Source organism: Hyperoodon ampullatus (assembly GCF_949752795.1).
Source record: "Hyperoodon ampullatus genome assembly, chromosome: 17".
NCBI lineage: Eukaryota > Metazoa > Chordata > Mammalia > Artiodactyla > Ziphiidae > Hyperoodon > Hyperoodon ampullatus.
In genome coordinates, this window is record NC_136930.1 from 4,536,438 (window position 1) to 4,680,616 (window position 144,179).

The window sequence follows — 144,179 nt, forward strand, 5'->3', positions numbered from 1 at the left end:
CTGGACTCTCCAGAATTACACCTGGCTGACCAGCCGGCTAGCTTATTATATGAGCAGGCTCAGGCAATCGCTAGGTGACTTCATTGGGCAATTCCTAGGGCTTTTCCAAAGTCTGTTGATTGGAACAAAATTCAGCCTTGCGCACAAAAATCTGATGAATCTGTTTATGAATATTACAATCGACTTCAGATTGCTTTTAAAGAAAATCCTGGTCTTCCTTCAGATGTTGATTCCCCCTGGGTAGCTTGAACTCTATGTTAATGGAAAATTAGTAAAAATTCTAGTAAAAAGAATGGGAAATTACGTCCACTCCAGACTTAGTTAATTTGGCAAACCAGCTCTCTTGCTCTCTAGATGAATCACCAAAAGGAAGACCGCCAAAATTCTTAATCTTCAACTCCAGCAAATGAAGTCTTCTAAACAAAACCAAACGCTCCTAGTTTCTGCAATTGTTGCAAAGATCCAGGACACTGGAAAAGAGATTGTTAGAAATTTTAGAGCTTTAGACACCTTCAGCCTTCTAACCAGCCTTTCCAATGTCCTCCCATTCACAACGGTAAGGCTCTAAGGAACTACAGGGGCTTTTTCCAATTCTCCCTTTTAATTGGCTTGAAGAAACATTTCCCCAGATCAGGGATGAATCTCGTCCAGTCCTAACTGGCACCGGAGCCACACTCTCTGTGCTCAACCCCACTATATAAAGTAGCCCCTGCCTCGGAGGACTAAAACAGTTCAAACTGTGGGTATCTCTAACAAACCTCAAGAGGTTCCTGTCTCTGAACCTGTTCCCTTTCGTTTAGGTCCTTTGAGAGATACACGCCACTTTCTCCTTAGTTACTGTGCCCCTTGCCATCTGTTAGGCCAAGACTTCTTAGAGAAGAATCATGCTGGGATTTCTTTCTCCCAAAAGGAGAAATAATCCTAGAATTTGACAGTAATCATCAAAGCAGCCAACCAAGTGAATTAAATCACCCTTTGATTTAATTTGTTCCATCTTTTATGGTACTAGAACTGATTCTGGAAACACTGATCATTTGGCCCTGTTGAATCAGCTACCACCCTCCTTATGGGCAAAAGCTGCAACTGATATTGGCAAAATTCACAGTGCACCTTCCATCAAGATTCAAACAGAGGCATCAAAATCTCTTCCCAGAATTAATCAATACTTGATAAGTAAAGAAGCCTTTCAAGGCATACAACCCATAACAGAAGATTGAAAGTCTCTCAAGGCCCCATTATCCCAGTACTAGCCCCTGTAACACTCCCATATTGCCAGTGAGGAGACCGAAGGGCTGAGGGTGGAGGTTTGTCCAGGACCTCTGAGCAGTAAACACCTTCTTATCCCTCAACACCCTGTGGTTCTAACCCTCAGACTTTACTACCATCCATTCCCACCAGAAGAAAATTCTTTACTGTAATTGACTTATGCAGTGCCTTCGTTAGTATTCCAGTCGACAAAGTTACCCAATACCTTTTTTTTTTTTTTTTTTTTTTTTGCGGTACACGGGCCTCTCGCTGCTGTGGCCTCTCCCGTTGCACGCGCAGTCTCAGCGGTCATGGCTCACGGGCCCAGCCGCTCCGTGGCATGTGGGATCTTCCTGGACCGGGGCATGAACCCATGTCCCCTGCATCGGCAGGCGGACTCTCAACCACTGCGCCACCAGGGAAGCCCCCCAATACCTTTTTGCCTTCACTTGGGAAGAAAAACAATTCACCTGGACAGTAATGCCTCAGAGTTTTACTGAGAATCTTCTTATTTCTCACAAATCCTGAAGGTTGATCTGGATAATATAAAGCTCCTTAGAGGTTCTACTTTGTTGCAATATATGGATGATTTACTTCTTTGCTCTCTTTCTCAAGCCTTCTCACAGGAAGACAGCATCTACTTGCTAACACTTTTAGCCTTAAAGGGACATTCTGTCACCAAAGAAAAATTGCAGTTTGCCCAAATCCAGAGAGACTTTTTGATGATAGCCATTCTGACAGGTATAAGGTGATACCTCACTGTGGTTCTGATTTGCATTTCTCTGATTCGTGATGTTGAACAGCTTTTCATGTGCCTGTTGGCCATCTGTGTATCTTCTTTGGCAAGGTGTCTATTCAGGTCTTCTGCCCATTTTTTCATCAGGTTATTTGTTTTTTTTGATATTGAGTTGTGTGAGCTGTTTATATATTATGGATATTAACCCCTTATTGATCATATCATTTGCAAATATTTTCTCCCATTCAGTAGGTTGTCTTTTCATTTTGTCAATGGTTTCCTTTGCTGTGCAATGTTTTTAGGTTAATTAGGTCCCATTTGTTTATTTTTCTTTTGTTTCTTTTGCCTCAGGAGACCATCTGGGGAGAATATGTTATAGTGAGATGAGAAAGGAGTTAAAGATGGGACACTGAGAACAGCAACATGCAACAGACAGCATTTTATGGACTGAATATTTGTGTCTCTCCCTGCCCCCGATTTGTATGTTGAAATTCTAATCCCCAATGTGATGGTATTTGGAGGTGGGGCCTTTGGGAGGTGCTTAGGTCATGAGGGTGGAGCCCTCATGAATGGGATTAGTGCCCTTATAAGAACAGACACAAGAGGGCCCCTCTACCCCACCCTCTCTTTTTCTCTCCCTCTCCCTTGAGAGGGTACAGCAAGATGGTGGCTGTCTGCAAGCCAGGAACCTGGTCCCCACCAGACATCTGATCTGCCAATCCACTGGCACCTTCATCTTGGACTTCTCAGCTCCCAGAACTGGGATAAATAAGTTTATTTTTTAAGCCACCCAGTCAGTGGTATTTTTTATTATTGCAGCCTGAACTAAGAAAAAGGGTGCACAAGTGAACTGGCATGGAAGATGGAGGAGGGGCTATCAGAAAGATGAGACTTGAGTCAGGAAAAAGTGATGTGCTAGAGGGATATCAAGAAGAAATGCATCAGCAGTCGAGAATTCAGTACTTGTGCAGGATGCAGAAGAAACATCTACACCCAGCAGAGGAGAATCTTAGGGTAAAGAAGGAACATGGGAACAATCAGAACACAAACTACACTCTCAAAAAAGTGTTTTAGGGCTTCCCTGGTGGCGCAGTGGTTGAGAGTCCGCCTGCCGATGCAGGGGACACGGGTTCGTGCCGCGGTCCGGGAGGATCCCACATGCCGCGGAGCGGCTGGGCCCGTGAGCCATGCCGCTGAGCCTGCGCGTCCGGAGCCTGTGCTCCGCAATGGGAGAGGCCACAACAGTGAGAGGCCCGCGTACCCGAAAAAAAAAAAAAAAGTGTTTTAGACTCTGTTAAGCTTCCTGATTACGTTTCTACATGTCCCATGAATCTACTCTGTGTGTGTGTGTGTGTGTGTGTGTGTGTGTGTGTGTGTGTGTGTGTTTGGGGAAGGATCACTCTGCATTTCCACATCCCTCAGATTTCTGTACCCCTTGACTAGAGTCCTCTCAATGTATCATGAATAATGTTTGTTGTTGTTGTTGTTTTGGCCATGCCATGCAGCTTGTGGGATCTTAGTTTCCCAACCAGAGATTGAACCCATCTTAATGTATCCTGGATGGTTGGGAAGTGTGATTCTGAGCCATGAGGTATATACAGAATATTGCCCAATTTCTTCTCTTTCAAGTCTCACCCCTGCTGTCGGCAGCAACAGACTTAGCTCACCTTTCTCCTTTGGGGAGTGATTGGCAACTTCCTGCATCTGCCTAGGGTTGATTTTATTTTGAATTTGCCTAATTTGGGACAAAATGTTCTTTCCTGATTGTCTCACAACTAGTGTCACATGAAGATTGACACTGTGCTCATTATTTGGGTTGTGCTGGCCCCCAATCACCGATGAGCCATTTCCCAATGCACCTGAGTCCATGCGTGATGGTGGAAACTTGGAAGATGAGATTTGTCAGTGCTGGTCTAGAACGTGGCTGTAGGTTCCCTCCAAGGCACAGGTGTGCTGTACGTGGTATATGGAAAAAAATCAAGCTAAGCAAATGATAAACTCCATGTAACTATAAAATTCTAGGCTTACCACACAGATTGTTCTCTAGGTGAACAATCTTGTCCAAATCCCTTTACAGTGCGATTCTACATCCTCTGGTTTGACAGCTCAGACACTCAGGTGCGTGCCTTTTATCTGTAATCATGATTAGACAATGTTGGTGATGTTTGTAATTGTCAGGTATTGCTCAACAGTGCTGCAGAACAAGTCATCCCAAAGCTCAGGGTTCATACAAGTAGGCATTTATTCATGTATTCACACTGTTTGATTATAGGTCTGCAAGTGATCGGGAGGCTTTGCTTCAGGCTATGAGTCAGCCCAAGGCCATGCCTCTTAAGACGTCTGATTAGATCACTTCCACTGATTACATCACCGCTTCTGTCCAAATCAAGACACATGGCCAAGCCCAAGACCGGTGGAGCATGGAAGTGTGCTCTGCCCCAAGGGGAAAGGGGAGGGGAGTGAAGAGTGAAGTCATCCTCCTGAATTCAATTCCGACTGAAGAGGAATCTAATCCTTCATGGTGCTGGCGCTCAGACCGGAGAGCGTTTTTAACAAATGAAATTCAGGAAAGTCGTCATTTTTTTTTTTTTTTGGCTGTGTTGGGTCTTCATTGCTGCGCGTGGGCTTTTCTCTAGTTGCGGTGAGTGGGGGCTACTCTTCGTTGCACTGCGTTGGCTTTTCATTGCAGTGGCTTCTCTCGTTGCGGAGCAGGGCTCTAGGCGCGCGGGCTTCAGTAGTTGCAGCATGCAGGCTCAGTAGTTGTGGCTTACGGGCTCTAGAGCACAGGCTCAGTAGTTGTGGCGCATGGGCTTCGTTGCTCCGCGGCATGTGGGATGTCCCCGGACTGGGGCTCGAACCCATGTCCCCTGCATTGGCAGGAGGATGCTCAACCACTGCGCCACCAGGGAAGCCCCAGAAAAGTCATCTTTTAATGACTTTTAAAAGACGTTAAAAACCTTGTTCCAACTCTAATGAAATCCCCTGAGAAATCTCAAATCATTACCTTAAAAAAAATAAATGCAGTATTCCTTGCTTTTCACATATTCTTAATAAAATGAGTAAACTTAGAAGGGGGAAGAACAATTACAAACAATCTAATTCATCAAAATTCTACTCTCACATAACTGCAGTGATACAGGTATTGTGAATCTGTAACAATATAAAAAATTATTTTTTCAATTTGCATACTTTATGATATATGGTATTGTTATCTAACCTTCTAGACTGGTCAGGAGGCACCACTGACCCTGCCAGGATGGAAAGGATCCAATGTAATCACTTGCCATGAAGGGCCTGGTTAGTCTCCTTGAGGGACACTGTTGTAACAGAGGGCTCAGCATCCGTCTCCGTAGCAGCTGCTAGATCAGCCTCAGCGGAAGGGAGCCTGTGGTGAAAGGCAGCCGTCCTGGGATATGTCTGGCTTCCTTCTCTGCTACCATGGCTGTTCCAGTCTATGGCCATTGTACAAAGACTGGGGTAGCTGAGGACAGAGGCTGGTTGATGTCTCCTAGCCAAGCCATCCTGTCTATTCAGTTTAACGTCTCTGCTAAAGGGATGCTCTGTGGTGGACATTAACATGTGATAAAAGACCCTCACATGCTATGGCCACTCCCATATGTTTATCTCCATGCCCCTTCCCCAGACCTTCTTGTCTCTGGTATCCCAGATTTGCTCCTTCTAGGTCCTGATCGCTCACCAAGCCATTTCCACTGCACGAGTCTGTGTGTATCCTGGCTATGAACCCCTCTCTCTTACAAAGGAGATGGCTGGGTACACCGCCTGGAGCCCTGCGCAATTGGGCTGGTTTCCATCCCACTCGATCTCCTAACACCCTTCCCTTCCCCCACCCCGGGGGTTGAGGTGACGCCTCACTGAACATCCCCGTGTGAACAAAGCTTGGGGTTTTCCTCTGTCATCTGGCCACAGGGGACTTCCTGTATGTGTGAGCTGACAGAATGGAACTCGTGCAGCAGTGGAAGGTGACAGGGAGCCTGAGTGGCCTGTCTGTGCCCCTTACTTGTGCCTTCTGGGCCTGTCAAGCTCGCTCCTGGATATACCACTTCCATCCTGTGATAGACTGAAGCTGGCTTTGCCTGATCCTATGTCCTGCTGAGTGGGACGGTCCTCATTTAATGTGGGGAGTTCTTGCTGCATAGTTACTTGATGCTCTACAGCCAGATGCTTCATCTCTACCAGGGCCCAGCTCGACCCAGGAGCTAATTTCCTACTACAGATGGTGCAGTCTTGCTCCAGAAACCAGGAAGCGTGCCTGCATCTCTCCTATTGGATTTCCAGTATCATGGGATCTTCTGGGTCGTATGGCCCAGGTAGCGGGGCTGCTTATCCCACAGCTTATACAGCTCTGCTGCAGAGCCCTTTCTTATTCTAGGTCACTGAAAACCCCTAGCCTGCCCCAGCACTTAGTATGGGTTGGTTGCTAAAACCCTGGACGGCAGTGAGGGAAGCTTTATAAGGAAGGGGAAAGAGCAAAGCCAGGCGTGGGCAGGTAAAGTCTTACCTTGAGCCCGGCTCCGTTGGGGTGGAGGGGCCACTCTGGAGCTTAAACTGTATCCTGAGTCCACTCCTTGTACCCTGAGTCAAACAAATACAGGCCTTGAAGGTGGGACATTGGCTCAGTCAGGCAGGAAGGAGTCTGGGGAGAAGGTCACAAGCATCAGCTGCTAGGAATCCCTTGCAGCAGCTGGGGTGGGTGTATCACGGGGAAAAAGGGATCTGGGTAGGGCCTCCCTGGCAGAGATCCTCATTACAATTTGAGAGATACAGGGAGGAGAAGTGAAAAAAAGCACCCTTAGTCACATTGCCCATGGAGGCAACACCAGAGAGATTTGGGGTGCATGTCCATAAGCTTTTCTCCAAATGATGTTAAGTGGTTTTAAATTTTATTTTATATAGTTATGATTATGCACAATTTGTTTTCCTATTTTTAAAAGCCCTGTATCAATTGTCAGAAGCACTTCTCAATCATCATAGGAGTTTTTTGAAACATAATTTTTAATGTAATGCAAACATACAGCACTTCTCAATGACAAGTTTAAGAGTGAGTAGCAAATCTCTGATTTCATGTGCTATTTTAAAAAATAAAGATCTGGATAGGGCTTGTATGAGCATCCAGGTTGACAACTGTCACTGGGCAGGTATGAGCAGATAGCAGGGGTGCTGGGTTGGTAGGCCCAGACCTGCAGGACATGGAGGGTTTGTGCAGAGAGGCTTACATTTCCTGGTAATGCATCCACATCAAGACAGCAAAAGGACTATATTCACAGGAAGTATGACACAAGCATCCAAAATCTGAATGTCTACGTGGGAAGGCAGGTAACAAGACCAGATGAATATCTGGTGAAAGGAAAGGGTGCATGCCCAAAGGGGGAATTACCAAAGCACATTGTCATGAAACATCTTCTGATTGCTTTAGCTGGAATCCAAAGGAGAGAGGAGAGAGAGAGAGAGAGAGAGAGAGAGAGAGAGAGAGAGAGAGAGAGTGTGTGTGTGTGTGATCTTAGTAAAAGAAACTCTTGGAAAATTAGGGATAAAAGAGAACTTTCTTCACTTGATAAAATTTATATACTAAAAGATTTTATACTTGTTGAACTATAAGTGTTTAAGTGTATAAACTTTATATTTAATGAAGAAGCTTTACACACATTCCTCTTAAAAGCAATATAAAGTTTTTTTTCTTTGCTGTAAGGAAGGCTTTTATATTTATGTATTTGGACTTGTTAGCCCTTCCTTTGAGGTTTAACTAGAAAGGCTTCCCCTACTCCAAGGCTCTATTTGAATTTTCTTATGTTTTTCTTCCAATACTTTCATGTATTTTGAATGAAAATTTCTCATGTTTTTCTTTATGAATTGAATTTATAAATTGAATATTCTCATGTTTTTCTTCTGGTCCATTTAAATCTTCTATTTATTTGAAGTTTGTTTTACTGTTGTGTAAGGTATCTAGTTTGTTTTCCTGTTGTCCCAATTCCATTAATTAAAAATTCCATCTTTCTACCACTTTGCTGCAGAGCCCTTTCTTACTCTGGGCCACTGAAAACTCCCAGCCTTCCACCCACTCTACAAATAGGTTGGTTGATTAATACTGAAATAAAACCCAGTTAGATTTATAAATGAATTTTATACACTTGCTCTAAAAATTTTATGCAGGAGTTAAGCTAAGGTCCATGATAATTTAAGTCAACCTTAGAAAGAATGCATTGATGACTTTTCCACCAGACACTGAGAAAACTAGAGGCTTATCAATTTTGTTGATCTCCTTTGCTGCTTCCTCTGGTTTTGAGCATTTTTTATGATTCCATTTTATCTCCTCTGTTAGCATTATATTGATTTTTTCTACTGTTTTCCTCTTTTCAGTTTTATTGATTTCTATTCTAATTTTTACTGTTTCTTTACTTGTGCTTTAGGCTTAAATTGCTCTTCTTGTTTCTGGTTTCTTACGGTGGAAGCTTAGGTTGCTGTCTTGAGAGCTTTCTTCTTTTCTAATTGATACTTTTAATGATATAAATTTCCCTCCATACATTTTGGTAAGTTGTATTTTCATTTTCACTTAGTTCAAAATATGTTTTATGTTTAAGTCTCTCTTGAGACAGGTTATTTAGAAATATGTTGTTTAATTTCCACATATTTGTGGGCTTTCCAGATATTTTTCTGTTACTGGTTTCAAGTTTAATTCCACTTCGGTCAGAGTACATATTTTGTATGATTTCCATTTTTGTAAATTTGTTGCGGTATCTTTTATGGCTTGGTATGTGGTCTCTCTTGGTCCAGATTATCTGTAGCCTTATTGATTTCCTACTTGCTTTATCTATGCATTACTGATTGAGGGATATTGAAGCCTCTAACTATAATAGTAGATTTAAAATTTCTCCTTTCAGTTCTATCAGTTTTTGCCTTATATATTTTGACTCTCTGTTGTTAGACACATACACATTTAAAATTGTTATATCTTCAGAGAGAATTGACCCCTTTATCATTAAGTAATGCTTCTCTCTATCCCTGATAAACTCCCTTGTTCTGAAGTCTGCTTTGTGTGAAGTTAATATAACTACTCCAGCTTTCTTTTGATTAGTATTATTATGGTATATCTTTCTTCATCCCTTTACTTTTAACCTGAGTCTTTATATTTAATATATAAATTATATATGTAATATATAGTTGAGTCCTGGTTTTTTAATCCACTATGACAATCTCTGTCTTTTAATTGATGTATTTAATCATTCACATTTAAAGTGATTATTTATGTAGATGAATTAAGGATTTCTACTGTGGCATTTGTTCTTTGTTTCTTTTTTTTCCCCTCTTTTTCTGCCTTCTCTGGTTTTTTTTTTTTTTTTTTTTTTTTTTTTCCACATCCCCTCCTTCATGCATCTCCCTCCCTCCCACCCTCCCCATCCCACCCCTCCAGGCGGTCACAAAGCACCGAACTGATCTCCCTGTGCTCTGCGGCTGCTTCCCACTATCTATCTACCTTACGTTTGGTAGTGTATATATGTCCATGCCTCTCTTTCCCTTTGTCACAGCTTACCCTTCCCCTTCCCCATATCCTCAAGTCCATTCTCAAGTAGGTCTGTGTCTTTATTCCCGTTTTACCCCTAGGTTCTTCATGACATTTTTTTTTTTTTTAAATTCCATATATATGTGTTAGCATACGGTATTTGTCTTTCTCTTTCTGACTTACTTCACTCTGTATGACAGACTCTAGGTCTATCCACCTCATTACAAATAGCTCAGTTTCGTTTCTTTTTATGGCTGAGTAATATTCCATTGTATATATGTGCCACATCTTCTTTATCCATTCATCCGATGATGGACACTTAGGTTGTTTCCAGCTCCGGGCTATTGTGAATAGAGCTGCAATGAACATTTTGGTACATGTCTCTTTTTGAATTATGGTTTTCTCAGGGTATATGCCTAGTAGTGGGATTGCTGGGTCATATGGTAGTTCTATTTTTAGTTTTTTAAGGAACCTCCATACTGTTCTCCATAGTGGCTGTACCAATTCACATTCCCACCAGCAGTGCAAGAGTGTTCCCTTTTCTCCACACCCTCTCCAGCATTTATTGTTTCTAGATTTCTTGATGATGGCCATTCTGACTGGTGTGAGATGATATCTCATTGTAGTTTTGATTTGCATTTCTCTAATGATTAATGATGTTGAGCATTCTTTCATGTGTTTGTTGGCAGTCTGTATATCTTCTTTGGAGAAATGCCTATTTAAGTCTTCTGCCCATTTTTGGATTGGGTTGTTTGTTTTTTTGCTATTGAGCTGCATGAGCTGTTTATAAATTTTGGAGATTAATCCTTTGTCAGTTGCTTCATTTGCAAATATTTTCTCCCATTCTGAGGGTTGTCTTTTGGTCTTGTTTATGGTTTCCTTTGCTGTGCAAAAGCTTTGAAGTTTCATTAGGTCCCATTTGTTTATCTTTGTTTTTATTTCCATTTCTCTAGGAGGTGGGTCCAAAAGGATCTTGCTGTGATTTATGTCATAGAGTGTTCTACCTATGTTTTCCTCTAAGAGTTTGATAGTTTCTGGCCTTACATTTAGGTCTTTAATCCATTTTGAGCTTATTTTTGTGTATGGTGTTAGGGAATGATCTAATCTCATACTTTTACATGTCCCTGTCCAGTTTTCCCAGCACCACTTATTGAAGAGGCTGTCCTTTCTCCACTGTACATTCCTGCCTCCTTTATCAAAGATAAGTTGGCCATATGTGCGTGGGTTTATCTCTGGGCTTTCTATCCTGATCCACTGATCTATCTTTCTGTTTTTATGCCAGTACCACACTGTCATAATTACTGTAGCTTTGTAGTATAGTCTGAAGTCAGGCAGCCTGATTCCTCCAGCTCCGTTTTTCGTTCTCAAGATTGCTTTGGCTATTCGGGGTCTTTTGTTTTTCCAAACAAATTTTGAAATTTTTTGTTCTACTTCTGTGAAAAATGCCAGTGGTAGTTTGATAGGGATTGCATTGAATCTGTAGATTGCTTTGGGTAGTAGAGTCATTTTCACAATATTGATTCTTCCAATCCAGGAGCATGGTATATCTCTCCATCTATTTATATCATCTTTAATTTCTTTCATCAGTGTCTTATAATTTTCTGCATACAGGTCTTTTGTCTCCCTAGGTAGGTTTATTCCTAGATATTTTATTCTTTTTGTTGCAATGGTAAATGGGAGTGTTTTCTTGATTTCATTTTCAGATTTTTCATCATTAGTGTACAGGAATGCCAGAGATTTCTGTGCATTAATTTTGTATCCTGCTACTTTACCAAATTCATTGATTAGCTCTAGTAGTTTTTCGGTAGCATCTTTAGGATTCTCTATGTATAGTATCATGTCATCTGCAAACAGTGACAGCTTTACTTCTTCTTTTCCAATTTGGATTCCTTTTATTTCCTTTTCTTCTCTGATTGCTGTGGCTAAAACTTCCAAAACTATGTTGAATAAGAGTGGTGAGAGTGGGCAGCCTTGTCTTGTTCCTGATCTTAGTGGAAATGGTTTCAGTTTTTCACCATTGAGGACAATGTTGGCTGTGGGTTTGTCATATATGGCCTTTATTATGTTGAGGAAAGTTCCCTCTATGCCTACTTTCTGCAGGGTTTTTATCATAAATGGGTGTTGAATTTTGTCGAAAGCTTTCTCTGCATCTATTGAGATGATCATATGGTTTTTCTCCTTCAACTTGTTAATATGGTGTATCACATTGATTGATTTGCGTATATTGAAGAATCCTTGCATTCCTGGAATAAACCCCACTTGATCATGGTGTATGATCCTTTTAATGTGCTGTTGGATTCTGTTTGCTAGTATTTTGTTGAGGATTTTTGCATCTATGTTCATCAGTGATATTGGCCTGTAGTTTTCTTTCTTTGTGACATCCTTGCCTGGTTTTGGTATCAAGGTGATGGTGGCCTCGTAGAATGAGTTTGGGAGTGTTCCTTCCTCTGATATTGTTTGGAAGAGTTTGAGAAGGATGGGTGTTAGCTCTTCTCTAAATGTTTGATAGAATTCGCCTGTGAAGCCATCTGGTCCTGGGCTTTTGTTTGATGGAAGATTTTTAATCGCAGTTTCAATTTCAGTGCTTGTGATTGGTCTATTCATATTTTCTATTTCTTCCTGAGTCAGTCTTGGTAGGTTGTGCATTTCTAAGAATTTGTCCATTTCTTCCAGGTTGTCCATTTTATTGGCATAGAGTTGCTTATAGTAATCTCTCATGATCTTTTGTATTTCTGCAGTGTCAGTTGTTACTTCTCCTTTTTCATTTCTAATTCTACTGATTTGAGTCTTCTCCCTTCTTTTCTTGATGAGTCTGGCTAATGGTTTGTCAATTTTGTTTATCTTCTCAAAGAACCAGCTTTTAGTTTTGTTGATCTTTGCTATCGTTTCCTTCATTTCTTTTTCATTTATTTCTGATCTGATCTTTATGATTTCTTTCCTTCTGCTAACTTTGGGGGTTTTTTGTTCTTCTTTCTCTAATTGCTTTAGGTGCAGGGTCAGGTTGTTTACTCGAAATGTTTCCTGTTTCTTAAGGTGGGATTGTATTGCTATAAACTTCCCCCTTAGAACTGCTTTTGCTGCGTCCCATAGGTTTTGGGTCGTCGTGTCTCCATTGTCATTTGTTTCTAAGTATTTCTTAATTTCCTCTTTGATTTCTTCAGTGATCACTTCATTATTGAGCAGTGTATTGTTTAGCCTCCATGTGTTTGTATTTTTTACAGATCTTTTCCTGTAATTGATGTCTAGTCTCATAGCATTGTGGTCGGAAAAGATACTTGATACAATTTCAATTTTCTTAAATTTACCAAGGCTTGATTTGTGACCCAAGATATGATCTATCCTGGAGAATGTTCCATGAGCACTTGAGAAAAATGTGTATTCTGTTGTTTTTGGGTGGAATGTCCTATAAATATCAATTAAGTCCATCTTGTTTAATGTATCATTTAAAGCTTGTGTTTCCTTATTTATTTTCATTTTGGATGATCTGTCCATTGGTGAAAGGGGGGTGTTAAAGTCCCCTACTATGATTGTGTTACTGTCGATTTCCCCTTTTATGGCTGTTAGTATTTGCCTTATGTATTGAGGTGTTCCTATGTTGGGTGCATAAATATTTACAATTGTTATATCTTCTTCTTGGATCGATCCCTTTATCGTTATGTAGTGTCCTTCTTTGTCTCTTCTAATAGTCTTTATTTTAAAGTCTATTTTGTCTGATATAAGAATTGCTACTCCAGCTTTCTTTTAATTTCCATTTGCATGGAATATCTTTTTCCATCCCCTTACTTTCAATCTGTATGTGTCTCTAGGTCTGAAGTGGGTCTCTTGTAGACAGCATATATATGGGTCTTGTTTTTGTATCCATTCAGCCACTCTGTGTCTTTTGGTGGGAGCATTTAGTCCATTTACATTTAAGGTAATTATTGATATGTATGTTCCTATTCCCATTTCCTTAATGGCTTTGGGTTCGTTATTGTAGGTATAGTCCTTCTGTTGTGTTTCTTGCCTAGAGAAGTTCCTTTAGCATTTGTTGTAAAGCTGGTTTGGTGGTGCTGAACTCTCTCAGCTTTTGCTTGTCTGTAAACGTTTTAATTTCTCCATCAAATCTGAATGAGATCCTTGCTGGGTAGAGTAATCTTGGTTGCAGGTTTCTCTCCTTCATCACTTTCATTATGTCCTGCCACTCCCTTCTGGCTTGTAGAGTTTCTGCTGAGAGATCAGCTGTTAACCTGATGGGGATTCCCTTGTGTGTTATTTGTTGTTTTTCCCTTGCTGCTTTTAATATGATTTCTTTGTGTTTAATTTTTGACAGTTTGATTAATATGTGTCTTGGTGTATTTCTTCTTGGATTTATTCTGTATGGGACTCTCTGTGCCTCCTGGACTTGATTAACTATTTCCTTTCTCATATTAGGGAAGTTTTCAACTATAATCTCTTCAAATATTTTCTCAGTCCCTTTCTTTTTCTCTTCTTCTTCTGGAACCCCTATAATTCGAATGTTGGTGCGTTTAATGTTGTCCCAGAGGTCTCTGAGACTGTCCTCTGTTCTTTTCATTCTTTTTTCTTTATTTTTCTCTGCATCAGTTATTTCCACTATTTTATCTTCCACCTCACTTATCCGTTCTTCTGCCTCAGTTATTCTGCTATTGATCCCATCTAGAGTATTTTTCATTTCATTTATTGTGTTTTTAATCGATGCTTGATTCATCTTTAGTTCTTCTAGGTCCTTGTTAACTGTTTCTTGCATATTGTCTATTCTATTTCCAAGATTTTGGATCTGGGAAATAGAATCTTGGATCAGCTTTACTATCATTATTCTGAATTCTTTTTCAGGTAGACTGCCTATTACCTCTTCATTTGTTAGGTCTGGTAGGTTTTTATCTTGCTCCTTCACCTGCTGTGTGTTTTTCTGCTTTCTCATTTTGCTTATGTTACTGTGTTTGGGGTCTCCTTTTTGCAGGCTGCAGATTCGTAGTTCCCGTTGTTTTTGGTGTCTGTCCCCCGTGGCTAAGGTTGTTTCAGTAGGTTGTGTAGGCTTCCTGGTGGGGGGGACTAATGCCTGTGTTCTGGTGGTTGAAGCTCGATCTTGTCTTTCTGGTGGACAGGTCCACGTCTGGTGGTGTGTTTTGGGGTGCCTGTGGCCTTATTATGTTTTTAGGTATCCTCTCTGCTAATGGGTGGGGTTGTGTTCCTGCCTTGCTAGTTGCTTGGCATAGGGTGACCAGCACTGTAGCTTGCTGGTCGTTGACTGAAGCTGGGTGCTGGTGTTGAGATGGAGATCCCTGGGAGATTTTCGCTGCTTGATATTATGTGGAGCTGGGAGGTCTCTTGTGGACCCGTGTCCTGAAGTTGGCTCTCCCACTTCAGAGGCGCAGCACTAACTCCTGGCTGCAGCACCAAGAGCCTTTCATCCACCCGGCTCAGAATAATAGTGAGAAAAAGTAGAAAGAAATAATTAGTAGAAGAAAGAAAGAGAGATTGAAAGAAAGGAAGAAGGGAAGTAAGTAAGGAAGGAAGGAAGAAAGAAAGAAAGGAGGGAGGGAGGAAGGATGGAAAGAAAGGAAAGAAAGGAGGGAGGGAGGGAGGAATGAAAGCAAAAGGAAGAGTGAATGGAAGAAGAGAGGGAGGGAGGGAGGAAGGAAAGAAAGAAAGAAAGACAGGAGGGAGGGAGGGAGGGAGGAAGGAAAGAAAAAGAAAGTGGAAAGAAGAAGGGTGGGAGGGAGGGAGGGATGGAGGAAAGAAAAAGAAAGAAGGAAAGGAGGAGCGGAGGGAGGGAGGGAGGAAGGGAAGGGAGGAAAAAAAGAAAGAGCAGGTAAAGTACAATAGAATAAAGTATGAAATATAGTAGCGTTATTAAAATTAAAAAGTAATTATTGAAAAAAAACACGGACCGAAAGAACCCTGGGACATATGGTGGAAGCAAAGCTATACAGAGAGAATCTTACACAGAAGATTACACATACACATTCACAAAAAGAGAGCAGGGGGAAAAATCAAAAATCTTGCTCTCCAAGTCCACCTCCTCGATTTGGGATAATTCGTTGTAAAAAGAGGAAAAGGGCGAAAAGTCTGAAATCTTGCTAAGTCCACCTCCTTAATTTGAGATAATTCGTTGTAAAAAGAGGAAAAAAAAAGGGGGGAAAGTCTTAAATCTTGTCCTCAAGGTCCACTTCCTCAATTTGGGATGATTCGCTGTCCATTCATGCACTCCACAGACGCAGGGCACATCAAATGGACCGTGGAGCTTTAATCCGCTGCCTCGGAGGCTGCACAGAGAGATTTCCCTGTCTCTGCTCTCACAGCTCCCGGGTCTCAGCCTTGGACCTGGCCCCGCCTCTGCGCGTAGGTCGCCGGAGGGCGTCCGTTCTTCGCTCAGACAGGACGGGTTTAAAGGAGCCGCTGATTCGGGGGCTCTGGCTCACTCAGGCAGAGGGGAGGGAGGGGAATGCCCTCTCCTCGCGCACCAGGCAACAAAAGGGAAAAAAGTCTCTTGCCTCTCCGGTAGCTCCAGACCCTTTCCCCGGACTCCCTCCGGGCCAGCACTAACCCCTTCAGGCTCTCTTCCTGCCGCCAGCCCCAGACCTCTCCCTGCGCTCCGACTGAAAGCCGATACCCGAGCCTCAGCTCCCAGCCCCGCCCGCCCTGGCGGCCGAGCAGACAAGTCTCTCGGGCTGGTGTGTGCCTGAGGGCACCGATCCTCTGTGCCAAAATCTCTCTGCTTTGCCCTCCACACCCCTGTTGCTGTGCTCTCCTCCGCTACTCCGAAGCTTTCCCCCTCCGCCACCTGCAGTCTCCGCCCTCGAAGGGGCTTGTAGTGTGTAGAAACCTTCCCTCCTTCACGGCTCCTTCCCACTGGTGCAGGTCCCGTCCATATCCTATTGTCTCTGTTTATTCTTTTTTTCTTTTGACCTACCCAGGTATGTGGGGAGTTTCTTGCCTTTTGGGGGGTCTGAGGTCTTCTGTCAGCGTTCAGTAGGTGTTCTGTTGGAGTTGTTCCACGTGTAGATGAATTTCTGATGTATCTGTGGGGAGGAAGGTGATCTCCGCGTCTTACTCTTCCGCCATCTTCCTCCGGCTAAACCTTCTCTGGTTTTAATTGAACATTTTATATGATTCTATTTTGTCTCCCCACTTATCATATTGATTATATGTCAAAAAAATTTTTAACGGTTGCTCTCAAGTTTACAATATGTAGTTTTAACTAATCTAAGTCCACTCTGAAGTAAGCCATATAGTGTTTTGTGGCCTGCAGGTACGTTATCACAGGGTATTACCAATTCTTTCCTATTATTCTTTGTGACACTGCTGTTATCCATTCCACTTATCTACATGCTATAACCATATAATACATTGATGCTATTATTCCTTTAAACACATAATTATCTTTTAGGTCAATTAAATAATAAAAATAAAGTTTTGTTGTACCTTCATTTATTCCTAACATTATTCCTTTCTTTATATAGATCCAAATTCAGACCTATATAGAATTTTTCTTCTCTCTGAAAAACTCCTTTTAACATTTCTTGCTTATAAGATAGGTTTACTGGTGATGAATTCCTTCAGTTTTTGTTTGTGTGAGAAAGTCTTTCTTTCTCCTTTACTTTTGAGGGATAATTTTGCTGGATATAGAGTTCTAGGTTGATAGTTTTTTTCCTTGAACACTTTACATATTTAAATTCCACATTCTTCTTTCTCACATAGTTTCTAATGAAAGCACCCTGAAATTCTTATCCTTGTTCCTTTAGCTGTAAGGTGCTTTTATTCTTTGGCTTCTTTAAAGATTTTTCTTTAAAAATTTTCTTTTTTTTTTTGTCTTCGATTTTTCTGTAGTTAGAATATATGTGTGTGTGTACGTGTGTGTTTGGTGTTTACCCTGCTGTTGTTCTCTGAGCTTTCTGAATCTGTGGTTTGGTGTTTGTCATTAATTTTGGAAAGTTCTCAGCCATTATTACTTGGAATATTTCTTCTGCTTTCTACTCTCTTTCTTTATGTTCTGGTATTCCAGTTACGCCTATGATACACATTTGAAATTGCCCCACAGTTCTTGGATGTTTTTTCCCCCATCTTTTCCTCTTTCCATTTCAATTTGGGAACTTTCCATTGACTCATCTTTAATTTCATTGATTCTTTCCTTGGCTGTGTCTAGTCTACTAATGAGCCCATTAAAGGCATTCATTTCTGTTATGGTGCTTTTGAGTTCTAACTTTTTTTTGATTCTTTCTTAGAGTTTCCATCTCTCTGATGGGTGTTTTACAACACCACCAACTGAGTTGGGAAGACTACCACACTCACAACACTTCTGACACCAGATGTGTGGGTTTTTTTCCCCACACGAAACAATTTTCCAGTTCTCAGTGGACACTGACCAGGTGTCTTATAAATTAACACAGTTCTGACACTATCTAACTGGAGATAGCATCTGATCCTACAGGTTATGGACTCAGTCCCATAAGAATGCCCCCACTGCAGATGCCAATTGTAAGCACAGGTTGTCACCTGTGTTTCTGACCAGCTGGCTTGACACTGCAGGTTCCCATGACTTCTTTTTCCAGTTTAATTAATTTGCTAGAATGGCTCACAGAAATCAGAGAAACATTTACTTACATTTATAAGTTTATTATAAAGGATACAGATGAATAGCCAGGAGAAGAGGTCCATAGGGTAGAGCTGGGAAGGGTCTCGAGTGCAGGAGCTTCTGTGCGCATGGAACTGGGGGTGCCCATCCTCCAGCCATGGGGATGCATTCACCAACATGGAAGCTTTCTGAAGGCTGTCCTTTGGGTTTTATGGAGGCTTCATTACATAGGCATGATTGATTACATCATTGGCCATTGGTGACTGATTCAACCTCTGGTCCCTCTTCCCTCCCCAAAGGTTTCCCAGGCAACCAGCTTGCACCCTTACGGGCTTTCCAAAAGTCCCCTCATTAATATAAACTCAGGTGTGGGTGAAAGGAACTTGTCAGATGAATAATAGGGCACCCATTTCATCTTTATCATTCTTATCACTTAGGAATCACGAGGGTTTTAGGAGCTCTGTGCCAGAAATGGGGAAGAGGAATATATATATCTTAATATAAATCACAGTATCACAATTATGTGCATGTTTGTGCATGTCGTCTACTTTTTCCATTAGAGTCCTTAATGTATTAATCATAGTTATTTTAAATTCCTTGCCCAATAATTTGAACATCTGTGTCATATCTGAGTCTGGTTTCGATAATACTTTGTCTCTTTAGACTGTTTTTTCTTGCTTTTTGGCATGCTTTGTAATTTTTGGTTGAAAGCCAAGCATGTTTTATTGGGTTATGGGAACTGGGGTAAATAGGCTTTTGGTGTGAGGGTTGATGTTAATCTATTTAGGGGCTGGGCTATATTTAATGTTTACTGTAGCTCTAAGTGCCAGAGGTTTCACATCCCTCTACGACCCTTGTTTCTGTCTCCCCTCTGGTCTTTGGGTTTCCCTAAGTATTTCTTTTTAGAGAGAGAGCTTGTATGTTGCAACGTTTTCAGCTATAGTCCACTGTTATTACACTGGAGCTCTGTTGGTGTGCAGTAAGGTGTGGGGAGAAGGGTAGCTGTCTGCAAACTTCTGACTGAACCTTACCTTCTAGGGGACCTGTTTCTCAGAGCTGTAATCTTCATAAATGTTTTCCAGGAGTGTAGCTTTTTCCCTGCCCATCTTCTTTCCCTGGCCGCAGTGTTCCCAATCCACTTCCTGGAAGCCCTGGCCCGAGTTGACTATTTTCTCCTCTTAGGTGAGACAATAGAGCTGGAAGCGGGTAGAATGACCTTCATCCTGCTGATAAGGCTTTGGCAAAGTTCTTTCCCCTGGAGAGTGCTTTGTGTGGGGAAGGCCCTGGGCTTCTTTCACAATGATCCCTCTTCCCCAGAGCCAGGAAGGGATCTTTCTCAGACCTTCACTGTGAGAACCTGCTAGGATTCCCAGAGGTAAAGCCCACATTAAGTGTGAGGGCCCTTAAGACTTTGATTCCCAAGAGTTTCTCACTGTCATATTAGTTCATCCTCAGCCTCTAGCAGTTTATCAGAATTGCCATTTAAGTGTTCCAACCACTTTATAGTTCCAGTGGTTTCTGCTCCAGGTAAGTTGCTCTTGGCTCCGTCTCTCTGAACCAACTTCTCCAGAGCTTGCAGTAGTGGTTTGCCCTCAGTTTTCTTCTTCTTTTTTATGTTAATTTCTTTTTATTGGGAGGTTTAAATCATTAAACTAATGACCTCATCCATATTTTGCAGCAAGATAATAAACCACATGCAGCTATAATCACATTTAACCCCAAAACTACACAGAATTTGGTATAAAAGATTCCATTATATGTTTTATTATTTTTTCTTAAAAATTTTAATTGAAGTATAGTTGATTTACAATGTTGTGTTAGTTTCAGGGGTACAGCAAAGTGATTCAGTTTTACATATATATGTAATATATATATAAATTAAATATATATATATATTCTTTTTCAGATTATTTTCCCTTATAGGTTATTATAAAATATTGAGTATAGTTCCCTGTGCTGTACAGTAGGTTTTGCCCTCAGTTTTCTGATGGGTCAAAGAAAAGTAATTTATTTTCAGTTTATCCAGATTTTGTTGTTTAAGATGGGAATGATGACTTCATGTCAGAAATGAAACCTGACGTTTAGAAGATGAAACCCAACGTTCGGAAGATGAAACCTGAAACCAGAAGTTGGCGTCTATCAGCTAGTTCTGCGTGCTTATGTTTAGCACTGTTTTTTAGAAGATAAAGGTCCTTACCCTCCATGTTTACAGCTTTGTGGCTTCAGCCAAAATTTCAAGATGTCAAGAAAATGTTCCATTTGATAGCTTGTAACATATATTAAATATTTGCATACCTAGTACATAGTACTTTGCAAAGTGACTGAAACGTAATTTTTTTGAAAGGAAGAAAGGAAGAGATAGACAGAGAAGTTAGAAAGGAGGAAGTCAGAAGGAAAGAGAGAACAAATAGGAACCATAAGGAGAAAGAGAATTAAGATCCAAAGTTTATCCAAAATTATATCAACATAAGTGGCCTACGTATACTGAATAGTAACATGAATAAAAATCAAAGTAGAACATTATATTTTCTTTTGTTTTGGTATACTCCCAAAGGCAGGCAAATTCTTTTAGATAACAAAGAATTAAAATAATATTTATTCTATAAAAATCCATAGTTCCAGGACTTCCCTGGTGGCACAGTTTTTAAGAATCCGCCTGCCAATGCAGGGGACACGAGTTTGAGCCCTGGTCCGGGAAGATCCCACATGCCGCAGAGCAACTAAGCCCGTGCACCACAACTACTGAGCCTGAGCTCTAGAGCACATGAGCCACAACTACTGAGCCCACATGCCACGACTACTGAAGCCCACGTGCCTAGAGCCTGAGCTCTGCAACAAGAGAAGCCACTGCAATGAGAAGCCTGAGCACCACAATGAAGAGTAGCCCCCGCTCGCCACAACTAGAGAAAGCCTACGTGCAGCAGCAAAGACCCAACACAGCCAAAAATAAAATAAAATAAATTTATATATTAAAAAAATCCATAGCTCTAAATAAATACTAAAATACCCTTAACAAACAGGTTAAAAAATGTCAACGGAAATGTGTTATAAAGATTTCAAGTGGTACCAGACTCATGGCTACAAACTAGAAGTTTAAGGTCAGAGTTTACATAGGGGACATAGTAGAAACTGATGTTTATTGAGTGTTGGTATGTACCAGACCCTACATTAGGCATCTTATCACTGTCAACTCATCTAATCCTTGTAGCAGTCAAAAGAGGAATTACAGTCCTTTGCAGAATTGGAAAAGGGTTTCAGAAAGTTCAAATCACGTGACCTAAGTTGCATAGCTAAACTGATTCGAAACCTCTTCTATGACTTGGGAGCGCCTGTGGCCAAGATTACTAATGCCCATTTTCCCACGTTTAGAAATCTCTGCCATTATTAGATGGAGTCATGGCTGCTGTAATAAAAGCTACAATCCCCAGTCTCACTTGCATCTAATAATGTTTGAAGAGAGTGTTGTGTGGCTGTTTCTAGAAATATCCTTAAAAGGCAAATTGGTGCCTATGTCATTTTCATACTTACCCTTCCTACATTTGCTGCCTGGAAGGTTCTATGATGGCTGCCATCTTGGCAGTGATGGTGGTGGCCACACTGCAGGGATGGCCGAGTGAGGAGCTGTCCGTAGCCCAGGTCCCTGGAACTTCATACAGCAGAACCAGCAGAGAAGGTATCATCCTCTCACCTCTGGACTTTCACACAACAGAGAGAACACACTCACAGTTCCTACCTCACTGTTATTTATGATCACTATTATAGCTGAACATCATTTTAAAATTAATATAGAACTCAGTACCTTGTCGAGCAGTGCTGCATATGGCAGAAATAAAAATATGTGGTGTAAATTCAAGTTCTCAGGTGGGGGATGGCAAGGGCTCAGAATCGTACAGACTAGAAATCTGGTGATCCGTGTTTGGCAGTGGAAACATTTAGTTCAAATTGACCTTACTCTACCTTGAAAGCTCTGTCACCTGCTGAGGGAGATTGTAGCATGAGGGGAAAAGGTAAGACAAATTCAGAATTTTGCTATGACTTGGATGTTTCTGCTGCTTTAAGTGGAGTCTCCCAGAGTTGAACCCAGGCTGGAGAGCACCCGTGTACAAACGGAGGTGTGAGAGAATAAAAGTCTGCCCCAGGAGGCCCTCTCTACCTACAGTCTAGAGCCTCGGATGGTTGAACAGCCAACACCCTCTGTGTCTGATAAGAAGCCCTCGGAAGTGTGGATTCCAGACAATGGCCTTAGCAGAGTAAGACTGTGCTCCTAAGCCTTTTTCCAGCACCTTCCATTAAAGGTTGTTTGCCTGGGCTTCCCTTGTGGCGCAGTGGTTGAGAGTCCGCCTGACGATGCAGGGGACACGGGTTCGTGCCCCGGTCCAGGAAGATCCCACATGTCGCGGAGCGGCTGGGCCCGTGAGCCATGACCACTGAGCCTGCTCATCCAGAGCCTGTGCTCCGCAACGGGAGAGGCCACAACAGTGAGAGGCCTGCGTACCGCAAAAAAAAAAAAAAAAAAAAAAGGTTGTTTGCCAGACATGGTATCCAGCACAGTAGCAATCATCAAATGATAGGTTTTTCCCCTAAAGCTATGCTTCAGATGGCCCCAAGAGAGTCTTTACTAGACGGTGAGGGATGGGGGGAGAGAGATAGGCAGGGCATAGGTGCCAGTAACAGGGCAGAGCCAGGACAGAGCAAAGTTCTGGACTTTGCAAGACATGCAGTGAGTGGGAAGGGCTTTGAGGTGGAGTGGGTCTGTGGGTTCCATCTGATAAGAGGATACATAGATATTTAGGGAAGCAGACTGTGACAGAACTGTAAGTTGACACCAATACCTGTTTTTATCCTTTTCTACAGTGATAAAACCCCTGATCTTTAGCTGGTTCATTCAGGGCAAAACGGGGACCACACTTAGCATCCATGGCAGGCTGGTTTAGTCATGTGACTAATTCTGGCTGATAGGATGTGGTGTTTGAAGCCCTGGCTCCTAGTGTGATGATACTTGGAGATGGAGCCTTGGGGAGGTAACTAGGATCAATTAGGTCATGAGGGTTGAGCCCTCGTGATAGGGTTAGTGCCCTTATAGGAAGAGGAAGAGCATGATCTCCCTCTCCATGGCCACACATGGAAGAAAGGCCATGTGAGAACACAGTGAGAAGAGGGCTGACCACAAGCCAGGAAGAGCCCTCACCAGAAACTGAACCAGCTGGCACCTTGATCTTGCCCTTCCCAGCCTTCAGAACTGTGAGAAAATAAACGTTTGTTGTTGAAGCCCCCCAGTCTGTGGTATTTTGTCATGGTAGCCTGAGCTAACTAATACAACATCACAATGTAAAAACCAAGCCCCCAAAACCATGGTCACACGTTTTCCCCAGCCAAACTCCTTCTAATACCAAGCATTCTTCCTCATTCTTGAGCAGCGTGCCAACTACAGGATGATGCCATCTGGAGGGCAGGGTGCCCACTTCTGGGGACAGCCCTTGTTTTCCAGCCTTTCCAGCCTTAAGGCCTCCTTAGGTGTTGGGCTCTTGATCGTGGCTTCATTAGGATTAAATTTCAGATGGAAGCTGCTCAGAAACACACACTGAGGACACTTGCCCCTCAGTGGTATTAAATCAGCTTGTTATTTGTTACCCTGTAGAATCCTCTAATTTACATGTGGTCTCTTCTCCTGTGAATGCTTCAAATAAATCTGAATTCACTTAGACAATTGTACGGGTACTGTAAAACCACAATTAAATTTCAGGCCTTTGTAGTTGTCCAGCCAAGATGCACTCCAATTAGAAATAATTGCTGTTAACGCTGTTATGATGTGGTGGTGCCCACTCTGCCCCAGACCTTTGTTCTACAAAATCCCCTGAGAGTCTCTTCTTTATTCTTCAACTAAATAGACAGGCCCCTAGAATATACGCTTTTGGAATTGTAACATAGGAGCAATATTGTGCCTCTCTCTTAATTAACCTTGTTAACCAAGGATTTGGAACATGAGTTGGTTGGTGTAAGTGGGCCTTTGATCCTCTGAATGCACGTCTCTGGTTGAGGAGGATGTCACCCTCGTGAAATAAAACGCCTTTTCTTTGGCATACGCCAAATACCTTTATGATTCTGGTTTAATGAAATAACGTGTGTAAAGCGCTTAGCTTCATGCCAGGTGCGATAAATATGAGCTATCGTTTTTAGGATCACAAAAGGAGTTCTTTTAAAAGGCTTTCTGAAGGGAAAGGAAATACAGGGGTGGAGCTGTCGGAGCCATGCAGGAAGCTCAAGAGAAATCAGTCCACAGTGAATCCCAGACGCCGCATTCCCTGAGATGGTTGCTCCTCTAAGAGAATCTTACCCCCAAGATACTCAAACTCTTATTTCTTTTGACTCTCACAGGGTCTTCCAGGATACTTCTCATCCCTTCCCGTGCTCCACCAAAGGATGGGAAGAGACAAAGGCTGCTCTTTCTCTTGCAAGGTAGGTGCTCCCACCAGCCTGGGAAGGAGCTCCAGGGATACGGTAATTAATGTGTTTCTCTTAATCTTGCTTTTATAGTTAATCTCCAAAGCGTGAAAAGAGTTGGCCAGTTGATTAAACTGTAAGCATACAATAGATCTGAAATGAAGGCAGCCCTGAGGAATGCAAATGAATAAAATTTTTCATTCTGTGATAAAAATACCTCACAAGGACCCCAACTTGAAATCCTAAGTGAAGCACTTGAAATTACCCACATGAATATGATTTCTGGCTTAATAGGGAACAGGTCATCTAACTCAGTAGAATATCATTTCTTCAGGGTAAGAAGCAGCCATTCTTGAATCTCTTCTAGGAAAGAAATGTGACTGTATTTAGAGTGTGGTCTAGAATCACTGCCTCTCGGGTCACCCAGGGAATGTGCAGGAAGGCTCCCTGACACAGTGGCCCTGGTGCACCCTCAGCAGGATACCCAGGGCTGTAGAAGCAAGCATTTGTGTGGCTACTGTGCAGAGGCGGACGTGGGAGCCTGGCCTTTCTACACCAGGTGGCACAGTTTCAGCAAGGCCAGGGCTGAGAGCAGGGCAATGGGGAATCCAGAGCTCTGTGTCCCCTGGAGAGAGGGCACCCAGTTCAGCACTCACCCATCAGCCCTCATCTCTGCTGCCCAGTGCGGGCTCAGCCACAGCCAGCCCCATTTGAGCCACCTCCCCAAAGACCAATGCGAAAGGCAGTTCACGAGAGAGAGGATTATCTCACTTTCATATCTGTTGCAAGCAAATGACAAAAATGGGCTGTTTTTTTTTTTTTAATTTAAAAAACTCAACAGAAAAGCCGTATGCAACATTATTTTCAAAGGCATTGGTTGAAAATAGTAGTCCGGACAGCAGACGAAGAACTTGTGGTTTCCAGATACATTCTGTCGGACAAAGACACTTCTTCATTGAAACAGACATTATGTAGCCTTGGGTATCAGGTGACATCAGCCAGAGTTGGTCTTTAGTCTTTCTTCTTATGGCCAGAGAAGCCATCCATTGAATTAAAGATACCCATATACTCAGCCAAAAGCATTCCAAGCTTGAGAGGCAAGAAACTAAAGAGAACACAAGAGTGAAGTTTCCTGGTTATAATTCATGAAAGTATCTTTACTGGCTCCGCTGAAAAGCAGGGCCACTGACTTGTTGCAGAAGTCATTCACACACGGCCACCTGAATGTCCCTGCCTCATGGTCACTCGGGGCTTGTCCACCACGTGGGAGGACACTGGCCCAGGGTCTCTGTATCTCTCCTTGCTTTATTTACACTATTCAGTCTCCAAGGCCTCACTACACTCTGTAACAATGGATTGGAAGCCGTGAAGTCCTGTGGAATCGTGAGCCTGGCTTGCATCCTAGTTCTGTCACTCGCAGTGTTACTGGCCTCTGTAGACTCAGTTCCTTCCACTGTCAAAAGAGGTCATCGCTCTTTCCTTCTGGGACCACTGGGAGGACTAGATGCAATAGCTCCGCCGACCTTTGGCATGACCCAACTAAGACTGTTCATCGTCTCCACCCTGCTCACCCCTCCTGACACTCTGACCCCGTCCATCCAGGTGTTCACACAGCAGGGTGAGGAGAGGCACAGTAAACAAACCGGAGACTTGTCCTAGGGGTGGGCTGAAGAAAAGGGCCCTGTGCTCATTGTCCCTCTGAGGGCAGCCCAAGATATCCAGGTGGTTCCTGCCCTCCCCGGCTTCAGGTCTCTGGTCAAATGTTACCCTTCTCCATGAGACGCCCGTGCGGACCATACTGACAATTAAATCCTGATGTGCACTCTTCCACCTCTTGCTCTGGGGTCATCTTCTCCTGCTTTGTATTTCCTTCATAGCACTTATGACCACCCAGAATATCTTTCTTTTACTTTACTTTCTTGTTTGTTTGTTCCCTCCACCAGCCCCCTGAGAAGAGAATCTCCAATGAGAGCAGGGACTCTTGTCTCTCTTGTTCTTTGCTGTAACCCAGATCCTGGGATGGCCAACAGAGCATGGCACACACTAGCCACTCTAGTGATGACTGAATGGATATTTGAAGGAGTGGGTGATGTGGTTCCCTGTCACTGAACTTCTTTAGGTTTCCAAAGCCTTCTCAGGACCTATGCAGATATCTCCCCAACTGGGCCCAGAACTAACAGCCTATGAAAGTAAACGTAACCTCCATTTTCTGACTCATGGGAAGCACTGCAAGTATGCAAATTTGAGATTGTGTCAGCAAATGGGATCAAGGGATCAAAATTCATTCATTTAACAGATATTTTTTAAGCGGCGCCCCTCTGTAGGATCTGGAGTAATTTGTTGATACGATTCACACATTACAGAAATAATAGAAGCAGATACTGTTACCTTTTTAAAAACACGATGAAGTATATAAACCTTGGCATATATAAGTACGGTTTTTCTTGCAGGATAGCATCTACTATCTTCCTGACTGCATATTCTGGTTCCAGAATCGGTAACAGAGAAGGACAGCTAGGGGGTCAAAAAAAAAAAAAAAGCCACATATTAATAAAAGCAATTCTTAAAAATAGGATAGAACAGTTGTAAGACACTATCATCTATTTGCTTCTTTCCCTGCCAGATTTGATCTTTTTCTATACTTACTTCCTTATTATCTACCTGGCAAATAATAGCATAACTAGGATTCAAAATGGAAAATGATTCTAATACACTGATGTTACAATATGCACATATGTGAAACCATATTAAATGAATGGTCTAAATGTTGTAAAGCGAGTCTTTGAGAAATCACTGCTAGGACTTCCCTGGGAGTCCAGTGGTTAAGACTCTGTGCTCCCAATGCAAGGGGCCCGGGTTTGATCCCTGGTCGGGGAACTAGATCCCACATACATGCCGCAACTAAGGCCTAGAGCAGCCAAATACATAAATAAATAAATATTTGACAAAAAAAAACAAAAAAAGAAAGAAAAGAAAACTACCTGCCTGTCATCTCATGAGTGCAGAGGGTATTTATGCCCCTTCAACAATTCCTGGTCCTTCTGTGGAGTCAGGGATGAAGGCAGGATGGAGTCAGGTGACAGAAAGGGGGTGTGACGGGAGTGCCGAGGAGATGGGGGAGGATGTCTGGGCCACAGGGTGGCTGCAACCTGGATACAGCCTTGATAACCCATTGCTATTAAACCCAGTATCGTAAACACAACCACATTTAAGGAAAGAAATTCTGAAACCATTTATAAATCAGGCTGCATGCTGGAGAAATCTTTTTAAACAACTTTAGAAAACAGAGAGAACAAAATAAAATGGATGGCCAATCATTTTTCAAAACATAGTTTCTTTGAAATCAGAGGACATGCTTACCCAGTAGTACAACCGTCAAACATTCCAGTTTTTATAAAAAATGGGCACACAATAGTGGTTTTGATCCCGTTTTGTTTCTTGGCAAATGTTTCCATAAATACCGATTCAGCAAATCCAAAGGCTGCAAATTTACTTGCACAATAATCTGAAAAAAGACAAACGATGCTAATGTATAGCGTAAAGTTTTTAAATGTCATTACATTAAGGTTTCCTCGTAACACAAGTATCAACAGAGAGTGGGACAGCAATTTCAGAGTTATTATTCTGTATGATCTTGGTCTGCTCCACCTGGAAGGGGCGAGGAGTGAGTGGGAAGGACCACGGTCACCTCAAGGTCACATTACAATGACCACGTGGATTCACGGAAAAGCAGGGCTGCAGGGAGCCTCCTGAGCGGCGGGTCACACAGCTGGCCTTTACTCCCGTGTTAGTGATGGTCAGACACTCTGCCAGCTGTAACATGGGGCACAAGATGTGCGTCCTGTCCCTGTCCCAAAGAACTGAAGCCCAATCGGGGCAGGAAGACACACAAAAGGAGAAATAAAATAGGTCAAGTGGGAGTCTAGGCAATGGAGATCAGTGTGGGCCATGATACTCAGACCAAATTTTCTTCCAATTCTAATTCTTCCACTTCCAGAAGAAAAACCAAGGGCTCTGTCCCGTCCACCTCAACTGCTCAAGTATCTTCAGGTGCAGGGGGAGGGGAAACTTGTGTTGGTGTCAGTTCTGAGCTCTCTGTCCGCAGTTACACTCACTTCAAGTAAACACCTGAATATTCAATTTGCTAAATGGAAACGTGGGGAGAAGAGTTTAGGTGGATTTATCCTTTCCTCTGCCTCACATGATGCACTCCTCCTGGCTCCGGTGGGAAGCAGCTCCTCCGGCTGGCAAGATCAGGCTACACATGCCCCGTGTGGGCTGGTCGGGGCCCGCTGCTGCCCAAGACGGTGGGAAAGCCGACAGAAGAAGGGGCGGGGGGTGGTGGTGGTCCTGAGCCGCTTCTGGGATCATCTGAGTCGTTTGGTAGAAATGCAGCTCTCTGAGCTCCTCGACCCCGAGATGAAGAGGTGTGGGTACAGCCCAGGGCCAGGGCATCTGCATTCTAAGTAGCATACCTGAGGTTCTGACACAGGGGAGCCACCACTCACACTGTGGGAACTCAGAAGGCTTACACTTGTTCCTAAGGGGAGCACGGGTGGGAGAGACATGCGTCTGAAGACAGAGATGTTGTGTCCAAGAAAAGGATTAAGACGAGCTGTAAATACACTCGTATGATTTCAAGGCCCGTGATTTCTCAGATGTACAAGAGAGAGGTAACAATAACACCTGATGAATTCTGAGGACACAGGAAGGGAACTCCGGGGTACAGGGAGACGTGTATAGACTGCTAATATTCTGGGTGATGGGCGGTTCCGGAAACCTATCCATGTAGCTGAGACGTACTTGCTGAGACTAGTGTTGTGAACCTTCAACCACACTACTCAGCTCCAAAGCACTAGGCAGGGCCCAGTCGGCCAGCTGGGCCATCCGCTACTGAGCGCTGCAGTTAGGGCTCTGGTGGGTGAGCTTCCAGGAGGGACAGGACTTCCGCTCCTCCTAGAACCAGCTCCTCAGTGGGCCGCCTTCACCGAAGATCTTGGCGTACGTCTTTGTCCCCTCCCCACTGCTAATGTCAAGTCAGTTGCCAGGGAAATGGAAGTCACAACAAGTTCCTGCAAGTCTCCAACCAATGGGAAAGCAAAGGGGTTAATTTTAGGTTTTCTGGGGTGAAGACGTCTTCTCTAAACTCACAGCTAGGGGAGATCAATTCATGGAAACTTAGGAGAGATAAGAGTCCTCCCTATCATCCTGATAACTGCTGGGTGAGTTTTGGGGGACGGTGACTATGCTGATCACTTGTGGAAGAAATTTATCAGTAGGGTCTCTTTCTCTTTTTTTAAACCCAAGGGATTGCCTAAGACCTAATGCTTCCGAAGTGCATAGTTCAACTTCGTGTAAGTATAAACTGCTGGGTGATTTTGCTGGACCATGAAGTTCTCAACCACTTACCTTACTGAATATCCCTCTTCATCTATTATCCTTTATTATTAGTGCATAAGGTCAGTGCCGATTACTCAGAGCTATTACTTGAGTTAAAGTTACAAAAAACTTTGCAATTGTGAAATATCACATTTCTCTTACCGGCCAGTCCGCTTACTCCAATTAATCCAGCTGAACTTGAAATGCAAACCAAATGTCCATGGTCATTAGCGATCATAGCAGGCAGAAAGGCTTTATAAGTCTAAGATCAAGGTAAAATGTTTAACATTTTATGCCACATTTTATATTTTTTTCAGATGTTTATATGATCAGTGATTGAAAAAAACTGTTTAAGCTCAAAAAAAATACCTGAAGGCACTGGGATATTCCAACGGAAACGTCTGGGAGATAACCATCTTAACTTGTTTAACCTGTATCAATGCTTTCCTGATGGCAATTCCAATATTATTAAAAATAACTTATTCAGACTTATAGTTTGCTCATATTTGACTTTTAAAAACACAATATTAAGATAATAATTGAAGCAGTATAGGAAACTCTTAGTTGTGGCAGCCACAATCCACAAACCGATAAGAGGACTCAAGGATATGACTATTTCAATGCATGGTGCCTTTTTTCCTCCCTGGGCTTATATTTGAATTTCAAAATTTTCTGAACATTGTTCACAGGACATGCAACTGCTGGCTTCAGTTTAAAAATATCACTTTATTTTTAAACTCATCTATACTTCTTTGAATAATGGTTTCTTATTTTTATTCCATGTCATAAAGGAGAATATCTGTTAGACAGAGGAGACACACACTGTGTCTCAGTATGTATTATATAGAATAACTTCACCTTTCCTGTGGGACCTGGGAAGAAAGGTAAAAGAGAAATAAATTTTGGGACATGTATTCTGCAACAAAGGAATAATGAATCAAATATGGATAGTTGCATATTTTTATGCAATAAATTTATATTCATATTTTCAACTAGGAATAATATGAATAAATACGAGAAAAGGGATCTCTAATAAAAGTCAAACCACCTTTGTTTGTCTGCATCTCAATGAGTTCAGAGAGAAACTAACAGAGAGAAAGACAGAGAGAGAGAAGCGGAAAGTCAAAGAGGCGCCAACAGCTCAGCGTGACCCACGGCATCCTGAGTTCCGATGGTCCATGATTAGGGGCATCACTGCTCCGTGGGACACGCCCCTTGGAAGCACGGTCACCACGAGCTCTCGGACCCTCAGCAGTCACGTGCCTACTCCAGGCAGGTGCTCAAAGGGCGTTTGCGAACTCGCCTGGGAAGAGTGTACAGTGTGAGGACTCAGGGGGATGACAGGGGCCAGGGAAACGCCAGCAGCCCAGGAGCAACTAGCAGGGGAGAGAGAAAGAGGAGACCAGGATGGAGACGCGGCCAGCGGTGGGGAAGGAACACAAAGCCCCGGGAGTGGACACTTAGGAGACGACGCCCTCATCTTCATGCTGACTGTACACTCTCACTTCTGTCTCGAGAAGGCGTGGGGCATTTGCAACAAGACAACGTCAATGACTTGCAGTCGTTCCTGAAGGAACTCGGTGGCCCCTTAGCTCGGAATCTTTCCATCTTTCTCCCCAAAACTACACGGAACGCTGAAACTACCACCAGCAGCATTACATTTTTGGTGAAACCAGGGGACACAAAACCTACAAACTCCAAATGGCACGTGAAGGCTGTCACAGGAGAGTTGGGCAGGAGCCCCTGAGGTTGGCGTGGGGAGAAAGGAGGGGGTCTCGGAAATGTCCGGCAAACTCTCACTCCCCGATGGAGAGAGCTGGTCTGGGGCGCGGTGCAGAATGCGCGCACGTGTGTGGCTGGGGAAGCTGACGTGACTGGTCTTTGCAAAGGCCAGGAAGACGCAGCTTGAAGGTGGGCACGTCGCCTTGGAAGTCAGGGCTGTGCCTCAGTGTTCAAGGCACCTAGTCACCAGGTGGGACTGGTGGGAACTCTCCTTTCCCTGGTTAGGTACTGAGTAAGGTGACCATGTGTCTTGGTTTGCCCCGAACAGACCTGATGGATGCTTGCTTGTTAATTATGCCTCCTTTCACTTCAAGAGAGTTCTAGCCAGGAACTCTCTTAGGCAAACGATAAGGTCACCTGGTCATGTCTAAGCATGGTCACTTTTCACTTCTATGGTCCCTTGTCTCACTGGGCTGTTTTAAGGCTTCTTCAGATACTGGGATAGTACCTGACACAGGTTGGCCTTCAGTTCATGATTATGACAGGCGGAGAGGACAGTTGTGTCTTTGTAGGATTCTCTGAGCAGAGGCACTGGGAGGTGTAGGTTAAGTTGGATCTGGAGAGGACAGCTCAAGCTAGAATTAAGAAGTCTGTGCTTTACTTAGAGACCAATACCTACTGTAAGAGAACAAGAGGAAGGCACTTTAAAGTGACAGAGTAGGGGCTTCTCTGGTGGCGCCGTGGTTGAGAGTCCGCCTGCCGATGCAGGGGACACGGGTTCGTGCCCCAGTCTGGGAAGATCCCACATGCTGCGGAGCGGCTGGGCCCGTGAGCCATGGCCGCTGAGCCTGCGCGTCCGGAGCCTGTGCTCCGCAACGGGAGATGCCACAACAGTGAGAGGCCCGCGTACCGCAAAAAGAAAAAAAAAAAAGGTAAAATGACAGAGTAACTTCATATTCATAATGAGAAGAAAAAATAATTACCCATAAATGTGCTTTGAAATTCACATCGAAAGACTTTTCCATAAGCTCATCCGGGCAGTCGAGGAACTTTCTGCCTGTTACGATTCCGGCATTGTTGATGAGGATTGAAACGTCGCCAACTTCTTTCTTAACCTGAATTGAATGAGGAGAATAGCACCACCAGTGCAGCACAGGCACACCTCGGAGATACTTGGGGTTCGGTTCCAGACCTCCGCAGTAAAGCAAATACCACAATAAAGTGGAGTCACACGAAGTTTTCGGTTTCCCAGTGCATATAAAAGTTATGTTTACGCTATACTGTAGTCTATTAAGTGTGCAATAGCATTATGTCTAAGAGACAAGTTGCCTTAATTAAAAATTTTTTTTGCTAAAAATACTAACCATCATCTGAGCTTTCAGTGAATTATTGTAGTAACAAAGATCACTGATCGCAGATTACCAGAACAGACATGATAATGATGAAAAAGTGTGAAATACTGTGAGAATTACCAAAACGTGACCCCGAGACATGAAGTGAGCAAATGTTGGAAAAATGGTGCCAGCACTGTTGCTCAAGGCAGGGCTACCACAAACCTTCAATCTGTTAAAAACCTTCAAATGGTAAAAAAAAAGCACAGTACCTTTGAAGTGCAATGAAATGAGGTATGCCTGTAATTCTTTACATCATCCAGGTTCACTTCCCCATAGTTCTATATGCTTCGTGTCCTTGTTAACTCAGGCTGAGTTAACGCGCTCTAAAAACAAAGTATGTTTATCTCCTTTGCAGAGTTTATGGCGCATCAGAAATCTTAAGTCTGATGCCTCTCTACTCATTTTCCTCCCGTCCTATGATGGTTCCGACACTGCAATGCTACTTTCCTTCCACAGGTAGAGCTACGCTTATACTCAGTGATTAGTAACTTGGTCCTATGCTAAAATGATGTATAAGCAGCACACCATTTTAATTAATGCGATGACACATCAGGCATGACAGCCATGCCATATAAATCGCGACCTGGCCCGCACAGCGATGGGGGCGGGGAGGGGAACGGAGGGTTTACGATATTCACATGCGTGTTTCAAACACACCGTTGAGCTCAGAACCCGTCCGTCCTGTTCTCACCAGCTGGCTGGTTCTCTGCTCCCCAACACTGACTTTCAGGTGTGAGATCTGTGAAAGGAGGATCAGAGGGGGCCCCGTCTGCTGCCGTCACGCTGGCCAGAGTAGGTGTCAATAACCTTCAGGAATAAAAGTTCTGGGAGCGCCGCTGGAGCCTTCCCCTTAGAGCAAACCTTCAGCATGTGACCCAGGCCCTTTGTCAGAAATGAGCAACAGGATTTTCTAGGCTTGACGACAGGGGGTGCGGCTGTCCCTCTGCCTTGGTGTTTTGAATTTCATTCCTGTAATCTGTGTCGCACAGCAGGGGCCCTGTTCCCCACCCCCCCAACCCCCGAATCAGAGAGCGCCACTGGTTGCAGCACCACTTACATCTCTAGCTCTGTGTGTTGTGTGCACACGTGTGGGTGTGCACGCATGGGGGTGAACCTGCCTATGAGGATGGTGCAGCCGGGCACAGGGAGGCTGTACTACTGAAGCCAGGCGGATGCTGCCACCTTCCTCATCTGCTGTTGCAGAAGGCCCGGGTCCCAGCAAGGAGGCTGACGTGCTGGGTATCCACTAGCCAATGAGATCCATAGCCTGGGGGAAATTTAGGATGCAATCGAGAAAGTTTCTGGCTCTGAAAGTTTGCCCCTTGTTTACTCCTTTTTATGGGAAAAAAATCTCTGGTACCTCTCGTCTATCAAGAACAAGAAGTGGAAATGGTTGCTTTATAGAATCAATATCTTAAGGTCTTTTGTGTTTAAATATGAACCAGTCACTGCTTAAGAGTGGCTGGAGACGTCAGTCATAGCCAGTGGAAGTCAATGTGCCAGGCGATTGGTGCTCCAAGTGCAAAGAGCTTACTCTGTGAGGGTGACCACAGCAAACACCCCTGCGCTTTGAAGGGTGGTCCCTGCACAAGCCCATGCCAGTTTGTTAGGTTTGGATTCCCAGACTCTGCTGGGCAGCCTGCGATTGGCGACGGTGGTGGTCACGGACGTATAAAATGTAAAGACAAAAGACAAACTTAAAACCAGAGGAACTCACTGGCCAGGGACCTGCGCTAGGGAGTGAGGTGAGAAGCCACAAGGGGATCCCGGTTCGAGCCGACAAGCTGTGCAGGAACCTTCCCACAGGCCGGTCTGCTTCCTTCCTTCTCGCTAAACTGGGGAATTCTGAGAGCTGCAGAGAGTGATGCATGGAGCACTCGGGCCAGTGAGCGGGCAGGGAAATCCTTCTCGGGGAAAAGAGGCAGCCACCAAACAGGTCCGTGCCTCCATGAGCCAAGAACGCCCTTACCGCTGGCCCATTGGAGCTCTGTTTTCCTGAAAGCGTTCTTTCTAAGTGCATCTGTGTCATTGCCAAAGCAGCAGCTGCAGTTGAGTCTTTAGGATGAATATTCTGATTTTCATATGACCACTTAAGAGAAATACACGTTAATGGAAAGCACTGATGGGGGCAGGGGGGAGAGCTGGACTTACAGTGAGGCTAGATATGGGTTCACACCCTGGCTTGGTCCTGTGCTAGCTCTGTGACCCCAAACAGGTTATTTAATAGCCCTGTTTCTCAGTTTCTTTACCCTCAAAGAAGGGTGCTACGGCCTATCTCTCGCATGTTAATGGGGGCCAGCACAGCCAGCACACGCGCTGGTTAGAGGGCGTTCTTCAGAGTTAAAAGACTCAAGTCCCAGTTGTAGCTCTGCTACTTATTACCTGTGTTTCTCAGGTAAGCGGCTCACCTGCCCTAAGTTTCCATTTTCTTATTTGTGATGCGGAGATAATAAGAGGCCTGACTTTACAGGATCGTGATATAACTCACACAGGGTGCTAAGCATGGTGTACCGCACACAATGAGAACTCAAAAATCCTAATTCCCACTCTCCAATATTTTTTAAAGTAAAGGGATGTGGGAGAGAGGCACATCAGCACTGAGGAAGGCGAACAGACAAAGAAACTGATGGATGTCAAAGAATTTACGTAGCGTTCTCACTACCCGTAGGAAACAGCAAGCACCCAAGGTTTACCTCATCGGCCACTCTATACACTTCCTCCTTCCGGCTGCAATCACAGGTATATGCATAAACCCTTGTGGCTCCAGCTTCCCGAGCCATCTTGCAGGTCTCCTCATTCCCCTCCTGGCTGACATCCCAGAGAACAAGCACCGATCCAAGGCGGGCAAATTTGAGGGCTAAGAGCCTTCCAAGTCCACTCCCAGAGCCTGTTATAAGTACGATTTCACCGGCAACATTCTTCTGTGGCCTTGGGATTAAGGCAAAAACCATAGCCTCCAGAAGGGCAAACAATGATTTTCCTAAGAAAACGAAGAATTTCTTGGCTGAGTTCAGATTGGGCGCCATGTTCTGGCTGACACCTATAAAGCAAGAGAGACTCATATAAGGACCTCGGTATCCATTCCCTCTGAGCTTGCTTACTCCATGGAGCTCATACTTTCCGCAATAGTGAAAGAAACCAAGAAACGTGATGTAAACATCTCGCCTGGCAGCAGACTCTGAACTTAGAAAGGGGAGGGAACCCACAGGGACCATCTCGGCCAACTTGCCTTCACAGCAGCAAGGTCATCGCTATCTGCGTGCCTGCTAAGCATTACACGTGACAGAAATGTTCACTAATCAGGAATTGTACACGTGCCCAGATTTAACCCAAAGGAGAAGTTCACTATTTCTCATGGTTAACCTTTCTTCTTAATAATCACAGGTCCTGACTATTCATGGTCAAAGTCTTGACCATGTGGTGTTTATGACGTAACTGCTCCCTTCTGGTTTTATTTTTACCTCCGTTTAGGTTTCTGTTCTCTTATTTGCACTGTCGTTCTTTAAAATCTGAGATTCAAGAGGAAAATGTAAGGAGGGGAATAACCAGACGTTCGAAACCTTTCCCCCGGAACTTGCTGTCACCACACGGTACCCCTTCCCCACACTCTGAGGCCCGCATGCCAGATCACTTACCACTCGGCCCTGTGATTGTAGGATATCGGTGGGAGATGGGTAGGCCCTGCCCCTGCCTAGCTGTGGAACCTGGGGCGGCCCACGGAGGCCCTCTGGGCCTCGGTCTCTGCACCTCTACTGGTCCTGTGGCCCCGGGTGGTTTTTCAGATGGGATGAAAATGTCTGCGGTGTGTGTGACCACAGTGCTGGCCAGCAGTAAGTGCTTTACGATGTTACCTTGTTTCTCAGACCCACGGGAAGGCACTCAGTAGGTTTGCTGAATGAATAAAAGGCCTCCCCTTGACAAACGCCTCATACAAGGCTCAGTGCTTCCATCCTATCAGTTACTCACACTTTAGTGAGAACGAGTGTATAAGATGCTTCACTAACAACCAGCTGAGAAAGAAGGGAAGGTCTTCTTTCCTCCGGGATGAGGAGAGAAGGGGCAAACTGCTGTGGGTGGAAGGCTTCCCTGAATGGAGTGGTCACTTGAGAGGCAGGGATGAGCACAGAAGATGGACATCATTAGTGAGGTGAAGCGGTTCTTCACTTACTTTGCAGCTTGGCTGAGGACAGACTCATTCTCACAGATTCATCTACAGGACGGCTTGAAGCACGGTCAGACCCTTAGGAAATTGGGACCTAGATTGTTGTTTCTTGGCTCAGTCTACAGATGGGACTGAGGACCAGAAGAGTATGTGTGTGGTTTAGCCAGGGTCCCTGTGCTAGTTCACGCAGGCCAGGTGAGTTCATCATCATGTTTACAGAGCACCGACTCCGGGCAGGTACGATGCTGGTCCCTGGGGCTGAAGGCCTGGGCAGCCTCCCATAATCTCTGCCCTGGTGAGACGCCTCTCTCCTCAGTGTCTCCAGCACCACAAGGGTGGCCGGAAGCCTCACCAGTGTGCTGGCTGACATGAAAGGTACCGGGTTCTAGACTTCGGTGTTCCGCTGTCTCAGTGCCGGCATGATGCAAGCCCTAAAACAAGCCCCTTGTTAATCCCTGTCCTGGCAGATTCTTCCTAGGTTCTCCAGAGCCTAGCATCCTGAGGTCTCCCTCATTTGGGGTTTAGGGTGTCTGCTGGGTACGTGCACAGGTAGTGAGGTCTAGGGATTAAGGTTTGGGTTGGAATTCGGGATCTGCCACTGACTTCTCAGCATCCTTGCTAAAAACGGTTGCATCTCTTCTGCCTCAGTTTCCTCATCTAAATAGCGAGATTCCACGGGTACATGCCAACATTTATGAAATAGGGAAGGTGTGCAAGTTCAATGACGTTAATACAGGTATTAAGGAGAGGAGGGTAGTATGGTCACTACTATCCCGCAGGAAACTTCTGAGCAGATTGGGGAAAAACGAAGAAGTCCCCAGTGCTGGGGGCAGCCCTCTCCAGGAGGCAGAGGAGGGCGTGCCGTGGGATCTCAGCCCCCGCCAGGTTACGCACCCCTCCACCCCCCGCCCCCCATAACGTGGAAGCCTTGCCAAGCAGTGCCAGGCACATGACAGCACCCCTCCACCCCCCGCCCCCCATAACGTGGAAGCCTTGCCAAAACAGTGCCAGGCACATGACAGCAAAGTAAATAATAGCTAGGGCTGTGATTGGTGTTCCTGCTAGCAATATGAACTTCGGATCCTCAGCTATACCAAAGAAAGAGGGCTATAGCATGCATACGATGTGCCCAGGTAAATGTCTGGTTCCGTTTTAGTATAAAGTTTAGGAAGTCAGGGAGCATGTGCATTAAATTTAATCAGGCTGAAGGCTTCTTTGGTGTCTCCATCCCATGGCTTACCCCCTTAGTCCAAAAGCTGAGCTAACTTAGCGCGGCCTCAACAGGCGACTTCCGCTTCCCCGGCCAGCGCGCGGCCGCAAGTCGGCCCTGGTACCGGGGGGCGGAATGGGGTGAACGCAGGGGGATGGCTGGGGAGGGACAGGCAGACGCACAGAGCAGCGGGGAGCAGGACACCTGGTCAGAACGCCCCGAAGGTGACGAGGGGACCAGGGATCAACCCCGCGCTGCTCCGGGATGGAGCGGGAGGCCACCAGCTCGCTCCTCGGGGGCTCGCGGCGCTTCCCTGCGCTCGTCCCCGCCGCCCAGGCTCCCGGGCTGCGCCGTCTCGAGCCTCCGCCCCGCCTTGACCTTAAAGCCGCCGGCGGGCCTCGGCTACTCACCCGGGACGCGCTGCCCTCGCTGCGACCTAGAAGCCGGCCTGCTCCGCCGCGGGCCCCGCGTCACTGGCTCTCAGCCTCGCGAGGTTCCGGATTTATCCCCGCGCCGCCGGAGACGAAGTCCAAGAGCGGGAAGGCCGCGCCCGCGCGGGGGTGGGGCGCCCGGGGGCCCCGCCCGCCGTGTGGGCGCGCGCTCTTTTTTTTCTCCAGGCAGCCGCATGCAGGGGCTGGAGATTCTGTCGCGGGGACCCGTCGCGCACCTGGATTCCGAGCAGGAGAATCACCAGGGGATGTTTAAAAATTGCGATGCCCAAGCTGCACCCGGGATTATTAACTCAGAATTGCCGGCTTGGCAGGGGGCCCTGGTACGAGCGATTAAAAAGCTCCCCAAGTTGGGGATTGGCATGTACACACTGTTCTATTTAAAACGGATACCCAACAAGGACCTACTGTAGAGCACAGGGAGCTCCGCTCAATGTTATGTGGCAGCCTGGATGGGAGGGGAGTTTGGGGGAGAGTGGATACATGTATACGTATGGCCGGGTCGCTTTGCTGTGCACCTGAAACTCTCACAACAGGTAACCGGCTCCACTCCCACATAAAATAAAAAGTTAAAACGGGAAAAAAAAAAAGCTCCCCAGGTGTTTTTAAAGCACAGCCGGAGGTTGGGACCCCCGTAGAAGAGAACCAGGGGGCGGCACATGCGGAGTGCCTGCAGGAGGGGGCCAGGTCCAGCCTCTGCAGCCTGCAGTGCGGGGCACAGATACCAGTTCGGGTCAGCGTGTGACTCCTCCGCTTGGGATCAAGGTCTACAGCTTCGCTGGCCCGGACTTTGGCGTGTGGGCCTGGGAGAGCCCGGGGGAGGCGGGTGGGGGCGGAGCTAGCTGGGGGCCGAGGAGAAGCGGAAGAAGTTTGTTCTAACTAGATCAAGTTGGGAAAAAGCAAGTCAGCAGTGCTTCTGATCCAACCGGTGTTTATTGAACGTCTTCTCTGTGTGCAGATATCCAGAAGACATAGCAATGCTACATCTGTCAGGGGAAAAAAAGAAAAAGAAAAAAATCAGTTAAGAACCTTAGCTAATCATTTAATATGAGTCACCACTGAAATGACTGAGGGTGGAGTTTGATGGGTGGCGTGAGGAGAAGAAACATCAAATTACAGGGTGCTGAAAGAAGAACTGGGAGTCGGGACAAGATTGCCTTTGGAGTTCAGCCAGGGTTGAGTAGCAAGCAGATCCAGGAGTGCTGAACACGCAGAGGAGAGCTGGTTAGCCGACGTATATCTGGGACAGACCTGGGTATGTGAGGAACTGCACATTTGTTCTTTATTCGGCTGTGAGAAGAGCCAGGTAGGCTGTATAAGCCTGGAGGATGGGGCAGGTGTGTTCATTGGTTTCAAGTCAGCGAACATCACCCGAGGACATGTGCCGTGGGGGGCCTCTGCATGGCTGGGGGAATCGCAAAGTCTTTGCGGGGGGGGTGAGACACAGTCAGGAAGTGCACACCTGCAGATGATATAGACATGCAGGGTGCTGCCCCGGGTGCATAGGAGAGGGACCCCTGCAGCCTGGATGAGGAGAGGCAGCTGGGAAGAGCCTTCCCCACTTGGGGACAGAATGGGCCAAGGTGCGGGGGGCACTCAGCAGGGAGTGAGAGTGGACTAAGGCACAGAGAAGTTGGGTGATGGACTCCAGGTCACACAGCCCACCTGCAAGAGCTCAGATCGGGGGACGTCGGAAAACGGCAGCCTTATGTCATCTTCATGGTTTCTCTGAGAAGAATCCTAGGCTGTCCCTCTTCTTTCTGGTCAGAAGTTCACAGTAGACCTCAAGAAAGAAGTCTCCAGCAGTATTAGAAAGCTCATTGAAACAAAACAGGAATGCAAAGCAGTGGGGCTCCACTGATGAGCCACTTCAGGGATCTAGAGGCCCCGCCTTTGGAGAAGGCCTCTGTCTGACTTGGTGTGGGAACGGTCAGTGGATGACCATAATCCTGAAAACTAAGAAAGTACTTTTAAAGGGTCCTTTGTGGCAAAGGCTAGGGACAGATAGTTTATGATGGCAGATGTACAGTAGAATGGGCTAGTGAACATATGAAAGAAAATGCTCTAACTTTATTCTTAGAGAAATGCATATTAAATCATTCCTTGCCTTCCAAATTGACAAATATTAAAAGAGAGAGAAAGAGAGAGAGAGAAAACGTCTTCATATTGAGGTTGTATAAGTTATACAAATCTGGAGAGCAAGTAGGTATCAGAAACTAGAAAGGTATGTAACCTCTCACCCAGTTCCACATATGGGATTTATCTTTACAGATATCATTTGTTGATTCCAGGAATGGAAACTGGCTACTGGGAGTCGGGGTTGGAAAGGAGAATTCTGGTTGTATTGATTCATGGAAATGTATTACTCTTTCTGGAAATACATATATTATTAAAAATAAACTGATCATTAATTTCTAAGAAACATGCAGATGTAGTACCCTACAGTCATTATTTTTATAAAATCATGTTTTCAAGGATATAGAAAAATACTCTTCACATAATATGAGTTTAAAAAGCATAGTATAAGACTAAATATATGATACGATCCAACATTTCTATGAAAACTGTATTTATATGCATTAGAAATGCTGGTAGTAAATTCACCAACATCTTGATATTTTTTATTATCGAATAGTGGCATTTGGGTTGATTTTTATTTTTTCTTTGTGTCTTTTTGTATTTTCCAAATTTTCGATTATGTGCATATTTTTATTTCATAATAAAAAGTGTTTCTCAGAACATACATACACAGACATTTCCATTCAAGATGGCAGACAAGCATGTGCATTTATTCCTATTTTCTGCCAAAATTCCATTGAAATGAAAGGGAAGATGTCACAATGTGAATACAAACAAAGTGGTGCTAGAAAAAAGGAAAGGATCTATCAGAGAGGACTGACGAGAGGTCGGTAAGCACATGGATCCCATTTCCAGAAACCAGAGCAAAAGATACTTTAACCTAAAACACACCCGTGGCAGGAACTACAGAAATGAGTCATTCTTCCCAACAAAACCCTGGGTAACTGCAGTTCAGTAAATAAACATGAAAGAGTGGAAATAGGACATAGGGCATCCGGATGGAATAAGAGTCTTGATATAAAAAACAAAACACCGAAAGTACTGAAATAAAATATAGAAGAATTATTTTGTAATTTGGGGCTAGGCAAGTGCCCACCCCAAAACCATCAATTATTGATCTGACTCCATAAAAAGTGTAAACTATCATACAGTAAAAAAAAAAAATCATAAGCAAAATAAAATGACAAAGCAACAGACTAAGGAGGCAATATTTTCACATAAAGAATCAACAATTGATAATTAGGCATAATTTAGAGCATTTCTCTAAACCACTCTGAGAAGGGCAGTAGGAAAAATGGGTAAAGAAATGCACAGGAATTAATAGGCAAATAAATGCAAATGACTGAAAACATCTGAAAAGATGCTAGATTTCACTAGTATTCAGGAAAATGCAAACTGAAAAAGAATATCCTCTTTTTAATCCATTGATATCGAGATATTAAGAAGTTAGATAAAAATCCAGGAATGATGAGGGTGTGGGCACACAGGTATTCTCATGCATTGAGTGTGAGAACAGATTCTGATGTATCCTCTATGGAAGGTGATTTGGCGGTAGCTCTCATGCCTTTGACTCTGCTCTTTCACATCTAGGGATCGATCACATAGGAAGATTGACACTTGTGCCTAAAGAATTCTCACTGAAGCTTGTTTGCAATAGCAAAAAAATAGAAACTCCGTTAATCATGGTGTAGTCATATAATAGAATCCTATGAAGCAACGAAAAGAATGACGTTAGAACTCTATATGCTGACAGGGAAAGATCTCCACGGTATGTTAAGTGAAAAAAAAAAAGTACAGACTTATTCCATGAAAGTTAAATTTAAGATTGCACTGTGTGTGTGTGCGTGCGCGCGTGTGTGAATACAGATGGAAACACTTAGAGCAATGGGTTTGAGGACACACACCAAACTGTTCAAGTGGTTACCCCTAGGAGGGGTCCAAATTCAGTGAGGGCCATTAAGGGAGGCTTCCCGCTTTAGGATATAGGTTTCTTTCTTTTTTAAAATTAATTTTTACTAGAGTATAGTTGATTTACAATGTTGTGTTAGTTTCTGCTGTACAGCAAAGTGACTCAGTTATACATACACATACATCCACTCCTTTTTAGATTCTTTCCCATATAGGTCATTACAGAGTGTTGAGTCGAGTTCCCTGTGCTATGCAGTAGGTCCTTATTAGTTCTCTATTTTACATATAGTCGTGTGTGTATGTCAGTCCCGATCTCCCAGTTTAGCCCTCCCCCCTTCCCCCTTGGGAACCATAAGTTTGTTTTCTACATCTGTATGTTTCTTATTATTAGACATTTTACAAATGTTGTGCATTATTTTGTAACCTCAAAAACCAAAATACCGTTTAAAATGGACATACTGTCTGTCTAGAAAAGACTCATTTTAAGAACAGATTGTCAACACAACATTGTAAATCAACTATACTTTAACTAAAAAAATAAAAGTTTTAATTCCAAATCTCCAGAAACAAAAAAAAAAAAAAAAGAAGAAGAAGAAGACCAGATTGCCTTTGGGGATTACTTTGTAAAATAGTGGAAGAAGTCTAGTCAACAGGTAACACATTCAAACTATATTAGTTTTACCAAAATGTATTATTGTGGGCTACTGTCTGGATTTGATTAGAAGGAAATTATAAAATTCTCAGAGGAAAACAAAATTAGCTTAAAAATAGATTTGTTTGTCCCATGACAAGAGGAAAGCAGTGTTAGCTGGGACCGAAGTAGGAAACAAGTAAATGAGACTCATGTGAGTGGGTAGGAAGAACAATACGTATAGACAAGTGACCCAAGAGTTGAAGGAGGCAAGGGACCGTTGTGCTGACACATGGCTGGGGAGAGTAACCATACACCACAGAAACGCACAAGTTCCCCTAAGACTCGGGGAAGACAGTGATCGGACAGGGCACATGACCGGCATTTCCTGTGTGCTGCATTTCTCAGAAGGGCTGGTCACACAGCCAAGCACTCTTCATTCCACCTTTCACAGAAAAAGACAGAAGGAGGAGTTGTTATGAGTTTGTTCTTGCGCCTCTATTTATCCCAAGATCACATTTTTTTTCTGAGTAGTCATAGCGTGAGTGTCATGGTGGTGAATTAATGCAGATTTGACCTGGTTTGCTATGCCAAGGTTGCTTGAGTCATGTTGGAAGACAATTCAGACACAGCCCGTGTCTCACGACACGGATAAGTTTTCTCCTCTTCATTCTGCCTGTCTGTTCTTGGATTTCTTTTCCCTTTTGATTCTGTCTTTGGTCAGGAAACACTGCTGGTGAAAGGCATTAGCTGCCTGTATTGGCTATTGATACACGATCAGATCGGGAGCAAGACAGGCAATCTGCCTCCTACCTCTGCCCCCAAAGCCTTATTGAAGTATAATTTACATGCTGTAGAATTCACCCATTTTAAGTGTACACTTTGGGTTTTAGTAATTTACATAGCAAATTTACACATGCAAGTTTCATTAATTTAGTATATTTACATAGTTGTGCGTTATCGGGCTGCCTTCCATCACCCCAATAAGTTGTTGGAAGCGTTCTAAACCAACCATCTGGCTGAAATTTATTGTAGGGGATAACACAGATGATATAAATTCTGGCCCCAGCTGCACTGTATCCCTCTAGGGCAGTTCTCTAGAGAGAACTCCCTCCCCAGCTCAACCCTCTGACAGCATATCCTTTCCGGGATTCTGCGTTCATGTGGATGTTTCCCAATCCATCCTCTTGACTTTTACAGGCCTCGTGTTTTTGTCTTTTCTCCCCACTCTATGACCACCTAGGAGACCCAGGTACACATGCCTGCCCCACTCCTGACAAACGTCAGCATAAGAGAGGCTTAACTCTCAGGATTTTCACTTTCTTATCCTTATCTATCCTTTTCAAAACAGTTCTACCAATTGTTTTAAAATATTAAAAAATTTTTTATCCAGAATGTTTAGATCCATATCGGAAGGCTTTCTCTGGACATCTAGTCCCTCATATAACCAGAAATAGAAGTCATCACACTCATCCTTAAAAACTTTTCTTTTTGGAGTTTTGAAATAATATTTAGAGTATTCCAGGAGTCTTCAAAATGGGTGTATGTGAAAACTTCAAGGAGGTACGAAGCGGAGTGGGCTGAGTTTAAGGGAATTAATTTCCAGGTCTTAAACCCCACATGTGCTCTTCCCTAAAGTGGTCTGCCCGAAACTAGACTGTGCTCTGCTGGTTCTCCTTTTCCACCTTCCCTCATAATCGAGCTGGTCCTGTTGTACAAAGTCTGGGGGTACTTCTCACTCTTTCTGAATTTTACTCGTGTTTTACCCTGGATGCAAACCCCTCCTGGATGACAATTAGATAATTCTAGAATGGATAGCTCCTGAGGAAGAGATGCATGAGGACAAAGAAAAGCTAGCACAGAGCTGAAGGGGGCAGGGCCTTTTCATCCAGGTGGCCAACTCATGACAATGATTCCTGCTTTCTCTATCTTAGTGCTAGAATTTAGAAGTGAGGTTTTTTTTTTTTTTTTAATTTTATATTGGAGTGTAGTTGATTAACAATGTTGTGTTAGTTTCAGGTGAACAGCAAAGTGATTCAGTTATACATATTCATGGATCTATTCTTTTTCAAATTCTTTTCCCATTTAGGTTATTACAGAATATTGAGCAGAGTTCCCTGTGTTATCCAGTAGGTCCTTGTTGGTTATCTATTTTAAATATAGCCGTGGGTACACGTCAATCCCAAACTCCCAATCTATCCCTCCACCACCCTCCCCGCCCCCCGCAATTTCCCCCTGGTAACCAGAAGTTAGTTCTCTAAGTCTGTAAATCTATTTCTGTTTTTTAAATAAGTTCATTTGTATCTTTTTTTTGGATTCTGCATATTAGCAATATCATATATTTTTCTTTCTCTGTCTGACTTACTTCACTTAGGATGATAATCCCCAGGTCCATCCATGTTGCTGCAAATGGCATTATTTCATTCTTTTTAATGGCTGAGTAATATTCCATTGTATATATGTACCACATATTCTGTATCCATTCCTCTGCTGATGGACATTTAGGTTGCTTCCATGTCTTGGCTATTGTAAACAGTGCTGCAATGAACACTGGGGTGCGTGTATCCTTTTGAACCATGTTTTTCTCCATATCTGCCCAGGAGTGGGATTGCTGGATCATACGGTAGCTCTATTTTTAGTTTTTTAAGGAACCTCCATACTGTTTTCCATAGAGGCTGTACCAATTTACATTCCCACCAACAGTGTAGGAGGGTTCCCTTTTCTCCACACCCTCTCCAGCACTTACTGTTTATAGATTCTTTTGATGATGGCCGTTCTGACTGGTGTGAGGTGATAACTCACTGTAGTTTTGATTTGCATTTCCTGATCTTGGAGAAGTGGCTTTATGTAGGGGACGTCCTGTGGGCCCAGCAGTGCATTTCCCTCTGGTCACCAGGCTTACGTGCTCTAGGGGTGCCCTTTATGTGGGCTGCGTGGGCCCTTCTGTTGTGGCAGGCTGACTACTGTGGGCAACTAGTTAGTTGCCGGGCCCTGACTAGTGCAGAGGCTGCTGGCCCACTGGTGCGTGGGGCTGGGTCACAAGGTGGCTGGCTTTGGAGCCCTGGGAGGGTCCTGGGGCTAGTGCTGGCCCATTGGTGGGTGAAGCCATTTCCCGGAGTGACTGGCTGTGGGACAGGGGGTCCTGGAGCTAGTGTTGGCCTGCTGGGTGGGCTGGGTCCTGACATGGCTGGCTGCATGGCCACTGTGGTCCCGGGCCAGATGCCCACCCACTGATGGGTAAGGCCAGGTCCTGGGGTCTCTGAGCTGGTGTCAACCTGCTGGCACGTGGGACCGGTCCTGGCACAGATAAACCAGAGGGAGGATTCCAACATTGTGCTTCCCAGCACCAGTGTCCTCGTGGTAGAACGAGCTCCCAGAATGGCTGCTGCCAGTGTCCATGTCCCCAGGGTAAGTCCCAGTTGCCTCCTGCCTCTCCAGGAGGTTCCTCCAAGATCAGCAGATGGATCTGACCCAGGCTCCTTTCAAATTACTGCTTCTGTTCTGGATCCCATAGCATGTGAGATTTTGTGTGCACCCTTTAAGACTGCAGTCTCTATTTCCCAAGCCCTTTGGCTCACCCAGAAGTAACCCTGCTGGCCTTAAAAGCCAAGTGTTCTGGGGGCTCATCTTCTTGGTGCAGGATCCCGGGGCTGGGGAGCTCGATGCAGGGCTCGGACCCCTCGCTGCTTGGAGAGAACCTCCGCAATTGTAATTATCCTCCTGCTTGTTTGTCTTGACTATACTGCATCTCTGCCCCTCCTACCCATCTCCTTGAGGTTCCTTCTTTATATCTTTGCTGTAGATCTTTTCTGTTAGTCTTCAGGTTGTTCTCATAATGGTTGCTCTGTAACTAGTTGTAACTTTGGTGTGCCCATGGGAGGGGCTGAGCCCAGGGTCTTACTACTCTGCAATCTTGGCCACTCCTCAGGATATACAATTTTAAAAGTTTTACAAGTTTGAAGACTATTGACATATACCAATTTTTCTTTAACGTTTTTATATTTATATATTTTATATATTTTATATTTATATATTTATATATATATTTTATATTTATATATTTTATATATTTATATATTTATAACGTATTTATATATTTTTTATTGCTTTTGCAATTACCATTCTAGAGTTTTATCATTTTAGTCACTTTAGTAATAGAGCTTGTAATTAATATTGATTAATTTGTAAAACTTTAAAAATCTGCTTCATCTAGCAAGAAACAATGGAAAAAAATAAACAGAGGAACTATTCAATTATCAAATACAGTAAAGCCATGGTTAGAAATTAGTTTTGAGTTAAAAGGCTTCTACTGATTTAGGTCAACCTCACTTTAATGATATAGACAGAGTACTCATTTTAGCATTATCTTAATGGCTCCAAACTGGACCAGGTATCCAGATAGCTTGGGACATATTCATACAAGGGAATACTATACAGTAATGACAAGGAATGAACTACTCTGGACACAATCTGTGGATGCATCTCACAAACAAAATGTTGAGCAAAAGAATGATACACACAAGTAGATACTGTGTGATACCACTTATATAAAGTTCAAAACCAGCAAGATTTATCTCCGGTGCTAAAAGTCAGAACAGTGGTTACCTAGATGGAGTAATGACTGAGAGACAGGTCAAAGGTGGGGGTGTGTCCTGGGGTGTCCTTTATTGTCTATGTCATGATCTGGTTGGAGGTCACAGAGATGAGTTCACTATAAAGAAAATCTATCAAGCTATATACACAGGGTGTACTTCGCAGAATGCATGTTCTATTTCAATAAAAAGCTTACTTTAAAAAAAGACATTGTGCTGCTTTTACCCAATTAAAACCATGGCAACTCTTTTACATTAGTCTTTGTTTTACCTATCTTTTTACTGTTGCTGATAATGATGATGATTTTCAGGTGAATATTTTGTCACTTAGAGTATCTTTTAGCCTTAGCCTGTGGAGAAAACACAGCTTAGTGATATTTTTATGCCAGGTCCCACCTTGTTAAGGATTTACATCCTTCTGCAGCCTTTTTGGCTGAGGAAATCACTGAGAAGCAGGTATACTTTTGAGTCTGATCATATTTAACAAGCTTTCACTTGAGCTTGGTTTCCTGTAGCACCTCTCATTTACAGCAGGACTGAGGTGGGGTCTGAAATTCCAAGTGCCCAGGAAGATTTTCTTGTCGAATTGCAAAAGCCGGTGCTTGGTGGGGACGCTGTGCGACCGCCCGCTGGCTTCCAGGGGTGCAGGTGGGTGCAGCGAACAGCACCCCGAGGCGGTGGTGCTGGGGAGCCCGGGCCGAGCACGTGGTGCCTCTTCCTGTGCCCACAGCTGGGACACATGCCCACCGCATGGCCAGGCTTCCACCACCCCTACCCACGTCCTTCCAGCCACTCCCACCGCCACCCAGGGGGCCAGCTCACATGCAGCCAGAGCCTCGGGGACCAAGACAGGCAATCTCTTTGCATTTAGGCTTATCTGATCCCTTGAAAGTTTAGCAGTAGACTCACACATTCTTCAAGAGATTCATTCACAGACAGCTTCCATATGATCAAATTCATAATCGTGGGTTTTGCATATCCGCTGCCACAGTCTAACCTCTACAGTTTGAAAAATGACTTAGTAAAACCTGGAGAAGCACCCCTCTAGGTTTATTAGGTGCGGAGCACCTCTCTCCCAGAGTGGGAGCAACACCGGCATCTGGGAGGACCAGCAGCTGGCATACCTGACTTCTCTCCCACCCTTACGGGGCCATCCTTCATCCTCTCTGGGACCCCAGCCACTGGCCGCTCCTGGTGAGTTGGGAGCCCAGCCTGGCCTCTGCTGAAATGTGGCTGTTCCTGAGGAGGGGGGTTCCAGGGTGCATGGGTGGGAGAGGGAGAGAGGGTAGTGGGACACAAGTGACCCTGGACCCTGGCTCAGCAGAAACAGAGGAAGAAACTGACTGGCTGGCTTGTGGATGGAGGCTGACAGCAGGCAGTCCCATCAAGTGACGACAGCACAGATCCCCATGTGTCTGTTGATCTGTTCCATCCGTCAGGGCCAGTTTGGGAATGTCAGCATATACGGTGGAAACTGCAGTGAAATTCGAATGCAGAAAAGTCCACAGGCAATGTCGTCCGGCTTTGACTTGGGTTTACAGGATGTTAGAGCTGGGAAGGATTTTAGAAATCAGTTAAATCCAGAAGTTTTCTACCTGTGGTTTTGCAGACTTGACTTAGGTGCTGTGGGACCCTCACCACCCAGTCAACTAGATCAGGTATGTTTTGAGTCTCTTTTATATCCGGGAACAGCAAGTGGTTCTGAGTTTGGGCCCTGAAGTCAGAGGGGGCAGGATGGAGGTGCAGCAGCCTGGATGAGACCCGAGTTTACCCCTCCTTGGCTCTGTGATGCTGGGTGACCTGCTGCTGGACCTACTGGAGCGTCAGTTTTCTTCTCTGTAAAGTGAGCATCACAACACATACTTATTCTGGTTGTTGTAAGAAGTAAATGATGATACTGAAAAATAGTCAAAGCTAACATTTACCGAATACTTGCAACTTGCCAGGTGTTTTTCTAAGTTCTTTCCATGAATCACTCAATGAGTTCTGTTATAGACAGGACACCTGCAGTGCAGAGAGGATGACTTGCCCAGAGCTACAGTTGCAATTGGAGGCACCAGGACTGGATTCCAATCAGGGCTACCATCTTGACGATAGTGTTCTCCTGCCTCTCGCCATGGGTAATAAACTGTAGTGTATTGAGCCTGGACTGTGTACCAGGCTCTGTGCTAAGAGCTTTCCATGGATGATTGCAACGCACCTCCTCCAGCAGTGTTTGGAGCTGTGGTGTGTTATTACTCTCATCTTACAGGCAAGAAAACTGCAGCTTAGTGAGCGACCTTGGTGAAGGTCAGCTAGTTGGTAAGTTGGGAGTTGACCTTCAACCAGCCATCACATGGCCTCTCTTGCAGGAGATCCAGCACAGTGTGTGACACAGAGGGTCAGGACCAGCTTCAAGGACCCTCGAGTGTGAGGATGCACAGGGTCCTGTGCTCAGAGGGCGTTGTATGGACTTAGCGTAATGCTCTGCCTTTGCTCTCTTCAACTTCCTCACCGCTTATCCTTGAGCTTTTGTGTTGTGAGTTGAGTTTGATAGGACAGCAGAGTGTGTGCATGGGCACATACAGTAAGCAGGTAGCTGTGTGCACGCAGGGCTGTGGTCCAGCTCTGCCCACATGCACTGTGGGTGGTGCACAGAGAGATGACTCTGAAGGCATGTGCTTTTGCTGTGGGGCAGTTTGGGGTGCACAGGGCTCAAGAAGGTGGCTAGGCCTGGACCTGGCCTGGTGGTGGCCGCAGGGGATAGAGGGCTCCACATGGGGGCAGGGCCAAGACCCAGGGTGGAAGGCTGGCTTGTCCTTTGTCCCCAGAGCCTGTCCCTGAGGCATCCACACAAATCTGAACTCCCCCACCTGAGCACCAGAATAGAACCTGCTGTTCTGTCTTGCCTCTTGCTTCAGGGAGGGCTTATTCACATTCCAAGATGTTTCTGAAATTCTTTCCTCCTAACTCCTAAGGTTCATCCTAAGATGATCTTCTCTTCTAAGACAAGATATTCTCCATTTTCTTTTTTGCTTCACTTACCTTTCATCGTTTTTCTTCCAAATTCTGCAAAGTTACCCTCAGATTCTCCTATTTTCCTTTTCTCTTACTGAGTCTGACTAGTGAGTCAAAAGTATGTTCAATAATTTCACAAATATTTATACTTTGCACTTAGGTTCTCAATAAAGATTTATTACAATAATGAGCCCTAAATAAAGATTTTCCAGATTGGAAGGGATCCAGATAATTTAATCATTAACCTCCTTTGCTTTTCAAAAATGGGAAACTTCATTTTTCAAGAGTTAAACTAAAGTCATCTTTACCTCAAGCAGCTGTTATTATTAGAAAGTTCTTTCTTATGTTAAGCCAAAAATCTGCCTCGTTTCCAGTGTCAAGGAGAAGAAGGGGCTACTTTAAGAAATGAACTTACGTAAAAGAAAGTGCTCTCAATTTCCAGACCCTTGGAAGATTCTAGTCCTCAATTTCAGAGCCATCACAAACTTCTTCTATCTCTTCAGCCTATACATTTTTTTCAAGCATTTAACTAAAAAATGGCTAATTCATTATTAAATACTGTTCACATATTTTAATTTTAATATTTTTACTATTTTTATTGCATTGGATTAGGAAAACTTTTGTAAGATGAGAGTAACTATCAAGTATAATATTATTTTGTTGCAAAAATGAAGCTTCACTTCTCAAAACACGCCCATGAAGTGTTTTAAGTACAGGGAAAGGGTGAGGGAGGCCTTCACATGTAAAGTACTAGGGTAACGGGGGTTTTGAGAACTTGGTGGAAGGAAGTAATAGAGGCGACCAAACTTCAGACACAATAATCAGTTCAGTTTTGCTGCTTCTGTTGGACAGAATTCATTGTTATATATGAAAACTGGGAACAGAGTCACATGGACAGCTGTTATATATTCTCAAATTTCAAAGATACTGAAATAGGAAGAGAAAATGCAGTGCCCACCAGGAAATCTTTTTTAGGTTCAACTCCACATTCAGACTCAGGGGACGGGTATCTGCTCCGAGGTAGAGAGGAGGAGCCGGGGAGGGGGTCCTTCCCTCAGTCCAGGTGGCACTGGGCACAGACGTCAGGGAACTTCTCAGGTGCCAGCTCATAAGTGCGACGTCCCTCCCCGTCAGGTCCCTAGAATTCATTCACAGCTCCTCTCAATCTGAAGCAAGATACCAATCATTGGTCCTTTTCATCATGAGCAGCGTTGCTTAGAAACGTATTTGACATTTGACTCTTGCCAGGTTACCAGGGGAACAGATGTCAACCTAAGGGAACATTCTCTTGAAGAAAAACAAAAGGTTGGTTAACCCTTTACCTACAATACAAATGAAAGATAACAGAGAAACAGACTATGCAGTTTCTAGATACAGTAAACCTAGGAGATGAGAAGCCAGACTTCCAACAGTATTAAAATGGGCAAAACCCAGCCAAAGCCCCTATGTGGCTGAAAGTTGTCACAAAGATCTTGTACCTCACTTAGTGACTGTCTTATTCGCCACTGTGTTTCTAGTGCCACACATAGTAGGTTCTCAGGAAATACGTGTGGAATGAATGAACAAGTGAATGCCTGAGACCCTCCTGAGGCCTGACAATTGAAAATAAGACGGGCCCGATTTAGAAGTAGCAGTACCCCTCTTGGCTGAGTGAAGTGGTGTGGACCAGTTTACTTAGAGGTAAAGAGCCGTTCAAAAGCCACTACTGGGGGTCAGCCCAGGTAGACAAAAATATGTTAATGCTCCTTAGGCATTAAGGAAAATTTATGGAAGTTTAAGAAAAATTTAAGTGGTTCTTCGAATACTTGGTTTAAGAAAGTATAGAGATGTCAAAATTTTACAAAGGTTTTACCTAAGAAATCACCAGATTTGGTTGTATAGCTGATTCACTTTGTTATAAAGCAGAAACTAACACACCATTGTAAAGCAATTATACTCCAATAGAAATGTTAAAAAGAAAAGGTTTTACCTACAAAACTGTTAAAAGAGGACTCATTTCCTGAAAGTTATTCACTTTGGAATTTTTATCCCTCTTTTAGTTCAAAAATTTTCTCTAGTTTGTTCACCACAAGTTAAACTTTCTTTGCAAGAATATACAAATATTATGTCCCAAATAATGGGATAGATCTTATGTATTGAGTGCTCACTTTTTGGTTAACAAATATTTGCTTTACTTGATACTTCTTTTTTTGGTTTTATCGTTACTCACTAGCTCGTGACCTGTTAGAGGCAAAGCTACGTTGCTGTTCTGTAACTCAGCTCAAGAACATTTCCAAACTCGGAGAGTCATTTAGGAAAGTTTGCTGAGAGCTGGCAAGGTGAGGTGCATGTTCGAACAAGTATATACTTTTTTTTTTTTGCGGTATGCGGGCCTCTTACTGTTGTGGCCTCTCCCGTTGCGGAGCACAGGCTCCGGACGCGCAGGCTCAGAGGCCATGGCTCACGGGCCCAGCCGCTCCGCGGCATGTGGGATCTTCCCGGACCGGGGCACGAACCCGTGTCCCCTGCATTGGCAGGCGGACTCTCAACCACTGCGCCACCAGGGAAGCCCAAGTATATACTTTTTTAAGGGGAGTGGCTCATATTGTGTGTACAAATTCATCAGAGTTAAGGCTACTTTATTGACTGAATTATGAAAATAAGTCTCCTCCTCAAACCAGCAGTACATAGTCTAATGTGTACTTTTTTTCTTATGGAATAAAGAAGATAGGAATTTTTGACATGTTCAGATGCAAACAAACATGATTAGTTGTGGACTTATTTTATCGAATAAGTAGATTCCATCTCCCTAAGGACCTTGCTATGGTCATCCAACTCCAGTAGGAATTAATTGGCAAACAGAAAAGTGTTATTTTTCTTAATTGCAAAACTAAAATGTTTCTTTATATCTGATGTTGAAAAATTATCATCCTAAGACCCTGATTTACAAGGTCATTATTTATAATTACTCCTTTTCTAAAAGTATCATATACTATTTAAAAATTAAATTAGTGTCAATTTGCATTAATATGTTTTTATTAATACATTATATTCTCTGAGTTCATTGGAATGGCTGCAATATCCTTATTTACCAAACTAAAAAGTGACAGGAAAAACTGTCAAATATATAATTTGAATGCCTAGGGAAATTATCAGTGTGCAAACCATGTCCTGGGAATTAGGCTAGCCCTTCTGAAAGCCTCAGTAATCCTTGGTAGACTGGACTGCTCTAAGCGTGAGGAAGAGCTCCAAATGGTCGGGCCTCACAGCACTTGGTTTTATTACCACATCTGAGGCTTCAGCTATAGGTGTTTCCTCTCGTTTTCAGTTTGAACTTCACCTGCTTTCTCCTGACCTGTCAACGAAGCCACGGAAGTGTCCATTCCAATGTTTCGGCAAGGGTGATCATCATGTCTGGAGATATTATTCTAGAGAAAAGCAGAGGAAAAAAATCAGAATCCTTTAAAAGGAGTCAAAGTGACATCTTTAGGGACTGCCCTGGCGGTCCAGTGGTTAGGACTCTGTGCTTCCACTGCAGGGGGCACGGGTTCCATCCCTGGTGGGGGACTAAGATCCTACAAGCTACACAATGCGGCCAAAAAAAAAAACCCCAAAACAAACAAACAAAAAAGGGACATCTTTGTAAAGATTACTTTGAATTACACAACGTGTGAGTTGTCGTGATTCACACTGTGCACGTGTCACCATTGAGAAGGATGAACAAACACTGCATCATGTGCACTGAGTGCAGTCCGCCAACCAAGGAGCCTTGAACAATCCAAATGCTCAGGCCACAACTTAGCCTTTTTTTTTTTTTTTGATGTGGACCGTCTTTAAAGTCTTTATTGAATTTGTTACAATATTGCTTCTGTTTTACGTTTTGGTTTTTGGCCACGAGGCATGTGGGATCTTAGCTCCCTGACCAGGGATGGAACCTGCCCCCCTGCACTGGAAGACAAAGTCTTAACCACTGGACCGCCAGGGAAGTCCCTTCATATGTTAACTCACTGCCTTCTGTGGTAAGACTGTGTATAGCCTGATTTACTAAACTAACACATGGTAGCAAAAAGTAGAAAGAAAACCAGACCGATTAAAGCAGAATCCCTCGGGAGGGGGCAGGCAGGTAGGGCCCAGGCATCCGTTGTTTTAAGTGATTCCAGTGGACACCCGAGGTAGAGAATCATTGCTTTCGTTTCTTGAAGAGAGAGGAACTGTGCCTTCAACTGAGTTCTGCTTAGATCAGCTCAGCTCTGCTCAACTCAACACAACTTAGCAATTATTTATTGCGTGCATATTCTGTGCTAGGTACTCAGCCTGGAGCATGGAGCAGGGAACTGTGTCCTGTCCTCAGGGCGTGTGTGCAATCAGCAGGGAGGACAGATATCGTACAAGCACCCCACAGGTGTGGTGGGTGCTACAAAAGTCAGGGACAGATGTGAGGGTTTGCAACGTTGAGGGACTTTGACCTACTCCAGCAGCCAAGGCAGGATGAACAGGAGGTGGCGTCTTGGAATTTCCTGTGTGCCTCCCTGTTCAGGGAATGCGTGAACAAACCACAAATATGTTGCAAAAATATGTTGAAGAGGGTATAAATAGTAAAGAAAGTCCTAGATTTATTAATAACATAATTTCATAATAGTGAATCACCGATTGTGTTTTCCATTCTGCTAGGAACTTACAGCAAGGGAGGAGTATATCTGATGGTAAGAGCTGAAGATCCATCATCAGATTAAAACTTTGTTCCAGAATTTATTAGCTGTTTAATCCTATAAAAATGACTTACTCTCTTTAATCCTCAGATTCCCTAAGTGTGATAAAATGCCTGCAAGGCTGTTATGCAGAGTCGGGCACATATAGGCTCCTGAGGAATGTTAGATGTTGTTCCAGAGAAGACAGCGGGCCTGGCCTGAATCCACCCGCAGAGACTCCAGAACTCTTAGCATGAAGTTGCAGGTGCTCTTTGACTAAAAGCAGTGAGGAACTTGCCAAATATCCTTAATAGTTTTCCGTCAACACACTCAGGTTTATTTGTCCTTTGTTTTCAAAATAGAATTTTACATTAGCTGAACCAAAGGAATTCACCAAAAAAATTGGTGTACTCTTTGCTTCTCTTGAAGTTAATAATCTGTACTCTGTAAGACCCAATAGTTTCTAAATTTTCTCAGTGTCTGGAGTAACCAAGCACAGATAGAAACAGTCCAATAAATTACACTTGAACTATTTAAGTATTACGTTGCCTTTATCATTTAAAAGGTATGAGGTTGGGCTTCCCTGGTGGCGCAGTGATTGAGAGTCCGCCTGCCGATGCAGGGGACACAGGTTCGTGCCCGGGTCCGGGAAGATCCCACATGCCGCGGAGCGGCTGGGCCCGTGAGCCATGGCCGCTGAGCCTGCGCGTCCGGAGCCTGTGCTCCGCAACGGGAGAGGCCACAACAGTGAGAGGCCCGCGAACCACACACAAAAAAAAAGCTTAATGGCTCCATACAGCGTGCTGGCTACCTTGTTGGATAACAGAGATGTTCACCACTCACCATTCTAGGGTCTTTTAAAGTTGAGGAAGTTGAGGAAGACCTGCCTGACAGGAAGAGGGCAGGCCACTGGGGGAGACGTTTATTGTCTTCGATAAATGACTGCTTCTGAAATGAAGCAATTTTAACAACAGAAAGACTCCTGGGATTCTTTTCCTGGAGTTCTGTTTAGGCTTTAACTCTGTTCTGTTCTCACATTAGTTTTTTGACCAAAACCTGGTTTACCTGGATGCCCCCCCCCTATTTGTGACTGTTAAAAAACAAGACAACAGGCCCCCAACAGAGTGACTCATGCTAAGTCCCCCATGACCAAACCGAGACTTAACTACAGTTTGGATTCCCCCAGAAGTGGAATGTGAGTCCAGTCAATCAGGAATCACCCGATTAGCACTAGTGGGATCATTTTTCTGCCAGACCCCTGGCATCCCCTAAAGAAAGTGTGACAACCAGTCCGCTTTGTTCCAGTATAACTCCCTTGTCCCCGCCCCCTTCTGCCTATACAAGTCTTTCACCTTGTGCAGCTCCTTGGAGCGCCTTTCTATCCGCTGGATGGGATGCTGCCCGGTTCATGAATCACTAAATAAAGCCAATAAGATCTTTAAAATTTACTCAGTTGAATTTTGTTTTTTTAACATGACCAAGCATAATGCCGCAGTCTTACCAGTACATTTTTTTAAATTAAAAAAAATAGCCTTTTTATGTAAACTGCCTTTATGAAAGCAGTTATTGAGGATTAGCAAAAGTAAGAAAATAAGACAGCTATATCCCAAATTTGTCACTGTTAGCGCCCTGTGTTGTAAATGTAGATGTGTGTATGTTCACACACACAATATGCAAATAATATCATTCCAGAAAATTTGCTTTGTAACTTCTTTTAAGTTAATGACCTCCAACTTTTTTACACCCTGCTGAGCACCCAGTCTGTATTTGAATTTCTCCAATGGACTCCTAAATGTCTTTTCCAGCAGTTTATCTGGGTTTTTAGCACTCCGGTCCAGGAGCATGCAGTGCATCTGTTGCTTTGCCCATGTGTCCCTTTGAATTTAGCACAAGCCCTGGCTGCACTGGTGAAGAATAATTAATGCTAGCTATTGCAGCTGACAAAGCTGAAGTCAACGAAGTCAACAAAGGTTACGTGGCCCTCCGCTCCCCTGTGTTGGCCGTCTGGATCTGGATAGTGGCCTCCAGGAGAGGAACCGAGAAGGGCCACTGGCTCCTAACTGTCTTGGACTAGAATTGACACCCTCACAGGCCACATGGTCCCAACCTAATGGCGAGGGAAGTTGGAAAATGTAGGGGATCATCTGGAACTGTAAGTGAGCACGTCTCTGCCCTAAGCTTCTCCTTTTTAAGCCCCCGACCTGTCATGTTGAAGAGGCCCAGGTGCTATCCTGTGGGTGTCACATCTTTCAGTTTTTCTGGTGCAGTTTAAGTGGTTCTTCTATCTCCTGTATTTCCTATAAACTACAAGTTAGATGCAGAAGCTTAAAGGTTGTAAAGGAAAAAATATCTTCTACCTCCCGGGTAGGGAAAAGCCCAGTTCTTCCCTAGTCTAAGTTTCTTCCCTGTGAGTCTCTTTTTATTACTCACACAAAACAGTTCATTTCTGGTCACCAAGCGTGTGGAGGTCTTTCCCCCATCAATCGATTCTCCAAGATACCAGGTGGCCATCTTATAATTTAATTCAATTCTGACACCAACTACCCTGAAATGGCGTCAGATTCCCACGTTAAGAGCTCAGTTCCACAGGACTGCCCACTCCACTGCCACCACACTTCAGATGCAAGATGCAAGCCCAGGTGACATGTACTTCTGACCAGCCGGCTGTAGGTCAGAAGTCCCCATGACCACCTCCTTGGGTTCCATTGATTTGCTAGAGCAGCTCACAGAACTCGGGGAGATGCTTACTTACACTTACCGGTTTATTGAAGGATATGACAAAGGATACAGAAGAATAGCCAGAGGAAGAGATATGCTGAGGTCTGGAAGGGTCCCACGTTCAGGACTTGGGGTACATCGGCCTCCTAGTACCTACCGGGGATGTGTTCATCCACCTGGAAGTTCCCTGAAAGCCATATTGTTGGGGTTTTAGGGAGACTTCCTCACATAGGCATGATCAATTATTAACTCAGTTCCTAGCCCCTCTCCTCTCTCTGGAGGATGGGAAGGAGGCTGACAATCCTAAACTAATCTTGGCTTTTGGTCTTTCTGGTGACCAGCCTTTTCCAGTAGCCCACCCAGAGCTGCCACAGCAGAACAAAGATGCACCTAGTGTTCTTATCGCTTCGGAAATTACAGGAATTTTAGGAGCTCTGTGCCAGGAACTGTGGGCAGAGACCAATATGTATTTTCTATTATCTCACGGGACATATGTTAAACATTTTTATCTAGACAAATGATAGGCAATGTGCAATTTGTATTATATCACATAAGGAAATTTAAATATCTGAGATGGTCTGCTGATTAGTGAAATGCGCCTTTGGTTACTTCATTAGACAGTTACATTTTCCCATTTATGAATAGTAAAACTACACCTAATACATTTAATCTTGACATAATTTTCGAATGAGTCAGTAATCTTGTTAGGTGTTGCAGAATGATGATTTTCTAATTCAATCATTCCTTATGCTTTGTTAGCTAGCTTTTTCTGCAAAGATTTGTCTTCATTTGGTTTCCCTGAAATACAGTGCCTACTGGAAATGCTTAGTTATTTCTCTTTAGTTACCAATTTTCTAAGTAAGGAGTTGGTTTATTAGATGCCTCAAATAGAGGCTGTTTGCCAGTTCTTTCTTTTTTTAAATTGAAGTTTGATTAAGTAGATTCACATGCAGTTGTAATGAATAACACAGAGAGATTCCTAGGTACCCTTTACCGAGTTTTGTACCATGGAAACCACTGTACAATATCATAGCTGAGATGGTGACATTTATACAATCTACCTCATCTTACTCAGATTCCCCAAATTTTGCTTGTACTTATTTGTGAGTGTGTGTGTTTGTGTGTATACGTGCATTTAGTTTTATAGTTTTCTCACATATATTTACACCACAGTCCAGACACTTGCTACAAGGATCCCCTGAAATTGCCCTTTTGTAACCACACCCAACACAGTCCCACACCCCATCACCTCCTCCTGATCTGTAACCCTGACAATCCCTAATCTGTTCTCTATTTCTAGAATGTTGGTATTTCAAAAGTGTCATATCAAGGAAGTCGTACAGTATGTAACGTTTTGGGACTTTTTTTCACTTAGCGTAATTCCCTAACAATTTATCCAATTTGTCACATGCATCAGTAGTTCAAATTCTCTTATTTTGGGGGATTATTATAAACTCATACATTTTCATTGGTTAAGTGCACTTGAATCAACTAAACTCATTAATATTTTTGATGCTGAAATTGTCACAACTTTGATGTGTGGGGTCACCTCCCAACTGGTACCTAAATGCTTTTTATATGGCCCCATCATTTTAAAACAATACATTTATTTATTAAAGTATGCTGTTATTACCAAAAAGTGCACATCATAAATGTATGGCTCCATGAATCTTCAAAAGAACACAAAGTTAAGATCAGGAAAAAGAAAATTACCAGCCCTCTAAATCCTTTGTGTGCCCACCCCTAGTCATTATTCCCCAAACCCCACTGGACTGACACCACAGTCCTGTTTTGGAACTTTATGCAAATGGAATTTTACAACATGTATTTTTGCTGTTGTTCTTTCTGTCTTCTTTTGCTCAACATTAAGTTCATGAAACTTATGTTGTTGCCTATAGTGGTAGCTTGTTCATTTTCATTGCAGTATAATACTCAGTTGTGTTAATGTACTATTCTACTACTGATGGACATTTGAGTTGTTACCAGGTTTGGATACTACAGACAATGCTGTGAACATTCTTATACATGTCTTTGGGTGCACATAAATATGAATTTCTGTTGGATAAGAACTGAAGAATAGAACTGCTGAATCAAAGAGCATGTGTATGTTGTGGTTTAGGAAATATTGCCAAAGAATTTTACAAAGAAATTGTACCAACTTATATGTCTGCCAGGTATGAGAATTCCAGTTGCCCTATATCCTGACTAGCACTTGGTATTGTCTGTCTTTTAAATTTTAACCATTCTGGTAAATGCAGGCAGTCTTCTGATACACGTGGATTTTAGTTACCACAGTTGAGCTAAACCACACTAATCCCCCCAAAACATTGTTCAAACTTCAGTTATGGATATCAACTGTGAGTAATTGCATAAAACACAGACTTGATTGTTAGCTCTTGAGTCTGAAAATCATTACGTAAATAACAGATGAGCATCATGATCTGTGACCGATCGTAGTCCTTTCATAGTCTGTTGGTGATGAGTCACTGTGTATCTATTCATTCCCCACGTAGACAGCAAAGTACATAGTTGTGTTACCTCCTTGTCTCCCAGTGATTAACTCACATGATATTTTATATAAATAGATAATCAAAAGAGAGAATTGGCCAGAAAAGATTAAAGTACAGCAAAGAAATGAAAACTGGTAACATCAAAAGTAAATTAGATGTGATTAGGAGATTTGAAAAGGATGACAGTAAAGTGAAGATAGGACAAGACCTAGGCCTGTGTGGAGCTGGGTACAAACCATATTGAAACATTCTGTGAATAGAAAACCAAGGTAAAGAGGCTTCAGTACCTTTTAATTTAAATTGCACAATGAATAGAGATCTGCTTATGGTTGAAATGGAGTGTTTACTTCTACTCTGGAATGAAGACTGTAAAAAAGAAAAACTCAAGCATTTTGGCTGGCAGACAAGTTAAGTGTTGAATTGCCACATTGAAAGAAAACAGTAATTACAAGGAGACTGAAGGAGACCCCTTATGCTAGTATGGGCTGGTTTCATCGTTTCAGCAGCTGGCATGAATTAATAGATGTGAAGTGATCTGGTGACCCTGCTAATGCAGGCTAGGATGCTGCTGTGAAATTTGTACCCATATTCTAAGAGTTAGTTAAGGCAGGTGGTAGTGATGATCATCAGATATTTATTGTTGATCAGACAAGTCTTTTTTTAGAAGGTGTAATGGTTCGAAAGGTGGTCCCAAAGATATGTCCATACCCTAATCCCTGCAGCCTTTGAATCTTAATATGGCGGAAGTTGCGATTACATAGAGATGTTGAGAGGAGGAGATTTAGCCTATGTAAGCCTGGGTGGGCCCCAAATGCAATCACATATATGCTTATAAGAGAAAGGCAGAGGGAGTTTTGGGACAGACACCCAGAGGGGGACAGACAGACATGCAGAGAAGAGGCTGAGATAGGAGGCAATGTGACCTCAATGGCAGAGACTGGAGTGACGTGGCCACAAGCCAAGGATCTCTTGGAGCCAACAGAAGCTGGGAAAGGCAAGGAAGGCATTCTCCCCTAGAGCCTCATGGATGGAGCACGGACTTCTGGCCTCAGAACAGGAAGCTGCTCCAATGAGAAAGTTGGTGCTGCAAAACAGTGTGGCTTTGGACGTGTGGACAGCCCCGTAGGGAGGGACGTGTGCCTTAATCAGGCAGGAAAGTTGTATATACACCATCATATGAATCCAACATGACTGGTTTGCTGTCCCAGATGAAAACAGTCATTAATCAAATAGATACGATTTCCTTTGCTGAAGCTTTTACTCCTTGGCTTACTTCCTCCTGGGTAAAAGGGGAACCGTATTTCTTAGTATGCTTTCATGTTTGGGAGGAATCCTTTGATCTTACTGCTGCTTACATTGTTGCTGTGGGCTCGAGACGCAAGCCACCTCCAGATATCTGGCCCTCCGGTCTACCTAGAAGAATGACAGATAAGATTGCACTGATGGATAAGCTTATAAGGTAAGTCCCCTACGTATGAACCTTCAAGTTGCGAACTTTCAAAGATGCTAACGTGTGTTCGCATGTCTAATGATGTAAGTTAGTTCACATGTCTGGCGTACATTGTCACATGTGTGCATCCTCTACAAGTGGTTGTGCTTTTGTGTACTTTACTGTACAGGACTGTATAGAGTACAGTAGTACAGTATCTTTATTTCAAGCCCAGGATGTCTGGAAGCAAGTGTAAAAGCAGTGATGATGTAGCTGGTACTGCTAAGAAGTGCCAGGAGTTGGAGGCCCAGAGAAAGGTTGAAGAGAAACAAGAGGAAGAAGAAGTAACTGAAGAACCAAAGAGATTCACGACGCAGGAACTGGCAAGGGGATTTTCTTTATCTGAGGAGGCACTGGTAGATTTTGAAGCACAGGATCCGAACGTAGAATGGTACACGAAGGTTGCAGAGGCCGTTCAGAATGCAATCCAGTGCTACCACGTCATCTATGATGAGAAAAAAAGAGCTGCTACCCAGACATCACTGGACCGTTTTTTCAAGAGGGTAGATAAAATTGAATCCAGCAAGGAACCAGAACCTGTGCCATCAGCGTCAGGCGTGAGTGACATTGCAGGTCGCCCTCCGTCTCCTACCATCTCCCACCTCCTCTCCCTCCTCCAGTCAGCAACTCTTCCTGCCTGTTCACTGGATGCCAGCCCCGGATGCCAGCTGTTATACCGTGCTACTGTACTTTCCAAGGTACTGTACTGTAAGATTAAAAATGTTTTCTTTCTTTTTGGTGTTTGTTTTTTTCTGTACGATTTGTGTGATAAGTATTATAAACCTCCTACAGGATAGTATTCTATAGCTGATTGTGTTAGTTGGGTACCTAGGCTGACTTTGTAGGACTTACGAACAAATTGGACTCACGAATGTGCTCTTGGAACAGAACTCGTTTGTTCATGGGGGACCGACTGTGTGGCCTCTCAGAATATGGGGCTGGAGTGTGTGACTGTTAGCTTTCCTGACACCAACTTGGGCCCTTACTTTCTGCTGTCCTTCTGCTGACCCGACCCAGGACTGTCCTGTGCAGTGAGTCACTTCGCTGCGTCTAGGGCTTTGTAATTAAGATATATTGTTTAATTATCATTAGGACCAGATGGCCTCTATGCTCTGTTAGTCCCCAAACAGTGATGAAGACCTTCCCTGACATATTCCCAGTGCCTACGGGACTAGTTACCCATTCATAAAGCTTGATTAGGGATGCACGTCTTGTTGCTAGGCACCTACCCTCATACCCTAGGTTAACTATCAAATTGTCCCAGTGGCCCCTTGGCGGCGTGGACGGCAGCTGCGAAAGCTCCTGGGTGGTTGTCCGCCAGACCCTACTCTGCGAGTAAGTTACCCTACAAGAAACTGATTCATTGATTTTATGGAGCTGCCTGCCTTGAATTTTGGTCTCAAAATGTCTTCTCAGCTCAGTGGGCATTTTTCATTCCCTCTGTCCTCCAACAGAGAGAATGTACTTCTCTGTGTTAAGCCACCTAGTTTGTGATAATTGGTTATGACATCCCTAGGAAACTAATACAGAAGGCGACTCTGGTAGGCGGAATAATGGCCCCCGAAGGTGCCCACAGGCTTCCCTAGAACCTCTGTGTTATATGGTTATATGGCAAAGGGGAATTAACGGTGCTAATCAGCTGTCCTTAAAACAGAGAGATATTCTGCATTAGTTGGGTGGGCCCAGTTTTATCACAAGGGTCTTTCAATGTGGAAGGGGAGGCAGAAGATCCAGGAAATTTAAAATTTGAGTTTCTTCGCATCTGCAGCAAATATTCTGCTATGTCTGTATAAAGCACTACGTGCTAAAGTCAACTGGGATCCATGTTTTCCCGTGTGGTGTGGGTTATCAGTTTGATATACAGATAGGTTCATTTGTTTCAGCTTGCTTAAAAGTAAAATCATTTTGAAAAAATTTTATCTATTTTTTTTGGAATAGGTGGTTTATCTTCATTATTCAAAAGACAAAATTATACAGAAATGTCCTGTCTCCAATGAAGCTATGCCTACTCTTACCCTGTGTTTTCTGCTTTCTCTCTTTTTATGCACACACACACACACACACACACACGTATATACACACATATAGGTACCCATACATAGAATTTTAAAATATTTATTAATTTAATTTATTTATTTTTGGCTGCGCTGGGTCTTTGTTGCTGCATGCAGGCTTTCTCTAGTTGCGGTGAGTGGGGGCTACTCTTCGTTGCGGTGCACGGGCTTCTCATTGTGTTGGCTTCTCTTGTTGCGGAGCATGGGCTCTAGGTGCGTGGGCTTCAGCAGCTGTGGCTCATGGGCTCAGTAGTTGTGGCGCACGGGCTTAGCTGCTCCGTGGCATGTGGGATCTTCCCAGACCAGGGATTGAACCCGTGTCCCCTGCATTGGCAGGCAGACTCCTAACCACTGCACCATCAGGGAAGTCCCTATACATAGAATTTTGTAGTATTTGCTTGTTTCTCTTTTTGTGCTTACTTTTACAAATACTAATACTTGTGTTTGCACATGTGTATTCATATATTCATATTCTTAGTTCTCACTTATTCTGCACACAGAAATAGCGCTGTATATAATGTTTGGTGCTTTGATTTTTTTCCCTTAGAAATGTAACCCAGTGATACTTTCGTATTAGTACAGAGACCTTGCTCTTTTTGTTTGTTTGTTTTTTACTCTGCATAGTATTCCATGGTGTGGATCGTTTCCAATCTTTTGCTATTTCAAACAATGCTGAAACTAATAGCTTTGAATAAATTTTGGCTTATATTTTTGCAGGCATACCTGAAGGATAGATTACTAGATGTGCGCTTAATGGGTCAAAGGGTAAATGCACTGGATAATGTCAGATGTTGCCAAACTCCTGCCTCTAGGTTTGTTTTTCTTCTGTTCCCAAGTGTGAAAGTGCTGCTACCCAGGGTGGGCAAGAGTCTGTGTTGTTAACTTTTGGGATTTTTAAAAATCTGATGAATGAAAACCAGGGTCCAGGAGTAGTTTTAATTTTCCTTTCTCTAATTATCAATTGGGTATTATTTCATTTGTTCAAGTGCCACTTATAATTCTTTTTTGTGACTTGTTATTTATGCTCTTCACCTATTTTTCTGTAGGATATTGGTTTTTCTTCCTGATTTTTACCAGCACTTATACATATACTAGTCAGATTCACCCTTTAACTGTGACAAGTGTACGAAATATTTTTTTCTCAGTTTGCCTTCTGTCCTTTGTTTATGATTTTTTTCCATGCATAATTGTAAAAAAGTCGTTGAATTTATCAATGTTTTCTTTCATGGTTTCTGAATATTGAGTCATAGCTAGAAAGGCCTATCACAGTCCAGCTTTAAAAGTAAAGGAATTCATATATGTTTTCTTCTGATGGTGTATAGTTTTGTTTACTTTTAGGTCTTTGATTATTCAGATCAAGTGATAGGACCCCTCTGGCACAGAACTCAGCAGTATCTAACCACGCTAGGGATGCACTTCCCCTCTGGCTCAACAATCTCCAATTTATGTTCGTGGTGTGAAGTGTGGGTTCAGTTTTACCTTTTTAAATGATTACCGGTCATACCCACAGTCCATTTTAATGCACCCAGTCGAAATTATGCTTATCATATTCTAAATTCTTATGTATATTTGTGTGTTTCTAACTTTCTACTATGTTTCTTGGTTTGTTCATTTGCTCATGGGCCATACTGCTTGCAATTTTTTTTTTTTTTTTTTGCAGTACGCGGGCCTCTCACCATTGTGGTCTCTCCCGTTGCGGAGCACAGGCTCCGGACGCGCAGGCTCAGCGGCCATGGCTCACGGGCCCAGCCGCTTCGCGGCATGTGGGATCTTCTCGGACCGGGGCATGAACCCGTGTCCCCTGCATCGGCAGGCAGACTCCCAACCACTGCGCCACCACGGAAGCCCTACTGTTTGCAATATTGATGCTTTCTATCTTTGTTTTACTATCTGGTAGGGCCACTCCTCAGTATTTGCTCTTCTCTTCCACTGTTGTTTTTTTTCCCCCTGAGTTTACGTTTTATTTTTGGCAGGTGAATCGGAGCTCCCTGGAGCAGAGAGAGTTTTCAAACTCTTCTTGATTTTTCTTTTTTTAATGAAACGTGTTAGTTTCAGACTACATGCAACAGTGGGTTGTATAAACCAGTATTTCATTCCTTTCTTGAGCCTCACAAGGGTGGTTTTCAGGGATTCTTTTTTTTTTTTTTAAACATCTTTATTGGAGTATAATTGCTTTACAATGGTGTGTTAGTTTCTGCTTTATAACAAAGTGAATCAGCTATACATATACATATGTCCCCATATCCCCTCCCTCTTGTGTCTCCAAGGGAGAGAATTAAGTGACTTTTTTTCCCTCAAAGGACTAGCCCCTTGTCTCTCAAATCTGACCTGCAGATGGGTTTTGTTTGGGCCACACTGTTTTAAATGGAATCAATAGGCCGACATTAAGAACTTGAGATATTATCATGAATTTGAGGTTTCAGATTTCTTTGGAAAAGTACTGGGCTGGCGGCGTTTCCAAGGGAAAGAGTTGGCTCAGGTTGAATAGAGACCTAAGATCTCTGATGTGTTTCAGCCCTATCATTTCCTACTGCTCCGGACATGGATTTCCACAGGCCTGCTGCTGTTTATCAGCTCCTTTCCAACCTGCTTCAAAAGCTTACATTATCTGCATCTCTAGTTCAAAAGAAGGAGGGCTCTGGCCTGGAAGTTAGTTTGTCAGAGATCACGGAGATAGATGCTGGTGGGGCTCAGTGAGTGGCAGGGACCTGTGACCCCTTGCACTGACCGGGGGGACAGCACATGGCCATGGGGAGGTCCCGGGAACCCTGCAGGGTTGGACTCAGCAGGGCGGTGGGCGGCCCCATCGGGATGCAGCACATGGTCTTGCACAGACCTGGGTTGCAGAGCAGAGGCTCTTCCTCTCTCTCCCTCAGTTGCTAAACTCTGATGTGGGGGGAAGAACGCAAAGGAAAGGATGAGTGAGGGTCCTGGGAAAATGACTCAGTGGATGGGAATTTAGCTGCAGGTGGTTTCAGTTAGAAAAACAAAGACATGTTACATTGTTTGTACCTGACTATTGTCCCAAATGTTTTCATGAATGTGAAGTAGTCATAAACTCCTGTGTGATGAGAATTTGTCTTCCAAAACATTCATAATACCTTTGCCCAGTGATCTGGTCGCCAAATCCCTCCATCCACGCATCTGTCCTTTCGTCAGATTCTGGAGGACCCACCGGGGTTGTGGTGTAGGGGGTGGACAACAGTGAGCGAGATAGAGACCCACGTCCTTCCGATTCTTGGTAGTGGCCTGGATGGGAGACAGGGAACTGGAGTGGAAAGGACATTGCTTGGGAGCAAGAAGTTTGGGGTCTTAATTCCATTTCTATCCTTCAGCTGCTGGGCAATCTTGGGCCAATGAATTGACCTTTCTGGGCTCCACTTTCTGTGTTTGTAAAATGGGGCTAAATTATCCTTAATTTTTTTTAAATTAACGTCTAAAATATTTTGCTGAAGAAAAGAGACGTACACATTTGGATGTAAATGCAGAGTTCCTTATATATGAGGGTACAGTTTTTATCTTTATTAGGCTTTGGTTTTTCCTCACGTACCTGAATTCCAGAAACAAGAGTGGAAATACATTTTGGTTTGCTACTGTGGGTTTGCTCATCTAAGATGTCATATACAAGGAGTTAAATGAAAAATGTTTTTGCAGCCTCAGCAGTTGGAAGAGGAGGAGGCCAGTGATGCTTCTGTTGAAAGCCGATGGTTTCACTGTCTGTGAGTTTAGGATAGGTGGTGGAAACCTAAGGGCGAATGAGAGCTTCGGAGGGGAAGAAACTTGCAAGAATGTTATGCAGTTGGGGTGATGGGTTTATTATATCTACATACAAGTATGCATTTATTGGCGTTTTGTCAAAAATAAAGGACAAGGTAATACCAAAAACTATTTGAGCATGTAAACAAGACAGCTGCAAGAGACCAATACTTAAAGGCTTAAGGATTCTCAAAAGAACACAGGACGTGGAATGACAGCTTTCAGGTTGTACAGTTAAGTTATCCAGACAATCAAGTCAACTATATAATGCAAGCAATACAGGACAATACAACACGACCGGCGAAGCAGTCTCTCACTGGGGGCTGGAGGAAGGCTTGCTGGGGCCTGGGCTCACTGATGGGAAAGGGAGTTAAAATCTCATAAATCCTCCATATCTTTTCTCCATTTCGGGAACTTCCTTTGAGTAACTTGCACCTTCTTCCTCGGAGGGCAGGGAATCTGCAAAGCGCTTGAGGAAGCCGCCGTACCTTTTCTGGTAGTCCATCCACCACTCCGGGCGACCCACTCTTCTCATGAAGCCGCCGTACCGTTTCTGCAGCTCTTTGGCTTCGTCTTCCAGTTGGGGGCTTCTCTTTAAGCCTCGCATGAAGCCCCCGTATCTCTTGCTCACGTCTGCGTCATCCCTGCCCTCCTGGCGGGGAGCCCCTTCTCGCTGGTTCTCCTCTCCCAGCAGCTCTTTCAGCAGGTTGGAGGGATTGCCTATGGCGTCGTCTTCCTCCGCATCCTTCTTCATGAAGCCCCCGTATCTCTTGCCAAGGATTTCACCTCCATTTGCCTCTTCCTCTGGCTCCAGGGGATACAGCTCATCCATCTTCTTCATGAAGCCTCCATACCTCTTCATGAAGCCCCCATACTTCTTGGTGAGCAAGTGGTGGTCCTCCTGTTTGCCGAGGGCACTGTTGGCGTCTGGAGGGAGATCCAGCTTGGACAGCTGCAGAAGCTCCTTGCAGGTTTCCCAGGTCTTGAGAGAAGGCAGTTTCCCCTCACATTCCAGTGTGCAAGCCTGGGAAAAGAATTCGATTTAGTGATAAAAAGAGGCTTTTCTGATTTCGTTCACCAAACACATTTTTTTTTAGACCAGTCTATGCTTGCTTTGATGTGGAAACTACCACATAATGATCTCATTTTCCTTATTAGAACTTTTTGTCACACTGAACAGGCAAATCAAAGGAAATTCAAAAGGGGAGACTGTGGAGAATTAATGGAATCAAATTAGAATTTTTCTTTGCATTCTAACAGATTGTATATGCTGTGCCATTGCAATATTGTAAAGATATTTTCGCACCCAACTTTAACCTATATATGATATTTCTTAGCAATTCAGAGGTTTTTATGGCCCCCTGAAGTCTGCTTATAGAACCCAGTTACCAACCCATGATTTAGACATAAAAACCAGGCATTTTCTGGAGATTTAAAAATATATTGGTATATTACTTAATATGAAATACACACATATTATTTTCACAATGAAAGGAAGCATTTTATTAGTGCAACGAAATTCTTTAGGGTATATATTTAAGCAGCTCTTAATGATTATTTAAGCTTTGTGTCTAAGAAAATTAAATATATGCATATATAAAAATCTAAAGATCTAATTAAAATGGTTCTGTTTTATTCTTGACATCTGATTAAGAAATCAAAACATCATTAAAATTTAAGATGTTCAGGTGTCAAGAACATTTCCATCCTAAAATGAAATTTAAATAATCTATTGGTCAAAAATTAATGTTGAATATTTGTATACTGTCACCAAAAGGCTTTTTAAAAGGGATTCCTTCAAAAACAAATAATGGCAAATAATCGGAATAGCACAGTCACAGAATGGAAGTGGTGTTAATTTATATTTATATGCTCCTGTAGCCATCTATGCATTTTTGTATTATTTACCCTCTATGTTAGAGGGTAAATTCAATTTGGACATCAATCATGGCATGCCTGCTCATCTATGTATCCACCACAGAATGAAGCACAAGTGTCTTTCACATGGTAGAAACTCAATAACTCAATAAATATGTGTTACATTGATTTTACTACATAGTTCTGGCTAAGCAACCTAATTTCTCATGTGTCTTTTTCATCCAAGTGAAAATTCCAGAGCTGCTGTAATTCTAACAATATAGTCATCAACAAGCCTTTTTTCACAGAGAAAATAACAATCCTAAATGTAAGCTCCAATAGAAAACTAACCAGTTAAACAAAAAACAAATCAGAAAGAAAAAAGATGGACGAAGGGGATTGTTACCCCTACTTAAGATGCAGCATTTTTCTCAGAGTTTAAATATAAAGCCCTACTACTTGTCTTGTCAAATGAAGTGGATCAGGTAATCCAGATGGAACAAAGAAACATTTAACCTGAAATATACACCTTGGGTTTTGTGGAATCCTTTCCTTATTTTATTATTTTATTTTATTTATTTAATTTTTTTTTTTGCAGTACGCGGGCCTCTCACTGTTGTGGCCTCTCCCATTGCGGAGCACAGGCTCCGGACACGCAGGCTCAGCAGCCATGGCTCACGGGCCCAGCCGCTCCGCGGCATGTGGGATCTTCCCAGACCGGGGCACGAACCCGTGTCTCCTGCATCGGCAGGTGGACTCTCAACCACTGCGCCACCAGGGAAGCCCCCTTTCCTTAATTTTTGTCCCTGTTTTATGCATCTACATAATAAAATTGCTTCAAAAGCTCTAGTGAGGAGCTGAACTCTTTGGATTAACACATTATTCTCTGCCCAACGTAAGTTATCACAGAAGCTCAACAAACTGAGGAGACAGTGCAAAGGAATTATCGGGGAACTAGTTAAAATGAAGCTTCCTGAGTCCCAGCTTCAGAGGTTCTGACTCAGTAGAGCAACAGGAGTGATTCAAGAGCACACAGACTATGATTAGAAAGACGGTTTTTTGACCTTAGATTCCCCCCCACCCCAAGCCCCTGTGTAATTTATCTCTGCATTACGGCCACCTCTTTGGACCCCGCCACCTCTCCTGTGCCCTCTTCATAGCCAAAGTAAACCGCTGTCTTAGGAGGTGTTACAGAAGTACGTTCTAGACAAGACAGAAGTTGAACTCCAGCATCACTTGCTGTCTGTAGAACGGCGGCTGACCTCCTTCTCTCCAGTCTACTGAGCTCTCCCTTCCTCCCCCCCCCCCGACTTTATCCCTTCCCCATCCCATTGCTCTCTCGTACCCGCAAGTGAGGGTCAGGGTCTGAGAGACCTGAGCTTAAAAGGGCTGGAGAAATGACATTCGAATAAAGGCAGCGGAATATCACTAATAAAAAAGTCAATATTCTCTGCGGGAAGAATGGGAAGATGGCTGTGTGCGGAAGGGGCCCTTGGTGGGCTACGTGAGGAGGCGGGGTGACTGAGCATCTTCCTGGCGGCAGGTGAGGCGACAACCTAGTGCTCTCCGAGGTGCTGAAGACAGTACAGCCCGGGGCTCCCGCCTCCCGGGGGTGGAAACAAACTTGGTCTGCGCGGGGGCCCCGCCGCCCCTTCCGGTCCCTAGATAGTCGCGGGTCCCCAGAGCTACTTGGTCACCGTTCGGGGAACAGTCGGGACGCCTGGGTCACCAGGGGTCCGCGCCGGCTGTGACCACGAGACGCGCCGCGCGGAACACTCACCAGCGGGTTGAGATCGGTCGGGCGCGCCAGGCGGTAGATGCACGTCGCGCAGTCCTGGCTGCATTCCGCCTGCACTGTCGCCAGGAGCCCGGGGCCGAGCGCCAGCAGCCAGGTGCAGAGTCTCAGGAACCGCGCCATGGTCTGCGGGGAGAGGGCACACGAACTCCGAGCCCGCCCGGGGCGCAGAGCGGGTCCCTGGCAGGGACTCCTCGCGGGGCAGCTGCAGCGGGGCGTTGGTCGAGCCCGCCGGGACTGCTCCGACCGCCTCGCGGTTCCCGAGTTGTCACTGTCAACCGGACCCCGGGGAGGCCCCAGACACTCGCTCCCTTTCCGGGCGGCCGCTGCCCCGGGCAGGATTCTGGAGGGAACTTGCGGAGACCAAATTCGAGAGCGCGCCAGCCCGGGGAGGCGCGATATTGACCCGGGTCACATACAAGGAGCGGAAGAAAGTTGGGGAACCCCATGCAACGCAACGCGGAGTAAAACGCAGCTGGCAGACGGCCCCAAACCCACGCAGCAAGGCGAGGTTTGGCCAAGTTCACTCACGTTGCCGCTGTTCCGGGCGCACAGGTCGGAGAAAGCCGGTGCGGGAGACTCCAGGAGGGAGAGGAGAGCAAGGCAGGAGGGCGGGCGGCGCGGGGCTCACCGTCACGGTCCTCGGCGTCGCCGCGGCCGCAGCGCAGGGTTGGGGGCCCACCTCGCCAGCCTCCCTCGCCTTCCGGACTGCGGCGGCCGGAGCCACTTTATAATTCGCCCGGGAGCGCAGGAGGCGAGCGCGCCCCAATCGCCGGCGGGCTGCCGCTGACGCAGGCCCTACGCCGGCCGCGTGCCGCCCCCGCCGGAAGGGGGGTCCGGACCGAGGCGGGGGGATGCGCGTGGCGGCCCACCCCTCGGCCGGGTGACACACGGCGGCAGTTAGGAAAGTTGGGGAGAGAGTGGGGTGAGATCAAGGGCCCCCGCGCAAAGTCCCTGCCACCACCCTCCCCGGGGTGCGGGCTCTGGTCGAGGGCCCAGGCTGGAGGGGGCGTTAGCGGGGCCCACGGAATGTGCTGGAGACCGTCCGAGTATGTGCGGGGGTACCCTTCCCCCGCCTCCTCCTGGAGCTGCCCCGCGGCCCGGGTGGGCGCCGGGCACAGCCGTCCGGAATGTGGTCACTTGTCCACCGGTCTGTCCCCGCCCTAGACTCCCTTGCTGACAGCGTCAGGCGCATAGTAAGCGCTCAGTTAACAGTTAAAGGAATGATTGATTGAAACTTTCTGGGGATCTTAAAATCTCTGGACAGAGCTTTCCCCTTTCTCGTTAGTGAGACCCCTTGCCAAGCGCGCACGCGGTAAAGCCCACGCTTGGGGAACGATGTTCCCACCCACCAAGGTGTCCTGGGGGATTTCCACGAGTGAGACGGGGTGCGGGGCCGGGGCGATGTCCGCATCAGGGCTGGTGGCCAAGGAGCGAGGTGGGAGGCACGCGGTACCCAGGGCGTCTGGGGCTTGGGGCGCGGCCGGGCAGAGCGCCGACGGCGGAGGCTGGGGCCGTCGACTGAGACCCGCTCGCCATCCTCGCTCTGCGGAGGATTGCCAAGAAGCAAGCCATTTACCTTGTCTGAGGCCTCAGTTTCCCCATTTGGAAAATAGGGACAGAGGTAATGAGGGACAATAGGGCCGGAGGCTACGCATAGGGTTCCGGAGAGACGCAAATGAAATAATGGACCAAAGCACTTAGCCTTGTGCCTGGCACATAGCAAGCCTTAAAAACGTGTTTCTAACCCTGCCATCCATCCATCCTGCCTTTAGGTTTGTCTATCATTTACTTATCCTACGTTTATTGATCGATCCATCCATCTGTATATCTATCAATCCTGGTCTTAGAGGGAAATCACAGAGTCCCACAGCTCGTACACAGAGAAAGAATCCCAGTGCTTTCCCAGTCAAAGCACCTTCTGCAAAGGATGCGCCGGCACTTGGACCTTCGCGAGGACCAGCCGCCGCAGGGCTCTTCCGAGCTCGGGCCGCGCTGCGTCTCCCACTCTGGTCACTAGAGGGCAGCGCTCTCCTGCGTAGGTCTGGGCTCCGGGGAGGGGTCTTAGGGTGCCAGCCGCGGACACGCAGCCGAGAGGCCGCGGAGCACCTCCCGCGCCCTGCCTGCCTCCCGGAGCGCGGGAAGCGGAGCGCGGGGCCGCGGCGGCAGAACGCTCCACACAGCTCGGAGGAGCCAGCATTGACATCTTGCCGGAAAAGCAGAACGTTTTCCCTTCGACGTTTTAGGCTTTTCACATGGACGAGGGTGGAGAGCTGGTGATGGTTTCCCCCTGCTGCCCGGGGTTTGGAAAGGCAGCGACTACACTGCAGTACTCAGTGCGAAAGCCGTGCACGAACAACCGGGCCTAAAAGGAGAGAAAACTTGCTATGTCTGAGCACTGGCATCCTGGGGATCACCCAGGTACGAACTTTAAACACGTAACCGGGGCCAAAGGCTGAGACCCGCGTGTGAGTGACCGCACCACGTGCTGCTTCCCTGGGTACACAGTGCTGGACCCCGAAAGACCCCTTAGAATCTTGGAAAAGTAGAAGCTGAAGACTGAAAGGGGACTTGGGGATAAGTTATTCCAACCTTTATTCTATAGACGGGAAACACGAGGATCCGAGCATACAAGTGACGTCCAAGTGACCGGCCGAGACAAAATGAGGCAGAACCAGTTCCCATCACACCTCTCTAGGGAGAGGTCCTCCCCGAGGTCCTCCCCCCCTCCCCTCCCCTCCCCTCCCCTCCCGTCCCCTCCCCTCCCCTCCCCCCTCCCGTCCCCTCCCCTCCCCTCCCCTCCCCCCTCCCCCCTCCCCTCCCCTCCCCTCCCCCCTCCCGTCCCCTCCCCTCCCCCTCCCCCCTCCCCCCTCCCCCCTCCCCTCCCCTCCCCTCCCGTCCCCTCCCCCTCCCCCTCCCCCTCCCCTCCCCTCCCCTCCCCCTCCCCTCCCCTCCCCTCCCCTCCCCCTCCCCTCCCCCCCTCCCCTCCCCTCCCCCTCCCCTCCCCTCCCCTCCCCCTCCCCTCCCCTCCCCTCCCCCTCCCCTCCCCTCCCCTCCCCTCCCCCTCCCCTCCCCTCCCCCTCCCCTCCCCTCCCCTCCCCCCTCCCCTCCCCCCCTCCCCTCCCCCCCTCCCCTCCCCTCCCCTCCCCCCCTCCCCTCCCCTCCCCTCCCCCCCTCCCCTCCCCTCCCCCCGTCCCCTCCCCTCCCCTCCCCCCGTCCCCTCCCCTCCCCTCCCCTCCCCCCGTCCCCTCCCCTCCCCTCCCCCCGTCCCCTCCCCTCCCCTCCCCTCCCCCCGTCCCCTCCCCTCCCCTCCCCCCGTCCCCTCCCCTCCCCTCCCCTCCCCCCTCCCCTCCCCTCCCCTCCCCTCCCCCCCTCCCCTCCCCTCCCCCCTCCCCTCCCCTCCCCTCCCCTCCCCCCCTCCCCTCCCCTCCCCTCCCCCCCTCCCCTCCCCTCCCCTCCCCCCCTCCCCTCCCCTCCCCTCCCCTCACACCCGCAGGCCTGTTTTTTGTTTCTGTTGGAACAATCACTGTCTGCTCTGAGTTAGTGTCTCTTGGTGAACCGGCATCATTCTCTGAGGCTTTTAAATTAATTATTTATCTATTTTTGGCTGCATTGGGTCTTCGTTGCAGTGCGCGGGCTTCTCATTGCGGTGGCTTCTCTTGTTGCAGAGCATCGGCTCTAGACACTCGGGCTTCAGTAGTTGTGGCACGTGGGCTCAGTAGTTGTGGCTCACGGGCTCTAGAGCGCAGGTTCAGTGGTTGTGGCGCATGGGCTTTGTTGCTCCACGGCATGTGGGATCTTCCAGGACCAGGGCTCGAACTCGTGTCTCCTGCATTGGCAGGCGGATTCTTAACCACTGCGCCACCAGGGAAGCCCTCTGAGGCATTTTAAATGTCAGGGGAGAGAGAAAAGGAAAGAGAAGGCTGTCCCCTAGGAGCAGGGTGGGGATGCTGAGTGCTCCAGCACCCGCCTAGATGCTTGGGATGTAGATGGTACTGAGTGAATGTGTGTTGACAGACTGGAGGGATGAGGTGGGGAGAGGTGGGTCTGGTTTGGTGCCCCAACCAGCGAGGATCTCTTCCTACCACCCTCCCCCATCTACCCTGGGGCTACAAGACATGCATTTCTGTGTTCATTTCTTTATATTTGAACAGTGGTAGTGAGTTGCAAGGGATTCATTTTTTCGTGATCCTTTAGATATTTATCAAGCACTGATAGATTTTGCCTTATCTTCTGGGAAAAAGCTTCTTTAGAAATCAGACTCAAAAAAGAGAAGGGAACCTTCTCTTAAAGCATTTAATCCACAGAATTCTGATTCCCAGGTTAGGATCAAGACCTCACCTTCTTCTGATCCTAAGGTCCCAAACATCAGACAAAAGAGATTCATTCTAGAGACCAAGAAATGTGGCTTTTAAAGTCCCGATGATGAGTGGTGTTTTACTCAGTTCTTATGTATTCTGGGAGCCTGTAGGAGGGATTTTAACAAGTCCTTTCAGGGTCCTTTTCCATCATTTCCGGGATGTCTTTCAGGTTCCTCTCCTCCCCTCCACTTCCCGCCTCCCAAACACACATTCTTTGTTACGGAAACTGGTTTTTCTGCCCATCTCTCTGTAAAATAGCAGCAGTGGGAAGAAGGCAGTTCCACACTCTGGAGATTGTGTAATGTTTCAGCATAAAAGCGCCATGTTCTCACATTTCAGATGTTTGGAGTGACCCCAGAGGCAGGGCAAACTTGCCCATTTTCAGTTACACTGTAAAGTGTGGGCTTTACAAGATAGGATTCTGTGAGCTGGGCATGTTACCGTGAAGGACCTCTGTTAAGGCACCTTCTTCAGACTGGCACAGAAAGAGCACCGTGCCAGAGAGGGTGTAAGCGGAGTTGGTGGGAAGATGATTTGTGCTGTAATAAATCCCCATTCTAAGGAGGGTGAATGCTGGCACATCCTCACCCTCAAACAGCCAGGGAGCAAACTAAACCCCTTGAAAGAAAAAGGAACCTGGTATAAAGTTGCCTGAAATTGAGTTTAAATAATAGAACATGTGTCAATGTGTCAGAGAGAGAAAGAGAGCGAGGAAACAATAACAAACCAGCCGGGAAGGGAAACTAAAGGAAGCCTATGGAACACAATGTTTGCATCCTGTAAACTTAGAAAGACTTGAAAGAGAGCTCCTAACCTTGGCCTTCAACTCTCAGACACGGAAACATACATTTTAGTATTAAGTATAAGTAATTAGACCATGAATAAAGCAAGTCACATTAGGACTCATTAGATTCAAGGACGAGATAGCTGGGGATGCAACCAGACTCTTGAGCAGCTTGACTTTTGAAATGACTTCTGGAATTGCTTTGCAGAAATTTAATAGCCACCCCAGAGAACCAGGCATGTTAAAAACTGTATTGTCTCACTGGACCTAAACCTTAGTTAATAACTTGACTTTGAGTTGTTTTTGGTGGTTTCCAAAATCAAATTCAAGACCCCACCTGCACGACCTGAAGAGAAGGTGATCCAAAGTATTAACTGAATGAGTGGAAACACCCACCAAGAAAACGATTTCCGAAATCGAGGCAATGCTAGAAGAGACATTCAAAACAGGTTTTCAGTAACAATAAATCACTATTGTAAGTGCAGTGGCTCCAGGTCACCAGCTTCTGGAGGGAACTCCTCTGCATACGACCCACAGCACTAGCTTTACATGTGATAGATACTCAGTAAAGTCGTTTTTGAAAACCGTGTTCCTCTTGTAGCTACATCCTCCATAGCTCACATGCTCATGGGATGGACCTCAAAGTCAAACTGTTGCCATAAAATTATAGAGAGGAAGAGCTAAACCCGCATGTACTCACTTCTGACTCTATCATTACTCTCTTGGTATCTATTTCGTTGTACATAGACGTTACAGCTTAGACAAAAATATTATTTTGATGAATCTTGTGAAAATCAGTCTAGAGAAAGTGATCTTGTGTAGCACGAAATAGAATCAGAGAAGAGTAAGGTCAAAATATATGCCTTTTTTCTACTCTGAAGCTGTTATCTGATTATACATTTAGTGGAAGAGCAACGTCAGGAGATATCTCAGCAGATAGCCTAGAAACTAACAAGTCACATGATTTCATGCAGGAAAACAATTATTTTGCTCTTAAGAGTTTAGAATCAGAAAATACTAAGTTTAATTTTTGTTTTGCTGTCCGTTGAGCGTGTAAACTTGGGAAAGTCAATCTCTAAACCTCATTTTTCTCATCTCTGTGCAATGGGGAAAATTAAGCCAACCACACTAGTTTGTTGCATGGATTAAACGAAAAACTAATATGTATATATGTATATGATGTGTAGGAATTCAATTTATATTAATGACCCTTTTGTGTTGTGCTGTGTTAAACTTGAATTTCTGAGGCAGAATGGTTTTTTTTCTCAGTTTCGGGATTGTCACGTTCTTGGCCTCTTATTTTTGAAGTTATGATTTGGCTTCCTTATTGGAGTGTTCAGATAATGAAAACAAGTGACTATTTTGATAATGATTGAAGGAAATTGGCTATTTATCTCCCTGGATCCAGTGCTCCAAATTAAAAATCACATCGATAGAGCAATTTATAATAACTGCGGGTAGCAAGCTGCTTCATAAAACTGTAAAAAGATATTGCTAGAAAAGAGGACTTGGGCATGGCATGCACAATCTGATCAATTGTTATTTTATTTGGGATAGATTATGTCGCATTAATCTTCAACACTTCTATGCGTGGCAGAGCCAATTAGGGGGGATAAGATGTAGAAGTGTTTGGATCAGAAAATCAGAAAATGTTTGGGGCACTCAGAGGCTCCCCAGGAGGGCAGGGTTCCTAGAACAAGTGGAGAAGACTGGAGAGAGAGTCCAGGGACAAGGCAGGGAAGCAGGAAGGAGCCTGTCGAAGGAGACAGATGTCAGAGAGCAAGGTGTGTGAATGGGGAATTGATCTGCCATGGGAGCCTCCAGTGGAGTGAGCTGAGGGGCTGTGGGAGTGACGCAGGAAGGAAGGAAGTTGCTTAAACTCTCTTGGGGGGGACTGCAGGGGAGCAGCTGGTCACTCAGGGATGCATGATGGACAGAGCATTGGCTCTCATGAGCCCACCATTTTCTCTGCAATGCCCACACCCACAGTGAGTTCTCTAAGGAACCTGATGCCCCCAAGGAGATTTGCTCAGAGATGGGGGGTGGGGGGAGAAGAAATGCTTTTGTTCCTCATGTATAATATGTTTGTGTTTTTAACTTCATATCCCCCAGAGAAGACGTGGGAATAAGACAGAATGTGAGCCTTTGGGATCATCTCTTATCATTTGCCCAGTCCATCATCCTTCCCTAGAGGACCACACACACTTTATTAATTAATGGACATTCTCCAGACAAGTCCTCCTTCAGCTTCTTGCCATATGTCCTCCAAACGTATTTGCTTCTTCTGCTTAGATTGTCTCTGATTTTGCATGTGGCATACTCCCTGACCCTCAGGAAGCTCATGTCATTGACTACGTATTCCTCTCTTGTATGGTTAATTTTAGTTGTTACTTCTTAGTCCTCATACACTCTCATAAGAATAAAAACTTTCTTATTTTCTCTTGTTTTTAAAAAAGGGCACTATCTTAAACCTGTAATCATTCTCCTCCATGCTCAATTTCTTTTCTTTTTTTTTTTTAGTTTTTAAAATATTTGTTTATTTTGGCCTAATTCCAAAAAAAACCCCTTATCTGAATAACAAATTCTTTTTGAAAGTAGTTATAGCCTGTGGATAAGTTTTTTTTTTTTGTATTTATTTATTTATTTATTTTATTATTATTATTATTATTTTATTTTATTTTTTTATTAGTTTCTGCTTTATAACAAAGTGAATCAGTCATACATATACATCTGTTCCCACATCCCTTCCCTCATGCATCTCCCTCAATTTCTATCTAACTCCATCCTGGCAGTGAAAACTGTTGAAAAATGGTCTGATTCCTTTGTTGGCCCTTCCTCATCTCCTCTACGAATTTCTTATTCTGCTGCCGTTTTACTTTTGCTCTTACCACTCCGGTGAAAACAGGACATGTTGACCTGTTAAGGTCAGTAGGAACTTTTAGATGAAAGCCCAAGAAACTCTTTTTAGACCTTATATTACTTTTCATATCTGCAGTACTGGACACATCATATCTGCAGTATTGGACACTTGTATCTGCAGTATTGGACACTTGTCGTATCTGCAGTATTGGACACTTGTATCTGCAGTATTGGATGCTTGTTGTATCTGCAGTATTGGACACTTGTATCTGCAGAATTGGATGCTTTTCGTATCTGCAGTATTGGACACATCATATCTGCAGTATTGGACACTTGTATCTACAGTATTGGACACTTTTCGTATCTGCAGCATTGGACACTTGTATCTGCAGTGTTGGACACTTGTCATATCTGCAGTATTGGATGCTTGTTGTATCTGCAGTATTGGACACTTGTATCTGCAGTATTGGATGCTTTTCATATCTGCAGTATTGGACACGTCATATCTGCAGTATTGGACACTTGTATCTACAGTATTGGACACTTTTCATATCTGCAGTATTGGACACTTGTATCTGCAGTGTTGGACACTTGTCGTATCTGCAGTATTGGACACGTCGTATCTTCAGTATTGGACACTTGTATCTCCAGTGTTGGACACTTGTCATATCTGCAGTACTGGACACTTTTATCTGCAGTACTGGACACTTGTATCTGCAGTATTGGACACTTGTATCTGCAGTATTGGACACTTGTTGTACCTGCAGTATTGGACACTTGTATCTGCAGTGTTGGATACATTGTATCTGCAGTATTGGACACTTGTCCTATCTGCAGTATTGGACACTTGTCGTATCTGCAGTATTGGACACTTGTATCTACAATACTGGACACTAGTATCTGCAGTATTAGACACTTGTATCTGCAGTATTGGACACTTGTATCTGCAGTATTGGACACTTGTTGTGTCTGCAGTATTGAACACGTTGTATCTGCAGTATTGGATACTGTTGTCCATTCCTTCTTTCTAGGAGTTCTCCCTAAAACTTTTCCTCTTCTTTCTTTGGCTATGCCTTCTTACTCTATCTCCTGGACTTTTCCTTCTCCATCTGTCCTTTAAATGGTGATGTTCCCTATGGTTTTGTCCTGTGCCTCATTTCAAGTTACATGTTCTGCTTGGGAGCTCTTATCCACTCCAGGACTTTACCTCTCCTCTCATCTATGCATCAATTATTTCTGTCTCCAGTTCTGGCTCCTCCTCTGTCTACATTAGGTTATCTCAATGTGTATGTGCTCCGGGCACCTCAAACTTGTCATGTGTTCAACTGCTTAAATTATCTCTTCTTTAAATCTGCTATTGCTGTGTATTCACTCTCAGTGGATGGCATACAGAGGAAATCATTCTTTTTTATTTTAAATTTAGCCATTCTAATGGGTGTGTAGTGACATCTCCTAACTTTAATTTGTATTTCTCTGATGACTATTTAAAAAAAATTTTACTGGAGTATAGTTGATACAATGTTTTCTCTCATGACTATTAATGTTGAGTTTCTTTTCACATGCTTTTTGGTCATTCATATCATTTGTGATATGTCAGTTCAAATATTTTGCCCATTTTTATTGGGCTGTTTATGATTGAGTTGTCAGAACTCTTTATATATTCTGGCTACAAGCCTTTTGTCAGAAATCTGTATTATGAATATTTTCTCCCAGTGAGGCTTGCCTCCTTATTTTCTTTACCATGTCTTTTGAAGAGCCAAGGATTTGTGTCTTGTTTAAGAAATTTTTGCCTACCCTAAGATTGTGAAAACACTCTCCTATTTTCTCCTACCAGTATTATAGTTCTGGTTGCTAAGTTTAGGTCTTTGATATATATCAACTTAATATTTGGGTCTGTGATAAGGGTCAAAGTAATTTTTTTTCAATAAACATCCAGTGTTCCAGTACTATTTATTGAAAAGACTATTTTTCCCCTTGAATTATCTTGGCAACTTGGTCAAAAATCAATTGACCATGTAACTGTGGATCTATTTCTGAATTCTCTGTTCAGTTTTTTGTTCCACTGATCAATATGTTTACCTTTATGCTAACATTTCAAACTCTCTTGATTAGTGTAGCTTTATATTGAAATCAAACAGTAAATTCTCCAACTTTGTTCTTCTTTTTTGTAATTGCTTTCAAACAGTAAATTCTTGAAATCAAACAGTAAATTCTCCAACTTTGTTCTTCTTCTTTGTAACTGTTTTAGCCATTACAAGTTCTTTATATTTCCATGTTAATTTTAGAATCAGTTCATCAATTTCTACAGAAAAGCTTGCTGGGATTTTGATTGGACTCATTAAATCTGTAGATCAGTTGTGGGAGAAGTGACATCTTAACAACTGTGTCTCCCAATCCATGAGCATGGTATATCTCTCTATATATTCAGGTCTTCTTTAATTTTTTATCAGTTTTAAATGTATAGATATTGCATACATTTTATAAAACTTATTTCTAAGGATTTCATTCATTTTGATCTCTTTCAAATGGTATGATTTTAAAGTTTATTTTCCAGTTGTTTGGTACTAGTTCTGATTTTTTTTTAACAAAGAGGAACAAACTCTTTTTTGTTTTTTATTTTTATTGGAGTATAGTTGATTTACAGTGTTGTGTTAGTTTCAGGTGTACAGCATAGTGAATCAGTTCTACATATACATATATCCACTCTTTTTTAGATTCTTTTCCCATAGAGGAACAAACTCTTATAGGTTCTAACCTGATGTTATTCTACCTTAGATTATAATTGATAGTGCATTTCTCCACTCCTAGCCTGTAGGTGACTTCACAGAGTCTTCTTTTCATTCCCATGTGTAGGCACAGGCACTTGTATTTAATAGGCCTCAATAAAACTTTTTTGAATAAGAGTATCACTTTCAAGATCAAGTTCATTTTGGTTTAGTTTTCAAAAGACCATTAAAAAGCACTCAGAATTTAAAACTCTGGGGATTCACATAGCTTGAGCTATATCTGAAAAGTAGAATGAAGTGATTTGACAGTTACCTGACTGATTTGAAAAATGTGGACTTTTTCTACACTTGATTGGCATCCAAAGTATTCATTGTTCATCTTAACAAGATAAGTGTCAAATCACATCCTAGATTACGTTATCTCTAGAGGGAAATCTAATAAAAGGAGAAAAAGGAGAGGGAATGGCTGGTTCTAAAGCAACAGGATTGCACACAGATGTAGAATGTAGGGAGCTGATGCAGCTCAGGACCATGACAGCAATCACAGAGTAATAGGATCTCAGGGTCGCAAGGAGTCTTAGAGGCAGAAGGGAAGTATCAGAGGTATCTAGAATCCATCATCTAGAGAGAGAAGACTTTCTTATCTTGGTGAGTGGCAGCACCATCTGTTTTGGAGACTCAAAACTGGAAGCTCCAGACTATGTCTAGATACCCCCTCACCCGAATTTTATTGGTTGATACTGTGTTTCTAAACTTTTAAAAATCCATATTTTAAAATAAAAATGAATTAATTAAAAACTAATTTTCCTGATTTTAAATTCAGACTCTTTGTAGGAAAACCAAGATTTTGAGGTTGTCTTGGAAACAGGAAGATGTTGAAGGCCTTGACCTTGGTTCTACAATGGCAGCGTCTGTTTGGAACGAGGAGAGGTTGCACCCTTTATGTGCCCTCTCTTCTCTCCCATCATCTCCACCATCCTGGCTCCTCACCGTTTTTGCTAACATATTTTACCTACTTGGCCCCTGGAGCCATATGACTTTGCAGCTCTGACGTTTGGGAATTCAAATCAGAAAGGTACTTATTATCTGTGACCCCTCCATCTTCCTGAGTCCCTCTCTCCTGTTCATCACCATGCCCTCATCACTCCACCTTTCTAACGTCTCCTGAATTTGTCACCTCCTCTCTCTCCCCATCCCCACTGTCTTTATCCAGACCCTCACTGTTTCTCGGATGGATCACTGCCCCTGACTCACTACGTTCCATGTGGTGGTAACATTCACTGGAAGAAAGAAGCAGTGGAAGGTAGGAGAGGTGGAGAGGAAGAGGTCTTCTGTCCAAAGGGTAGTAGCACTATTTCTGGAGCCATATGGGTCAGGGGTCCACTTTCCTGAGCAATGTTCTTCCACCCCTGGGATGTGGACACAGCCCTGGGAAGTGGATCATTACTGGAAGGAGAAGAAAATTAAGATCCTAAGTGAGGCTTGAACTTCATTTTTATCCTCTTTCTGGGTTTCAATCTTGGTTCTCTTTCACTTGTTTATTCCCATAAATATGCATGCAGTCTACCATAAAAATGTTTATACATAAGATAGTATAACTTTTCAAATAAGTAGCTTTCAAATAAATAACAGTAGAACTTTTATTTTTTTTATTCTTTTTTTTATTAGTTTCTGCTTTATAACAAAGTGAATCAGTCATACATATACATCTGTTCCCACATCCCTTCCCTCATGCATCTCCCTCCCTCCCACCCTCCCCATCCCACCCCTCCAGGCGGTCACAAAGCACCGAGCTGATCTCCCTGTGCTCTGCGGCTGCTTCCCACTATATATCTACCTTACGTTTGGTAGTGTATATATGTCCATGCCTCTCTTTCGCTTTGTCACAGCTTACCCTTCCCCCTCCCCATATCCTCAAGTCCATTCTCAAGTAGGTCTGTGTCTTTATTCCCGTTTTACCCCTAGGTTCTTCATGACATTTTTTTTTAAATTCCATATATATGTGTTAGCATACGGTATTTGTCTTTCTCTTTCTGACTTACTTCACTCTGTATGACAGACTCTAGGTCTATCCACCTCATTACAAATAGCTCAGTTTCGTTTCTTTTTATGGCTGAGTAATATTCCATTGTATATATGTGCCACATCTTCTTTATCCATTCATCCGATGATGGACACTTAGGTTGTTTCCAGCTCTGGGCTATTGTGAATAGAGCTGCAATGAACATTTTGGTACATGTCTCTTTTTGAATTATGGTTTTCTCAGGGTATATGCCTAGTAGTGGGATTGCTGGGTCATATGGTAGTTCTATTTTTAGTTTTTTAAGGAACCTCCATACTGTTCTCCATAGTGGCTGTACCAATTCACATAACAGTAGAGCTTTTAAATAAATGTATTCGAGAGATGGGAGTCAGTCTGAGACTTCTAACTAGCACCTGCTGAAGGAACTGTTTGGTCAAAACACTCACATTCGGACAGTCTTCCTTTGCAACACCAGTGATAATTATCTGTAGAGTTTCTGAGCCAAGATTGTCTACAAATCAAGCAAAGAGACCTCAAATGTGTATCTGTTCCCAGTATTTGAAAAGAAAAATGGTTTGGTTTTGATTATGAGAAGTAAAACCTTAGTTATTAGATGCTACGGGATTATAAACCTCAACTAAAGAATCAAGGGCCTCCCTTAGGAATGCTTCATGTGCTTGTCAACTTGGAAACAAATTTAGAAGCTGAGAACATAAAGGTGGCTTGCCCGTGTGTGTGTGTGTGTGTGTATGATGGGAATGCAGGATAAGACTCTTTTGCCCCACTTAGTTAATGCAAGAAAAATAAGAGACAATTTGGCTATGTTCAAATTCTTTCTTATCCTGAGTATCCGTAATTGAAATACCTGAACTGAATACGCATATGTATAACCATAGATCTTAGCAGTGGCTCTCTAACAGGAGGACATTAACCTCAACTGGGACACCTGTTAAATAAATGTGCAGCTTCCTAGGCCCATGTCCAGAGAATCTGTTGGTGGAAGTCTGGCCTGGGGCCAAGTGTGCACTGTAACAAGGTCTCCAGCTGATTGTCCTGCACTTGGACCATCAAATCATACTTAGAGAAGCGTTTTGTGTCTACAAGAAAAACATGCACATGGATGTGGCCTGGGCTAATGATCTCATCTCTGGACCTTAGACCAGGTGGCTGCATCGGTTGCTCTGAGCGACACCTTGAAAGTCACACACACAGACACGCACACACACCCCACACTTATATACACATGTGCCACAGTCACACTGAACATTCATCTCTCTCTCACCCCCCCCACATGTGTGTGCATTTTGTTTTTTCATTTAAAACACAAGGACAACACTATCAAGAGGTGTGTTAGGGAACAAAGGTCTTTTCCCCAAGTCTCTTGCAATCCTTAAATAGAAAGTGCACGTCAAGGAGGAGCCCATCCCCGCATCCTTCACAGAACCTACTCATTGCTGAAGGACAGACCATTGCTAGTATAATGAAAAGAAGAGGCAGATTCTGAATATCCCTTTAAAATGTTTCTTTAAAAAAAAGTCCCACAGGTTGACATGAATACACTACTATATTTAAAAGAGATAACCAACCAGGACCTACTGTATGGCACAGGAAACTCTGCTCAACGTTCTGTAATAGCCTAAATGGGAAAAGAATTTGAAAAAGAATAAGTACTTGTATAACTGAATCACTTTGCTGTACACCTGAAACCAGTACAACATTGTTAATCAACTACACTCCAATATAAAATAAACATTTAAAATAAATTAAAAAAACGAATGCCCCACAAATGCACAATCTTATTTCATATTTACTGTTTTGGGTTGCAGAAACTGAATGGTACTGTGTGGTGTGCGAATAGAAGAAAACAGGGTGAAACCTTGTGACCAGCAGGTAGGAGGGAGGGTGGATAAGGGCATGACATGGGGGCTTTGGGTTGGAATCACATGGATTCTAGTCTTGCCTCTGCTACTTGTGGCCTTGACGAAGCTCGTGACCTCCTCAAGCCCCATCTGCAAAGGGGCATAGTTGTAGTACCTCCTTCACAGGACTGTTTTAAAGGTTAAAAGGAGAGGCACACACAGTAGGGAGGGAACACAGGTAAGACAATGCGTTTGCTCCTAAGTGGAGTGATGCCTGAACTCGCTGGAGCTCCCAGGACTTCCTCTGTGCTCCCCGTACCTCTCAGCCTTCTGTTCCAGCTCCTTCTCAGTGGCCAGGAGAGAGGGTGGGGCTAAGAGAATCAGGCTGGAGGGAGGATAAGGGCAGGGAGAAAAGGGGAGGATGAAACAGGGCGGGGCCCCTGGATCACTTGATGTGGGCTCCCCTCCCCCCTTCCCACCATATCACCTGCTAATAGACCCCAACAGTCTTGCTCCTACTGGGTGAACCAGGCAGCCAGTTGTACTCTCTATCATCTTCAAAGGTACAAACTGATCAGATCGACAACTTCTGCTTTTCATCAAAATAGATCTCGGCAGTGAACATTAAATTTAGATGGCTTGACTATTAGAGTGGCTTTGAGCATAACTTCTTTTCTTTTCCTGAATTCAGGAGCCATAAAAACTGACCAGGAAAAAGCCTCAGACCAAGTTCTTTATTGTAGATCTTGCAAAATCGTGACCAGCAGTTGGTACTTGGCCCCTAGATGTGTTTTGTTTGGCTCATCCTGTATGTCTTAAAAGTTTGAATCGGTGTCCAGCATTCAAGAAAGCTTACATTAAAAATACAAACTTCCAGCCTATTTTGAAAATCAGATGTGGCTCTTGTCCAGGCTCCTGTCCACGTGGGGACATGCAAGTTGGAACTGAGTTACCTTTGTCCTAGGAAGGAGATGGGTCCTGGAGGCACACATTCTAATCTCTCTGGAGTTTTGAATTCTATTGCTGGCTCCACAAGCTTTATTACGTGACTGATTTCAAAGGACTTATGCTCTTTGGCTTCAGTTTACTCGTTCGTCAGAGTGTTGCAGGAAGGGGAACCCCTTCCAGGGCTCGAGAGCGGGCTCTTGTCTAACACTCGGAAATGAATTGTCCCAGGAGACACAAGTGTTGACAAACAAGAGACTCTATTGGGAAGGGGCGCCCGGGCGGAGAGCAGGAGGGTAAGGGACCCCAGGAGGACTGCTGTGCCACGTGGCTCGCAGTCTCGGGTTTTATGGTGATGGGGTTAGTTTCCGGGTTGTCTCTGGCCAATCAGTCTGATGCAGGGTCCTTCCTGGTGGCATGTGCATCACTCAGCCAAAGTGAAATTCAGCGAGGAGGGTTCTGGGAGGTTGGTAGGACATATGGGCTGGCGTCTCCTCTCTCCTTTTGACCTTTCCCAAATTCTTCCGGTTGGTGGTAGCTTGTTAGTTCCACGTGCCTTACTAGGACCTCCTGTTGTGAGATAACTCATGCAAGTGGTTACTATGGGGCCTGGCCAGGGACGACAGTTTCGGTCAGTGGTTCCCCTAACTTGAACGAGGATGCTTCCCGTTCTGAAAACCATCGATGTAGCTGTGAACACTGCGCTTGACATGGGCAGAGGTGTCCACGTCACGTGTCACTTTTAAGCCCTCCTTTTCCTTCCTCTTCCCTGCCTGCGTCTGCAGGGGCAGGGCTTCTGGCAAAGATTCTCTCCTTGACCAAACCCTAGCCCGACTCTCCTGAGCCTTCTTCTCCAGTAGACCTCAAACTTGGTTGAACAAACACTAACCCGGTTTCTAGCAGTGCAAGTCCTTCTCCCAAGGATGACTCTAGCTCCCCTTAAAGTGCCTGCCTGAGAAAACTCAAGGCTGCTGGAAGAATTTGCTGTTTGCTCCAGCCAAGACCTGAAGATAGGACCCCTGTCTCCAGCCTCTGTGGGAGGGGAGGAGCTGAACTTCCACAAGTGTCAGCTGGCAAACCAGATGCAGTTCCCATGGACCAATCCCTCCATCTCTTTCCTGCTTTCTGTAAGGTCTCACTTCCCCTGATTCTACTGAGCTTCTGCTCACCCCTCCTTACTTTCTCACTCTCCCTTAAAGGCCCAGTCACCTCTATAAAAATCAAAGATGAGGTCAGTCCCTGCTGGACTGTTTTCCCTATTGCAGTAGTATATAACCAATTAAAATGTGTCCTTGCTGCTTTAACTAGGGTCTTATTTGTTGGTCTTTGAAAGCACTCACATCCTGAAAGGTTCACAGCCAGCCAGTATATGAGAAGCCCTTAGATGAACCCCAACTGTATCTTGCATGTAAAGCTTACTTCACAGTACTTGGTACTCAATTCCACTTTTGTGCCAGGGAGCATGTGGGCTCTCAGTAAGCATGTGTTGAGTGAACAGATGAATTGGTAGCAAGCTTGGCATTCAGACTTCCAGGGAGTGAGAGGCTGCTGTCCTAAAGATTAGATTTTTTTCCACACATTAAAAAAAGCAATTATCTTATGCCAGATACTTAAGAACATGCAATTAGCAAGCCCAGATGAGATCACTTCCCATAAACTGAGTTGCCAAAATGAGTGAGAAAATGTAGTTTATGATTGAGGTTCTCTCTCTTAAGGGATGCTTAGAATAAACTCTGTTTTTAGTACGGTGTGTTTGCTGCAAATAAAACATTTAAAATGTGTAAGCAGCCGTAGAAAAACTGCTATGGTAAGAAAGTGATTTGAATTTTTAAATATTATAGTTTGTTTCCCTATGAAATGAATAGATGATTCAGAAAGTGTGGAAATGAGATAGAACCACTGGCTCATGGAATAGTGGTGGATTTAAGTGCCTTTCAACCCCTCATATCTGGTGCCTCATGTAAGTAACACTTATAGAAAAACAGAGAGAATAAAAGACAAACACATATATACCCACTACCTGGATGGAATGTCTATAATAAATATCACCATATATTTCCCCATTTTAAAGGTAATGAAGTGCCAAGAGGTAAAGCATCTTTTTCCTACTCCTTTCCCATATTGTTGTGCTATCTTTGCCTTCAGAGTGACTCACTTCTGAGTATGTGGTTATATTCTCATCCATATTTTTTTTTATACTTTGTTTCATCCTTTCAGGTTCATAAAATATACAGGGTCATGTTGATGTCCGTAGAATCACATTTAAGATTTATCCACGTTAATACATGTATTTCTAGCTTAATCATATTAATTGCTTTATGGAATGATTAAATCACAATTTAGGATTCATTACCTTCTTATGAGCATGTAGGTTATTTTCAATACAGACAGTGCTGCAGAGATACCCCTGAATGTATCTCATTGCCCTCATGTTCCAGAGACTCTCAAGAATCACACCCACATTAGATTACCAAGGTGTTAGAGCAGGTGCCCCTTTAACTGCACAGTTATTGGCACATTGTTCTCTGAAGCAGTTGTACTAATTTATGCTCCCAACAGCAGTATCGAAAGTTCTTTTTTCTCTACGTCTTCTCCAAACTTGTCAGATATTAAAATTGTTACCAAGACCTTTTTTGACCCACCTAGAGTAATGAAAATAAAAACAAAAATAAACAGATGGGACCTAATGAAACTTCAAAGCTTTTGCACAGCAAAGGAAACTGTAAACAAGACTAAAAGACAGCCCTCAGAATTGGAGAGAATATTTGCAAATGAAACAATGGACGAAGAATTAATCTCCAAAATATACAAACAGCTCATGGAGGTCAATATCAAAAAACAAACAACCCAATTAAAAAAAATGAGGGAGGACCTTCAAGGTGGTGGAGGAGTAAGACGTGGAGATCACCTTCCTCCCCACAAATACATCAGAAATACATCTACATGTGGAACAACTCCTACAGAACACCTACTGAACGCTGGCAGAAGACCTCAGACTTCCCAAAAGACAAGAAACTCCTCACATACCTGGATAGGGCAAAAGAAAAAAGAAAATACAGAGACAAAAGAATAGGGACAGAACCTGTCCCTTGGGGAGGGAGCTGTGAAGGAGGAAAAGTTTTCACACACTAGGAAACTCCTTCACTGGCGGAGATGGGGGGTGGTGGGGGGGAAGCTTCAGAGCCACGGAGGAGAGCGCAGCCACAGGGGTGCAGAGGGAAAAGCGGAGAGATTCCCGCACAGAGGATCAGTGTCGACCAGCACTCACCAGCCCGAGAGGCTTGTCTCCTCACCCGCTGGGGTGGGCAGGGGCTGGGAGCTGAGGCTTGAGCTTTGGAGGTCAGATCCCAGGGAGAGGACTGGGGTTGGCTGCGTGAACACAGCCTGAAGGGGGCTAGTGCACCACAGCTAGCCGGGAGGGAGTCCGGGAGAGAGTCTGGACCTGCCTAAGAGGCAAGAGACCATTGTTTCAGGGGGTGCATGAGGAGAGGGGATTCAGAGCACCACCTAAACGAGCTCCAGAGACGGGCGTAAGCTGCGGCTATCAGTGCAGACACCAGAGACGTGCATGAGACGCTAAGGCTGCTGCTGCAGCCACCAAGAAGGCAGTTTGTAAGCACAGGTCACTATCCACACCTCTCCTCCTGGGAGCCTGTGCAGTCCACCACTGCCAGGGTGCCGTGATCCAGGGACAGCTTCCCCGGGAGAACGCACGGTGCATCCCAGGCTGTTGCAATGTCACGCCGGCCTCTGCCACCACAGGCTCACCCTGCATTCCATACCCCTCCCTCCCCGTGGCCTGAGTGAGTCAGAGCCCCTTAATCAGCTGCTCCTTTAACCCCTTTCTGTCTGGGTGAAGAAAAGGTGCCCTCAGGCGACCTACATGCAGAGGCGGGTCCAAACCCAAAGCTGAACCCCAGGAGCTGTGCGAATAAAAAAGAGAAAGGGAAATCTCTCCCAGCAGCCTCAGGAGCAGCGGATTACATCCCCACAATCAGCTTGATGTACCTACAACTGTGGAATACCTGAATAGACAATGAATCGTCCCAAAATTGAGGCGGTGGACTTTGGGAGCAACTAAAGACTTGGGGTTTGCTGTATGCGACTGACTAGTTTCTGATTTTTATGTCTATCTTAGTTTAGTTTTTCGTGCTTGTCATCATTGGTGGATTTGTTTACTGGTTTGTTTGCTCTCTTCTCTTTTTTCTTTTATTACTTTTTAAATTTTAATAATATATATATTTTTAATTTTAATAACTTTATTTTATTTTTTCTTTCTTTCTTTTTTCCCTCCCTTTTCTTCTGAGCCGTGTGGCTGACAGGGTCTTGTTGCTCCAGCTGGGTGTCAGGCCTGTGCCTCTGAGGTGGGAGAGTCAAGTTCAGGACATTGGTCCAGCAGAGACCTCCCAGCCCCACGTAATATCAAATGGTGAAAGCCCTCCCAGAGGTCTCCATCTGAACACTAAGACCCAGCTCCACTCAATGACCAGCAAGCTACAGTGCTGGACACCCCATGCCAAACAACTAGCAAGACAGGAACACAACCCCACCCATTAGCAGAGAGGCTGCCTAAAATCATAATAAGTTCACAGACACCCCAAAACACACCACCGGATACAGTTCTGCCCACCAGAAAGACAAGATCCAGCCTCATCCACCAGAACAGAGGCACCAGTCCCCACCACCAAGAAGCCTACACAACCCACTGAACCAACCTTACCCACTGGGAGCAGACACCAAAAATAACGGGAATTATGAATGTACAACCTGCGAAAAGGAGACCCCAAACACAGTAAGTTAAGCAAATGAGAAGACAGAGAAATATGCAGCAGTTGAAGGAGGAAGGCAAAAACCCACCAGACCAAACAAATGAAGACAAAATAGGCAGTCTACCTGAAAAATAACTCAGAGTAATGATAGTAAAGACAATCCAAAATCTTAGAAATAGAATGGAGAAAATACAATAAACGTTTAACAAGGACCTATAAGAACTAAAGAGCAAACAAACAATAACAAACAACACAATAAATGAAATTAAAAATTCTCTAGAAGGAATCAATAGCAGAACACCTGAGGCAGAAGAACGACTAAGTGACCTGGAAGATAAAATAGTGTAAATAACTACCACAGAGCAGAATAAAGAAAAAAGAATGAAATGAATTGACGACAGTCTCAGAAAACACTGGGGCAACATTAAACGCACCAACATTCGAATTAGAGGGGTCCCAGAAGAAGAAGAGAAAAAAAGGGACTGAGAAAATATTTGAAGAGATTATAGTTGAAAACTTCCTTAATATGGGAAAGGAAATAGTCAATCAAGTCCAGGAAGCACAGAGAGTCCCATATAGGATAAATCCAAGGAGAAACACACCAAGACATATATTAATCAAACTATCAAAAATTAAATACAAAGAAACAATTTTAAAAGCAGCAAGGGAAAAGCAACAAATAACATACAAGGGAATCCCCATGAGGTTAACAGCTGATCTTTCAGCAGAAATTCTGCAAGCCAGAAGGGAGTGGCAGGACATATTTAAAGTGATGAAAGGGAAAAACCTACAACCAAGATTACTCTACCCAGCAAGGATCACATTCAGATTTGATAGAGAAATTAAAACATTTACAGATAAGCAAAAGCTAAGAGAATTCAGCACCACCAAACCAGCTTTACAACAAATGCTAAAGGAACTTCTCTAGGCAGGAAACACAAGAGAAGGAAAAGACCTACAATAACAAACCCAAAACAATTAAGAAAATGGTAATAGGAACATACATATCAATAACTACCTTAAATATAAATGGATTAAATGCTCCAACCAAAAGATATAGACTGACTGAATGGATACAGAAACAAGACCCATATATATGTTGTCTACAAGAGACCCACTTCAGACCTAGGGACACATACAGACTGAAAGTGAGGGGATGGAAAAAGATACTCCATGCAAATGGAAATCAAAAGAAAGCTGGAGTAGCAATTCTCATATCAGATATAAAAGACTTTAAAATAAAGACAATTACAAAAGACAAAGAAGGACACTACATAATGATCAAGGAATCAATCCAAGCAGAAGATATAACAATTTTAAATATTTATGCAACCAACATAGGAGCCCCTCTATACATAAGGCAAATGCTAACAGCCATAAAGGGGGAAATTGACAGTAACACAATAAAAGTAGGGGACTTTAAAACCCCACTTTCACCAAAGTGAAAGATCATTCAAAATGAAAATAAATAAGATAACACAAGCTTTAAATGACACATTAAACAAGATGGACTTAATTGATATTTATAGGACATTCCATTCATAGTATAGTACTGGAAAGATGACCTATGCGGTGAGACATTCTCTACACATTCATTTGGAAAGCAGTATGGAGGAACACTGAACTGTTACCAGGAAGAAACCACAGCTTCTCTTTTTCCAACTTGACAATCCAGTTCTCAACACCAAGGCAAGATAAAAAAGTAAATGATCTCTCTCTCCCATGCCCTGGCCCTCACCATCTCTCTCCTCACTCTCAGTTCCATAGGTTGAGATGGGAGAGGATAGAAATAAGATGTTGATTTCCATTTTTTCATTCATTCATTCATTCACTTGTCATATTGAGTACTGTGTGCAGGGTACTGTGCTTTCTCTGTAACAGCCAGTTCAGACTCAAGTGTTCAGTCATCAGCATATCTGGATGGCAGGCACACTGGAAGGATGCTTTGATGTGTTCTATATGCTTGGAATAGACTCATAAATAATTGGTGTTCACTGAATATTTTGTCACTGAGGACACTGAGGTTCCTAGGGTGTTGTAACCTACATTCATCTTGCAGTTCACAGCACCTCTGCTACTATAGCAACAAAGACCAAGGCTCAGACCTCGAGGTTGGAACATGTCTCTCCAGGTGGCCTGAAGCAGGAGACCAGGTAGAAAGCAAGGGTCAGAGAATCAGCATTAACACCTCAGAAGAGTGAGTGACAGCTGGAAGGAACTCAGATCCTGGGCCCACAAAGGCTGCTCCCGCCAGCTCTGAGCCCCACCTCCTGTCTACTCTTCTCCTTGGCTGACTTTCATGAGCAGGACTCCTTGGTTTCTGTCTTAGGTATCCTTCAGGATCCTTTTGGCTCTGTGATTCAAGCCCTGGAGCTTATTTATTAACTCTTTCTGGTTTCTGCCTGAGTCCAGAAATTAAGTATCTTGGTACCATTTAGTATGCAGTTTGGTTCATTTGGAAGAAAAAGCTAAGAAATCTAACTTACAGTCTTGGTTCTGATATTGTCTGGGTAACACTAAGAATATCATGCATCACGGACATTTCTACTACTGAAATTTATATTTAGAAATGATTTTGCTGTTGTTGAATGGTTAATGATCATGTATAATGTGATGGATACCAAATGGGGCATCTCTAAGAAAGGTCTCCCATCCTAAACATCTGAAACATCAGCTGCAGGATGATAACTTGGATTCAGAGCAGGCTGACCCCAGAGTGCCATGCCCTATATCACCTACTATAATCTTGGGACACTCTGAGGCGAGCATTTCTAGAAGTCAATTTTTAGTTAGATATTTATTATACAGATGAGCATATTGAGATACAGAGAAGGAAAATATCCTGCTCCAACTCATGCAGAAGTTTAGGGAGAGATCAGGAGTGGAAACCCACTGTCTAAGCTTCTAGCCCAATATTCTTTCCACCGTGCATCTCACCTGTGATTCTGAATCATTTTGGAGTAGTGCAGCTCAATCAATGGAAGTGATTATGTAATACATACCCTTACACAAGTGCCACATGATCTATGCTCACTTAAAAAATTTTTAATGTGAAAACTTTTAATCATATACAAAAGTAGAGATGATAGAAGAGTGACCTGTCTTATGCAGAACACCAGCTTGACCCATTACCAACATTTTGCCTTTCTTTGGTTTCATCTGTTCTTTTTCTCCTTCTTCTTCCTCCTCCTCCTTCTCCTCACCTTCTCCTTCTCCTTCTCCTTTTTCTTCTTCTTCTCCTTCATCATCATCATCATCTTCTTCTTCTTCTCCTTCTTCTTCTTCTTCTTCTCTTCCTCCTCCTCCCCCTCTTCCCCCTCCTCTCCCTCTTTCCCCTCCCTCTTCCCCTCCTCCTCCCTCTCCTTCTCCTTTTTGGCGGCACCCATACCTCCTGCAGTGGAAATGTGGGTTCTTAAGCACTGAACCACAAAGGAAGTCCCTATTCCTCTTTTTAATTGCTAAGTATTTAAAAATAAGACAGTATCATTTCTCCTACAGATACTTCTGTATGTATTTCTAACAGTTATGAAATAACTTTATCATACTTATTAAAATTAATAATTGTTTATTACTATTACCCAATACTAATTCTATATTGAATTTTTCTCAATTTTCTTAAAAAGTTATTTTTAAAAAGTTTTATATTTTTTATTGAAGTATAATTGATTTACAATGTTGTGTTAGTTTCTTGGGTATAAAAGTTACTTTTAACAGTTGTTTTCCTTTCCAAATTAGAATCAAAATAAGGAAACTCTTTCGTTTGGTGGACTATCTCTTGTAAAAATAAAAAAAAAAACATTGAACAATTATCCATCTTATTTTTTACCTGCTATTTATGGGCTAAAGAAATAAAGTAATTTTTCTGTAAAATTTTTAATATTATGGACACAGCCAATTGCACCCTTGAGGTGTTCTTTAACATATTTCTTTATTCCATAAATCTCCTATACTTTGGCAGATGTATCTATAGGCTCTACTGGATGCAAGTTTATTTTGGGACAAGAATGTCATAGATGGTGTTGTGTACTTACAAACTGTATCACATCAGGTGACACTAACATCTGATTTTCCCACTTCTAGTGATGTTGAAATTGATGGGTGAGTTTAGGTATTGTAAGTATGATCCATTAGTTGTAAAATTCCCTATCAGCTTCTCATCTAAGTGTTTTAACTACCGTTGCCCAAATAAATTATTTCATTAAAGATTGTAAAGTTGCGTTTTTAATTCTCATTTTTTTCGCATTTATTAATTGGAACTCATGTAAAGAACTTTCCCTCATCAACTATTTGTTTACTCTAAGATGCAATGCATAGAAGAGAGGCAAGATAAATGCCTTTATTTTCAATTTTAATAACAATAAATTAGTGCACTTGTTATAGAAGCTGAGGCATTATTATTTTGAAATTTTAAGAACTCAGGGGTTTTACATATTTGATGTGCTTTAACCTATGCATGAATGTTTTTCATGTTTGAAAGCTGTCAATGGCTAGCAGAAGCTCCTTCAAGTTAGCTCTGTGTTCAACACAACCCTGTAGTTTCTGTGCATCTGGAACAATAAACTCTGACTCAAGTTGTATGCAACCTGCCCTAAACCTGAAATTGGCCACTTCTCCAAGGAGTACTGATTTATTTTAGTGACAAATATTATTCAGAAAGCATTATTTGTTTACCAGCATCATTATTGCCTCTAGACTTTTCAATAAACATGAATTATGATGATATTGCTAATTTACAAAATAGATTGCATGGTTTTGTTTTTTTGTGAATTTTATTTAATTTATTTTTTTATACAGCAAGTTCTTATTAGTCATCCATTTTATACACATCAGTGTATACATGTCAATCCCAATCACCCAGTTCATCCCACCACCACCACCACACCCACCACCCACTGCTTTCCCCCCTTGGTGTCTGTACGTTTGTTCTCTACATCTGTGTCTCAATTTCTGCCCTGAAAACCGGTTCATCTGTACCATTTTTCTAGGTTCCACATTGATGCGTTAATATATGATATTTGTTTTTCTCTTTCTGACTTCACTCTGAATGACAGTCTCTAGATCCATCCATGTCTCTACAAATGTCCCAATTTCATTCCTTTTTATGACTGAGTAATATTCCATTGTATATATGTACCACATCTTCTTTATCCAGTCATCTGTCGATGGGCATTTAGGTTGCTTCCATGACCTAGCTATTGTAAATAGTGCTGCAATGAACATTGGGGTGCATGTGTCTTTTTGGATTAGGGTTTTCTCTGGGTATATGCTCAGTAAGGGGATTGCTGGGTCATATGGTAGTTCTATTTTTAGTTTTTAAGGCACTTCCATACAGTTCTCCATAGTGGCTGTATCAATTTACATTCCCACCAACAGTGCAAGAGGGTTCCCTTTTCTCCACACCCTCTCCAGCATTTAGTGTTTGTAGATTTTCTGATGATGCCCATTCTAACTGGTGTGAAGTGATACCTCATTGCAGTTTTGATTTATATTTCGCTAATGATTAATGATGTTGAGCAGCTTTTCATGTGCTTCTTGGTCATCTGTAGGTCTTCTTTGGAGAAATGTCTATTTAGGTTTTTTGCCCATTTTTGGATTGGATTGTTTGTTTTTTTAATATTGAGCTGCATGAGCTGTTTATATATTTTGGAGATCAATCCTTTGTCCGTTGATTCATTTGCAAATATTTTCTCCCATTCTGAGGGTTGTCTTTTCGTTTTGTTTATGGTTTCCTTTGCTGTGCAAATGCTTTTAAGTTTCATTAGGTCCTATTTATTTATTTTTGTTTTTATTTCCATTACTCTAGGAAGTGGATCAAAAAAGATCTTGCTGTGATTTATGTCAAAGGGTGTTCTTCCTGTGTCTTCCTCTAAGGCTTTTATAGTGTCTGGTCTTACATTTAGGCCTCTAATCCATTTTGAGTTTATTTTTGTGTATGGTGTTAGGGAGTGTTCTATTTTCATTCCTTTACATATAGCTGTCCAGTTTTCCCAGCACCACTTATTGAAGAGACTGTCTTTTCTCCATTGTACATCCTTGCCTCCTTTGTCATAGACTAGTTGACCATAGGTGTGTGGGTTTATCTCTGGGCTTTCTATCTTGTTCCATTGATGTACATTTCAGTTTTTGTGCCAGTACCATATTGTCTTGATGACTGTAGCTTTGTAGTATAGTCTGAAGTCAGGGAGTCTGATTCCTCCAGCTCCACTTTTTTCTCTCAAGACTGCTTTGGCTATTCAGGGTCTTTTGTGTCTCCATACAAACTTTAAGATTTTTTTGTTCTAGTTCTGTAAAAAATGCCATTGGTAATTTGATAGGGATTGCATTAATTTGTAGATTGCTTTGGGTAGTATAGTCATTTGCACAATGTTGATTCTTCCAATCCAAGAACATGGTATATCTCTCTATCTGTTGGTATCATCTTTAATTTCTTTCATCAGTGTCTTATAATTTTCTGCCTACAGGTCTTTTGTCTCCCTAGATAGGTTTATTCCTAGGTATTTAACTGTTTTTCTTGCAGTGGTATATGGGAGTGTTTCTTTAATTTCTCTTTCAGATTTTTCATCTTTGGTATATAGGAATGCAAGAGATTTCTGTGCATTAATTTTGGATCCTGCAACTTTACCAAATTCTTTGATTAGCTCTAGTAGTTTTCTGGTGGCATCTTTAGGATTCTCTATGTATAGTATCATGTCATCTGCAAAGAGTGACAGTTTTACTTCTTCCTTTCCAATTTGTATTCCTTTTATTTCTTTTTCTTCTCTGATTGCCATGTCTAGAACTTCCAAAACTATGTTGAATAATAGTGGTGAGAGCGGACATCCGTGTCTTCTTCCTGATCTTAGAGGAAATGTTTGCAGTTTTTCACCATTGAGAATGAGGTTTGCTGTGGGTTTGTCATATATGGTCTTTATTATGGTGAAGTATGTTCCCTCTATGTCCACTTTCTGGAGAGTTTTTGTCACGTCTGTGTTGAATTTTGTCAAAACTTTTTCTGCATCTACTGAGATGATCATATGGTTTTTCTTCTTCAATTTGTTAATATGGTGTATCACATTGCTTGATTTTCGTATATTGAAGAATCCTTGCATCCCTGGGATAAATCCCCATTGATCATGGTGTATGATCCTTTTAATGTGATGTTGGATTCTGTTTGCTAGTATTTTGTTGAGGGTTTTTGCATGTATATTCATCAGTGATATCGGTCTGTAATTTTCTTTTTTATAGTATCTTTGTCCGGTTTTGGTATCAGGCTGATGGTGGCCTCATAGAATGAGTTTGGGAGTGTTCCTTCCTCTGCACTTTTATGGAAGAGTTTGAGAAGAATGGGTGTTAGCTCTTCTCTAAATGTTTGATAGAATTCACATGTGAAGCCATCTGGTCCTGGACTTTTGTTTGTTGGAAGATTTTTAATCACAGTTTGAATTTCATTACTTGTGATTGGTCTCTTCATATTTTCTCTTTCTTCCTGGTTCAGTCTTGGAAAATTATACCTTTCTAAGAATTTGTCCATTTCTTCCAGGTGGTCCATTTTATTGGCATAGAGTTGTTTGTAGTAGTCTCTTAGGATGCTTTGTATTTCTGCGGTGTCTGTTGTAACTTCTCCTTTTTCATTTCTAATTTTATTGTTTTGAGTCCTCTCCCTCTTTTTCTTGATGAGTCTGGCTAATGGTTTATCGATTTTGTTTATCTTCTTAAAGAACCAGCTTTTAGTTTTATTGATCTTTGCTTTTGTTTTCTTTGTTTCTATTTCATTTATTTCTGCTCTGATCTTTATGCTTTCTTTCCTTCTGCTAACTTTGGGTTTTGTTTGTTCTTCCTTCTCTAGTTCCTTTAAGGTTTAAGGATAGATTGTTTATTTGAGATTTTTCTTGTTTCTTGAGGCAGGCTTGTATAGCTATAAACTTCCCTCTTAGAACTGCTTTTGCTGCATTCCATAGGTTTTGGAGCATCGTGTTTTCATTGTCATTTGTCTCTAGGTATTTTTTGATTTCCTCTTTGATTTCTTCAGTGATCTCTTGGTTATTTAGTAATGTATTGTTTAGCCTTCATGTGTTTGTGTTTTTAACGTTTTTTTCCCTGTAATTCATTTCTAATCTCATAGCGTTGTGGTCAGAAAAGATGCTTGATATGATTTCAATTTTCTTAAATTTACTAGGCTTGATTTGTGACCCAAGATATGATCTACCCTGGAGAATATTCCATGCACACTTGAGAAGAAAGTGTAATCTGCTGTTTTTGGATGGAATGTCTTATAAATGTCAATTAAATCTATATGGTCTATTGTGTTATTTAAAGCTTGTGTTTCTGTATTAATTTTCTGTTTGGATGATCTGTCCATTGGTATAAGCGAGGCGTTAAAGTCCCTCACTATTATTGTGTTAATGTCGATTTCCTCTCTTATAGCTGTTAGCAGTTGCCTTATGTATTGAGGTGCTCCTATGTTGGGTGCATATATATTTCTAATTGTTATATCTTCTTCTTGGACTGATCCCTTGATCATTATGTAGTGTCCTTCCTTTTCTCTTGTAACATTCTTTATTTTAAAGTCTATATTATCTGATATGAGTATTGCTACTCCAGCTTTCTTTTGATTTCCATTTGCATGGAATATCTTTTTCTATCCCCTCACTTTCAGTCTGTATGTGTCCCTAGGTCTGAAGTGGGTCTCTTGTAGACAGCATATATATGGGTCTTGTTTTTGTATCCATTCAGCCAGTCTATATCTTTTGGTTGGAGCATTTAATGCATTGACGTTTAAGGTAATTATCAATATGTATGTTCCTATTACCATTTTCTTAATTGTTTTGGGTTTGTTTTTGTAGGTCCTTTTCTTGTCTTGTGTTTCCCAGTTAGAGAAGTTCTTTTAGCATTTGTTGTAGAGCTGGTTTGGTGGTGCTGAATTCTCTTAGCTTTTGCTTGTCTGTAAAGCTTTTGATTTCTCCATCAAATCTGAATGAGATCCTTGTCGGGTAGAGTAATCTTTGTTGTAGGTTCTTCCCTTTCATCACTTTAAGTATATCATGCCACTCCCTTCTGGCTTGTAGAGGTTCTGCTGAGAAATCAGCTTTTAACCTTATGGGAGTTCCCTTGTATGTTATTTGTCATTTTTCCCTTACTGCTTTCAGTAATTTTTCTTTGTCATTAATTTTTGCCAATTTCATTACTATGTGTCTCAGAGTGTTTCTCCTTAGGTTTATCCTGTATGGGACTCTGCGTTTCTTGGACTTAGGTGGCTATTTCCTTTCTCATGTAAGGGAAGTTTTCGACTCTAATCTCTTCAAATATTTTCTCGGGTTCTTTCTCTCTCTCTTCTCCTTCTGGGACCCCTATAATGCGAATGTTGTTGTGTTTAATGTTGTCCCAGAGGTCTCTTAGGCTGTCTTCATTTCTTTTCATTCTTTTTTCTTTGTTCTGTTTGCAGCAATGAATTCCACCAGTCTGTCTTCCAGGTCACTTATCCATTCTTCTGCCTCAGTTATTGTGCTATTGATTCTTTCTAGTGTAGTTTTCATTTCAGTTATTGTATTGTTCATCTCTGTTTGTTCTTTAATTCTTCTAGGTCTTTGTTAAACTGTTCTTGCATCTTCTTGATCTTTGCCTCCAATCTTTTTCCGAGGCCCTGGATCATCTTCAGTATCAATATTCTGAATTCTTTTTCTGGAAGGTTGCCTATCTCCACTTCATTTAGTTGTTTTTCTGTGGTTTTATATTGTTCCTTCATCTGGTACATAGCCCTCTGGGTTTTCATCTTGTCTATCTTTCTGTGAATGTGGTTTTTGTTCCACAGGCTGCAGGGCTGTCGTTCTTCTTGCTTCTGCTGTCTGCCCTCTGGTGGATGAGGCTATCTACAAGGCTTGTGTAAGTTTCCTGATGGGAGGGACTGGTGGTGGGTAGAGCTGGCTCTTGCTCTGGTGGGCAGAGCTCAGTAAAACTATAATCCTGATTGCATGGTTTTTACTTAACTTTTATGAGTTTATATTTGTATCTCTCTCTCTTTATATACATGAGAGTCTTGGTATTTAATGTTTGCATAGCCCCAGCATAATCCCATACAGCATTTATCACAGTGAGATTGGGACCCCATTGAGAATCCCTGGCTTGTCCATGGTGAAGCAGCCTTTCTCTTCCCAAAGGGGAGAGTGAGAGGGTGAGGGATTGGTGAAGGGAGAAGGGTGGGTGCTCAGCTGTGACTGGTAAAGTACCTGCATTGTTTTTGTCTTGAGACAGCTTTGTGTACAAGCAGCAGACTGCTCAAGCTGGAGCAGAGAAGGAGGGTATGTGGGCAGACAGAAAGTGCTTGTCCTCTACATTTCAGAGGTCTCTGGCACACTGCCATGCAGGTAAACCTTTGATTGAGTGGCAAATATGTGTTCCTCAGATCCTCACATTTCCAAAGGCCCCATTTCATTTATTTCTAGTAATTGGGTCTCTGCTGTTGACTGAAAAATATAATATTTAAGGAAAAAACTCTGTTGAAGGCTAACCAAGTTTTGCTTTTCTGCTTTAGAAAGCAATATGGTATTCTTGAAACAACTGGTTGCATCCAAACACTTTTCCTTGGGATTACAATTAATTCAGTTTACTATAACTAAACAAATATTCATTGACTATTTATATGTAAGATATCTATAATGGAATAAGTGTCCTGTGGTAAGCATTAAGAATTTTAACCTGCAAATAAACAAATACATTTAGGAGTATAATTTATGTGCTACTAGAATCATTTTACTACCCATGTTTATGAAACAATCCAATAAAAATGCACCTTTAAATACTTTCTATCTTTTGGACAAGCACAGGCATTGCTACTTCAGTCTTCAATAATTTTCTGAGGAGCTACATGTCTTGGTAAGTGGAAGTCTGTAGAACGTCTATTTGGATTTCAGCTTTGTCTTTGAAATAATAGCCTGATCGTGGTTCCAATGAATATGTCTGGAGTTAGTGCCAATTTTCCTTTGTACTGTGTATCTTTCAATAACAAGATAAAGCACTGACTTTTTAAATGAGAAAACATCTCTACAAGGAAACCTACTAAAACATCTAGACAGAGGAATAGATGTGGCATCTCCAAATAAGATTATGTGCAGATCACTAAAAATCAAATTGGAGATAAAGCTAGAAATATGCCCAACACTACTGAGAACTTTCTTTCATCTAAAGCTGCTTCTCACATTCCTTAATGTGATGGAATTTCCACCCAGTTGGTGCCTTCCTCATCCTCATATCAGTTACACACCCTAATCCAGGCATGTCTTGTTAGAACTGTTAAATTACACACATTTGCAGTCTCTGTTCAGACCCGATCAACTTTTGTATAGCAGTGCCTTCAAAGGACACTCCAGTTACACCTGGGATGGTAAGCAGGTAAGAACAGGGAGTGAAAGTCATAGATGCTGATGACAAAATGTTACATCAACTGGAAGAAGAGCTCCATTTCACTTTTAGGAAAATTAACCTAGCTCCTTACAGGCAAGGTGATTGCAATGAATTCCTAAAGGCTCTGATTATGGTTAAGAAGGAAGTGTGCTTCCCTGCATGCTCTCTGGTCGTGCAGGAGGAACGTGGTGTAATTTTACATTCATCAGTGGAAGTGACAGGGACTTGAGAAATTACGTGGCAGATGGTGGTCTGGAGCTCTGTGAGCTGCTTTGTTGCATTTTCTCCCCTGAGCGTGACAACATTCGTAATGTAACCATGTCTTGCCTCTTGTACACAAAAGCCCTGGAAAAGAGTTTCTGAAGGTTCAGAATAAGCCCTATGAGGAAAATCAGGAAAAATTGTCAAAATACGATATGAATAGTTCTGACAATACGTCTTTAAAAAAATCAAAATGTGTTTTGGAAGAAAGGTTTGTTTGGGCTTTTCTCACCACGGGTATGTCTGGGTGTTTGCTCCCCAGAGGAAAAGCAAGGCCACTGCCTTTGCCCCTCCGTTGTTTCTTGGCAATCATCCTCTAGGTCTGCAGGATGCCCACAATTTCCAATCACAACTTGCTTTCTTACTGCCACTGTGGGGTTAAAGTGTATGATGGCATATGGAAGAAAATAAACATCCCTGTAATAGGCCAAGGTAGCAAACTCTGGGATCTATCAAGAGCAAACATGGATAATGATCAGTGGAGGAAATAAAGCCTTTATTCTCGGCTGGTGAGCACGATGCCATCTGGCAATCTCTTCTTTCATCTCATTGTTTGGTTGAGTCGAAGTCCACCTAACCCCTGCAGGGGATAACACACTTGAAAGACTCCTTACTTGGAAACAGAAGAAATTCTAAAGTTACAAACACATGTAGCTGGAAACCATCACACTATCCCACAGTTTAAGGGATTTTATGTTTGAGTTCTCCCTCAGTTCACATAAAATCCTACTTCCTCTTTCTCTTCCTTGATCCCAGCACTGGGCCCTGGACAGGAGTTCTGGAAAAGCCTGTAGAGACTCTGGGAGCCTCCGTTCTGGTGGCAGCAGCTGGGGGACACCTGTGGTGCCATGGCTGTCAGTTTGATCTTGCAGCTCTGGCTAATGGGCACCACATTGTCCCATGGTGCTTTTCCTGAAACTGTCTTAATGACAGTGAATAATAGCTTGAAAGGCCCAACACCTGATATTCCATTAACAGAGCTGGCTATTTCTGTTTTAAATATCCCAAAGAGCCAATTATCCTGAAAACCTCCGATTAAGTGTCCCAGCTGGAATTATAGAAGTCCGTATTTCAGGAAATGCCACTTGCATTCCTAATTTGTCCAGTTGAGGTAGGGGGTTTACGGTGAAAACATTTCCTCTTGCCTTTCTGTATTGTCCCATTTCTGGGTACTTAGTTTACAGTGCCTCGTACCCTAGGCAATGGAGGGGAAGGGTCCTGTGTGGGCCTTCAGCTTCCTGAGAGGGAGTGAGCAATATTCCTCCAACATCCTTATCTGACTTGTCTGATGAAAGACACACGGCATGACACCTGTTGCTTGTTGTGCGATTTTACTGTACCACTGGAACGTAGAAAAGACCTACGTCAAAAATACTTCTGCTCCAACAGTAAGTCATTTGGGGGCAGGGTTGCCACATCCTTGATGGAGCCCTAAACTCTGTGGTTATTACTGGCAGGGTTGGACTCCATCATAGGAGCCTGGAAACTCCAGCTGTTGGGAGAGAATAAACAAGAAATGTATAGTAACAATCTCAGTTGTGAAAAGGCCGAGGGAAATAAATGACCATGGAAGAATTTTAATTAGGGTTTTCCCTAGCTTTCAAACCACGTTTGGGAACACTGGCTGAGCAGTACATGGGTAGGACTTAAGGAAGTCAGAAGTCAGTACAGTCTTAAAACTGGCCAGTTGCTGAATTCATTTGAACTGGGAATTCATCTGGGATGTAAATAAACATTTAAAACATTTCCATAGATCTTTGTGCTTGTTTATTTCTCCTTGTACCTGTTTTAGCTACTGGTGGAATATTGGAGTGGCAAAAGGTGGTGGGTATACTGTCAAATATTTGGATTTTTTCCTATATGCCAGAAGAGTAGATTTTAATTTACATTTATTTTCTATAAGCAAGATTGAGCATCTTGTTATATGTTTAAGGACCAGTTGAATTTCTTTTCCTAAGATTTTTTGTTATTCCCTCTTGCCCATTTTTTTTTGAAATCAGGTTGTTGGTCTTTTCTTCTCTACTTTTAGAAGCTCTTTATGTATTAGGGCTATTAGCTCTTTGTCTGTGTCTGCGATATGTGTTGTAAATCTATTTCCCTGCTTTGTCATTTGTCTTATTCTTTGCTACTGCAAATGTGTTTTAATTTTATGGAGCTAAATTTTTCAATATTTTCCCTTGTTGCTTCTGTGTTTTGAATCACAATTAGGAAAGCTTTGTGCATTTTCAGGCAATGAAGAAACTCACCCTTTTTCTTCTCATATTTGTGTGGTTTTACTTCCAACCTTTAAATATCTAAACTACTTGGAATTTTCCTGGTGTCCAATGTAAAGAATATACACTATTTTTTAATCATTTTCTATATCACTATTCAGTTAGTCTAATATCACTTTATTAAGAAATACATTCTTTTCTGATTTGAGATTTTACATTTCCCAAATACTACATTTCCACATGCGGCTATGTGTATTTGTGGATTTTCTATTTTGTTCCATTAGTCTGTCTGTGCATTCATGATCCAATATCATGCTGTTTTTAGTTAGATAGGCTTTATCACTTATACCACAAAAGTAATTTATAACGTCATCTCATATATGGCAAGAATAGTTTCCCCACTCTATCTGACCCATGGTGTTCCTTTCCCAGGGTTTTTGTAGTTATTCTTGCTTGTTCTTTCTTCTGTATGAACTTTATACACACCTTGTCTAGTTCCAGGAAAAAAATCTGTTGATACTTTACAGAGATGGCATTAAGCGGATAAATCAGCCAAGGGAGAACTGACATATTTATAGCACTGAGTTTTCCTATCAAGGCATACTGCTGGTCTTTCCATTTTTCAGTTACCTTTGTAACTTTCAGGTGTAGTTTATGATTTTCCACATATAGGTTTTACGTTTCTTAATCTTAAGTTTATGCTCAATGTTTTCTTTTTTCTAAATGTAAATAGAATCTTTTTTTCCATTACATATTTTAATTGAGTTTTGTTTTATACATGAAGGCTATTTTAAAAAATATCAACCTAAAACTATTGTGCTCAACTATCTTATTGTTAGCAGTGGTTTTCCACCGATTTACTTTGGGGGGAGAATATTACAGATGTATAATTCTATCACATGCATTCTATCACATGCATGTAATTTTATCACATACATGTACTTCTTACTTTTTAATTCTTATGCCACTATTTGCTTTCTCTTATTTTATTACTTTGGCCCAAATCACCAACACAATGTTCAATAGTAGCTCCATTGCTATTTAAAAAGCAATTTACAGAGAATGAAGTCGATTGAGTGACCCTTTCTCTGTGTTTCATTTTGCTCTTCTCCTAGTAGAAGTGTGGTGATAGCAGAATTCCCAGTGTTGATCAGGAGAGAGACAAAGGGAATCTAGGAAGCTGGATAATTTACAATCAGGGATTCAGACCTCGGAATATCTATGGTCCCATGAAACGTATCATTTAACTGCCAACATTTCAATACTTTACTTATCTGGGAGCTCCTGAGATAATCGGCCCCTTCATTAACAAGAACCTACATACTTACAGAGGTATGTAACTTGAGGGATTTCTTTTGCCAGCATAGCACAAAGGATGAGCAAAGACTTAACTTGGAGAAGAAGGCCTTCTCATACCTTCTGCCAAAGCTGAAAGCCATTTCCCTAACGTTCTCCAAACATCTATTGATGGTTTACAAGATGCCAGGTCCAACACTAAGTGTTTTATCTCTTTGGTAAGCATAATACACCAGACTGAGGTCTGGAGAAGTTATATAACTTGCTCAAAGTTATACAACTCACAAGAGGTGGAGATGGGATTGAAACCCAGGACCGCTGGACCCTAGGCTGCCTTCTGGTGGCCAGTACTCCAAGCTATGGCCCCTGGTTTGACTATAAACATACACTGACAATGAGGCTCTTTGAACAAGTCTTCTAGGGTGTGGACGTTTCATGGCTGCCCGTAAAATAATCACTAATTATCTCTAAATGATCACTGGCATTAGCATTATTAAATATTCAATCAAATTTAAGAAGACACTTGGCCATGTGGCTTTGTCACATCTGCTGACCAGAGAAAATGACTCAGTCTGTTACCCTGACAAATTGCATTTCAGTCCCTTGAGGAAGATATTCAAATCAGAAAATCATCCTCACTTTTGCTCCCAAGCTACATCTCTGGCTTAACTGCAACCTGTTTCTTAAAACTTCTGACAGAACAGCAACAACTGGCATGTTTTAAAGCTTCTTTTTCTGCTTCCACCTGAATTATTTACAGTAAAGCTTTAGAAAATTAAAAAAAAATAGACACAAGAATGAGCTGCTGCCTCTTTTAGAGAATGAACATGCCTGTCATACTCTCTTCCATCTTAAAAACAAGTTTTTTTTTAAATCCTCTATGTTTTTATGACAATGTTATGCGATTTTAAAAAGTATTATTCATAAAGGCAATAAGAAAGTTAAAATAAAATCTTTTTCATTAGCAGGTGTTCAGTGATGTGTCAAATCTTGATATAACCTAAATTATCTTCTTTCAACTTTCCTTTTGGGTTTCCTGATTCTAATGTTTCAAAAGTTGACAGACATCTTGTTATTGTTACTAATTTCTCCCACTCAGCTCTCAGACGTTCATTGTTCTGGGGAAGAAATTGTCACTTCTCCTCTCCCCTCCATGGGCTCAGTTTGAGAAAGTGAGGTAGATTATGCATCTTTTATACGTGCTTCAGTACAGGCTGGCATTTGATTCTGGGGTGTCCGGAGTCCTGTTCTAGAAAGCTATTCACCTGTTTTTCAGTCTTTTTAGCTTGTGTGTGTGTGTGTGTGTGTGTGTATGTGTGTGTGTGTGTTTGTGTGGCGGGGTTGGTGGTGAAAGGGTGATTGCTGTGTCCCAAGGGAAGGGAGCCCACCAGCTGATACTTAGCTACTGGAAGCATCTGTTCTCATGCGTAGTTAAGTGAGAGTTTGCAAAGCTGACAGACAGGATCCGGCTTCATCTACAGAGCAGACCAGCAAACTCACTTCTATTTTGGGCCACTCTCCATACTTATCTAAAGCTCCTGCAGATTTCACTTTGAAGCTTAACATGTAACTTTCTCCATGGACCGTTTAGTGACGTTTAAATGATTGGTTTAGTGCAACCCAGTTGGTGGAGTCTCTCATTGACTGTCTAGTTTGGGTCTCACAATTGTGGTGGGCAGGGTGCTGACTGCTCAGGCCACTTCTGATAATTGAGGCATGAGAAAAATTAGGAATTCAGAGGAGTAACACTAGCATTTTGGAAAAGCTGTTTCTTTCTCCATGGTCTCAGCCTGGCACTGATGCTTTGGAGCCCTGCAGGAGAATCTGCATTGCAGGTCTAAGTGCTGTGGCCCTGATGCTCATACATCTTGACGGTACTTCTTTCAGTAAAAGAGTACAAACATTTCTTACTTTTTCTTATTTTACAAATTATAGGGTCATGTGAACACAGTGCTAGGCTCTTGGAAGGAGTCCCGAATTTTCAGCATCATTAGCTTCCACCCAAGTCCACCTCTGCCCAGAGTTGGATTGACCTCTCTTTCCTTTATGTGGGTTTTTGCCTTAACTTTCTCATGCTCTTAACTTTCCTGTCATGGGATCTCTTTCCCCTTCCAGAACTTTTTCTCAGTTATACACACTAACTTGGATGTGGCTTTCTCCATGTTCTCCCCACTTTATCGTTAGATGATCATACGAATAATTTGTTGGGACAGCTCGGTTTAGGTTGTTTTGAAATAGTCCTTTCTCACTATCAAAGCTGCCCCAGTTTGGACTATAAGCTTTGTCACTTCCTTATTATTTTTAGAGACTTCATCATTACATTACACATTGCTCATGTGAAAGTGCTTAGTTTATGGCCATATTTATTTTTCCTCCTAACCTAATTTTGGCTATTCACTGTCCTCCCAAAATATAGTTAATATCTGAGATGGAACCAATCATCCAAAGCGATTGGATGCTTTATTATCAGTTGGCCTTTCCAGCAATCTTGGCAAAGTATCCATACTTATTTGTGAAACAAACCAGCAGTGCAAACTATAAGGTAATTAAAAAAAAATCCACATACTGTAAATCTGTGCTTTTTTATGTACCAATTCAGGGCTGTTTAGTATCTTTCTTATATGGGATGTACCAGTAAGATCCCATTATTTCCAGGCATCTAGTTGCTAGGAATCTAACTCTAGGGATTTAGTAGATTAAGTGGTTGTGGGTATTTGGGAATTATTTCAAGGATTTGAATTACGAGACATTGAAGTAAGAGATCAGACCAGAAGAGCCGAGGGGGACTGACGGTGGACCTTCTTCTGGTCAGGTGTCTGCCCACCTTTCCTGCAGGGATGAAGCTGCTACGGTGTCTGCACCGAGCATGCGGCTGGTAGTGAGACCATGAGGGCAGGTCCCCGCGATGCTCCCGCTTCCTTCTTCAGTCTTGGTCTTGCTGGTCTTCCCTTGCGTCCTCTGCTCTTCTGGGATGTGGTTCATCTTTGAAAGGTCACCAAGCCTCTGGCGAGGAGGTTAATAAACATCTGCTTGTTAGGTCTGTGAGTTCCCCGGGGACAGCTTCTCACCCAAAGGGTGCCCTCCTGGTCTCCACTAGGCTTCGGTGGTCACCTCTCTCCCTCATCAAGCCCTCTGCTTCCAGCAGACCTGTCTTTCAGTTCCCCAGAGTGACTCATGGTGATTCCATGACAGGCTTCATTGTGAGGCTTTCAATTTAAGCAGATTTTGAAAGGCTCCACTTTTATTGACAGTGAGAGAAAACTGTTCTGACCCAATGAGATACATCATCTGAGGTTTAAACTACATGAAGAGCCAAGGTTCCTAAAGTGCAAAAGCTTATTTTTTGTAAGAAAGAACAGAAGAAAAGGAGAGTCAGTAAGTTGAGAAAGAATTTCTCGTAAGGCAAAATTTGACAACATTGAGGGCAGCCAGGCAGTTTTTCAACCTGGAACGTGCATGTGGTTCACCTAAGAAGCAGGTGAGAGGTAGACTTCAGGGTTGAGACCCACGACTGCTGATTCAGTAGGACCAGGTTCAGCCCAGACACTCACCTTTTTAAAGGCCCACTGGGGATTCAGATACAGATGCTCATGGACAAAGCTTTAAACACTTCTAGAAGCAGCAGTGCCCGCGCCCAAAGCATTTTGCCAGTGAACCATCCTCTTGGATGAGCAGCTATCCTGGAGGGAACCGGTGGGTAACAACTCGGCAAAATGGGTCTTGATTAGATGCTGTGGTGGCCTACCCTCCTCTGGTGGATGAAATGTCCCTGCCACAAAAATTTAAATATGACAGATGTGTTTCACCGTTTAAAGATCATTTGGATTATAAAGACTATTTTTGATGATACGCATTACTTATTACTCAAAAATTTCTGATGGCATTATGAGAACATAATTTTCCTTTTTAGATGATGGAAGAATCGCATGGAAGGATCCACTGGTGTATGTGCCTATTTAAATGTTTTGTAGGAAACTCCTGGCTCTGTGGCTAATGTTCCTCTGCAGGCATTTTCTATCTTTGTCTTGTGTTTTGGAGATGAAAAGGGTTCCTGTTCCCTAGCTGAGGGCAAACACATTTTTGTTCTCATATGCAGAGACACCTCAGCCTCTCCTCTGCTTGTCACATTCCTCTGTCTCTACCAACCCCCGCGGGAGAGCAGCCCGCGAGCGTGTACGGATGTGGAAGGCTCTGATTTTGTGCCCTGGGATGGGCACATATCAGCTGCGCTGGGAGCCAGCTAGCTTCCCTGGTCACTAACGTGTGCAAGAGGCACAGTAAGCTTGTTAGGGAAGCAATGAGTGAAGAGTTATGAAATATTCATGTCTCGGTACAGTGTGTTTCTTGTTATCAAATTAACTGGAGGCTTCTTAACTGTTTTCCTAACTATAAAACTATGCCTGCTTCTTATAGACAATTAGAAAATATTAAAAAACATGAGAAATAAAATAAAAATCGCTTGTAAATCCACTATTCAGAAATAACTTCAGCAACATTTTGCATATCTTCTTCTAATATGAAATATATATGTATAATATATGTTATTACAAATATCTGTTATACTATTTATATATTTTACATAACATCAGATATACACACATATTACATATAGTATTTATATGTGAACATATATACAATGAAACAGACACATATAAATTATTTTTAAAATTTGGAAAAATAAAGTTTTCATTTTGCTTTTTTCACCTTACATTATGTGGTGACATTTTCTGGGACTTGCTATGACCAAAATAAATTATTACTTTATTTTTTGCCATTGATACTGTTTCTAAGTATTCATTACTATTAAAAATGCTTCAATGAGAAGTCTTGAACTTACATTTTGGTCAGTATCTTTGATCTTATCAACCTGTGGTTCCTTTAATAAGTCAAAACCAAGGAAGACTATGTTCTAACTTAGTGTCTCAGTGGAGTTGAGTCCAGAAACATTTCCAAAATGAGCTCCTAGAATAGCTCTCCAAATCCCTTGCTCTCCGGGGAAGAAAAGGAGCCTGAGAAAGCCCCTCCTGTCCGTCTCCCCGCGGCCCTCACAGGCTCACAGCTATATCTCCTCTGTCCTCTCACATCCACTGAGCCTCTGCAGATGCCAGGGGTGCCCCTGTTAGCGCTGACATTCGGTTGGGGACAGCACAATAGCCGCCTTGGGGACTGTGTCAATAAAGCTTTTCTGTGGGCACTCATGACGGCCTCAGAGGATAGAACTTGGCTCACCGATTGTTCTGTTCCATGTCGTAAACTTTGCTGTACTGGAGCTCAGGTAGGAAACACGCCATAGTGCTAAGAAAACAGCCCCCAGAACCTTGGCAGGTAGGACGTCATGCCTTGAAAGAGTTAAAGATGGATAATCATTGATGAATGAGATGTCGGAGTCACTAAAGAGACAAAAGCATTGATTAATACCTAATCTGTTGTTAGATACAGCAGCCTGGAGTTTTACAGGTTCCAGCATCATCAGACTCCCTTAAGCCATGACACGAATGCAAAGCATAATCTCCACCATCAGAGTTTGAGTAATTAGCTCAATAAAATGTGTTTGGCGCACTGAGAAAACAGAAGTTTAGTTCAGTGTTCATGGTGGGGAACGAGGATTTGGAAGAATGAGTTAGTTTCTAAGAAAGAGGAAGTTCTGTAGTGATACAATTGGATGCACATAAGCCCTCATCCAGTGCTGATGAGCTAGTTCCTCAGGCAGTCTCTTGGCAGCTCATCTTGGGGAGATAAGTTCCATGCATGCTTTGGAAGGCTTGTTTGGAGGAGACCTTTGTGATGTCGCTGGGCTAGGGACAACTTTTGCTCTAGCCAAGGCCGGATCACAGGCCTGGGGTAAGTCCAGCTCCGCACTTTCTTCTCCTCCATCCCCGCTGCAAAACCACCCATATCTCCCACCCCTCCCTTTGAGTCCCGGCCTGTCTGCCCTCGGTGATCTCCCACTGGTGGCCGCGGTGTGGAAGTGTCTGCCCACTGCTGGCCTTCACTCTGCTGTGGTCTTGTTCTGTGGGTGTTGTCACCAGGGGTCTGCCTGCTTGGGGCTGATCGTGGCTTTGCCCACTTTCTGTGTCTGCTGGAGAGAGATGTTCCTCCACTCTGAGCATCTGTTTTCTCATCTATAAAATGAGGCTATTATATAAGACCCACGTCGTCGGGTTGAGAGGAGAAGGTGAGGTGTGGGCAGCTGGCGCACCGTGAGGACTGAGTGTCCACTGTTATGGACATTATTGGATTTTGAGAGTCAGTTGAGGGCCCTTCAAATCTCAGGGGATTAGTTTTAACCTTCCTATTTTATCCATGTGGGATGTAGCACTGAGTAGAACATCTGTCAACACTCAATACTTACTCGCTATCTGACCCTTTTTCCTAGAGTTTGGTGATTTTCTCTTAGCACAGGCCTTCTGGGAGACCCCAGGTTTCCTGATGGTGACCTGGGTGGGGTCTGGCCACATAACTCAGAGGCTTCAGCCTCTTTTCTGTTTTATATGTGATCAGAAGTGTGTTCATAAATGTTGACCCACCAGCTCCAAAAACAGAGCCCTGATCTGAAGCATCTGTGGGTTTCTGTGGTATAAATAGTTTTCAACAAGGCCAGTTTCGAGCTTCCATTGTGATGTGGACTTGCTTGCAAAGGCCCTGAGAGTTTTGCAGTTGACTCCCCGGAGCTGCTTGACACTCTGCGATTCAGCCTCTCTAAAATGAGAAAGCAGAGGGCTTAGGTGTGTGTCAAAATTCACTGGGGGTGAGCTGGCGTCCCCTGTGCCATTTAACTTTCCTGAGACCCTGAGTGAAATCCAAATCTACATTCAAAGTCCATGCTCCAAATCACATGACAGCACTTTGGGCGTGTTGTCTGGCCTCTCCACAATGCTGGATGTCACAGTGAGAAAGGGAAAATTTTACCTGATTTCACAGACTAAATATGTCATCAAAAGAACACTTGTTTCTATATGGTACGTGAAATGAATTTAATTAGCAATAGCAACAGACTCCTTGGAATAACCGTCTGACGACGGCCACTTCTTCTAAGCCATCAGTCAGCTGTTGAATGAACAAGGACAGCGTCTGCAGAAGCCATGTCCTTGGGGGATCCCCACAGGGCTGTCACATAGGGCTGCACGTGGTGTACATGGCACAGCTCCATCGGCCACGATGTGAATGATGCCCTCTGGAGCCGTGTGATGTAGCTGCGCTTTCTACTTCTATGCATTCCCTACTGTCTTCATGGAAGAAGTTGATGACCAAATAGCTAGAGAAGTCAAAAAGGTATAATACAGCAGTGTCTCCTGCTCAAATCTATAGAAAAAGGGTCAGTTTGTCTATCCCATGGCATATGAATGGCTTGTATCCAATTTAGCAAAGATTTATTGACTGCTTATCACATATGAGGAGTTGACTAAGTGCAGTCCTAACATTATAATGCCCCGTGTGCCCAGTACAAATTCGCCGCTGCTAGTCCCCCTGCCTTAGAAATCTCTTTTATAAAGTAGCACTCTCTTCACCTTCTGTTGGCTGAATCATTCACCTCAGTGTATTTTATTGTGTACCTGGCTGGGCTCAGTCGAGGTAGAGAAAAGACACAAAACACAGGCCACCTCCAAGAGCTTCCTATCTTTCTGGGAGAACATGTGTACACGTATGACATCCTTTGGGAATAAAAGAGTAAGCATACCCTTCAACAGTGACATGCTACTTTGTCTAAAGCCCAGACATGAGAAATCATCTATCTAAATGAGTGTTGTCCACTCTAAACTAATTACTTTGGGAAATGGTATAATTACTCTAATGCTGCTGCTATTGTCTAAATCATGTTGGCATTTTCCTTTTAGGAATTGCCTGTCGAATCCATGACACATTCTTCTGAATATCCACAGTTAATGCAATTTGTTTTGGGGGTAGATTTAGGGCTAATTCTTTGGTAAACTTACAGGCTTACAAACTAATTTTGAAGATGTGGCAGATATTATCAGTTGACATTCAGTATCCGTCCAGCCCCTGGTCCCTTGTCTTCCTTTATTACAGAGGCTGGGAAGCTGAAATATTCAATTTCCTGGTTCTTGTGTGCAGCTCGGGTGACCAGGCAATACCATCCTTACTGATACTCTGTAGGTAGAAGTTCTTGGGAAGTGTTCTCTTCTCTATTCAAAAGGCAAAACCTTGGGTGGAGAAAGTTTTTGGCCCTTTTGCCTTCTTCCATGCCTGTGTATCCCCCTCCCTGCCCAGCGCCAGGATTCTGGGGGCAGGATCAACCAGTTTACAAGCATGAGGGCACCTTGAGGACAAAAGCCACATCCTAAGGATGGTTGAGCAGAATGGTAAGAGGAGTGGGATCCTGACAACGTCACAGAATGACCATCCCAGCCCTAGACTTTGCACCTCTGGATGTCCTGTTACATGAACAACATATACTTGTGGCTTATTAAGCATCTGTTCATCTGGTTATCCATGACTTGCTGAGGCATGGATTTCTAACAGAGTCCTGAAGACAATTCCGTAAGAGGAATTCTCACTATATCTCGAGTCATGGCAGGATTACTGAAGACGTATTGCTTTCCGTCTGTTCAAAGTTAGGAGAGTTAGGGCTTTGGTAAATGGAGGCGAAGGAGGGGGCTGACGTTTACTGAGGGTCTCCTTTTCTCCAGGCACACTTCACACGTTGTTGCCTTTAATGAGGTCAATGAAATCGGAGCTGGTTTCGTTCCCACCGCCACCAAGCAAGGAGCTGGAGTTCAAGGTCTTGAGTTCAAGTTCGAGGTCTCGCCAGCCCCCAAGCCTGGGATGTGCGTGGTGGTGGTGGGGGAGCAAAGGGCATTGGAGGTAAAAGGTCAATGTCGATAAGAACAAACATAAGCGGGGAACACAGTAAGAAGCTTGGCCTGCCTGGAGTTCAGAATTCATTTTGAGAAGTACAGGAAGATAAAGGTGGGCAGAAAAAAGCAGAGGCAGGAGGACCATGAATTATGGAGAGTCATGAACCTTAACCCAGCGACTAGAGCTACTGGCTAGTAGGAAGCAATTGCACATTCTCTGGAAGGGAAATGATATGGTGCGGTCTTGGAAGTGTTATCGGGCACCAGGTTTCACTGTAAATAGAAAAGGAAATAGACTCCATCAAAACAAGATTAGATTACTTTGCAGAGGACTACTTTTGCCAACATGCTAGTTCTTAGATTGCATACCTCAAATACCAGGGACAGTCACTGTGCCTGTTTGATATATATGCTGGAAACTTTAGACAGGTGAGGACCCTAGAACAGGTAAACGTTTGCGGAATAAATGGAAGAGGCATAAGCACCTTGCCTCAGTGCACTTTAGCCACTTTGCATTCTTAGTGCTACTATTTCTCAAGATTTGATAAAGGATAGGAAAGCTTACTGCATCTAGGATAGGGGTAGAGCATTAGAAAACTCTTTGACACTTTGAAATTGGGCGTGACACAGAATGGCAGAAGATGAACTCCAGTTGTCTGGGAGGTTTGAGGATGCTAAGCTGACGACATCACACTTAGTATTTAGACACAGGCTTTTTCTGGTATAGTGATAACCCTCTTAACAAAGTGGTAAAAAGTTAGAGGCTCGGTCTTCCCTGGTGGCGCAGTGGTTGAGAGTCCGCCTGCCGATGCAGGGGATGCGGGTTCGTGCCCCGGTCCGGGAAGATCCCACATGCCGCGGAGCGGCTGGGCCCGTGAGCCATGGCCGCTGAGCTGCGCATCCGGAGGCTGTGCTCCGCAACGGGAGAGGCCACAACAGTGAGAGGCCCGTGAAAAAAAGTGAGAGGCTCAATATGGCTTTAATGGAATAGATAGCTTGATTTAATTTTTTAAGAATATTAATTTAATTGTTTCTTTTAGCTTAAGAGACTATTTAATTAGAATTTACCACAGTGTATTTCTGAGGTTTTGTCAGCATCTCCACAGTATTTGCAACAATTTAACTATAGAAGGAAGCTACTGACACCAGAAGACCAAACTTGGAATTAAAGTTGATGCTATTGGATATAATAAAATTTTTATACACAGATAGCATCAACTATCTGCTCAATCATTCTACCCTTCCTGACTGTGATAACCGTTACCTGTTTTCTTTTTCTGCAAATATATTATCTGTTAAGTCTAGACAGTGGACCATGGGATCATATATAAGACATCATCAATAGATTAAGATATAATCTAGGCAGAGATCTGTATCAGTTTATTTCCCTTTAAACTAAATTAATAAAATATTTTACTTAGGTTTTTCATAGTTTACTTAAGACCTAGAACTATCAGAGTGTCTGTATGTTGCTAGTCTCTAACTACAGTCAAGCTCTAGCTCCAGCCGTTTTAACCACTTATTATCAAGACCCACCCAGTCTGCTCTGAGGTCGGCTGAGGGTGGTAGAGAATTACATTATCAGGGCTGATGCATGGCTCCTCTGCAGCTTTGGGGTGAGGCAGCACTTTATACCAAAGCCTCTCTTTGTTTACCCTAGAGACATGAGGTTTCCAGGAGGCATGACCTGGGACAGTCTTATTGTGCTTATTCTGTTTCCGTGACAAGGCTAAAGCTGTTCATTGCTTTCCAGGGGCATTTAAAATATCCTTCCAGTACTGTTACTGCTCTCCTAGCAGACACCCTGTCTTAGTCAGCTCCAGCTGCTATAACAAAATACCACGGACTGAAACAATAGATGCTTATATCGCATGGCTCTGGAGACTGGGAAGCCCTAGATCAAGGTGCCAGCAGATTCGGTTCTTGCTGGGGTCTCTCTTCCTGGCTTACAGAAAGCTGGCACGTGGCTGTGTGCTGTGACCTCTTCTTTGTGCGCTGGGGGATAGAGAAAGAACTCTGGTCTCTTCCTCTTCTTATAAGGACACTGATCCTATCATTCTTAAAATCTCATGACCTCATCTAAATCTATTCACCTCCCAAAGGCCCCTAACTCTGAGGGTTAGGTCTTCAATATATGGATTTTGGGGGAAGCACACATTCAGTCCACAACACACCCCCATTCTCATTCCTTCTGCCTGAAACCCTCTGCTCTTTTTCTTAACTATTCCTTTTCACTTAACAAAGCAATGGGAAATTTCTTGAAGTGGATTGAGGTTTTATAATCTTACTTTTTAAAAACTTATCTATGGAAAAGACTATTTTAAAGGAGTTGTATTGCAAAGCCAGCAACATTTTAGAGGACTTTAAAGCCAACTTGTCTGAACCATGTGAATGGGAGTTCCTCATGATAGGGGCAACCACATTTTCCTTATATTATTTCTTACTAAGGTATTATGAAATCTTGGCCACACAAATGGCAGATAATAGATACAATTGCCAACAAATAATCCAGTTGTTTAGAATAAGAAATGGGAAACTTCAACTATGTTTTGGCAGTGGCTGGTAATAACACTCCTGATAACATAAAAAGATATCTTGCAGTTAAAAAAAAAACCCCAGAACCCCAAAACTCCACAATTCCTGAAATAGTAAATTCATGTTGGAAATTTCAAGTTACTTAAAAAAATTTCCAGCAGACCTAGTCATCCCCAAAGCAATAGAATTGAAATAGGCACATTGTTAATTTATGTGGGGTTAAAAATACTTTGCGTTTTTCTTGATAATTTTAGATTTAACTTTAGCTCAGAAGTTCTGCAAATACCTGAAGGAATTTCAGGGTTGCTCACCACCTCTCCTACACATCCTTGTCAAACTGCAGGGATTGCTATTGTTCTCAGTTTTAGTATCCCTGTTATTTTCCATATGAAGGCAGCGTTTAGCAGGGCTCCTCTTTTACCACCTTGTTTGGGTAATTCTTCCTCTCTCTAGAAGGAAAGGATGACATTCCTACTGAATTTATGGTGCAATTCAGTCTCCTTTCCTTTAGGAATTTTTCACTTGAAGTGCAAAACACCTGAAATAGAATGAAACCTCACTAGGGAAAATAGTCAGCTAGTGGGTGCTGGTGATAGAATCTATCCCCAAAGAACAAATCCCAATTCCAAAGGTCTGAGCTCTGGGAGGCTCCGATGAGAGGGCGTTGTATTGATGTATCATGTATTGATGACCAAACGGGCTTAGGAGGGAATGATAACCCCACTTGCAGATGCTAAACGTAGTATTTACTCTCTTGTATTTACTCATTGGACCTGAAGTTCATGAGACTTTGAAACATGCAAAGCTGGGAATGCCATTGTCTGGGAGGGAGAAACAGAGGGTCCCCAGGGGAAGCCCATTCTCCAGGGAGCTCTCTTTGGCTCCCAGTGGAACAGTGGGAATACTTTACCAGCAGACCTGGGTGAAGGTTCCCCCTCTCTTCTTGGGGATGCCTTTCTCTGCTTGGTACCACACTGACTGCTTTATGACAAGCCTTTGCCAGGTGTTTTTTCAGCTCCTGTAGAAACACTTTCTGCCCAGGGGGTTCTCCCTACAGCAAGGGGACTGAGTGTGGACACAGGGACATGCAGGGTCTGAAATGGCGCACAGGAGACCTCCGTTCTTGGAAAAAGACGTGCAGATGTTCTTTTCTGGTGGTGACTACAACCTTTTAATAGAGTCCAGAACTTTGCTGAATGCTTGCCCACATTGTGCCAGGCACTGTGGGTTCTGGATGATCACAATTTATTGAGGGAGGTGACGATGTGCAAGGGATCAGTGGCATGACAAAATAATTTCAGACGGGGATTAGTGCAATAGAGACAACGCACAGGATTCTGGGAGAGAGAAGAACATTGGTTTAGGCTCATTTTAGGTAAAATGATTGGGGAAGGACCTCTCTGAGGAGGTGGATCCCACTGTAAAGCCTGAGAAGGACCCAGCAGTGGGTAGAACCAGAGGACAATCATTCTGGGCAGAGGGAACAGCCGTGACAAAGATGCTGAAGTCCCTTCACACTGGAAATGAGCTGATTTGGGTCACAGTGGAAGAGAGTGCTTATCGTTTAGCTAAGTACCTTTTTCTAAGAGCCTTGCTCTTATGTGGAACAATTGGTCCCATCTGCTCTTGATTTTGACCTTAGGTGTGGATAAGTAGGAGGACCGACCATCAAAGATTATATCCTGGGCTGGATAAAAAGGGTGCTGGGCTTCCCTGGTGGCGCAGTGGTTGAGAGTCCGCCTGCCGATGCAGGGGACACGAGTTCGTGCCCCTGTCCGGGAAGATCCCACATGCCGCGGAGCAGCTGGGCCCGTGAGCCACGGCCGCTGAGTCTGCGCGTCCTGAGCCTGTGCTCCACAACAGGAGAGGCCACAGCAGTGACAGGCTCGCGTACCGCAATAAATAAATAAATAAAAAGAAGGGTGCTAAGTTTCTCTTTTGTTTTGCTGTTGTTTTTTTCTCCGGGAGCTGTTTTTCAACCAGAAACCAAATATGGCTTTAACGTTCACATCTGATAAATAATAAAACACATGTGAATGTTTTTTCTCCTTTCCCCTTTGTTCTACCCAAGAGCATGAATATAGGCTTATTTTAAAAGTAGATGTGAAATAGAAGTGCATGTGTCACTGGGACGCACACGCTTTTGAAGGGCTCCAATCCTTCCCTTGAAAAAACCTGTCAGTCGAATTCATTTGATAGTAGAGAAGCCATTTCTTTGGCTGTTTTTTGATACGTTTGGAATAATTTTCAAAATAAGGTGGCACTTTATTCTCTGTGAAAAAGACAGCAAATGCCTACCTTTGAGTTTCAGTGTGACAGGATTATTACTCAGACTTCATTCCTTTTTGAAAAAACATAGTTCTTTTTCCTAAACTGTTGTATTTAAAACATGGAGTTACTTTGACAATAACACAGTTAAAAATATTAAAATTTTAGAAAATATCACCTAATATGTTAGAGGGAAATTTGTATTTAAATTAGAACAATGAATCTGTGCTAACCTTATAGGATCTTATTTATAATACATGGATACTGTAATTTTGGAGATACGGTGGAATCTACTTTTCACAACACTGCTATTTTTGGCTGTCATACTAAATCGCAAAGAGGTGGAGGACACAGATATACGGTTGTGAAATATGGACAGTGCTCCGGGTTATTCGTCTTCAAAACGCTACTCGGTCAGAAGTGGCTTATCTTTCTTGGGCCCAAAGGATCTAAACTATACACTCAGTGCATAAACAAAAGAACATGCACAGAAAGAAATGTTCCCAGAATGAATTTGTTTTAAGTTGCTTTAGCTCAGGGTGACAGATATTGGAACATCTAAAAAGAAGCATCTGGTGCCGGAAACAGCTGATACAAAGGGCTGATGAATCTCCTTTTCTTATTCTCTATTTCTTATCCTTTGTGATTCTGGTTCAAAGTCTTGGCTTGTAGGAGGAGGGAGAAGGTAGGAAGGTTAGGGGCGGGAAGGGAGCAGTGCGGCACTCGGGACGGTAGGCCGTGGGGATCAACATCCTTCAGCAACATATGCAGACATTGGGGTACCGCGAATTTCTTCATGACCATCTCCAGTTCCTCAAGTCTCCTTCTCTTGGTAACTTGTTATGATAATCCACAAGTATTCTGAAAAGCCCTTCTGCTGAGGTTACCGATGCCCTCGGCCCTTTCAGAGCGGACCCACGGCTATCAGGTGGGCACCATGTCAGACTCCCAGACTTCAGTCCTGGTTTCGCTGTTTCAGAGCTTCATGATCTTCTTAACCTTTCTGTAAAATGGGAATAATAATAATACATGTGTCATAGTGCTGTGGTAAGGACTCTACCAGGTAATCTCTGCCATGAAAAGCAGTCGGTGAATGTATGATGCTAACCTGGTGAGCAGGCTCTTAAAATGCAACAAGCCGAACTTTTCTTCTATGAAAATATATATTTGTAATCAACTTAGAGAACCTGGCAATTAAAAAAAAAACTGTGACTAGGAAAAGAAAGTTACTTAAAGTCCCACCTTCCAAAATAAGCAAGTTTAATGAGTGGGCATATTTTTCTGGTCTTTGTTTCTATGCATTATTTTCTAATGCATGGCTGAAATAACTTTATTTTATGATTTTTTTTCATTTATCAATGGAACATTAAGCTTTCTATTTTATTATAATCATTATGAGCCTTATTTTCATGGCCACATGTTGTTCCACTGAGTAAATTGAAGCACAGTTTATCTGTAATAACATTAATAACTATCATTACTCGAGTGCCATTTGAATATCAGGCTCTAGGTATTTTATGGACTTTTTCACAAATCTTTCAACAATCTTGAACGTGTTTGCTATGCTCCCCAGTTTAGAGAGGGTCCTGAGGGTGCACAGCTCATGTCTGGCAGCACAGGGGCTGAACAGGGTCTGGTTCTGGACAGAGGGGTCTGGTTCTGAAGCTGGTGGTCTTATTGTACCATGTCGTTATAGGTTTCACTGCTTTAACTAGCAAGGTGAAGTATATATTTGCATTAAGTGTTTTATAACATGTTTTTTTTTTTTTTTTCTTTTCTAAGGGTAGTTTTGGCAGGTCTTCTTTTTTTTAATTTTATTTATTTATTTTTGGCTGTGTTGGGTCTTCGTTGCTGCGCGCGGACTTTCTTTAGTTGGGGCAAGCAGGGGCTCCTCTTCGTTGCAGTGCGCGGCCTTCTCATTGCGATGGCTTCTCTTGTTGTGGAGCACAGGCTCTAGGCGCGCGGACTTCAGTAGTTGTGGCACGTGGGCTCAGTAGTTGTGGCTCACGGGCTTAGTTGCTCTGTGGCATATGGGATCTTCCCGGACCAGGGCTCAAACCTGTGTCCCCTGCATTGCAAGGCGGATTCTTAACCACTGCACCAACAGGGAAGCCCCTGGCAGGTCTTCTTGAAACAATGTAATTATTATAATCAGAGGAAAGGATGAGGCCACTTAAAGTCTGAAAAGGGAGACATGGAGGAAACTGGGGATTGATGCTTTCTTAGGTTCACAGTGAAAACAGGGCCCCAGTCCTAACAGATGTGTACAGTTGAAGTTCTTCTTTTCCCTCGTGTCAGTTATTAGCTATTGCTATGTTATTACTATTAATAATATCTCTTTTCCTCAAGACATCTTCAGATCATAATGGTGATGTCCCAGCAAAATTTTTGGTAGAAAGTGTTATTTCCCACTGTGAGTTGGTTTCCCACCCAAATCGGTCAGCTATGAGTTGGGTTCTGTAAACGAGCTGACACATTTCCAGGTGCATCCATCTGGGAAACCAACACTGGGAACCAGAGAGATGACTGTTGCCAAGTCAACCACCCACAGCCTGGCTGTGGGCTTCCTACTGAGTTAAAGTTGGGGAAGGCATCGCAGTGTGGACCGCCCTTTTGGGAAAGGACATCATTAGTGACTATCACACTATATGCACAGATAATTGTGTCAGGTACCAAAGGCAGCTGCTCCTTGCCTGAAGAAAGAGAGAACGGGACAATCATAGACTGTTCAAGAGACAATGTTCTCATTAGAGAAAACTATTACTACTTTCATCTCCAGGGTTATCCTGTATTTCCTAAGCCACATACTTTTCATCATTCCATTGCACAAGAAAAATGAGTAAGCTGTGGATCTATTGTTGAGTTAGAAATTCAAATAATGTATGTCAAAGAGAGCTAAACCTGAACAAAGGAGCGGCAGGTAGAAAAGAAAAATCATGGCTTAAAAATTCGGGAATGAACATTGAACTCTCTGTGTATAATTAAAAATGATACCTCTTAGAACACAATTACAAAAGCGAGTTGCACCTGAATCTTTTGTGTCCAATTATATGATTTAATACAGCAAATTAAAAAAATCACTGCTTATTTTTATCCATTCGTCAAACATTAACCTCCCAATGGTATTTTTAAAGGTCCATTTTTATTGTTGCAGAGAAATAATTAAAGCTATTGTAATTAACTTTCTCATGACTCAAAAACTCTGAGTAATGTAAGCACCTGCTGATATACGAGCCACAGAATAAAATACTGCCAATTTAAAATAATTTGATGGTCAGTGGTAAATGAAAGTGCCTAGGAAGAAAATTTCTGGAACCGCCGTGGGCAAATCTAAGTACAACTCATAATTGTTAAACTTCTGTTCACAGCTTTTTTTGGAAGGATGTTCATGACTCAAAGAGGCTAATTCATGATGATGCTAGCAGACATCTAAAGTACCTATGTAATTTTTGAAGTGATAGTGCTTATTTCCGTGGCTTTGATTGGAGGACCAAGCATAGCCTATATCTCCATGACAGCCATTCAGATAAAACTGTACTAATGGGATCAGAAACTCTAAGAATTGCAAGACCTCTCCTTTTTCCCGATTCCCCTCCAAAGGAGGTATCATTTCTATGGCATTCCCGTAATTCTCTTTGGTGAAGAAAACATCTGGCAACATATTAATTTTGAATCAGGCTGAGAATATTGTCTTGTTTTATCAAAATGATTGTTGAATTTTTAAATTTGATTTTTCCCAGGGACAATATCCTGAAACCTAGGCTTTGCTTATAGTCAACATTTCCAGTCAAATCGATGGGGAATGCAATACTTTGCTGGTGCGCTGTCTCATCATTTGATGTATATATAGTCGTAGGAAGGAGTCGGAGGCCTGTTGGTTGACAAAAAGATGTTACTGAGTAGAGTTACTAGGAAACAGAAGATTTGAATTCTGGTTTCAGCCCTGTTGCTCATCTGCTGAGGGACCTTGGGTATCAGCTGGCCTGGTTCAAGCCTCATTTCTTTGTCCTTAACAAACACAGTGATGCCTGCTTTGGTGAATAATGCTTCAATGTGGGTGGCATTCTACTGTTTTAAAAAATGGTGCAGGTTGGGATAAAATGTATGTATTTTTATATCAACTAATAATATCAGCCTTACAATTCTTATAGGTATACAGTGGATCGTGCTTTGTTGCTGGGAGAAATGTGTACAAGAGGTCTCTGAAGGACAAAGCCATAAATGTGGAATGAGCCACTTTATAAGGAAGTAAACCCCTCTCTGTGGGAGGGGAGGGGCTAGGTGTGTGACTTCTGCAGATGGCTATTTTGTTCTTCCCTATGACTCTGCTCTGACTTGCCATGGTGCCTGGTACCTACTGCAGACTTAGGAAGAATTTGGTGAACACAGGGACCAATATGGCACTGCTATTTTCTTTGATGTGCCTAGTTGTCTGGAGACCCCAGGCCACTCCAGATCTCCCCAGTTTGCACCTGTTCTAGTGCAGTGGTCTCTGCTGAGCGTGTACCTTGCCTTGGCCAGACATGCTTTTTGTTGGTTTTGTTTTGCCTTTTATCTACAGTTTACTCCCAGAAATTATGGGGAGGCTTGTATTCGATTTTATAGGTGGTCAAGCACACGTGGTTTCTGCTCTTAACTCTCTCACTGGACTTAGAACCAAGGAGAAGCCATTTAAACTGTCAGCACTACAACTTTCTCATCTACAACATAGAAATGTGCTAAGTGCTCTCTGCATTAGGAACTTCAAATTCTTACATCTTGTCACTCTAAGAAATTCCCCTAAATCATTCCTGTCCCATCCCCATCATAGTGTTTGATTACTTAAGTTCAATGACACTGAGGTGAATGGCCATGTTTCTTTTTTGCTTTAATGATGACTAATGACTATTTTTTTTTTTTTTTTTTTTGGTGGAAAGCCTGAAGGGAATATCATGGGGATAATTTTTCGGGTTTCCTCTTACTTGAAAACTGGATTTCTCACTCTACATCATCAGTCATTGAGATTCCAGGAAATGGGACAGGACAGATGCTCCTTTAGGGTGGGGACATGATGGCAAAGAGTCTTGCTGACAGGCTCCTTCTGGCCTGTGGCTTGTGGGAGGTTAAGTCCGGCAACCACCGAGCCCCCGTGTGCTGCATTAATCCCACGCTGAGCCCACACTTTAGAAACAGGGCAGTACTGGATGGATGAGAGCAAAGCTGAAAGCAACCAGGCTTTTGCCCCATGTATCCGCTGGGATCTGGGAGTGTCCTGGGAGCATCCTGCAGCCACATCAGAGTAAAGAAAGTGGCAGTTGGGCATACTTAGGCAGAAGCACCTAATTTTAGTGACCACGGGCCTGTTTGGACCTTGGGTGGCCTGGAAGGGTCTCAGAGTTCTCATGTATCCAGAGGACGGACAGGGTGGCTGATGCGGAAACCATTAGGTGAGCACCCAGGGGTCTTGCTTAGAGGGTGTCATGACCCCACTGTCGAGGACTGCAGGGCACATGGAATGGGACACCCAGTGCCCGTGAGAACCAATGCAGGGCCATGTCAGCAGCTGAGAAGGATGTCAGGCTGACAAAGAGAACGCCCTCTTGTGATGCCCCAGTGGGGATTCAGGAGCATGTGTGAGCCTCGTGAGAGCCCTGCATTCCCTATTCACTCCCGTGGAGGCCAGCAAGGGCCCAGCTGGCAGACCCAGCGCCTGCGGATCCCAGCCCTCAAGCCTGTGGCCCCCACCACCCAGAAGCTCCTACATCTCCCCCGCCAGGTGGCAGGACACGCCGGGGAAGGAAGGAGGTCCTTGGAAACCCTAAGGTTTCCAGCTACTGTGTGAACTGGCAGGTTTAAAAGGCCTTTCCCGCTGTTCGCCATCCAGCAGCTTGATGGGCTGGAGGCTAAGAAAGATCCTCAACAGAAAATGAACAAGACAGATGTCAGTTGCTCACCTCCGTGGAAGGGAGCACAATGTCAGTCCAGCCACGGAAGGGCATTGAGGGGAAGCTGGCCTGCCCTTACCCGTCCTGCCCAGTGGCTGTGCCGCGTCTTCCTCAGCAGCATCTCTCTGGCAGGAGGCCAGAGTCCCACCGGGGTCAGGGAGGGGAGGGAATCACCGTGCTTCAGGGGCCAATAGTGCACAGAGGGTGCCTGTTTAAAGACAGGCAACCGTATGGATCCCTGTGGCGTGTCTATTAAGGCCCCTGTCTGAGCAGCTGTCTTCCGTCAAAGAGTTGCACAACATAAGAGAAAGAGGTAGCGCTCAGGCCTACCGTGTCCTATTTTGGATATACAGACGGTCACTAAAATTCACAGAGACTTTCCTGGGTGGAAATGGGAATGGGTGACAGATCCATCAGTGATCTACTAAGGAACTGATCTGGTAGCAATAGGAATCTTGTATGATGAATTGATTCTAAAATCTCTTAGAATTCAGATGAATTTATTAAAAATTTTCCAAAACATAATTAATGAAACAGAAAGGGTCTTTTTGGTCCTTGTTACAACTACTATGCCAGGAAATGGCCTTGGAGATCCCAGATGTCAAGAAAAGACCTCCTACAGTGGCGGGGGTGGGCATGGCACTTACTCAAGGCAGGAGAAGCATAAGGAGGGAAAGAAATGAAGCTCTTGAAATTCCCCTGCGTTGGAATATGTCCTTGGAGTAGCCTAGTGTTCTCATAATAGGAAGAATAGCTGCCAGTCTCTTCCCCACGAGGCAAAACAGATGCCGTCTCTATGACGAGATGCTCACTCTGCAGCCCAGCAGCCATTTCTGCAGCCAAACAGCTCAACAGCAAACTCTTCCTCAGCCAGACATCCCTGCGAGATGGGGACAGTGTGCCCTGAGGCAGGTGGCTGGCTGGCCTCAGAGCAGCAGGGGACTGAGCGTGCTTGGGGGTGGGGTGGAGGGGGCGATGGTGGGGGAGGGAGAGAGGGAGAGATGCTGATGCATTCTCCTCCCACCCCAAATGACCCCTGCAATAGACCTGGAGCCCGGAACAAGGGGACATGGCGTTTGGAGTGGGGTCTTCGTCGTCTTCTTTCCTGAGAACAGCAGAAAGGAAGGTCTGGCCTTCCACTATAAAAAGGAAACTTGGATAAAAGGAAGAACGTGTCATTCCTCTCGGCCACTCCTGCAGAGTGACCGGAGGCTGCGTGTGACCTGGGACTCGGCATGCCCATCAGTCATACATTAGAACTTGCAGAGAAAAGGGAAAGCTGTTCTGACCTCAGGGACTGAGGTGCTGGTAGGTAAGAGGGTGACATCGAACTTGTGCCTTCGAGCTCACAGAGCTCTTTCTGTGTTCTATCCCGTTGGTTCCCCACACTCACCCTGAAGGGCTGCCAGATAGGTATTCTCATCCTCCTCCTGGTTCTGGGGAGAAAATGCAGGGTCTGGGAGTCAGCTAACTTGCCCACTCACCCCACCTGGAAGTGGAGTGATTCACTTGAGCCTGCGAACTCCAAACCTGGGGCCCTTTCACTCCATCTGGCTGCGGCTTACAGCACCGAGCCGGGATGGAGACTGGGGACGGTTCATAGGAAAGCCTAGGAGCCATGATGTAGATGGGGCAGGTTGGGTTGAGGTGAATGACACAAGGGCCACTGCCTGGACACCCCAGATACTTCCCTTTAGCCGAGTATAAGGCTAATTAGAGCATAAGATTTCTGGGGGGAGTGGGGAAGGGTGAAAAAAACACAGTCTACTTTCTTGCCAAGTCCAGGAGAATGTTTGGCCAGTTCATTTTGGTTTTGCCTGTTACATCCAACTGGAGAGTTATCTGTTGCTATGCTCAGAGCAGTGCTTCCTGTACCACAGGGAAGCACACGGCTCACCACCTTCTTGCTCTTGATTTCTGACGTCCAGTCGGGTCTTACTTATCAAGGAGGTGGATTCAAAGCACTCAGATGTAAATAGGGCAAACACAAGTCACGCAGAGGGCAAACATCCTCTTTATAATGAACTGTTCTCCACTGATTCTGTGTATTGATACTATTCTGTGTGTTACGAGCATCTTTGATCTTAAAAGATTTCCGCCTATTTTCCTGATCGATTCCTTCTTCCATGGAGCACAAATATCAGAAGAAGAAAGGAAAATCAAAAGGGCACAAGTATGGGCTTCCCTGGTGGCGCAGTGGTTGCGAATCTACCTGCCAATGCAGGGGACACGGGTTCGAGCCCTGGTCTGGGAAGATCCCACATGCCGCGGAGCAACTAGCCCCGTGAGCCACAACTACTGAGCCTGCGCGTCTGGAGCCTGTGCTCCGCAACAAGAGAGGCCGCGATAGTGAGAGGCCCGCGCACCGCGATGAGGAGTGGCCCCCACTTGCCGCAACTAGAGAAAGCCCTCGCACAGAAACGGGGACCCAACACAGCAAAAATAAATAAATAAATAAATAAAATTTAAAAAGACGGCGGGGCACAAGTATGGAACTGAGTAGAGCTCATCCTGGGGAATGCATCCTTCCCCTTTGAAAGGACGGAGGCGACCAGGGTCATCCGATGCACGGAGTGGGTGAGGAGTCCTAACTCTGTCACCTCTCCTTCCTGCAGTCACTTCCTTCAGTCTTCTGCTCACTGCATGCACCCCAGTATGGAAGACTTCCCTTTTGACTGGGGATTGAGAATCCATACTAAGAAGTTGAAGAGCTAGTTTGACAGATTAGATATCAAGGATATTTTAGTTCAACAAGAGGACCCTAACGAGAGCAGTGCATAGCCTCAGGGCGTGGATCCCAGGCACGGGGACAGGGGGCAGGTCTGTGCAGTCCCTGTGGTTTGGGGTCGGGGTGGGTTGGGCTGGAGGAGACCCCATCTCTGGGGACCTGCTCTTACTACAGTCTGGCATGGTCTGAGAGGCATGGAAGGTGCTTAGGGAGTGGGGTCGTGCTGCTCCCGGGACATCTAACACTTCCAAGAAGGTCCTGGGTGGGTCTGCGCCAAACTAGAAACAATGAGGGACATGTTCCTGCTTTCCTTTTCCACGCGGACCAGCCCAAAGCCAGCACACAGTACGCACCAGGAAAACACTGATCGGAACAGAATGAACACGCTCGTAGGAGACACAATTCCCCCCACCTCTCCCCAGTGTCCTATCTTGGCTCATAACAATAAACAGGAAGTTCCTCCCTTTCTGGAGTTTTAGAGGCAAGTAGCTTCCTCCCTTCCGTGCCCTGCAGTCACCGTCCCCAGGAGAGAGGGGGACAAGTCATCCCACTGTGAGAGTGGGAAAAGGAGCTGGAACTGGGGGGCTCTCACCTTCGGGGGCCCTATTTTCCACAACAGCTTGTCCTGAGTCACACACCCTATGGAGAGGCCAGCCGTGGTCCAGCTCTGTCTCTGACGGGGTCGGGGACGCAATTCCAGGGGAGGATGTGATGCTCTGCTATGTCCCAGGTGCACACCGCATTTCTCCAGCACAGCTTCCTTCACTTCAAACCTGACACGTTGATCTCCATGTCTGCCTCTGAGTCTGTCTCAGTTGGTTCTGAACTGTGAACAGGAAAAGGAGTTATGATGACGCATCGTCACTCTCAGCATCCAGCTGGGTGGAAGGAGGTGACATCTTGAGAAGGGAGTCCACGGCGAGGCTTTCCTTGTCGCTGCCCGCTCCCGTGGGCCTCTCTCCCAGGCCGTTCTGAGACTCTCCCAGCAGCTCGAGTAGACTTAGGGCTGCAGTGGCCGGGCTGAACCGCAGCAGGGCAGGTGCCTCTGGACTTCAGAGAGAAGAGAAAGCAGCACACTTCCCTGAGCACCCCTCTTGGCCAGGGCTGCTCTCCACTCTCTCGGAGGCTGTATATTTGCGAGGGGTTAAGTAACCACTTGGAGAATTCCCGTGACGGTGGGCTAGGAAGGGCAATATGAACTTAGACAAGCAGGTCTGCAGAGGTTTGGAAGGAGAGGTGAAGTGTCAAGCATGCCTTTTCCGCTATGCTCCCATGCTTTGACATCTTGGGGCCTTGTGGGCTGGAGGAACGGTCCCTCCCAGGCTTAGCTAATTCACAGAGATAACAAATCGCTCCATGCGAGATCTCCTTCCGATGCAAACCACCAATCCAGAGCCCACAAGCCCACCGCCTCCTCTACTGCACACTTGGGCCACTATCCCCCTGCCCTAATCACCCCAGGGCTAGGTCCCAGAAAATCAGGGACACCCCTAGGTCCCAGAGCCCACTGAAATGGTTTAAAATAGCCAACCGGAAGCCTGATTCCTCTGCCTCAGCTGTTTCTCCCTGTGGAAACCACAGTAAAGACTTTTGTCCAATTCTCCTCTCGCTCTCTCTGACTGTTGCCTTTCCTGCCACTTCCCCGTGTGGCCCCCCATGGCATGACCACCCCTCCCCTTGGCATCTGTGAGCACAACAAACTATCTTCTTAGTGGCAGTCCTATCCTGATCTGTTGGCTTTGCTATACCTAAATAATAATAAGACCTACGTTTTAGAACAGTTTAGAGTTCCTGATCCAGAAAGAAAGCTAAGGATGGAGGAACACTATCAGCCCCTCTCTGGGAAACCCACTTTATACCAAGCACAGCTGTCAGGGTTTCCCATGGGCTAATTCCACCAGTTTTCACCCAACTCCTACATGAATACAGACGCTGTTCAAATGAGGAAACTGGCTGGGATCAGAGAAGGTAAATAATCTTCCCAGCGTGACACATCGGGAATGGAAGAGAAGCAGAGAAGATGGTCCACATGTTCTGAAAGGCTGGAGGACAGTGGGGATGGCTGTGGGCCGACTTCAAATCGCAGAGTTTTGTATTTATGAGAAGAGTGGAAATCACTGTAGCATCTCTGTGCTGTTGCTGCAGATAAGCCGTCTGGCTCCTGCACATGAAAGAGGTCTGCCCCTGGGTTTTTTAATAAATGATAATGAAAACTGATGGATTGGCTGGATTCCCATCAAAGTCTTGTGCTTATCAACCGGGGACAGGGCCAAGCTTTCACAAATCCCTGCCCATCTCAGACTCCTGTTCTCAGAGCCCAGACACCTAGGGAGATAACTCCAAGGACTGAAGCACACCGAGTCCTTTCCTGAGCAACAGTTCCATATTGTTTCGTTGCATTTCTGTTGCTTCAAAGCTCTGTGGGGTGAGCTGTGAGAACCTCAGATCCATTTTACAGCTGAAGGTCCTCCATTGGGCCGTTCTAGCTGGGGGACTCCGAGAGCTAAACCCCAAAGTGAACTCCCCAGAGTCCAGCTTTGTCTACATCCTATCAAAACAAGGAGTTGAAAATTCCAGTTCAGTCTCCGCCCCCATCTCCCTACCTTCTTCATTTTGCTCTAAGAGGACTTTGTAACAGGTGGTGCACGTGTGTTTTTGCCAGATTCCTTGTAACTGAAAACCAGTTGACTTCAGTCCGATTAATGTGCATGGTACCGACAGCCAGGGGTGTCTGAATCCATAGGAGCAAATGACCACACTTCAAAAGATACCCCGGAAGGGGAAGTGTTAGTGTCACACACTTGAGTATGAGTCGATGGCAAAAATCACATGTCAGGCTCCACAAAAGTGACCTTGGCTGAAGGCCATTGGCCCCAAGCTGCTGGAACCGACGGGATTTGCCTCTCTCACTGATTAAACCCTTCTTCCTTCAGGAAATCCTTCAGCTTTTGTTTATCTGGAGATTTCAGAGACAAATCTTTCCTTCCAAAAATCATGCTTGAGGTCCACAGAGTTTGGACGAGAGGAAGCTTTGCAATAACTGTTACAGTTGACTCTCACCATGGACCACCCAGTCAGGGATGTACATCCCCATGATCGCCCAGGGAATTCAGATGATGCACCTGCAGGGCACAAGGAATTGATGGTTGCCTACGATAGGTCACTGAGGAGGAGCCAGCATCCTGGGGATTCAGACCATTTCTGGAATTGACAATGACAAGGTGGAGTTATGGCAGATTTGCCATTTTGATAGTTTAAAAATGGTCAAAGGGCAGTGTCACATGGTTGGATCCCATTCTGCAGTATCTCCCCCATCTTACCATCAACTGGACAAAAGAGTGACCAACCATCCTGATTTGCATGGGACTGTCCCAGTTTTAGCCCCGAAAGCCCACTTCTAGGGAGACCCTTCTGTTTTGAGCAACCCAGGGATGCTGGTCACCCTGCTGGGTGAGCAGAATCAGGCCCGGCTTGTAATGAAATCTTCAGGCTCATTCCACTCTCGCTTGAGGGGCACCGCTGTAAGACTGACATCCACTTGCCGGCTGGACTGCTTGCTGGGCAGGCACTGGCCGAGCCCGTTGGTCACAACCAAGTGAGCTCTCTGAAGGTGAGACCAGGCAAGAAAGTTGGGTGCTGCTGAGCCCCACAGCCGACGGTGCTGGGTGGATGCAGGCACTGATCTTGCCTTAGGCTTCTATCCCTGTGGATCACTGCTCTTAGGAACAGCTTTCTGTTGGGGTTACTGGTACGTAATATTTTGCTTAAAAAGAGCACTTGTCAGAACAATCAAACGATTCTTGCAAAGACAACCAGGAACCTCCTGATTTGATTAGCTGTTATCCTCCCCCTGGGATGCGCTGCGGTCCCCAGTGGATGTGAGAAGCCATGGCACAGACAGGGAGCATCTTTGTGGGAAGTCCATTTTACTGCAAGATTTAGGGAATTTTTCTCTGTTACAAAAGCAGACTTACAAAGAGGTAGGGTAGAACATTTTTATGAGCGTTAAATATAAAACATGCAGAATGAACAATTTTGAAGTTACTTCAGGCTCTCCCTGGGCTCCCTAGGCTCTCAGCATAAAGTGTGAGGAGCACAGGACCAGATTAAACTACTAAAGCATGGGAACCTGCTTTTACATATCATTCAGTTATCCTCGGAAACTGGTTTCATCCTAACATCCTCTGTTAAAAAAAATTCTTTTTTTCATGTGGGTCACCAAGAATGTGGAATCCATTTTGTGGAGACAAGCAATTTTTTGTTAATATAATTATCTTTTAAAACACATTTATTTATTTAATTTATTTATGGCTGCATTGGTTCTTTGTTGCTGCGCATGGGCTTTCTCTAGTTATGGTGAGCAGGGGCTACTCTTGGTTGCAGTGCGTGGGCTTCTCATTGCAGGGGCTTCTCATTGTGGCGCCTTCTCTTGTTGCGGAGCATGGGTTCTTGGTGCACGGGCTTCAGTAGTTGTGGCACACAGGCTCAGTAGTTGTGGCTCACGGGCTTAGTTGCTCCGTGGCATGTGGGGTCTTCCTGGACCAGGGCTCGAACTCGTGTCATCTGCATTGGCAGGCGGATTCTTAACCACTGCGCCACCAGGGAAGCCCGAGAAAAGCAACTTTTAATCAAAAAGTGTAAGGCACTGGGGCTTCCCTGGTGGCACAGTGGTTGAGAGTCTGCCTGCCGATTCAGGGGACACGGGTTCGAGCCCCAGTCCGGGAAGATCCCACATGCCGCGGAAAGGCTGGGCCCGTGAGCCATGGCCACTGAGCCTGTGTGTCCGGAGCCTGTGCTCCGCAATGGGAGAGGCCACAACAGTGAGAGGCCCGTGTACCACAAAAAAACAAACAAACAAAAAACAGGAATCAAGGTAGAGAGAGACCAAAGGCTTACCGCAAATTCCACAGTCAGTGGTAGAAGCAGGATTCCAATCCAGGGAATCTGGCTCCAGCCCTGCGCTTTTAACAACTCTCGGCGATGCTCGTTAAGTCATCTTTGGGTCTGATACTGCCAAGGAAGGGAGTAGGCTTAATTAGATGGAGGTTGAAGAATTTAAGAATTCTGAAAAAAAGTTCAAGCAACGATTGTGACGTCATTGTCCACGGCAGTCACAGGAAAGGTGATCCAGAAAGATGGCACATATTGGACGGTGGTTTTGGTTTGGTTTGGCTTGTAGCACAGAGGAAATGCGAGAGTTCTGAGCACAGAAAATGAGGAAGAGCCAGGAACTGGAGCAGAAAACAGGGTGTTTGCAAAATGTCAGCGCTGGAGCTGCAGAGCAGAAGAAGGAGTTGGTTGAGCTTAGGTTTCAGTGTGTAGTTTATCATCTTTGCTGAGAGAGAAGCACAGGGGAAATCATGTGAGGTGAGAACAAGGAGGCTGGTGGAGGGCTGAACATCAGAAAAGGTGGGATTGGAGGATGAGGGGGCTTTGCTGCCGTCTCTTGTTGTCTGGGGTTTGCTACCCCATTTCTCCTGGGCTTTTGAACTTTCTAAATCGGGAGGTGCTTGTGTCTCAGAGTTATACTTTTGGAGGCAGCGGACACACACTCGAGATGAAATGTCACCATCAGAGTTGCGAGTGATTCCGACGACGGTGAGCACTGGGGTCACCGAGCCAGCCACTCTATGAATGTGGACTTCATCACTGAGCTCTGGGATAAAGTGGACACGTGCTAAGGCAGTAGAGAGCCACCTGGGCCAGGTGAAGTGTCCCAAAGGGGCACTATGCTTAGCAGCGTCTGGAGCGTACAGCCCACACCAGCTGCGAGGTGATGTGGGTTCCTGACACCTCCCCCGCATAGCTGTGGAACTTTGAGCAAGTTAATCAAACTCTCTGTGCACCCATTCCCTCATCAGAAAAATGCAGAAAACACCCAAATGATGGCGCTTGTGAAGTGTCTAGTCCAATCCCTGGCATGTGGTAGGTGCTTAAATATTTGCCGAATGAATCGTGGGCACTAAAAAATATTTGTTGTGCACTGGAAAAGAGTTAAAGACTCAAAAGGCCCTCCTTATACTAAGAATTTGTAAAAACACAAGAGAGTAGAGACTAGTATATCAAACTCTATTCCCACTACCCAGAAATGGTGATACTGCACAGTTGTCAGAGATGCTTCATTTTCTGAATGAGAAAATAAACCATTGTGGCTTTCACTGTTATGCTGGGATCAAGGGAATGTACAAGGAGTGTAGAGCTTCTTTCTCTGGGCAGGTAACACAGGCAGAGAGATAAGAGGGAGAAACCTTGCTTTGTAGCCAGTGAAAAGGTATCTCAGAGTGGAGCAAACATTGGCTCCAAACCTCCTTATCCAGAGGCATTTCGTCTGAGGACAGAAACAGATGGGGATGCCCTTGGGGTGTCTCTGTGCCTGCGGTATTTGAGGAACTGTGGAGAGGATGACTCTCCAAAGAAGCAGATAGAGATGGTTCCAAAAGGAAACCGTCTGCGGACTAAATGATTAGAGAGCTTAACCGGGCAATTGTAGGGGAGGAAATGTTGTCCTCTACCCTTTCAAGTTCTGTTGGTTGGTCTAGAAATCAAATTGACACAAGACAGATTAATAGGAGAAAAACAAATTTAATTTTGTATGTATGAAGTCCCCATAGGTATAGGGACCTAAGTAGTGACTAAAGCGGGCTGTTCATGTATCTTTTTTAGACAAAGAATCGATTCTTTGTGAAGGTTGGACAAATTAAAGGGGTTTTTGCTTGGGGTAGCAAATTAATGAAGAAGTAATGAAGTTTGTTTATACATCTTTCTTGGCCTCAAATTCCTTGTCTCTGGGGATAAGGATGCTCTCCAACTTCCCAGCATAGGGAGGCTACCTTCTCATGGGAGCTTTGTTTCCTGCCTTCAGGGGAACAAAGGAGGGTCAGAGTGTTCTTCACGGACTGGCTGTTTCTCATGTAACTTTAATTCAAAATAATCAATATGCCACCTTGGCATATTTTGGGGCCGCCTTCCCCAAGCCTCATGACAACACTGTGGGTTAATCCTCAAATGAATGGTTAGTGAGAACCTAGGAAAGGAAAGGTTGATTCTTAGGACTCAGCAAAGTTTTCTCAGGAAAAATCTTTCCAGAATGAACTTTGGGATATAATTTTGGACTGGTACTCCAGGGACATTCTATAGCTGTATTTAAGTGAGGACTTGATATGTCCCCTTTGATACCTTTGTGGACAAGATGATAAATATAGCTATAGACAGGGTGATGATGCAGTTAGACTGGTAAGAAGGTGGTTGAACAACATTTGTATGCAATGCTGAGTAACGGTCGCTGACAGCATCGTAAGAAGGTGCTCCTGGGATGCCTTGGCTCAGTGGCAGTGACCAGGGTATACCTAATAATGGGATGGCTCTTCAGAGATGACATAAAGATTATTCATGGACTTTCAACATTAACATTTAGACACTTCTCTACAATTCCATGTTTCTTTCTGGAGGATTTGTTGATTTAGTCTAACAAATGTCACCTTGTAAATGTTAAAGTTCACTACATGAGAGGAAAATGGTAAATCTCTCATATTCAGTCATGAAGCCTTTATTGTAACTGTAACACACTTAGAGTTATCTTAAAAGTAAGAATGAGACATCCTTTTGTTAAAGCTTCAACTATTCAGGGCTAGTAGTTTATCAATCTTTTATACCTTGATTTCCTCCTTCACTGCATGCCCCTGTTTAATAAATTAAGTTGCAAAAAATAGAATTATGGGTGGCTTTGAGGGATAAACACATCTTTTTGACTGGTTGTGGTCCTTCATTCATTTAGCAAACGGTAAAATCTCCTTTCGTTTGGGTAGCTGAGTCTTCAGGAATTGAATCGTAATTGATCCGGGCTCATTACAGGAACCGCATATCTTTTGCCAGTGGTTGGTCTAAGGATATGCATGGGATCCAGTTCTAGCCAACGAGCTCAAAGAGGAATTTTGTTGGGAATTCTGGGAAAGATTTCTCTCCTTGATAGAGAGAGACGGGGGCAGGGAACAGCCCCCTTTGGCTTCTTCTCTTCCTACCTTTGGACACTGCTGTGTGAACACGTGATGTCTGTAAGGCAGCAAACTCAAGGACACAAGCCCACATGCTGAGGCTCACGGAGGGGCGGGGGGCGCGGAGGGGGAGGAGCCCTGAGTGCCTGCTGGCATCGTTGGGGAGCCTGACCACCCCTGGGGGCTGTCTGCTTCCCGATTGGTACTCAGTCAGCGATGCTGCTATTGCCTGCTCTTGCTGTCATTTCTGCCTCAACAGAGCCTAACTGACGATGAGGTATCCCTAATTTTTGGAAGACCCCAGAATAATTTCTTCCAACTATGTGGGTACAAGATTAGAACTCTGCAAGTTCTGAGACAGTGTATCCGCTCCCCCCCGGAGTTAATGCTGCCTCTGCGGGCTCCACCGAGAGAGGAAAAACACCATTTAGCTATTGAGAGATTGTTTTGTTGATTTGTGCGCTGTGTTTGCTTGCACATGCTATGGGAATTAAATTAATTTGAAAGCTTCCTTTTAGATGGATGATTTGGAGCTAATATTTAAAACATAAAAAAGATATATGTGTACTGCAGGGGTAGACTTAGAAATAAATGAGCTCTGACATTCTCTTTTAGTGCGTTTTTCACTTTTATTCTCCATGCCAGTTAATTTATTATAGCTTTTCAGCTGTGAGCTTATCATACTGCAATCTTCCCTAGGAAAAAGCAATTTGAAGGTTGTGGCTGAAGGCACTTTGTGATGGCAGGAAATCAAATAGAATCCTGACTTTTATTTAAGATTGTCAACTTGATGAATAGAATAGACTGAAGTTGACTTAAAACAGACAGGACCTGATAAAAATGATCTATTTCTAACAGGTGGAAGGCATGTGGAATGATGGTTAAATAAAGCCTATTTGGTGCCTCTGTTATAGAAATTACGCATTTAGCTTCTTTTGAACATTGAGAATGAAAACAAGCTGAGACCTAGCATCTTCCAAACCAAATTCTTTTAAAATAATGTCCATATTGATAAATTTTGAAATCATATACATAATTCCTCCTTTTTTCTTTGGTAGAAATATTAATTCTTTGACAATTATCTTTCCTTTGTTATTCAAAAAGAATTTGCCTTTTTGGAATCAGTTTTCTTTCTTAATTTTTCGTGAAATCCTAACCTTGTATGGTTAACCTTGCACTTTGTGATTTTTCATTAATGCAGTGGTATGCAGGCTCTGAGAATCACTTACTGAATATGGCTGATTCATCACATGTTTGTGGACTGCCCTTTCTGTGCCCTGTAGTAGGGGAGAAAGACCTCAGACCATCTCACGGATATGCTATTAGAATTTTGAGACTCTATTGCAAGTGTTTTGATAGAACAGTCTATGGATCCTGATCTGGTTGAGGGTAAGTAAAGTCTGAACTGAAATCCGAAAGACAAACAAAATCTATGTACCAACACTATTTTTATCCAATGTTTTTTCCCCTTGGTAATTCGTTCTTGAGTGTATGTGCTGTGTTCAGGAGACCTTCCTCTGCTAGGGAACTGGCCTGAGCCCCGAAGAGTGAAGGGAGAACCAATAATATCACAAGGAGGCTTAAAGATAGTTCCCTAAAGGATTCCAGAAAGACAGCATCCTGAGAAAGGCCCAGAAGAATCTGAGAAGGAAAATCACATGGCAGGTTCCGAGCAGGAATATACATAGCTCGTTTCTGTAGCTTTTGGATCCAAGAAAACAAAAATCAAGTGATTAATCTTATATACGAGTAATTTTATTTAATTTCCATTTTATGTCATTCAATCATTTAGCAACTTGTAGGGTCTCCAAGTGACAACAGTTTGAGAGTTTTACTTGAGGAAAAGCAGGGCCAGCCCTGTACCTGGAACAGTGTCACCGTCCAGCCCTGGAAAATGTGCTTCCCGAGGGTGGGGCTGTTGTCTCTTTCATTCAGGGCTCTCAAGCAGGCCAGGCACGTAGTGGGTCTGCAATGAACACCTAATGAAGGCAGGGAAGGAAGGAGGGGAGGGAGGGAGGAAGAGCTGTCGGATCAAAAGTGAAAGTGCACGCGTAGGGCTGTGCACGCCTTAGGAAGGATGTTTTCAGCTCTGTTTTCCGTTCTTTCTCCCACCCAGTCGCAGCTTCCACAGAAAAGCTCAGAGGTGCGTTCTAGAGAACTCCTAAATGTATTAGTTTCCTACCTTAAAAAGTTGTCTGTTTTAAAATAATGTAGTGCTTCATCTTGACAAAATTCCCTTACAAAATTACTCCTATTCCCCCTCTACTTGCTAGTCATAGGCTCAGAATTCTCCCCAAATGATTTACAACTTTCTAAAATATCTTCCAACAAAAAAATAATATTACACGTGTAGTCAACCATCACTAGAAAATGAATCTTTGAATTGATTAGATAATCGGTACATAGGTTCCATGGACACCCTTGTGTTTGTACAGAGGGAGACTTCATGCTCAGGAGAAGTACGTGGCTGGTGAGAGGTGTGATTTGTGGGGTGCCCGAAAGCCCCCTTTTATATTCATTTACATTTTTATGGGTAAGATTTATTATTGGGGGAAAGATAGCATAGCTTTCATGTTCTTGTTAAATACAAATTCCCCAGGGTTGAGAGTGGGGGCCATGACAAGCGCTTAGCAGCCTCTATACTTTAGTATGAATTAGGATCCTGTCTGAGCTGAAAGCAACTTGGAGACCGTTTACCACCCACTCTTCACGTCATAGATGAGGAACCCACAACCCAGAGGCTGTAAGTAATGGTGCTGATGATGCTGGCGAAGACCTGAAGGGGACAGCGAACACCTACGTTTTGTTGCCCCTGCACCTATTTCACCCATATTCATCAGGTGAATTACAGGATGCCTGCTTCTTTCACAGTTCCCTGGGCAAGTTCTTATTTACAACTGACTTTCTAGGGGTCTCTACAGACCATAAGCATGCTTCTCTCTGTTCCTAAGCTCACCAGTGAATAGGGAGGAAATGCTTCAATGTGAAGAAATGAATATACCCCTAAGGATGAACCATTTTCCCTTCTCTCTGGTGAAAACAGCCCCGTGGAGAAAGCCGTTGGGGCTGCTGTGGAAGCCCAGACACCAGGAAGCCAGTATGTTTCTTTCTTTTATTGGTTGTACTTGCTAAATTCCTGCCTCTAATGAGCTGATAGACCTTGAATGAACACAAAGTTCATTTACTTCCTTTGCTAGGTTTACATATTTATAGAAAAACAAACCCCTCCAAATCCTGAAAGAATAAAGTCATGCAGCTGCTTCAAATCTTTTAATTATGACAGAAACAACTTTTTAGTTTTAAATCAGTAAAACTAAGTTAAATGGAAAACTGACAGCGCATGCCACACATTTTCTTAAACAGATGGAACACTTTGGGTCTCAGACACTGCTTTACTAGCGTTTTCAATTCATAGACTTTGCAAAGACCCTGACCCAAGTAATTTTTTTCAGAAGCATCAGATTTATAGCAAGTTTTAAATAAAAACTAGTGGCTTTTAAAAAGGCAAAAATTATTATTTAGGGATTACACACAAGAGTTTGAGTTCCTTATTGGAGGACACAGAAAAATGTGTTGAATCAGATAAAATACGTTTATTTCAACAATGTAATTCTAGTTGCATCCCAAGTTAGCTTACATAAACGGTCTTCAGTAGGAAATACCAAAGTTTGGTGAGATTAAATTGATATAAAGTCTATCGCACTCAAACTTTGTTTTAGTTGTTGATAGATTTGAAATTAGGCAAAACGAAAATGAAAGTTTATTTTCTCATGACTCCAGAAAGATTTGTTTGGTGTTTCATGTAGGTCTTATTAGGTGCATTTAATTATTTTAAGTCCCCAAGTTTATAATTAAAAATATTTCCCTGAAGTTGTTCCACATTAACTTGAAGAAATCATCTAGATTTCAGGGTAGATAATTTCTTTAAAGTAAAAAAAAAAAAAAAAAAACACACAACTGTCCAGAAGTTTCCAGGATGCAGTGCTCTGAGTATGCTAGCTGAATACAGATTCTCCAATATTCGCTCTTCCTTTTATACTCCTGGGCTCATTTATACCCTGGGAGCTAAAACAACTGCTTTTGGAGAGAAAAATCAGACCATCCTGTATAAACTATTTGAAAACATTTCTTTCCAAATAAAAAGGTAAAGAAAATTGCTCTGGCTTCTGAAATACTGAAAAAAAAAAATCAGAGAAAATATTTGACCTCCAAATTCCCATATTTCTACATTTTAATACATTTTCTACTTAAAGAGTGGATTGCCACTCCATATCAATTTATTCTCCATATAGTGAGGCTTTTGCTTATTCCAGAGAGCAGCCTATGTTTTGGCTGCCCCTGGTTGAATTGTTCTTCCTAATTTTGCAGGAACAGAAGACTCAACGCCAAGGGGCATTTAAAGAATCTCAAAAAACCTTTTTTTTACATTTGAATTTGTGGCATCTTGATATGCACCATAAAGCATATTTACCAGTAGTTAAAATGACATATTACTCAATTTATTCAAAGTTTACATATTCATTCAAATGACCACAATGAAAGAGTGCATGTCTGGAAGCCCAGGAGCAGTTGTGATCACACAAGGAGTGTTTGTTTATGTGAACTCTGTACCTACAGACAGGACAGATTATAAATGAGCTCACTGGTGATTTACTGAGCTCACAGATTTGTTACTCATTGGTTCAATACTCATTCGTGACACCTTTAATGTGTCCATTACCCACTGGGAACATCTTGATGAATTAACACAAACAGGCTCTCAAGGGACAGCCTGGGGGCGCTTCGGTGTGTGCGCTGATGGGGGATCCCTGGGAAATTCAGTGTCCTCACCTGACTTGGAGATCAGGTGCAGGACATACTCTTGAATACTGCACAGGGTACTTATTCTACAGATGTGGGACTACAGAAAAAAATCAAGAATTTTACTTTCGTAAGACCCACAGCCAAACCTGGCAGCAGTCCTATCAGAGGTCCCAAACGACATTCCTTTGGGGAATATGGAACAGATTCTCACAGGAGGCACACAGGAAGGGCAGGGCACTGGCCCTGGTGCATCTCGAGTGCAGACGGACATTGGCTGTACCTGGGAGTCAGTTCAGAATCTCTTCGTGGATGACAGGAGAGTAACGCCCTAGTCCCGTGGATTCTATTGAAAGGAAGCCTCCACCATCTGCCTCCAAAGAGCTTGATGGGAACAAACAGTTAGTGAATAAAAACAGAACGCCTGTCCCTGGGTCACTGCTCTTCTGCTTGGGCACAAATAACCGGAGACTGTTGGCATTCAGAGACGGGTCTACACAGAACCATTCCGTGGTTTCCGTTCGGTAAATGCTTCTCGTTCCCAGTACAGGTTCAGACACTTAGTGGGTGATTAAGAAATGCCAGCTGAAGGAATAAGTACCAGATTCCTGTAATACCAGACACTTCACTGAGTGATAGAGACTAAGAAAAAAATAAACTCCTTCCCCTGTTCATTAAAATATCAGTGGGATCAGAATTATGAACTTCTAGAAATTGAGACAACTTTCTCTTAAAAAAACCCCAAAACCAAAAAACTATTTATTCCCTTCCTGGCATGGTTCCTTTCCCTCTAAAGTGGCTGCCAACATACAGAAGTCTCCTGAGCATCAACGAGCATGAACGTCAGTCTCCCTCCCTGGTTTTCCTCCTCTTCCTACCTCCTCAACCCCAACTGAAATAATTGTTGAGGAAAGAGCTCAGGATGGCATTGCAAGAGCCCTACTGGGTGCAGCATAAAGGAGAATAAAGCCTTGGTTTGCTTTTACTGTGCACCCTGCATCCCACAAAATAGAGCCTTCGTTACTTCTTCCCAAGAGAGGGAATTGACTTCCATATGCGTTTCCATTGGTAAAATTCTGAAACATACTTATGTCTAATTGTAATTCTAACCACTACACTTCTATGTGATCTAGATGAATAGGAAAAAAATAAACTTTGTACTTTGAAATTTTTCCATCATATACAAAAATAAAGACAGTGGTGCAATGAGCCGGCTGGGCCAGCACTCAGGTTCCACCGCTGTCAACACATGTCTTCTTTGCCATCTATACTTCTGCCCACAACCCCTTGACAAGGATTATTTTCAAGTAAAACCCGTATATCGTGTTTCATTTCTACATATTTTAGTATGTATTCCTAAAAGATGAGGATTCTTTAAAAAAACTAGGATACCATTATTACATCTAAAACATTGATAATAATTTATTAATATCAAACATCTACTTAGTATTCACAGTTCTCCATTAGACTTGAAATTAGTTTTTATAGATATGTGTGAAAAGGATTGAAATGAGATCCATACATTGACATTGGCGATATATATCTTAATTTATTTCAATAATCTGTATGTTCCCCTTTCATCTCTGTTTACTTGAAATTTTTTTAAATGGAAATAATGAGGTTATTTGTCTTGTAGAGTTTCTGCATGTCTGTATGTTTGTGGATTACATACGCATGGTAGTATTTCACATATTTTTTGGCTTCTTGTATTTTCTGTATATTGGTAGTTATATCTAGAAGCTTGATCAGCCTCAGATTTGATTTTT

General features: G+C 43.6%; 2 protein-coding genes across 2 annotated transcripts; both read right to left on the reverse strand.

Moving 5' to 3' along the window:
* Window positions 1–25,314: 25,314 nt before the first annotated feature.
* SDR16C5 (short chain dehydrogenase/reductase family 16C member 5) lies at window positions 25,315–38,838 on the reverse strand. The gene is made up of 7 exons (XM_079722709.1): window positions 38,788–38,838; window positions 35,699–36,045; window positions 32,595–32,726; window positions 30,052–30,151; window positions 27,871–28,015; window positions 26,899–27,024; window positions 25,315–25,615 (listed from the first exon to the last, which is right to left on the reverse strand). Exons 2-7 carry the CDS (start codon window positions 36,029–36,031, stop codon window positions 25,522–25,524), a joined length of 930 nt encoding a protein of 309 aa, XP_079578835.1. The 5' UTR covers window positions 36,032–36,045; window positions 38,788–38,838; the 3' UTR covers window positions 25,315–25,521.
* Window positions 38,839–68,368: 29,530 nt separating this feature from the next.
* On the reverse strand, window positions 68,369–72,002 carry PENK (proenkephalin; the record flags this gene model as incomplete). The annotated part of the gene is made up of 2 exons (XM_079722797.1): window positions 68,369–69,251; window positions 71,865–72,002. The coding sequence occupies 2 exons, from the start codon at window positions 72,000–72,002 to the stop codon at window positions 68,598–68,600; spliced, it is 792 nt and encodes a 263-aa protein (XP_079578923.1). The 3' UTR covers window positions 68,369–68,597.
* Between the last annotated feature and the right edge of the window lie 72,177 nt (window positions 72,003–144,179).

Excerpts from the sequence above, each read along its gene's own strand:
- SDR16C5 (XM_079722709.1), bottom strand. The coding sequence starts at position 36,031 with ATGGCGCCCAATCTGAACTCAGCCAAGAAATTCTTCGTTTTCTTAGGA. Across the intron at positions 28,016-30,051 it reads TGGAGTAAGCGGACTGGCCG|ATTATTGTGCAAGTAAATTT; the intron begins GTAAGAGAAATG and ends GTCTTTTTTCAG. Across the intron at positions 25,616-26,898 it reads TTCATCGTGTTTTTAAAAAG|TTTCTTGCCTCTCAAGCTTG; the intron begins GTAACAGTATCT and ends TGTTCTCTTTAG.